Source organism: Mauremys reevesii, linkage group 2 (genome assembly GCF_016161935.1).
Source record: "Mauremys reevesii isolate NIE-2019 linkage group 2, ASM1616193v1, whole genome shotgun sequence".
Taxonomy (NCBI): Eukaryota; Metazoa; Chordata; order Testudines; family Geoemydidae; genus Mauremys; species Mauremys reevesii.
The window spans coordinates 191,556,689-191,700,867 of NC_052624.1; positions in this window are offsets into that span (position 1 = coordinate 191,556,689).

Genomic DNA, 144,179 nt, shown 5'->3' on the forward strand with positions numbered 1-144,179 from the left:
CATCAATGGCTATTAGCCAGGATGGGCAGGTATGGCATACCTAGTGTCTGTTTGCCAGAAGCTGGGAATGGGCGACGGGATGGATCACTTGATGATTACCTGTTCTGTTCATTCCCTCTGGGGCACCTGACAATTGGCCATTGTCAGAAGACAGGATACTGGGCTAGATGGACCTTTGGTCTGACCCAATAAGGCCATTCTTATGGTCCTATGTTATGTAATTTAGCCATGTGTCTAAAAGGAAATGGGGAAAAAAGCATCATGGAGAAAAAAGCATAACTGAAACAGTGACACCCAACTTCAGACATGTGAGAGCAGGAGATTTAGCAGCGGTCAATATAAAAGAAGTGGAGAGAGCAGGTAAGGAGGTAGATGGATGAGGTGATAGAGGAAAGGTAAGGCAATGTGGTGGGGTTTTTTGAAAGCTAGAATGGCAATTTACTATACTACTTGGGAAAGATGAGTGGGAATGATAGAATTCTACTTTGCCTAGCAAGAGAGAGTTGCCTGGCTACACCACTGTGGACTTTGCAGGGTGGCACAGAAGTTAAGAGTTTTGTGGCTTGTATGTCAGAAAGGTGCTAGCAAGGACCAGTCCCTTCTCTCTTGAGAGAGTACAGGGACTAGTTATATGAAGACTCCCCTCATGGCCTCCTCTCTTTGTGTATCCACACAGAGACCAGCCACAATCTGTACCTTAGTATGTTATAATTGGGGGACCTGTAGTACTTAATATGAAAAGTATAAAAGAAAGTGTTTCATCAGATGGCAAGACAAGGAAGGATGAAATCTGTGCTCCAATGGTGGTAATAGGCAGACTTAAAGAGAGGGGAATGTAGAGACGAAGACAAGTTCCGATGACTCTAGGATTTTGAGTCCAGAAGTTGAGGTTGTTTAAGCAGAAAAAGGGGGAGTTATTCAGAGTAAGGAGTTTTGGATTAGGTGTTTATGAAAATAAATATTAATAAGAATACCTTACCTATTAAAGAATAATATATCCAGGAGTTAAGATATGCAAATAGAAAATAGAAGATACAGAAAGTGAGATAACTGAATTGTACAGAGTTGGGTATTAACTCTATGGAATGTCCTAGGCAACATTCTTATTAGCCAACTGTCCTTTTTGATGATGTCTCAGCTGTGCGACAATTCTCAGCAATACAGAGCAGGGTCCTCATCACTGAAACACAAGATTCCTATGCTCATTGTGTTAAGTATGCATGTGTGAGGGGGTCAAGCAGAGAAAGACATAATAAAGGCACCCAATGGGGACTTGGTGTTAAGTTGATGGGCACTTGGGAAGAGAAGAGCGGCTGACACTACCGAAAAGAGCCAGGCCATCTTTTCAGCATCAGTCTGTGATGCTTTCAGCTACATTAAACTCATTTTTCTATTGTAAAAACTAAAGAGAAACTATTCAATATTCTAATATTCCCATGGGGAGGGAAGGAGGCTTCTAGGAGATAATGTCTGCTGCTATGACTTCACAGTTGCAGGCATCAAGTATTTTTCCCTCCACTAGGCCAAAGGAACTTTTAAAAGAGAGGCATAGGTTGCTAAATCTTGATAAATTCATCTCTTCAAGGAAAGAGGGTTATTGTGTGGGGGAGAGGGAGGAGAAAGTGTCATTGGAAAGTCATTTTTTTCTTTTAACGATGTCTCAGGCAAAGCCTGCATGGTCCAAAATGTTTTGGAACTCTTAAAATTCACTTCCTGCTACTCAATTCCAAAGGTTATACACAAGCCTCCAACCATATTCTATTTTCTGCTGCTATTTAATCCCTGAAGTTCACCCACCTTCTGTGTAGGAGAAATCAAAATCCTACTGATTTATTGATGCCTCTTACTCATATATATAAGGTTAGAATCATGCATTGAGGATACTGGAGCCATACTATGTGATTTAGGTGATGACACACCCTAAATCCATTCAGAAGCTGAACTAAATGCACAATATGGCAGCTTGCTTGAGTAGGAAAGTGCCTTAGCACAATCATATGACAATGCTCTGGGCTCTGCAGGAGTTAATGTTATTAGTTCTGACCTAAATGGCCAGGCACCTTCCTATATGAGAGGCCACCTCTCTGCTCATAACATTCTGACACCATTGAGAGAAGCAGGGCACCCAAAGGGGTGTGGGTGGGTGTATATATATATATCTATATATATATATATATCTATATCTATATATATAGATATATATATATATTTATATATATAAAAGGAAGGGGGAGGTGCTTGCTGGCAGAGTGTTCTCTGTGATGGTGCTTTTCCCTGAGAATGCACTTCATCCCAGGACCAAGAATAGCCCATACCAGTTGCCTTTCTCAGGGTGCTGCAAAGCAACCTTTTCATAGAATCTATGAATCTATGTAAGGACATTCTACAAATAAGAAAAAAAGTATGCCTTTTTACAGATAAATTATACATTTTGAATCATTTTCCACAGATGTGTGCACTACCATGACATGGTTGAAAGCCAGAGCAAAAACAGTAAAGACATGGATTGGAGGAGTTGATCACAAAGGTGAAAGGTCACGTTCTCCAAAACTGTGCTGAGGTGGAAGGTAGGGAGAATTCAGTAGCATAATTAAAAAGTAACAAAACAAGCCACTGGGGTGTATTTTCTAGAGATGAAGAACTTGAATTTAATCTGTGTGAGGGAATGATCTGTGCCAGAGAATTAAAAATACACAAAGTGCCTGGAGTTCTCTATGTCATCTAAAGACATTCTATTACTCACTGGCACACCTAATAAGAAAAATTCCTCAGAAGCTGAGGGCATATCTGAGGGTATGTCTACACTACAGGACTATTCTGAATTTGCATAAACCGGTTTTGTAAAACAGATTTTATAAAATCGAGTGTGCGTGGCCACACTAAACACATTAAATCGGTGGTGTGCGTCCACAGTCCGAGGCTAGCGTCGATTTCTGGAGCATCGCACTGTGGGTAGCTACTCCGTAGCTATCCCATAGTTCCCGCAGCCTCCCCCGCCCCTTTGAATTTCCGGGTTGAGATCCCAGTGCCTGATGCGGCAAAAATCATTGTCGCGGGTGGTTCTGGGTAAATGTCGTCAATCACTCCTTCCGCTGGGAAAGCAATGGCAGACAAGCATTTCATGCCTTTTTTCCCTGGATTGTCCTGGAAGATGCCATAGCATGGCAATCATGGAGCCTGTTTAGCCTTTTGTGACTGTCACCGTATGTGTACTAGATGCCGCTCACAGAGGCGATTCAGCAGCGCTACACAGCAGCATGCTTTTGCTTTTGCATGATAGCAGAGATGGTTATCAGCCATATTGTACCATCTACCATACCATAAATTGGTAATAAGATGATCATGGCTACTAGTCCTTTTGCACTGTTCCATTTGCTGCTGTCATAAGTGCCCCTGGCTGCTCTTAGCCAGGGGCGCAAAAGCCAAAATTGGGAATGACTCCCTGAGTCAATCCCTCCTTTTTGGTATCTAAAAATAGAATCAGTCCTGCCTAGAATATGGGCAAGTGTACTAGAGAACCACTGTATCAGAGAACCAAAGAGCACAGCTGCTCTGTGTCAGATCCTGCAGAAATTATGAGCTGTATTCTATTCACAGGGGGTGCTCCTCCAACAACCCCACCTGTTGATTCCGTTCTTCCCTCAGCCTTCCTGGGCTACCGTAGCATTGTCCCCCCACTTGTGTGATGAAGTAATAAAGAATGCAGGAATAAGACACAGTGATTTGTTAGTGAGATATGAGTGGAAGGCAGCCTCCAGCTGCTATGATAGTCCAGACAGGACAGTAAGGAGTGTGTAGGAGAGGAGCCCAGCATCCCTCTGCTAGTTCAGGGGCACTTGAATCTTTTCTTTACACATGAAGGGTGGGGGCTGATGGAGCTCAGCCCCCTGTTGCTATGACGACAATGGTTATCAGCCATATTGCACCATCTACCAGGAAAAATTAGGACCAGGCGCCCTTGATCGACCTAACAGATGCTGGTCATCATGGTTACCAGTCCTTTTGCACTGCCCCATGTGCCAATAGGCTGATGACGAGGACGGATACCAGTCGTATTGTACCATCAGTCAGCCATAGCGTGGGGGGAGCAAGGATGTTGGTGTTGAGTGCTGCACCATCGCGTCTATCTGCAGCATTCAGTAAAGATAGGGTGACATATAAAAGAGTCAAGAGAGGATTGTTTTCCCTTTCACTTCTGGGGGGGGGGGGTGCGTAAATTGCCGAGCTATGCCCTGACCCACCGCGGACACTGTTTTTGACCCTAGAAGCATTTGGAGCTCAGCCAAGAATGCAAATGCTTTTCAGAGACTGCAGGAACTGTGGGATAGCTTGAGTCCTCCAGTCCATGAGCGTCCATTTGATTCTTTGGCTTTCCGTTACGCTTGTCACGCAGCAGTGCGCTGAGTCCCTGCTATGGCATCTGTCTGGAGATATTTAAAAAATGATTTTGAATGTCGTCTTCTGTAACGGAGCGCTGATAGAACAGATTTGCCTGCCCTTACAGCGATCACTGATTAACTGCATCACCACCCGTGCTGATCAGAGCTCCACGCTGGGTAAACAGGAAATATTCAAAAGTTCGTGGGGCTTTTCCTGTCTACCTGGCCACTGCATCCGAGTTCAGAATGCTGTCCAGAGCGGTCACTGGTGCACTGTGGGATACCGCCCGGAGGCCAATAACGTCGATCAGCGGCCACACTAACCCTAATCCGATATGGTAATACCGATACTAGCGCTACTCCTCCCGTTAGGGAGGAGTACAGAAACCGGTTTAAAGAGCCATTAAAATCGATATAAGGTGCCTCCTAGTGTGGACGGTTGTGGCGTTAAATTGGTTTTACGCTCCTAAAACCGGTTTAAACGCGTAGTGTAGACCAGGCTTGAGACATCCCTACAACATTTCTATGCATGCATTTTCCTTTAATAAAATGGAAACAAAACTATCATTCCTCACACGCTGTAGTCTCATACTAAAATGATGCTTAATTGATCTCATCTGCCCTGTGTCTAGCAACTGATGAGCTTCAAAAGATTTGGATATGCATCCAATGTTATCTGAACTAATCCAAACCTCTTGAATTTGCAAAATTAGTCTGAAAATATAAAATGGTTCAGTGACATTTCCAGTAACTCCAAGTACAGAGGTCGGAAAGAAAAAAGAAAAGAAGAAGAAGAAAAAAGCTAAAAAAAAGGAAAAAGGCAACGTAACAGCACTTTTGTTAATCTGATGAAATTTTACTTTTGGAAAAATGTTTCCAACTGCAGACAAATAGCAAAATCCTGCTCAGGCCTAAAGTGGGTAATCAACAGAATTTTGCTGCAGACAAATAATGTGTAAGTTCACATAGACCAGTGTGTGTGTGTGTGTGTGTGTGTGTGTGTGTGTGTGTGTGTGTGTGTGTGTGTGTGTGTGTGTGTGTGTGTGTGTGTGTGTGTGTGTGTGTGTGTGTGTGTGAAAACACCCTCCCCCCCCCCAAAAAAAAATCCCAAAACCCACAGTTATCAAGGCTGTATTTGGGGGAAAGTGCAGTAACTGTAAAACCATTAGTTAGGTTTGGCAAGCTGAATAAGCATATTACACCTTTTTATGACACATTTTTATGAGTGATCCACTCTAGCTCTTCTTCTCTACAAATAACACCTTTAATTATAATATATTGCTTCCAGAGGTTCTGTAGTACATCCCAACTTCTCAAAATTATTTTAACACATTTCACTAATCCCATCTACTATATCCCAAAGCAACAGGGCACACAATTTATTTGGATAAATAGAGTTTTGGACAAATGGAGGAGAACTCTTCAATGCAAATGAGACCCACTGGGGGACATAAGCCAATTCTAGATAACAGGTGTGAATTCAGATGTGAGGTTTTCTGATATGTTTAGTTACATTATATATTTGGCAAGCTCTTGGTTTCTTAAATTGTATTATTTCATTGATATCACAAAATTAATGCAAATAAATCCATTAATCTACTTTCATTTTATGAAACAGATTGACCATTTGAACCCATATTTGGTTAAGATTTCTAATATTCAGCATTGGTGATAATGTAAGAACTCACCTTGTCTGACTGTAGAGTATAAAATGTGTTTTAGTATTACTTTGTCTAGCTATAGTAAATCAGGTAGTGACACAATCACAGTTGTGGAGATACTAGAGAGTTTTGCTTCAGAAGGCCCCTCACAGGTATCAAAGAATAAAAACAACATTTCCTATATCCTTGTTAGTGTATGTGTATATTCTCTAACTGTAAATGCAGCCACCACTATGACACTTCCGCAGGCGAGATGGTGGAACATACTGCATAGCGTGCACTGAGGGCATCATAAATGTGCTTCTGTACACCAGCTGGTAATATTAAGACCTCTGGGCATTTAAATCTCTATCAATATGAGGAGTAGAAATTTCAAAAATCATTGAAACCCAGATCTCCACAGAGGCTTGCTTGAGGCAATACGGATCCCATACATTTCTATTTACATATGGCTCTGCCCAGTTTTCATTGATTTTCAGTGTTATTTCAGTTTACTACAAGAACAAGTTGTACTACAGCAGTGCTTTTCAACCTTTTTTCATTTGTGGATCCCTAAAAAGTTTTATATGGCAGTGCAGACCCCTATGGAAATCTTAGATATAATCAGCAGACCCCCAGGGCTCCACAGACTGAAAACCACTGCATTACAGCATAGGCATAGAAAACCTGATTAACCACAAAGAAGAGAAATTGAGGAAAAGAAGTGGTGGAAAAGAAGAATCTCTGATTGTGGCTGAGATACGATTAAATATTTTGCAGCCTTGCTTGGTAACCAACTGGAATTAAACAATTTTATTTGATACTCAAACAGCTGTGTTTTCCAGTTTAACTCACCTATGCTGAAGAAGAAACCCCATGTCTAAGAAACTGATTGGACCCTAAGGACAACTGCAAGCTTTGAACCTTTCAGAATATCCCCACCACAAAAAAAAAAAAAAAAAGAAAAAAAAGAAAAAGAAAAAAAAAAGCAGCCCAATATGGCTCACAGTATGTATAAATTAGGACAACTCCTCTAAAAAAATGTGGGGGAGGGGAGACTCCCCCAGTGTACTGATTTACCTCAAGGGTTCTCAAACTTTTTTTTTGCTGGGACCCCCTTTGAAAATATTTCAGGTTGTGATGACCTCTCCTCCAAAGTGATGTTCCCCTCACCCCCATGCAATGCCACCCTTACTTCTCTGCTGCTGGTGGTGGTGGCACTGCTGTCAGAGCTGGGCACCCAGCCAGCAGCTGCTGCTCTTGCAACTCCCCCTACAATAGTCTTGTGCCCTGCCCTTTTCTTCGAGAGACCCATTTCGAGAAACACTGACTTAACCTTATGATATTCACTTCTGTGTCATATCTCATATGGTACACTACTAGAAAAAAAATATTCAACAAACGCTTGTTCCTGCAATGAACTCCTCATGGACAGAACTCTGCTCCTGCATGGGGCCCTACTGAACTCACAAGATGCAGTTGCAGAGCACAGGGATAAGAATCCCAACACTAATATGAATGGATTTTGTTTCATTAGCAGTGAGTAATGCAGCAGGCAGGCAAAGTTGTAGGAACGAGATCTTTATTAAGTATGTTGAGTGACCAGTGTTGCACGGTACCCAGGAGCTCTTGAGTTTGTGAGCTAGCAGCCTGTACTCAGTTTGCATTCCTAAATCCCAGGCCTTTGGTGACTCACCAAACTAAGTCCCTGTAACCTGACCCTTTTTTTTTACTGGTTGCATTCTTCATACTACATTATTTAGTGCATGAGCAAGAAGCTGTTAGCAGCTGCACCTCTATTAAAGTTATATTTGTGTGAGGGTACGCCATTTTGGAACCTTACAGAAAGAACTCTTCTCAAATTCTATTAGGTGAAGAATCCTGAACACTGTTCTGTTGAATCTGTTTTAATTCAAACTGATTATGTTGCAATACTGACAGAACTAGAGACACAGTTGAATGTATCTGATACATAGTAACATACATGGGAACTGACCAAAGGAAGAAAATAATAATAAAAAAAACCCTACAAAACCTGAAGATGAGGCAAAGTAGTGGTGGTGAAGAAGACACAGATACTCTGACATATCATATTTTACCTGTTGGACCACAATACATAATGTTCAACAGCTACCATGGCTGTCTTCAGATTTACCAAAGCTCAAATTAACCAGTTGTTAGGCTTTGGTGTCTTTATTGTTAGTTGTCACCATTTTTGCCTTCCGCCCAATTTGAACATTTTTGTGAAATATCTATGTTTATTGTGAAAGTCTGTGAGGGGAAAACAGAATTTCACACAATTCTAAGCACAACTGTGGAACAAGGCATTGAGCCAAAGCAATTATCTGTTGAGTTTCACATTCAGTTTTATTTAGGTTTAGGTTATAATGGGGTTGTTTTGGGTTTTTGAAAATGATTTACACTTTTGCAAAGTGCAATTGGTAGTTGATGTTTGCTACCGTCACCTGCAGTTTAATAGTTGGATCTGCTTTGGCATTGGACAATATCCATTTTGTACTGAATTCTTTACTATATGCAGTTGTCCCTTCTTTCAGGATGAGGAACTCAGAAGACAACAATGGGAATGATTCTCCATTACCTTGCACTTCTGTTGTAACTTACACCTGTAAAACAATGGGAGTCAGTGAGTAAGAGGTTTTTTGACAGTACCCTACACAGGTGTAAGTAAACACATAAGATGCAAGGCAGTGGAAAATAAGGCTTAAAAGGAGCTGCATATTTACTACTTGAAAGACAGTTTTAATCTACTCCTCTCAGAAGCCATGTGACCATGTTAGAACTTTGGAAGGTTGTTCCTCCTTGGTTTTCAGGTCAACCTACCAATAAAGGAGACAAGGCATATATTTTTAAACAGTCAGAGTAATTAGCTATTGGAACAATTTACCTAGGGTCATGGTGATTCTCCATCACTGACAACTTTGAAATCAAGATTGGATTTTTTTTCCTAAATGCTATGCTCTTGGAATTGTTTTGGAGAAGTTTTATGACCTGTGTTATACAGTAAGTCATACTAGATGATCCCTTCTGGCCTTGGCATCTGTTAAAGTGTCCTGATAAAAGCTTCAAGTAAACTAAAAGTGGAGCAGCCACCTGAGGAAAATAGGGAACTGAATCCTCCTGTTTGAATGAAAAAGATCTGGATAGAATATAGTCCAAATTTTCTAGAAATAGAGCCTGTTGTGTGCTTAAGCTACTTCCTTTTTATGATGCATTGACAATAAATAGCCTGATTTATTAGAGATACCAGAAGTATCTTTTGCTTCAGGTTTGCCAAAACAACAACAACATGATCTTAACTTAGTTATTGGTTCTTTAGTCCTTACTCAGGACTTCAAAAGAAGTTTTACATGAATGAGGTCTGCAACTAATAGGAAACTAATCAAACTAATAGGAAAAACCCAAAAATTATCAAGCTCAATTATGATACTTCTGCATTATGATGAACTTTTTACACTGATGCCAAGTTGCTTTCTCAGGTGAAAGTGATGCAGCTCTTTCCTTACTGGTTCCTGTTGACAACCCTTGGGATTTAATTGACATTCTTCAGTTTTACCAAAGGTACTTGAAACAGATGTTAATTCTTCCACAGAAACATACAGGTTGCTAGACAGCCTTAGGGCCCTACCATCTGACATGCATATTTTGGTCTGAATCTATTTATGTAGCCTCCTTTATGGGGACCCATTTCCTTCTGCATGATACAATATACAGTTTTGCTTAGCAAACAATAGTTAAGTATTTTTAACCTAAGATATTTTCCTCTCTCCTGAGTTTTACAAAAGATAGTTAGAAGAATAACAGTTTGGAAAAAAAACCAAAAAAAACCAAACCCAAAACAAAACCCTTTTCTTGGTCACTAATAGTAGATCAGTTTATGTTCAAAACATTCTTGTGTGTAAAATATAAACAATATGGTGAGATTAGCCAGTGCCAATAAACACATGACAAAGCTGGAGCACACAATTCCCAATAAGTTAGCACCTTAATCATTAAAGGGATGAGAAGCTGTTAATTATGCAGAGTTAGTTTCTATGAAAAACAGCTGCAAATGACAAACTCTGCTTCAGGTCAAAAAACAAATAAGTATCTCAGAATATCACATGAGCAGCACAAACAAGGCTTCGAAGCACATACAGTGAAAATAAACTTATGCTTTAAAAGTTTGTTTTCCTCTGTCAACATGGAGATCTCTAGGCTGAGGATTTTCTCCTTTAATAGAGGACACAAGAACATCAGAGAGCGTTTATAACTTTGTTGATCTCTCAAGGTGGGGTGGGAAGAAATAGTACAGCAAAATCCTGTGTCAGCAACCACAACAACTTAGCTCCTGATCTTGTGGTGTACCATAAATTAAGCAAGGTTGTACCAGGTCAGTACCTGGACATGAGGCCCTATGAAAAACAAGGTGGAACAGAAATTGGCCTCTGAATCAAGAGTGAGCCAGTGCTCCCAACATGGTTTAAGGGTATTGAGATTACAACTTAGTTACATGAGTTACTCAGTTAACAACATTAGCATTCTCTAATTCTTGACAAGGAGAAGGTGATAGCAAGATGAGCATGTTTTGATAGTAGGCACTCTAAGCTTACCACCTGCCATGCTTCATCTGAAAGCCACATCACACAGGACAGCTTGTCAGTGTCAGTATTTACTAAAAGAGCACACTGATGACCAGGTAGCTGTACAGCTAATCTTGTAATATGTTCTGTGCTGCTCATCCCGCAAGGTGACCATGCCTGTGGCAGAGTGTGCTCTAGTAGGAGCCTTATTAGAAAACTAGTAGGCATGACAAATTGATTTTATCCACCTCAGAATAGTGGATTTATATGAAATGTTGGCCTCATATCTACCATGTGAAATCAAATATTCCAGTATTAGGTGACTTTCACTGATGTTACATAATGAGAGATGACAACATTCATGACCTGATTTCCTCAAGAGTTCAGTGGTGTTTGACCCAAATCTCGAATTTCGGTCAAACCTATTTCCATAATTAACCCTCTTCCTATGATCTACAAAAAGCTGTTCTCTTATTTCAGGAAATAAAACATTAGGATTATACATCAGTGCAAAGCACGCTTACTCACTAAAGTTATGAGTCAGTTCAGTATTGAAAATCTGTTACATGATATAAAGGGAGTGTTTGACAATGTTACTTCAAGAGTAGCTTCTTCATAGCCTTTCCAAACATTTTATCAACCTGATGTTTGGCAAAGTGAAATTTCAGAACCCACCCTGCATTCTGGAAGGCAGCTCATCACCTTGAAATTCATAAATCAGACACAAAATTGTGTAGGTTGGCTGAACTTTAGTGACACAGAACAGCTGATCCACACATTGCAGGATGCTCTGCAAATTCCAGACTGTTATCATTTTTAGTCTTATTTTCTCAATGTAATTCTTTCTGCTTATCTCCCCTTTTTTACTGTTGTCACCTTCACTTGTGGACAGCTGTAATTGCAGCTCCTTTTGTGATTGGAAAGGAAGGCAGAGTTGCTAATGATGCTCTGAAATTCACCTGCCAGGGCAGCCAAAACATGATGTGGCTGATTCCTGTTTCCACAGAAGGATCATATCCATTTTTCTGTGGAATTGGAACACAATTGTTAAGCAGCAGTGGAACAAGTTCTCTATTGCACTGAACATTTTTATTGTTTTACTTTAGTATTACCTTCTCAATATTTCAAGAGGTGCCACTGCTTTTCCAGTTGTCCAGGAGCACAGAATCATGAGGTGCTTATCTTTCCATGCTACACTCAGCACATAACCTTCTACACTAGACATATCCAACATGAAATTGAACATTATTTTCCTGCTGTGTGCTTGAGAGGAGATGAATTTCCAATTTACATGATGAAGCAGAGTCTCTTATCGCCATTAGATTTTAATAATGAAGGGATCTAAGTATTTACAGGGAGTTTCAAAGGACATAAAGTTACAAGAATAGAAATATAGTCTTGATAAAGTGTTATGCAAGAGATGGTACTTGATACAGGAAGAGTATACACTAAAAAATGAATTGGGTGGCACAAAAGTTGGCACTATAACGAGCAGAAGCTTGTGTTGAATACTTTTTGCTTACAATTACATCCTTTATAACTCCCATCTCAGTTACCCCAAGCCCCAGTTGTAAGTTTCAGTGCCAACAGCACTAGACAATGCTCAGTTAACTGTTATACCTATCCATCTGTCATTAAATGAAAAGTCATATGACAGCTTCACTTAGGAAAGTTCAGCAGTTTGCTTTTTATCCTACCTATCCAACTATTGGAAATTAAAAACAGCCTGATAAACACACAATTCTAGGTGTTAAACTGAAATTTAACAAATACACACTATTAGTCATTACTTGTCACACACAGATGACAGTGAAACTTCAAGTGTTAGGAGCCTGTCACTTTCTTTTCCTGAAAGTAATATTCGCCATCCTAGAGATGAATAATTTGGAATATGGAGAATTGGGTCTCCCATGTTTTGCAGTATACAGTTGAATGTCCTTGACAAACCCTTTAGTGTTTAAAGATTCTTCTCCTATATTCTCAGGAAGCCAGTACAAGATATTAGGGGCCAGATTCTCTGGGACAATCAATTTCTACAGGCCACGAAAGAGCAATTTGGGAAGTCCAATTTGGCAGCTGAATGTGGTACTCCAATTCACTGCCCAATCCTGGTCCTATCTCATTTCTATATTGTACTAACTGGCAATGTTTCCAAGGAATCATCTGCCAGCTGGGGACTGCCAGAATGCAACATACATCAATCAATCCTCCTCACCACGGCCTGCCACATGCCCCCTGCACAGGGGGTTGCAGGGAGGATGACACAGGAACCAATTCTACACCTATTAGGGATTTCCTGTGCCTAGGGAATAAAGGAGTTGAAGAATAGTGACTGCTTCTACCCCTAGGTCTCAGCTTTGATATTACTACTGTGTCTTATAGGGATCTGTTTTTCTTACATAACCAACTCTACACAGGAGAATTTTAGATTTCCATGTAGACAAGAGGACACAAAACAATACTGACTTTGGGGCACTAGACTCTTAAACAATTATCATACCATAGTACTATAATGGCACCATGCATTATTATTTGTGTTGGAGAAGTACAGAGAGGCCCAGTCCCACTGAGCTAGGTCCTGCACAAAAATATGATAAATATTGTGATGGGGCAAGGCCAGATGGCTGTAGAAAAGTAGTGGTAGATAGATATATTAGCCCCAGGTTAAACAAATCTCTGGTACCAGGATAAGTAAATGGTGGCTGCTCCAGGTCAATTAAGACACCTGGGGCCAATTAAGACTTTCCAGAAGGCAGGGAGGATGCTAGGTTGATTGGGGCACCTGAAGCCAATCAGGGGTTGGCTGAAACTAGTTAAAAGCCTCCCAGTGAGTCAGGTGAGCGTGCATGTCAGGAGCTGTGAGAAGTTGTGCTGTTGAGAGACTGAGCTGTACACACCATATCAGGCACAAGGAAGGAGGCCCTGAGATAAGGGTGAAGTGGAGCTTGAGGAAGTGGGGGCTGCTGTGGGGAAGCAGCCCAGGGAATTGTATGTGTCTTGTTCCTAAAAGGTCAGCTACCATAGCTGATACTATTAGGGTCCCTGGGCTGGAGTCTGGAGTAGAGGGTGGGCCCAGGCTTCCCCCCTTTACCCCTTCCCCCGATTAATCACCAGACTGGGAGACAACAGACTGTGCAAGGGAGGATAGCTTCTCCTCACCTCCCTTGCTGGCTTATGATGAAAATGGCTCAGTAGACTGTGACCCTTGTCTCTAGAGAGAGGGCAGGGTTAAGTCGAGGGTCACAGTGAGCCTCTGAGACTAGCAAAATCCCCCATTTTTGGGTCTTTTGCTCTTTATACAACAAAAATAAGAAGCAGCCATGCTGGCATAGTTGGGTCCCCAATTGCCACATTACACATCCAAAGTAAATACATTCCGCCTGGTCAATAAATACATTCTGACTGGTTTCTGGAGGCTCTAAAAGACAGTGAGTGCCATTAGAGGTCTCAAAAGGTATTTAAAGACACTAAAACCACCTACAACCCTATTCCTAGACACTACAACCACCTAAACATTCATGGCCCAAATTCTCAGTGCAAATCAATACACCTCGGTTAACTTAAATGGAGTTACATTGATTTACACCGACTGAGAATCTGACCCTATATTTTTATGTCCATTGGAACTGTCTCTATCTGCTCATGTATTAAAAGTGAGATTCACCCCAGTGCAGGGGTCAGCACAAGGTCTATGAATAGGATTAGAGTGTTGCACAGACCTTGTGCTAGGCTTCACAGGAGCAAATTTCATCCCATACTTAGTGGCCCTTCCCAATCTCCCTTGAGAGGCCTGCCTTGCTGCAGGGAAGCACTGTGAAATAAAAAGGTGTATGGGCATAGGTGGCAGAAAATAGAAGTGTCTAGACTCAGGGAAAGTAGCAGTGATGAGTAGTGGAAGAGGGGAGTTGAGGAAGAGGAAAATTTAGGAGAAGAGAGCATTCCTGAAGAAATAATAAATGTGTGTTTCAAGATAGTAGGAGTAAGTATTTACTAAGGATCTTTAGGAAGCAGAAAATATTATAAGATGCAAGTTTGATCTTTGAGATGTTTCATTTATGGTATTTAAAATTTATTCTTTCAATACAGTTCAAAAAAAAAGCTAATAAGGAAAAAATGACATGAAAACTGTCTCATCTGAATATTCTTACTACAGCATTAAAATATGTTGGACATACACTGAAGCTGTCCAGTAGAGCTTATTAGATCCATTTGTGAGTTTAAAGTTTTATAACAGACATAAAACATAAGTGCTATCTATGCAGTATCACTGAATCAGGCAAGTAATGTCAATGAAAAGAAGTTCAATGGCAGCACTGTGAATATATAAAGGGGAGTGTAAAGAGATATTTTACAGAACTCTTTAATACAGGGATGTCTTCTTGTGAAAATTTCTTTTTATGTCACTAAATGAGTCCTGAGACACTACCTAGAAATGTCTGGGGCTTCACAGCACTTTCAATCATAGCAATGTGCCATGTTTGCAAAAAATAAAAAAAAGTTAGCAATACAATTTAAATATAATCTGCAAAGGGCTTTCTAAGCTAGCGAGTCTGTTCACCTCTCCATAAAATGCCAATGAGAGTTGTGTGAGAACAGAACCCTAGAAGTAGAATGATCATAGTTCATCAATTAAATCTTTATTTAATATTGCTGTAGTAGCACAGAGGAGGCAATCAAACTGAAGGCCATTTCACAACACTTAAACCCCCACCATGTCTCAGCCCTGATTTCCTTTATAACCCTTTTGTCCTCACCTTGTGTTTGACATAACTGTTTCCTCCAGAGTAGAGATAACATGTACGATAAATTTCACATTTGCATCCCTAGCAGTGCTATTACAATTTATGAGATTGCACTGTGAGCGCAAACTGATTGCTAAATGGTGAAATAGATTAACATAATTATTACACAGCAATCACACTATTGACATTATAAACATATTAAGATACACAATCTGATTTCAGGTTAAAAACCTGCTGATTATCCCCTGGAGATATCTAGCTGCAAAATTTTAATGGTACAGGTCCACTCCCAGCCTTTGCTAGCAATATTATTAGGGAGCTTGTGGATGGGAGGTTTCCAGCCCAATTTTGCTGTTTCAAGTGGACACAATTTAGATAAGTTTCTTAACTTGTGTGTTTACCACCAGAATTCACCCAACGCTAGTTTTCACAGGTTACAAGAAGAGTGGAAATCTTCAAGAATCGAGGAAGAAGGTAGAAAAGGTGGGATAGAACATCAGATTGTGATGCAGCACAATAGCAACACAACCCATGGGAAGACAGAGTTGCCCATTATGCTATTGTACTGTAAACTAGGCTTCTCCATAGAATAAAAGAAGTCTGGTTAAAAGCAAGAAGGAACCAGCATATCATCTGATCCGATCTCCCGTATATCACAGGCCACCACCACCACCCAGCACCTGCACACTGAACCCAACAACCAAAATTAGACCAAAGTAAAACAGCCCACGGGAAACTAAACTGTTATGTGCCACCAGCAGAAAATAGGAGGGACCAAGTTGCACCAGTACTTGAGGGACCTTAAATGGCAGTGAAATGATTAAATGAGATATACCCAGAAAATCTTGGCAAGTGACCCACCCAGAAAATCTTGGCAAGTGACCCACACACTGTAGAGGAAGATGATCTCCCCCGTCCCCCCAGGTCATGACCTGGGGGGAAATTCCTTCCTGATCTTGAATATCATGATCAGTTAGACCCTGAGCATGTGACCAAGAATCAGCCAGCCAAGCACCTGAAGTCTCTGAATGTGGCCCCCAAAACAGAAAACTAGTACTCAGGTCACATCCGAAGCCTCCTATACTCCTTCTCCCTTTACTCACTTCACCCCTCCCTCCTGTTCTCATCTATCCTGACTATCTCTTGTCTTCTTTGCAGGCCTTTTTCCCACAGCAAGTATTGCCTCATCCCTGGTCTTATTAAACTGACCAAGAAGCTTGTGTTATGTAGTCCTGTCTTTCTGGGCCCATGGTCACATGACACCTGGGTACATGTCCTATCAATCTCTCCAGACAACATTCCACTGAATACTCTTGCTCAGCCTGGAATTGAATTGGGATATGCCTGGGCTGTAGTCTCCCTTACAGGGCCCACAAGCCTGTTACAAATAACCTGCTTGCAAGAGTGACATGACAGTTTGTGTCATCTTTCCTCAAGTGAGGGCCAGATTCTTTTATCCACTCTGGAGGTGCAAAAGGGTCAGAACATGGCGGTACCTGGCCAGCTGAAAATCCTTCCCTCCACGTGTGGAACTTCTCATCAGGTGTAAAACTGGTGTAACTGGTTCCTACACTGTGCCCTTTTGGTCCCAGCAGAGGGCGTGCCAAAGGTGACACAGGCAGAGAACTGAGACAGTAGCAAGCCAGCCTAGGTTAGAGCACCCACTATCTGGTCTAGTCAGAGCTGTGACTGAGCCAAGCAAAGGATCACGGAGGCATATTGCTCCCTATTGTATCCTGCACCCCTCCCCCAGAATCGTGTCAAACAGATCTTGGCTGCAGCAGAAAATCTGGCCTTAGATGATGACTCTTACTCACTAAAGGTCTAGTCGAACAGTGAGTTCCGAACACATGGGGCCAGATTCTCTTCTGCTATCCAGCCTCCTTTTGCCAGTCTGGAAGTGCAAATAGCTGCAAATTGCAGCTGCCAGTTCTCCTCAGCCAGCTTCCTCACCACCCTGTCCCACTTCAGCTCTTGATGTTGGAGGCATGTTGCAGCATGAAAGGAGCAGAGCAGGTCTGGAGGAGTGGATGTGGCTTGAATGCTGTTGCATTCTAATTATGCACAGCTGGCATACTTGAGGTTATAGGCAGACAATGTACTTTAAAGCAGCACTAAGAGTCAGACAGAGACAGAATCAGGAAATTGCAACCAACTTCTTTGTTTTTCAACCCTCCACCTGAGCACAATGGACAATGAGCACAGCTGAATATCTCACCCCATTCATCTTTCATATGAAACAGTAGCCATGTGCTTATTACAGAGAATATAAACACATTGTTATACCAAGCGTAGTATAGACATTTCTTCAATAATAGTGTGTACAATTCATGCATAATAAAATTACTGAAAATCATCCACTGAATCCCACCTAACGCTGCAGGAGGTAGACTTTGATGAATAAGTCTCATTAAGATGATATTTCCTACCTAATACAGTAGCTTAAATAATTGCAGCTTTTATAGCTCTCTATGAAGACAACACTATGAGTGCGGATTTAAACACGTAATTCCTTGATTTATAAACAGTTGCTTGAGCTGGAAACCAAGCAGAAGACAGCCCAGCATTCTGCAGTCTGCATTTTGTTATGCTCACTGCATTTGTCATTGCTGCATAACATGTTTTAAAAAAAAATAGTCTAGGAAAAACAGCACATTTCTGGAAAGGCACTGCAGTCAGAAAGGTTTTTGTGAAAGTGTTGACTGCCATTGAGTGCAGCCATCATCAGCCCAAAAAGAGGAAGCTTAATGGAGGAGGCATTTATATGTAGCTACTACATGTCTGCGCTTTTTTGATCTTCCATGTTTCCCTGAACTGTCCAATTATCTTCCACACCTCTGCTTGGTTCAGATTCACAATGTTAATCACTGTGCATCATATCAAGTATCAGAGGGGTAGCCGTGTTAGTCTGGATCTGTAAAAGCAGCAAAGAGTCCTGTGGCAACTTATAGACTAACAGACATATAGGAGCATGAGCTTTCGTGGGTGAATACCCACTTCGTCAGATGCATCATATGCATTCTCAGACTGCTTCAACTACTTTTCAAGAATCAACATACACGCTTTAAAAAAATCCCCCAGGGAGAGATGCAGAGGGAATGCAAATCCCCCTGTAATATACCTTATGCAGTTTTGGTCATATTGAATATGATAATGAGAACCAACCTTACATATGTTCCTGTAGCAAAGTGATGACTCACCAATGCGGTGCTTCCTGCTGGTTATCCTGGGAATTAGCTCTTGTTCAGCCTGGAGCACCTTCTGCTGGCTGGTGTCTTGCCTGCCTCAGACCCCGTGTCCCTCCCGGACCCTGGTGCCCTTTTCCTCAGGGTTCTGCCCCAGCAGTACCCCCACACTCTGGGTGTCCCCTCCCAGGGGAACCCCCAACCCTCTAAACACACCTTGCCTCAGTGGCTACTGCCAGTCATCATCTAGCCCCTGCTCACTGGGGCAAACTGCAGTCTATAAAAGGCCACTCATCATTGACAAAGGGGTCAGATCAGCTGCCTCTGCCTAACCCTGGGTTGCAGCCTCTGCAACCCCAGTACCTGTTTTGGCCTTTAACCAGGCCCACAGCCTGGGTAGTTGCCAGGCCAGAGGTCCCCAGCTCCTCTTTCCTTTCCTGCAGCCCTGCTCCGTTCCCTGAGCTCTCAAGCAGCCAGGTACTTCTCCCTCCAGAGCAAGAGAGAGACTGCCTCAGCTCCTGGCTCACAGCCTTTTTATGAGGCCAGCTGTGGCTGCTTCCTCTCCCATGACCACCTGGGTCCGGCCTCTTGCAGGCCCCACTCTGTCTGAGTTTCCTCATTGGCGACTGGCTCAGCAATGGTCTGAGTCCCAACTGCCTGCTGGGTCTCCTCCATCACTGCAGCCACCACCTCCTGTGGGTGGCCCAATGGCCGGTCAGCCATTATCTCTGCCGCCTCCACCCTGCCCTTGAGAGGGCAGCGCCTCTTAACGTGGCCTGGTTTCTAGCAGTTCCCGCAGGCTCCCTCGCTGCCTTGGGCCTTTTCCCCTCCTTCCTGGGCCTAGTGCTCCCTTTTATAGGGCCAGCTGTGGCCTGATTGGGGTGTGACCCAGCTGTGGCTGCTTCCCCCAGCAGCCTCGTCTTTTTTCAGGAGCGGGGCAACTTCCCCGCTATGGTTCCCAACAGAAAGTTAGAACAGTGAAAGATTCCATTAATTCCATTTCTGAAAAGTGCACAAATACATTGCAAATACAACAGTACAATTTGCCAAATCTCAGCTGTCTCCCAAGGGTTCATTCTAAAGAATGATGTTTTAGTTATCTTTAATTTTCTAAGATATTCTTCATAGCATCCTAAGTAATGAACAATTTTTTTAACATTGAGAGCCCATTCATGTCATCTTGTTAATGAAAAAACTCAATTAAATATATAGGAGCAGTGCATGAAAGCAGTTACAAAAAAGAGCCCCTAAAATGGGATTTTTGACACTACACTCCATATTCTTCATAGAAACATGGTTATGATAGGAATATGGCATATTTAAGATGTATTTGATCCAAGATGGATTATCTGAGGTATAATTGGAAAGGTTATGATATATTGACTATGATTATCCTATTTGTAAGCATGTATCATTTCTGTATCTGAAGTTAGGAATATGGACTTGTAGAGGGGCTGGCCAGGGCTCAACTCTCTCTGGGGTGGTGGGGAGCCACCCCGGTTCACTATACACAGCTGAGGTTTGGGGAATTAGTCCGGCCGCGGGAGTCTTTCCTGGCGGCCCTTGCAAAGGCAGAAATAAGTACAGTTATGCCGAGGCTCTAGGTCAGGGTGGGGCACCAATGACTCAGGCCCTCAGGCAGGGGCTGAGCAATGCTACAGCAGTAGCAACATAAACAGTAGTAAGTCCCAGCCCTAGGTCAGGGTGGGGCAATAATGAATCAGGAGCTCAGGCCCTCAGGTAGGGGCTGAGCAATAAGAGTAGGCCCAAGCCACTCCACTGCATCCCAGCCCGGTGCCCTAGCAGTGGCAGAAGACTCACTGCTGTATCAGTGAGGATCCTGGCCACAACACACTGACATGGGCTCTGGCAGTGCTGCAGCCAGACTAGGGTCGGCTGCCCCCAGGCTACTTCCTGACTCCCCCTCTTTGGTACCTGAGTCATGGTGGTGTCCTCCGGGGGGTCCAGAAACATAGGTTCCTCAGGGTATTGGGTGAGCGGCAGGCCGGGCAGCTCCTCTGGGTAGCAGGCGCAGGGCAAGTCGGGCCAGTCCTGGTGGGCACCTTGGACCGCAGGGGTTTCCTAGTCTCAGGCTAGGCTGGGGGCGTCTGGCCTCCCCGGCGGCTAGCCCTCTAGTGAGCTCTGAGGTCACCACCTGACCCTCTGAGGGGCAAGCTCAGAGCTCCCTAGCTCCACCAATCCCGGCCCCTGTATGGGCTCAACCCTCTCCGGGGCGGCGGGGAGCCACACCGCCTCACTACACACACACACCCTCAAGTCTGGCTCCCGCTCGTCGGGGCCAGGCTCTTCCATCCCTTCTAGGCAGGACAGGAAGTCTGTATTTGCATGGTCCTTACCAGCCTTATGCCAGATGGTGAAAGCGTAGAGCTCTAAGGCCAGATGACACCGCAGTAATCGATTGTTGTTATTTTTCATTCTCATTTACCAATGGACGGGGACATGGTCCATGACTAGTGTAAACAGAGCCCCAAGGAGGTAGTACTGTAGAGTATCACAGGCCCACTTCACGGTGAGTGCTTCCTTCTCGATTACGACATAGTTCTTCTTGCAGGGAAATAATTTCTGGCTGATGTATAGGACTGGGTGGTCGTCTCCATCAACTTCTTGGGACAGGATGGCCCTGAGCCCCACCTCTGAGACATCCATGTGGAGGATAAACTCACAGTCAAAGTCCGGGCTATATAGGGAATGTCTCCTGGCAGAGACACATCTGGGGTCTCCGGAAGACGTCTTCATGGTCTTGGGACCACAGCACCTGCCAGGGACTGTCCTTCATCAAAAGTCCTGTTAAGGGGGCTGCGATGGAAGCAAACCGGGGGATGAACCACCAATAGTATCCGTCAAGCCCCAGGAACTGTCATACTTGGTATTTTGTAGTGGGTGGCAGACAGACTTCCAGGGCTTGAACTTTCCCCATGAGGGGTTTCACTTGTCCTCCTCCTATGTTGTACCCTAGGTATGTGGCGTCCTGCGACACTTTTTTGGGTTCGCTGCCAGTCCCACCTGTCGCAGGGATCTCAGGACCGCTGTTGGGCATTCCACGTGGTCCTCCCAGTGGTGGCTATAGTGTTGATGGGGCCGCAAAAGGCGAAAAGGCAAAAGGCGATCCATTAGTTGCTGGAACGTTGCCGGGGCCCTGTGGAGGCTGAAAGGCATCCCGTTGGAGTGGTGAATGCCGTCTTAGAAGTGTAGTCGAGCAGGATCTGTCAGTACCCTTTACTGAGGTCGAGGGTGGTAATGAACTGGGCCTCCTCTAGGTGGCCAAGCAGTTCATCTACGTGGGGCATAGGATAAGCATCAAACCGTGAGATGGTGTTAACCCGCCGGAAGTCTATACAAAAGCGCCGAGTGACATCAGGCTTGGGCATCGAGACCACCAGACTGCGCCACTAGCTCCTCCTCCAATAAGGCCTCAGGACACTCTTCTTCCAGCGCCGGGGTCGAGTGGAGGATCTCCTCGAATGCAGGCCAGTCCCACCCCAGGATCACCGGGTATGCTAGTTGAAGGGCCAGGCCGACAACAATTCATCGGGTGACCTCGGCCACTGTTAATGGGATCCAGGCACTGGGGTAGGGCCACATATCGCCGTGGATGCATTGCAGGCGAATTGTTCCCAAGTGGGGGTCAGCCTAGGGTCCCAAAGCCTGGTGAATCAGTGTCTGGCTGCAGTTCTACTAGCCTTCACCTTCAGCCCTCAACTAAAACCTCTCCAGCACATCATAAAGGATCTACAACCTATCCTGAAGGACAATCCCTCACTCTCACAGACCTTGGGAGACAGGCCAGTCCTCGCTTACAGACAGCCCCCCAATCTGAAGCAAATCCTCACCAGCAACTACACACCACACACCAAAAGCACTAACCCAGGAACCTATCCCTGCAACAAACCCGGTTGCCAACTCTGTCCACATATCTATTCAAGGGACACCATCATAGGACCTAACCATATCAGCCACACCATCAGGGTCTCGTTCATCTGCACATCTACTAATATGATATAGGCCATCATGTGCCAGCAATGTCCTTCTGCCATGTACATTGGCCAAACTAGACAGACTCTATGCAAAAGAATAAATGGACACAAATCAGATGTCAAGAATTATAACATTCAAAAATCAGTTGGAGAACACTTCAACCTCCCTGGACACTCAATAACAGACTTAAAAGTGGCAGTTCTTCAACAACAAAACTTCAAAACCAGACTCCAATGAGAAACTGCAGAACTGGAATTAATTTGAAAACTGGACACCATCAAATTATGACTGAATAAAGACTGGGAGTGGATGGGTCACTACAAGAACTATATATTAATTTCCCCATGCTAATTTTCCCCCTACTGTTATTCACACCTTCTTGTCAATGGTTTGAAATGGGCCACCCTGATTACCACTACAAAAGTGATTTTTCCTCCTGCTGATAATAGCCCACTTTAATTGAATTGTCTTGTTAGAACTGGTAAGGCAACTCCCATCTTTTCATATACTATGTATATATATCTTCATACTGTATTTTCCACTCCATGCATCTGATGAAGTGGGTCTTAGTCCACGAAAGCTTATGCCCAAATAAATGTGTTAGTTTCTAAGGTGCCACAAGTACTCCTTGTTGTTTTTACCTGTAGTCAGTTTCTCTGGTGTATTGAGGTTAGTTTGCATGTTTGCTCAGTAATCTAATTTGATCTGTTTGCTATCCCTTATAATTACTTAAAATCAATCCTTTGTAGTTAACTTTGTTTTCTCTAAATCAGTTTATGCAATTCATAACTGGGGTACAAAAAGCTGTGCATATCTTCCACCACATTGAAGGAAGGGGTGATTTTCATGAGCTTATGCTGTACAGTTCTTTGTGCAGTGCAAGACAATACAATTTTGCGTTTGCACCAAGAGGGGGTGTGCACTTGAGTGCGGGCAATTCCTGAACTGCATCTTCCTAGGCAGAGCTGATCTAAGGGTCTCTGTCTTTCTGCAGCTGTGTGTGTCCCTACCTCTGTGTGTGCTGCAGGAGGCTTGAGGGTCTGGCTCAGTAGGCCCTCAGTAAGGGAACCCAGACTGGTGGAACCAGCGGGCACAGTGGTACCCTGGTACATCGGGTGGCACCCTGGAGGTGGGGCAATCTGTCACAGAGATCCAATCCTGCTCCCATTGAAGCTAGTCGCAAAGCTTCCATCAAGTTTAATGGGATTATGGTCAAACCATTGTTGACCAAAGTCAATGACTACCATTCACCCACCATTCAAAAATATCCAGCTTAGGTAACTTTCCCTTAAAGGCTAGGCCCCCAATACTGTCCTTAGAAATACATGCCCAGTGTCCAGTAACTACAGTGGGAAAGGCATAGGTGAGTCCAATTACAAGACATTAGAAACTCATCTATTTTACATTGCTATAAAAGCCAATCCTTCAAGGCATCTGCAACAAGCATTGAGGTCAATAGGAATTGCAGATGGTCAGTAACAGATAGGATTTGGCCTTGAGATACAAGGAGCAATCTTCTTAAGGCAGGTCACATCAAATTCCTCTGGATAGGCCTGATTCACAACTACACTACTCCAGTTTTAGTCTATGGAGTAAAAATAGAGTAAGAGTCATGAATCGGGCCCAACAAGCTGATATCTACTTCTATTGTTGTTTTCCAAGACTATTTATTGAAACCCTACCATTATAGAAACATTGTTAATAGCTTCTTCCTGAGGTCTGATCACCTTTCATTCATACTAAAATATAATCAGTATTCAGCAGCACAATGACAGACTCAGTATGTTCTGCAGTTAACCTTCTGGCCCAGATTTGTTTGTAAAAATAGCTCTGACTAAGTCTAATCAGAAGCATTTGTGAACTAGTGTTAATTATGTTTGTCATAATTAACTCACCTGATGTGTGCTTCTAAACTGGAAATAAATGAGAAATAGCAAAAGATGGCTGAGAACAATGAAGAGGAGATAAACTATTTTGAAATGTAATCATTTGTGATAAATTAGTCTAATACAACAGAATCGCTTAGGTTCTCATTATCATTGAAATGTTCCTATTTGCCATCTTTTTCATTATTGGTGTTGTCAGCATTATTTATTAATATCAACTGAATAGTGTTAATCTTATGATAATGAACTGGGATTTTAATGATTAACATCAATTTTTATAGTCCCTAGATGTGTGCTTACATATCTGACACAGGTTACTATAATCTGAAGATTGTAGTTTATTAATATGAAAGAATAAACAGAAATACACCTTACATATTTGTATCTATATAGTCACATGTATATTAGAGATAGGCATGAACTGTGCTGTTAGGGTTTAGATTAGTATCCGATCCAAAGGTCCCCAATATCCACAAGGTGGGGGACTCAGTGTTGTGAATTGGCCTATTATAAAACCTTGAACTAACTTCTCTCTAGGTCAGTAGAAAGCAGATCCTATATTCTGATTTGGGCTTATCACACTTTGTACATCAGCACAGTTAAAAACCACAAAATGTCAGGAAATGCAAGTGTTAAGTTTTTAACAGGAACATTAACTTGGCCACACTACACATTTGTTATAGTTTCTATTTCTTTGCTCTTCCTGCTCTCAGCCTTGATCCCGCAGTGACCTTTGGGTGAACAGACCCCTGCACCACTTGGAGCACCATAACTTCAGTGAGGGTCTGCCTGCGAAGCGCATTGCAGGATCAAGACCTTGCTTTGTAAAATGCCTCACAAAATATTCAGGGTATGCAATGAGACTAAATTAAATTTGCTGTTGGAACCCTGAATTTTCTATTTCTTGACTTTTTTGTGATTTTGAACTGTGAAACTTTAACTTTCCACTATAATAGGAAGGTGAAATTACATAGATATTAGTTTGCATGGTCAGATATACCTGGTTTGTCTTTCCAAGTATAAGCTTTTTGTGGCAGAACTTGCCTTATATTTTTGTGTCCTGTAAAGCTGCCATTAATAAACAAATGATTAAAAAAGGTCGTCTCAAATTGTGGTCATCTTTCTTTTCTGTTCTAAGTAAAATAGCTTCTCCCCCTGGATAATATGATATGGCAGATGAACAACAGGAAGTGGAATAATTCAAAGATATACATTTGCCTAAAAACTGTCATGGATGGAGCGCTTAGACACCTGCTCATTTTAGTGAATACCAAGTGATTGAACCTCATCCTCCAGATAATTAAATCTATTTATTGTTTCTTGCAAGGCTTTCATCCACAGTCAGTTAAGCATACCTTCCACAATATAAGGCATATTCACACTAGATCACAAACTGTGACTATGCAATATATACTATGCATCCATTTACAAAGTGAAATGTCTATAATGCATTTATATTACAAATATTACCTAGAATTATTCTCAATGAGATTTTTTTACTGCAGATGTAATAAATGAACTAGAAAATAAATTTATGGATAACCTACTTAGTTCCAAATTGTAAGATATTTTAGATCAAGCATTAAAGGAAGCCCATTGCAAATACTACTGTCTCCTCAGAGGCAAAAAATGTAGTTTATGAAGGGTAAAATAAGAGTAACTAAATGGTGCAGCTCAAGTGCTTTTACTACTTTAATGAAATGCAAAATAGGTCATGAGCTGGAGTCAGGTCTAGGAGCAAGAGTCTTCTTGGTGTAAAAGGTTTTTTAGAATTCGTAAGGAGTTTGTACACCATATATAAAAATAGGGCGTAACATAAGTCTATATTAAACCTATTAATTTTTCCCTTTGTTATAGTCAAACATTAATATTTGTTTAAAAATCTAGAGTCATTCAGATTGGCCACACCAGGATAAGCTTTTATTATTAAGTCAGAATTCCCAGTTTCTTCTTTGACTGAAGGCAATGTTAGTAGTTTTTAACTAAGCTGGAAGGCAATCAATTATTGTGTTTTCCCCCTACTGAGTATATAAACAGAATTCCCTGGACAGGTTTAATGGAGTCCTCTGACCTCATGTCTCAGTTCGTATTCCATATATAGGCAAAGACTATAGAAGGACTGCCTAGCTCCACTAATATGGATGTCTAGAAACATGGACCATGGCTTTATTACCATGAGTATCAAGTCAAGTGTTAGAGCTGGGCAAGTTGCCTCAGTCAGGAAGTTTTGTATTTGTTTTCCCTTGATCATTTGCCAGCCTTGAATTGATGTCACATTTTCAGAAACTGAACCATGAATGTGAAGTAATGATTGTTAAATTTTAATTGGAAGATAAATAAGTATTACTGTCCAGACTGTGAAACTTGGATGCGCACACATTGTCCTCACCTCCCTACTCAATGGGTTCATAATATTTTACTTTCTTTAACTGTAATGTTCCAGAATGGCAATACACACTCAATACGTTGCTATGTTCTTGTATGAAATACTAACTTCACATGGAGTCTATATGCCTTGCTGGGGCTTTACAAAATGTTTAACTATTTGGAAAAAAAACCCCAATGAGAATAATTTAAGAACTTTGCCATCACATGCAAATAATTTAGTGCTCTTCTACTGTTCCTAGGTGGCAAAAGAAATCATTATTTGTTTGGCTAGAAGGTCTCCAGCCTTAAATCTTGTTCCATTTACTCTTAAGTTATTACATTATGATAAATGCTATACTGGTAAACAATATTTGCTTTGTAGTCTGAAATTTGTGGATGAGTCTTTGCTGAATATACTAGTTAACACCGTGATTTAAACTGTGAAGTCACTGAATAAGCTAATGGTGCATTTCCCACTCAAAAATGGAAAAATAAAATTTAGGAAAATGTATTCTGGGGGGAGCGGAGGGAGAATTTGTGTGGGGGCCAAGATTCCTGGATTCCATTTCCAGTTCTACCACTGACTCGGAGTGTTCTGAGCCTTACTTCATGTAGAGAAAGCACAGTGAGACACTTGGCTGTAAGTGCAGAGACATTTTTCCCCCCATTGATCAGGATTTTTTGTCATTTTGGCACATTGCTTTGTTCTGGTTCGCTTCAATTTAATGAGAGCTGCATGCAATTGCTAAAAAGCCATTTTTCTGTCAAAGTTTAGACAAGCATTAGCTTTTATATTGATAGTTTTAGCATGGCTATGAACTACAAGGTGAGGGCCTATCTAGCTACAGGCTCTTTTGCAAGCACATAATGCTTGTTATGGGTCTAATCCTGCATAATGCAGTGCAGCTGCTGAGATTTGACTAACTTGAATTTCCTGGGTGCTCAACACTTCTCAGACAGTGAAATTCACTCCTGTGTAGTTCAATTTAACCTGGATTCAGCTTCATGCTTTGCTAATGAAATGGAGTAATGAAACAATGTGGCAGCGTCTGAGCAGTGACTTCTCTAAAGTGCAGCACCTGGCCGAGTGAGCCATAGAACTTGATCTGAAGACCCCCAGAGCCCTGGATTTTGCAGACACAAACCTAGCTCAATGATGGACCTGGTGGAAGGAGCAGGGCCGGTGCAAGGATGTTTCGCGCCCTAGGCGAAACTTCCACCTTGCGCCCCGCCCCCCCCCCCCGCGCCCTTGCCTTGAGGCGCCCCCCTTGTGGCACGCTCAGGGAGGAGGCAGGGCAGGGGTGAGCTGGGGCGGGGAGTTCTCCTGCGTGCCATCCCCGCCCCCCTTACTTGCTGCAGGCTGCCCTCCCCGCGCTTCCCTGCCCAGCTCCCTCCGCCTAAATGCCGGTGGTGACCGGGGTGGCCGAAGATGCAGCTGCCGAGGTCATTGACAAAGAAAATGGTGCCCCCCAAATCCTAGTGCCCTAGGCAACCACCTAGGTCGCCTAAATGGTTGCACCGGCCCTGGGAAGGAGGAATTTGAACTGTACACAGATCTGACTTTGCAGAAGGATGATGACAGCATGAAAATAAAACTGTTACTTTACCTTATTAGGGAACAAAGCAGAGAGACCTGCAGCACTCTGAAACTTGCCATTGCCTTCATCCTCACAACACTCCTGCACGCCATAGGGAACTATTGCTTCAAAAAGCAGAACAAAAGTGTGGAGTGACACACGTTTCTAGAGACCAGTCTGAAGGGCAAGGGTAAGCCCATATGTTACAGTTTTGCACATACTGGCTGCTATGTGCAATTATGAGGAGTTAATCTGAGACAGGATAGTCTGTGCACTTGGGATCAATCCCAGTGAGAATGTCTGATCCAGGAAGGCAAACTCACATTAGATGGATGCTTAGACACTGGGTGTGCAGCTGAAGCCTCAAGAGAAAGGATGTAAACCCCAGGATGCACAACAGGCCCAGAATTACCTGCAGTAGACAACACCAAAGGAGAGCCCATGGCCAGAGTTCGACACCCATAGTGAGATGCATTTATGGTGGGAGACAGCATGAGAAAGTAAAGGAAAAATGACATGCACTAGGACATCATCACAAGAAATATAGCAAGTTGAACCATTTTAGCAGCGTGTACAGGAGCAGAATATGCTCTGAGAAAGATTCAGCCAGACTTCTCAGAAGCGGGATAGCACATCAGACAGCAGTGATTATATCATGACTCTCTCCTTGTGTCCGAGATCATATCAGGTTCAGGCCGTTGGATCAGGAAAGCAACAAGGGACACTAACAACTTTCATGAATGCAACAATGTTAAGAGGGAAACACCATGTGCAATTTCAGCTGGCTAGCAGAGTCTCTTCCAATGTGATTCCTCAGTTACTTCATTAGCTTCAAAGTGGCAGAGGTCTGTGTGGTGGATCGGAAGGTTTCAACCATGCTCATGACCCATGGGGTTGTCAATATGATGATGATGGAATTTCTCTTTCTTGTTTCCTTTTTTAAAAAAAACTAGGAAATTACACACAAACTATGTTAAAAGAACAGTATTAGGTATCCAAATCCCCATGGCAACTTTTAACCTCTCAGCCTTAAGTATAGTATGCGTGTATGTGTGTGTATATATATAGTTTTTATGTTATATATGTATGTTAAGAACATTAAGGTTACAAAATCAAGCACTCAAAAGTTAGGAAATGCCAGATTTTATGGTAGCTTGTGCTCATTTAATTCAACGCCCTTGTGTGTATGTATTATGGCAGTCTTTAATAATGTGATCACATGCTATATTTTCCACAGACCTCCATTCACTGCACAAAATGGATGGTACTTGATCCGTATGCAGCTATTCAATATTTTGTCTTCTCATTTAATGAGTCACCCCGGACTTATTTATTGCATACTATTCAAACCCTGCTCTGAAGACAGCATTGTGAATATTCTCATGGATATTTCTCTGACACTCATCATGCTAGTATCTGAGTGTTGCACAAACATTAATACACTTATCTTCACAACACCAGTGAGAGATTAAATGGTTTTATTATCCTAATTTTATACCTGGGGCAAAAAGTTCAAATTTTGGGGGCCCTATTTGAGACACCTAGGACCTGATTTGTTCAGAGTATTTAGCATTATACAGCACATGAGATATTCAAAGCACAGCCCCCATTGACTTCTGCTGCATCTGAGCGCTCAGCACTTCTGCAAATCAGACTCCAGGCCCTCAAGTCAGGCCCTCAGAAAATGAGGAATACCAAGTTTGTGCTCACATATGAAAAGTTTGGTTTAAGTGACTTACTTAGCATTGCACATGAACTCTGTGGCAGAGGTAGGGATAGAATCTAGTTTTCCAAGGCAGAATTCAACTACCTGAAGCATGAAACAGTGCTTTTCCTTATGTAATCCTCTGCCTCATTCACTACTCACCTTCCAACTTCTGCAACAAATGAGGCAGGTTTCTTACAGACAAGTCTCTTTCATTACCCAATTCTGTTTCATCCCCAGAGCAGTGTCCCTGGGCACTGAATGAGGCAGTGGTCCTGTGGAAAAAGTGGTATGCAATCATGTAATTAAAGATTGTATGTATATGAACAAGGGGGCCAAGTTAAGGCTGCTTAGGCAACCTTAATTTTGACATTTCCTAATTTAAGTACTTGACTTTATAACTTTAGTGTTCTCTTAACATAGTTTCTCTGTGTGATATTTATACATACATGTATATAAATAGGACACTATTTAAGGCTGAGATTTTAAAAGGTACCATGGGGATTTGGACACCCAAATAGGGGTCCATTGTTGGTGAACAGAGTGTCCAGAATGCTATATCTCACATGGGAAGGAGACTCTGGAAGAATTCCACCACGATTTCAACAGCTTCCACCTCACCATCAAACTCAGCCTGGACCAATCTACATGGGAGGTCCACTTCCTAGACACCACAGTACAAATAAGTGACGGTCACGTTAACACCACCCTATACCAAAAACCCACCAACCGCTATACCTACCTTCATGCCTCCAGCTTCCATCCTGGACACACCACATGATCCATCGTCTACAGCCAAACACTGAGGTACAACCACATTTGCTCCAGTCCCTCAGACAGAGACCAACACCTACAGGATCTTTACTAAGCATTCTCAAAACTACGATAACCACACGAGGAAATAAGGAAACAAATCAACAGGGCCAGACGTGTACCCAGAAGCCTCCTGCTGCAAGACAAGCCCAAGAAATTAACCAACAGAACTCCATTGGCCATCACCTACAGTCCTCAGCTTAAACCTCTCCAACGCATCATCAGTGATCTACAACCCATCCTGGACAACAATCCCTTGCTTTCACAGACCTTGGGAGGCAGGCCAGTCCTCGCCCACAGACAACACACCAACCTTAAGCATATTCTCACCAGCAACCACACAACAGTTGATGGGCTGCTGTGTTTTTTTTTTCGCCTTCCTCGAAGCATGGGGGGGGGTCGCTTGCTAATGGAGTTGGGGAGATCGCTAATTGGCCTGCATCTTGCAGGAGGTCACACACCACAGCAACTCTAACTCAGGAACCAATCCATGCAACAAACCTCGATGCCAACTCTGTCCACATATCTACACCAGCAACACCATCCCAGGATCTAACCAGATCAGCTACATCATCAGTGGTTCATTCACCTGCATGTCCACCAATGTTATATATGCCATCATGTGCCAGCAATGCTTCTCTGCTATGTACATCGGCCAAACTGGAAAGTCTCTACGTAAAAAGATAAATGGACACAAATCAGATATTAGGAATGGCAATATACAAAAACCTGTAGGAGAACACTTCAACCTCCTGGGCCACACAATAGCAGATTTTAAGATAGCCATCCTACAGCAAAAATCTTCAGGACCAGACTTCAAAGAGAAAGCGCCAACCTTCAGTTCATTTGCAAATTTGACACCATCAGCTCAGGATTAAACAAAGACTGTGAATGGCTAGCCAACTACAAAAGCAGTTTCTCCTCCCTTGGTGTTCACACCTCAATTGCTAAAAGAGGGCCTCATCCTCCCTGATTGAACTAACCTCGTTATCTCCAGACTGATTCTGGCCTGCATAGTTATACCTGTCTCTGGAAATTTCCATTAAATGCATCTGATGAAGTGGGTAGTCACCCACGAAAGCTTATGCTCCAATACATCTGTTAGTCTATAAGGTGCCACAGGACTCTTTGTTGCATATCTCATGAAGTGGACCTTCAGTTTGCAAATCACTGACTTGCTTCTTGTATAAAGCAGGGCATTAACGTCCCAGAAATTTAAATGTAGTCCACTGTAATAAATTACTGCTTTTCACTAAAGGTAAATAAGTTTGATCCCACCTTTTCCCACACGTGGGTGGCCAGCTCATGTGATAACAGGGTCTCATTCTGTTGCCAGTTATCACATGACAAGCAGGTGTCACACTGTTCTATCAAGAAGTGCAGTTGTGTATTCATTCCTAGCCAGTAAACACACTCTCGAGCCCATCTAAGGCAGCAGTCAATGTCCAAGTGTGAGGCATGTATTTTTTGCACAAGTTAGTGAGCTGGGGACAACAGCTCTCTGTCCTTCAAATATAAATTCCATCCCGTACACTTAGTTCATCTTTAATTTGAAAGTACCAGCTTCTGCTGGTACTTCGCTTCTTGGATTTTGTGTCCTGGCCACCCTGATAGTATTGTTCTCTTGACTACCTATAGGTGTGTGTCCTTTTCTGTAGTTTCGTGGATTTCCATCAGCTTCACTGTTGAAACAGGGAGTTAGTGCAGCACATTTATGCATTCGGCGTCCTGATCCCTTCCCCCAACTCATTGATGCTGGGTATATATGCCCTGCTCGGGGTGTCATTTAATATCAGTAATTGTCCTGGACAATATCTGATCTCTACCAAGAAGTGCGGGGGGAGAGGGGTGCATCAATGTGCATTACAACCCTTTGTAGCACAGAGAAGGGGCTTTGCCACAGTTTTTGTAGGGATTTGTGGTCAGATCTCACTGTTACTGGGTGGCCATCGGTGTACTGATGAAATCACTCAACTCCACATACCACAGCCAGAAGCTGTTTTCTATTTGGGTGTAGCCCTGGGTAGGGCTGCGCTGGTGTAAGAGATCAGCTGCTCTTGAAAAAGAACTACACCCAATCCTTTCTCCAGTGCATTACACTGGACTGTCAGTAACATTCCTGGCTAGTAGTACTTCAGGACAGGGCATCCGTTATTATTTGTTTCAGGATGTCAAATGCTTGCTGTTTGGGACCTGCCCAGTTCCACTCAACAACCTGCCTTTTGAGCTGATGTATGGGTTCTGCTACTGCAACTAGGTATGGACAGAACTTGGACAGAAAATTTATCATTCCTATGAAGTGCTGTTACCTCTGTCACATCCACTTGAGCTGGTATGTCTTGGACTCTCTTGATCCTCTTGGGATCAGCTTTGAGTCACTCTGCTGTGAGCAGATGTCCAGTGTATGACATCTCACACTGAGTCACACTTTTTTCTGGGTTGAGTTTTATGTTCTTGTCTCTGCACTGCTGTAGAAAAGCTTGTCGTTTTCTGTTGTGGTCTCATTCAGTTTCTGTATCATTGCTCCCTTCACCTACAATGAGAATATCATCTGCTGTTATTTTCACCCCAGGCATTTCTTACAGCACATGGGTGAGTCTTCCCTGGAACACCTCTAGCATTCGACTTATGCCCATTGACATACATAGTGACCTGTAGTGACCAAATGGTGTTTCAAAGAGTGTCAGCATTCTGGACTTCTTGTACAGGCTTTTGTGCCAAACCCATTCCTCACATCACAAATCATGATGATTCTGGCTTTGGAGAGTTCTGGTGAGATAGCATCAATTATGGGAAGTAGATAATGGCATCTTTTCAATGTCCAGTACAGTGGCTTTGAGTCTATGCAGATGCGTAATTAGCCTGCAGGCTGCTTTACCACCATGATGCTGCTTACTCAGACTATACTGGTCTCTACAGGTGCCACGGTATCCCATCTCTGAAATTTTTGAGCCCCTTGTGTACTGGATTACATCATGCCCCTGGAGTTTTCCTTTGTGGTAAGCACACAGGCTCCACTGGGGAGTCTATTTACAGTCACAGCTTTCCTTTGAGGTACCTGTCATCTCCAAAGGAATCCCCATATGATTTTAAAATTGCCTTCATTGTCAGTGGTGGCTCCAGGCACCAGTGCTCCAAGCGCGTACCTGGGGCAGCAAGCCGCGGGGGTGCCCTGCTGGTCCCTGCGAGGGCGGTAGGCAGGCTGAAGCGGGAGGTCTGCCAGTCCTGCAGTTTCAGTGGCAATTCAGCAGTGGGTACATTGAAGCCACAGGACTGTCGGACCTCCCGCAGGCAAGCTGCCAAATCTACAGGACTGGGGACCTCCCGCAGGCGCGCCACCGAAGGCAGCCTGCCTGCCGTGCTTGGGGCAGCAAAAAAGCTAGAGCCGCCCCTGTCCATTGTCCATAGGTCTCCCCCTTTTGCTTCTTGCACTGCAGCTATAAAATTTGGATGCTGCACCCTGATCAGAATCATGGCTTGTATGGCTGCATTCCCCCACGAGGAGTCTATGGTGCTTACCACCCACCACCATAAACTTCAGTTAGTCCTCTATTATTTTTCAGGTTAGTTACTATGGAGTTACGTTTTCTTATGGGCTTCATTATGCTCTTATTGTACACTAGTAGATTGTAGCTGATCTTGTAATGGATGTGTTCAAGTCCAATTCCCCCTGAGGAATCACATTGCAGGAGACCCTGCTAGCCAGCTGAAACTGCATATGGTGTTTCCCTATTAACATTGTTGCAGTAGTAGGTTATAATCTTCTATGTCAGTGGTCCCCAAACTGTGGGGAGCACCCCCTAGGGGGGTGCAAAGTAATGTTTGGGGGGGCACAGTGGACCTGGACCAGCCCCCATGGGTAGCGAGGAGGGAGTGCCACCCGGTGCTGGTTTGCCCCCAGCTCCAGACACAGCTCAGGCCCCCACCACGGACCCACTCCCAGCCCCAGTCCAGGCCACAGCTCTGCTCTTGCCTAGGCCTCAGCCACAGCCCTGAGATCAGCCCCTGCCCCTGGCTGTGGCCGCGGGTCTAGTCGCAGCTCTGACCCCATCCTTGACTCTTGGGCCCAGCCCCAACAATGGCCCCATTCCCGGCTTCCAACCATGGTTCTGCTCCTGATGGCAGCTCCACTCCCAGCTCCACCTCCGGCCCTGATCCCAACTGCAGTTCCTAGGGGGAGGCACGGACAGGTTCCATTATGGGTAATGGGGGTGGGGAATGACAGAAAAAGTTTAGGGATCACTGTTCTATGTTGACCAGCACTGGAGGGGAATGGGAATGTTTGCCAGAGGATATCTGACATTTGCTGACAATAGAGGAATGGTGTGACTCAAGAATATTGGATTCTATACTAGATTCTAGATGGGAGTTTGCTGTAGTAAGCACAGACTCTTCTGCCAATGCCTCCCCCCCACACACACCCTTCCACCCAAGCTTGACCCCTTCTGCTCCTTCCCTACCAACCTGTCCTTGGTCCAGTCCTGAGTATTCCTCACCTTGGGCTCCTCTTTCCAGCTCATTTCCTTGCCCTACCTATCAGTCCAAGTCTCCCCCTCCAGTTGAGCCTCTGCTCCAAGCTCCTTGTCCCATTATACTTCCCACAGATTTGTTCTTATCCCCTCTGTATTCAGTTCAGGCATCTTCCTCCTTCATGTTGCCTGGGTGCCTACAGAGGGCCTTTAAAAGCACAGGAGAGACAAGCTCCCTGTTCTTAGTTCTGGTACCCAGACCAATCCCAGATTGCAGCATCCCAGAGCTGCGATTGCAGGGAAAGTCCTGTTTGGCCTCAGCTGGAGCATGCCCAGTGGAGATGGATTTTTCAGAAAATTTAGCTGCTAAAATCTAAGATGTCTTTACTGAGCATGTGCTAACTGTGACTTTCCAAAGACCTACACTTTGGCCATATTATGGCAGATCTTCATGTGAATGGTAAAAGGCATAGAGAAGACCTCCCCCACCATCAAATTTCAAGTCTCTGCTCCAAAACATGGGGCACTAAAGCATCTAGAATGTTGTCAGATTTTTCTTTTAACAGGACCAAAACAATATATATTTCCCTAGCCTCATTCTCAGAAATGGGTGAACCATTTTGGCTGAAATTAAAACAAAAAGGCTGAGGCAAACACTTGTCATGGAAAATGTTAGTCCAAACAGTTAAAGGCTATCAGCAACTAAAAACAGGAATGGGAAGTGTCAGGCAACCTTAACAATAGGCAGAGCTATCAACCCCGCCTATAATAATGTCTAACAGTTTTCACTTTAAGCTAGTGAACTATGTATTACCTCTTGGTAGTCCATCGATCCGATGATGACAAATCTTTGCAGATCATCTATTGTTGGTCTCATGGTGTGCCCACTGATGGCTATACAAGCTAATTCTAGAGGTGCACATTTTGCTGCAGATGGTGCATGGGAAGTTCGCAGTCAGTGGGTTGTGCGCTGCTGGTGCTCTATGACGTCGTTTGCGTGCCTCTTGTAGACGCCGGCAGCAGTCTTCCTCGAAGGCGACGCAGGTATTTCTGACTGTTGCACGCCTCTGTGTTCTGTCGCTGGCGGCGTCCTCAAGGACCCTAGGTTTGATACTGCTGTACTGCAGATTGGCTTTGATGGTGTCCTTGTAACGTTTCCGTGGATGACCTATATGCCAGATACCCTGGGAGAGCTCACCATACAGAAGCTGGCGGGGGATTCTGTTGGCATCCATGCGGCTGACATGACCGGTCCAACGTAGCTGTGACTTCATGATCATCATTTCAATGCTTGTCATCTGGGCTCTCTTGAGGACCTCGAGATTGGGCACTTTGTCTTGCCAGCGGATCTTCATGATGTTGCGGAGGCAGCGCATGTGGAATGCTTCAAGCTGCTTGATGTGACACCTATATAGTGTCCATGTTTCGCACCTGTACAAAAGAGATGAGAGAACAACAGCTCTGTACACAAGCAGTTTTGTTGACATCTGTATTTTGTGGTGGTTTAAAACTTTGACACGCAGACAGCCAAGTGCCTGGCTTGCTTTGGATATTCGTGCGTTGATCTCATTATCCAGTGATCCATCACTGGATATGACACTACCTAGATATTTAAAGTTCTCCACTACTTTAAGATGAGTGCTGTCAATGGAGATACTCGGGACAGAAGCATTTGATCCAGGTGCAGGTTGATGAAGAACTTCTATCTTTCCGAGGCTGATAGTTAGTCCGAAGAGTTGCGAGGCCTCAGCAAACTGTTGACAATGTGCGGAAGATCATTTTCAGTGTGAGCCATGAGGGCACAGTCGTCGGCAAAGAGTGCCTCAAGAAGGAGTTTCTTCACTGTCTTAGTCTTTGCATTCAGGCGACGGAGGTCAAAAAGTGAACCATCGTGCCGGTATTTCAAGTATATACCTCAGTCCAGATCTTTCATTGCATGGTTAAGGACGCATGCAAAGAACAGGTTAAATAGGACAGGAGCGAGAACACATCCTTGTTTCACGCCACTGGTGTTGTTGAAGGGGGCTGATGTGGCTCCATCAGACAATACTTCGCCTGTCATGCTGTCATGAAAAAGGCGTATAATCTAGACAAATTTTCTTGGGCAGCCAAGCCGTGTTAGAATGGCCCAAAGGGCTTCCCTGTTGATGGTATCAACCCCCTTTGTCAGATCTATGAAGAGAGCATACAGGTGCATATTCTGTTCAATGCACTTCTCTTGTATTTGTCTGACAGCAAACATCATGTCGACTGTGCTCCGGCCAGGTCAGAAACCACATTGACTTTCAGGTAGATTTGCCTCAGAAATACTGGCTATTAGGCGGTTCAAAATGATGCGGGCAATGATCTTCCCACCAATGGAGAGGAGGGATATGCCTCTATAGTTTCCACATTCTGCTTTGCTGCCTTTGTTCTTGAAAAGAGAGACAACAGTAGTGTTGCGGAGGTCCTGTGGTATGTTTTCATCCTCCCAGATGCTGATGATCACGCTGTGGAATGCTGCTAGTGCTGCTGGACCTGCTGCTTTGTATATCTCTGCTGGTATCCCATCTTTTCCAGGAGCTTTTCCTGAACTCATCTGGCTAACAGCTTTCTTAATCTCATCTATAGTGGGCAGAAAGTCAAGATCTGTCAGAGCAGGTTGTTGTGGAATTTCATTGAGGACATTATTATTCACAGTTCATGGTCTATTGAGAAGGTTGCTAAAGTGTTCTCGCCATCTTTCGTTGATGCCTTCTTTATCTTTAATCAGCGTTGTGTTGTCTGATGAGAGCAATGGGGTGGTCCTTGGTTTAGAAGCTCCACAGACAGTCTTAATAGCACTGAAGAACATTTTTGAGTTGTGAGTCTCAGCATAGTGCTCAATTTCTTTGGCTTTGCTCTCCCACCAGTTGTCTTGCGTCTGACGGAGGTCTTTCTGTGTTTTGCTCTGAAGGTACTTGAAATGGTCCCGTTTAGAGACTGAGGAGGGGTCATTCTGCCATTCGATAAAGGCTTTTCTCTTTACTTCCAGTGCTGAGCATATTTCTTCTTGGTTCTTGTAGATGGGCCGGACTCACCCCTGCGGCGCCTCCTGCTGGTGACTCCTGGGAATTAGCTCCGTTCCAGCTCTGGAGCGCCCTTTGCAGGCCAGTGATCCGCCTGTCCTCTGGCCCCAAGTCCCTCCCTGGCACTTTTACCTGGGGTGCTGCCCCCTGGCAGTAACCCCTTTCTCTCAGGGTCTCCCCTCTCAGGGAACCCCCACCCTCTATCCCCACCTTACCTCAGTGTATGGCTACTGCCAGTCATTGTCTAGCCCCACGTCCTAGGGCAGACTGCAGTATCAGCCTATTCATCACTGGCAAGGAGGGTTTGGACCTGCTGCGTTGGCCTACCCCTGGGCTGCCTCTGCAACCCCCAGTACCTGTTAGCCCTCTGCTAGGCGGCAGCCTGGGGCTTTCCAGGCTGGAGCTCCCCAGCTCCTCTGCCTTTCCCCAGCCCTGCTTAAGTGGTAGAGCCGTTGCACGGGAGCAATCCCATTCTCTCGACCTTAGAAGGCAGACACCAATGGTACGAAAAATCGTCACAACTGGTAACTTCTTTGGTTGCAGCGGATGGCCTTGACATCTTTCGTGCCTCGTCAAGCCCTTCGCTGTCCACAAAGCATTGCAGAACCACCTTCTTGGCCCTTAGTGATCTTAGTGAACTCTTTCACCCAGTCCGCCGGAGCTGATGTCGCATGCGGGTAGGCATATCCCTAATTCACTGAGGGTTTGAGTCCCATCAGTTACACTCACCTGGTTTAGCCAGCCTGTCGAAGCCGTTGCCCTGGGTGTGGCCACTGCGCATGCTGCAGCTACTTGGAGCCACAAGTGAGAGCTGAGTGACAGGTGGGGACCAAAGTGGACGGACCACCCCCGAAGGGGTATGACAAGTCCCCCCATCAGAGGTACTACCCCTCCCTGGGCACCCCATACACCCCTGACCTGCACCAGCACTAAATCAGTTGTTTTTATTAAGAAAAAAACGACTGAGGCACTAAGCCATGATTGCACAGTATGTACACAAAATTCAGAGCTGATAAAAAAAAAATTGGGAAACATCAAAATGAGAGGCTGAATCAAATGCACTAAGACTATATCATGACAATTACAGAAGGAACATGCCTGCAATCTACAGATTCACCCTTATTGGTGTCCAAGTGACAGGTTTGTTTTTCCTTCTGCAGAACTGAATATGACTGAACATCATGTAAGAGGCAAATCTCAAAAATATAAAAAATACTACATAATGCATTTTCTGATTTATAAAAAGCACCCCATTAAGACTGACTGAATAAAACCTATATTAAAGTTTAAACCACTAAATCCATACTATGTATGTTACTCTAAAGATTTAAGACTTGCTAATTTTTGCAAGGTTTACTTACTGTCTGAATTAAATATTTAAGTAAACATTTTCATTTATCTTTGATTTTTCCCCTTTTCTCTCTTTTAGCTTCTTTGAACATTTACAACTGTTAATCTGCTTCTTATAAAAAAACTAGATTTTTTTCCAGTCATGTCATTCATTTCAGAATTTAATGCATAAAAGCTTCCTGTCAGATTTTGTAGGACAGTGTTTATATGCACAACTACTATGATTAAGTCAGAAACATTCAAATCAATTGTTTATCACTAGCAACTTATATCCATAACCACAACAAAAATTCCAGACTGAAAAACTCAACATGCAAATCTTGGTAATGGTTTTATCTCTGGTTGACAAGACTGGATCTGTATTACTATAAAAGTTTCACATGTGACATAGAAAAGTAATATTGATATACAGGGGCGGCTCCAGGCCCCAGCACGCCAAGCTTGGGGTGGCATGCCGCGGGGGGCGCTCTGCCAGTCTCCGGGAGGGCGGCAGGCGGCTCCGGTGGACCTCCCACGGGCGTGCCTGCGGAGGGTCCGCTGGTCCCGCGGCTTCAGTGGAGCATCCGCAGGCAACCGGCAGAGCGCCCCCCGCGGCGTGCTGCCGTGCTTGGGGTGGCGAAATGGCTAAAGCCGCCCCTGTTGATATAGCAGGGAGAACTGTTTAATCCATAACATTTATCATATGTACAGGCCAGAGTATAACCAATGTATTATCTTTCCATTACATGTTCATGCTATAACACACACACACAGATGTAGAAGTCAGTCGAGACAAGATCTCTTGAACTTTTAAAGAGTCCTTTGAAATCTAGACCACTCATCCTCATTCTTTTACCATGGACCTAACAAAATTTATGTTTGACCTCACACTTCAGTGACATTTATTTTGCAATTCCCCTTTTGTCCTCCACCTTTGTTTTGTGCATTATCTGGTTAGATTGTAAGCACCTCAAACCAGGGACTAGTAGCAATAGTCTAATGGTGTTGACTTTACTATTCCATAACCACGAGTGGTACAGATTAGAAATGGTCAAAGTTTTTTCAATATTTGAAAAGTGCAGTAGAAATTTAAACGAAGTAGCATTTTTTTCAGAAAAACTGCATGATTTTTTGGTCTGTTCAAGCAGCTCTACATAGGATACAGCACTTTGTAAACAGCAAAGGTTGAAATCACAGGTGTGAGTATTTTTCCACTGAACCTGTGACTGATGGGTCAGCCACTGGTTAAGAATGGTTTTGGCTCCCAACAACTGCTTCATCTTTTCAGAACTACATTAAGTATACTCATAGTTACACACACACACACAGAGAAAACTTAGGGTGAGTAGTAACATGGTCATTTGGAGGAAAGCTTTCCTCTGTTTCCAGGCAGTGGGTTAGAGCTAGTGTATCCATTGGCAAGGATTCTGAGACACCATTAGATCCTACCTCAGTATTTTTGGAAACACTCAAAATCACCTCAACCTCTATTTTTACAAGCTACCTGAATAAAGATGCTGAAGCTTCGACCTAATGCTATTCTCCGTCAAGTGGAAAGAGAGGGCTTCTGAGAGCTGATGATTGAAGTATCCTCCTAATTTATTACAAATTGCTTTTCCTTACATTTAAGAAGTGTTGCTGCTTAACAATTTGGGGAATTGGAGGATAATAATACAGAAATGTGTCAGTGAGTTTTTAGTTAATACTCTAGCAATGTATGTATTATACTATATGTCCTGTGTGCAAAACTGGTGAATTATTTTAGCAGATTTTAATTGGCCAAATGATCAAGTACAATTGACACAAATAGGCCATTTGTGTCCAGAAATAATTAATTGCCACACATTTTTATGAATATATTACAAACATTTTAATCATTAGCACAGCAGGTTCTAGCAATGACAAAGGAACCTCCATAATAAATCATTATGGCAAAATGTGAGCAGGTTTACTCATGTGTTGGTGCATGCTGATGATATACTTTGGAGAACAGGTTGGTGAACACATATTTGATCTTCTTAAATCACATTTCCTCAAAAATACTGACTATGGGGTTTCGTCAGCTGACTGGCAGTAGCTAGATCTTCAATGTGTGTAAATCAATTTGGCTCTCTTGAAGTCAATGGAGTTACGCCAGTTTATCTGAGGTGAGAATCTAGACACACATCTTTTAAAAATTAACTGACAAATTGTGAATCCATTATAAAAGTTCTTTAGGCTAGGAATTAGTCTTACCAATTTAAGTGTGTCTACTATAATAAATGAAAGTTCTTTCCATTTTTAGATATATTACCAGCTCCTGCTATTTTCTCTAAACTGAAAATGGATAATAGATTTAGAACAAGTAAACAAGTACTAGAATTATGTGTGCCCTTAATCTGAGATTTCTACAGTACTCAACAGCATGGTATCTACACGTATCAAAATATTAATGAGTTTATCCTCAATAACACCGTGAAGTATGATTAATGTTGATTTTCAACAAGTCTTGGGCCCTGGAGAAGTTCCAGAGGACAGAAAGAATGCTAATATTGTGCCACTATTTAAAGAAAGTACAAGGGACAGCTAGGTGACATCGATCCCAGGCAAAATAATAGAATAGGACTCAATTAATAAATGATTGAAGTAGGATAATATAATTAATTCTAATAAACATGGTCAAACTAATGATTTTTTTTGGAGGTTACATGATTGATTTATAAAGGTAATACTGTTGATGTATAGATTTGACTTGCTACTGCACAATATTTTGATAAACAAACAAAAAAAATCAACATAGCACACTTTAAATGAATTAAAAGCTGGCTAGCTATCAGGTCTCAACACATAAGTAAACGGAATCCTCAAACAAATGTGCTTCTGGTGGAGTAACACAGTTATCAGTTCTTGATTCTGTGCTATTTAGCATTTTTATCAATGACATGGAACAAAAAACCAAAATGATGATTGATAAAGTTTGCAAATGACACAAAGATTGAGGAAGTAGTAAATAATAAAAGGATAGGTCACTGATACAGAGCAATCTGCATTGCTAGGTAAACTGGGTGCAGGCAAACAATGTGTGTTTTAACATGACTAAATGTAAATGTATACAACAAAAATGCAGACCATACTTACAGCATGAGGGACTCTATCCTAGGAACCAGTGATTCTTAAAACAGACTCGGGAGTTGTAGGGGAAAATCTGCTCAACATGAGCTCCCAGTGGTGCTTCAGCCAAAAGGGCTAATGTGATCCTTGGATGTATGAGGGGGAAATTGAGTAAGAGTAGAGAGGCACCTATCTATTTAACGCTGATGTGATTGATTCTGGAATAGTGTCCAGCTCTAGTGTCCACAATCAAGAAGGATGTTGAAAAATTGGAGAGGAGTCAGAGAATAGCCATAAGAATGATTAAAGGATTAGAAAAGATGCCTTATAATGAAAGATGCAAGGAGCTCAATCTATTTAGCTTCACAAAGAGAAGGTTAAGGGATGACTTGATCACAATCAATAAGTACCTATATGGGGAACTGTAAAAGAATGACTCATTGGCCGGTGCCCACTCATAATAATACTAGGAGATATACCAATTTCCTAGAACTGGAAGGGATCTTGAAAGGTCATTGAGTCCAGCCCCCTGCCTTCACTAGCAGGACCAATTTTTGCCCCAGATCCCTAAGTGGCCCCCTCAAGGATTGAACTCACAACCCTGGGTTTAGCAGGCCAATGCTCAAACCACTGAGCTATCCCTCCCCCACTCATGCCACTCTGTGGCCTAGCAGGCTTTCCTCCTCTTGCTGCTCCAGTTCTGCAGAAGTCTGCTTCTTCTCGTGACTCGGCCCTACAAGCAGGTCACATTTAGTTCCATCCCTTTCAGGAAATCACACAAACTATAGTGTGAGGTCCTTACATCAGGTCACTGACTCTGGGCCAAATGTTCTTACATACTCTTGTCTTCAGGCTTTCAGAAGTCCATATCCATTTATCTGGGGGTGTCATGCTACCTTCCTCAGTAGCCAGTAGAGTAGCACCTTCCTTTTTTCTGGGTTTCAGTCCATGGAATCTGTAGAAATCATTCAAAGCCATTTATCCAGACCCCTTGCTGCCTTCCTGGATCACTTCCTACCTGGGCTTGTTCTAAGCCTTTCCCACAAGCCCTTCCTGTGATCAATCCTCCATCGACTGTTCATCACCTCCTAGGCTCTGCAGAGTTCTTTACCACTCTTCTTCAAAGTGCTGCCTCCCCAGGCTTTCTCCCTGGAGGCATAACTACTACTGAGCCCTGGTCCTCAGGGCTTCTTTCTTGGAATCTCTTTGGCTAGTCTGGATCCTCAACTCCAGTCTTCTTCAAGGACCATCTTTGTGGCCTTCCCTCAGGTCTACTTCAGGAGCCCCTGAGTTCAAGATGTGATGGGATAAGTGTTCGTGCAAGTCGCCTCTTTATGGGTCTAGAGAAAACAAAGTCTGTTGTCTACTAATATTCCTCAATGGTTTCTCTGGTGTCTATAGTCCTCCTTTTGTTGGGTAGATGATGACACCTCTTGTGATAAACTAGTATTTTACACTTGGTAATGTTTCTCTCCTGACTGTGTGTGTGTGTGGGGGGGGGTTCAATTTCATAGCAAGCACTTAATTGTTAACTTATAACATGGAATACAGATATGATAAGTGAGTTTAATGCATGCAGCAACTCAAGTCTCTGACCTGCAGACTCAGTCACTTATCTCTCTTTCATAGGTTCTTCATTGGTCTCTGTAGTGAGGCCTCAGGCAACAAACCCCTGGCCATGCATTTACCTTCAGAATGCAGGGCAGCCATCTGCCCACTTCCCCTGCCTGCCTCCCTTCTGAGAGGCTCTGCTCCCATTTTTAAACTCTTGTCTCCAGCTTGTGGACTTCAGCTGTGTTCTGTTTCCAGGGACAGACCTGTCATTAGAAAGGAAGATGGCACCTTTGTATGTTTCGGTGCAGGGAACAATTAAAAATTGAAATACAGAGTTTAAAAAAATGAGCTTGCTGTTTGATCCTTTCCCCATCCTGATTTTGAACTGAAATGCCCTAGCCTCCCACATCCCTGTGCACCTTGTGTTGTAGAGTTAAAACATTATCTCAACAGAGAGCAGGCTGTATTCTGCTTTTCTCCTGAAGTGTCCCTGATCCCATCAGACTTTGCCAGTTGTGCCTACAGTACAGGGCTGGCTCCAGACCCCAGAGCGCCAAGCAGGGGCGGCTCTAGGAATTTGGCCGCCTCAAGCAGTCATGCCTGTGGGAGGTGCACTGGAGCCGCAGGACCAACGGACCTCCCGCAGGCATGACTGCAGAGGGTCTGCTGGTCCCGCGGCTCCAGTGGACCTCCCGCAGCTGCGGAGGGTTCGCTGGTCCCGCGGCTCCAGTGGAGCATCTGCAGTCATGCCTGCGGGAGGTCCACCCGAGCCGTGGGACCAGCAAACCGTCCGCAGTCATGCCTGCGGGAGGTCCACTAGACCCGTGGCTCCGGTGGACCTCCCACAGGCATGACTGTGGAAGGTCCGCCGGACCCGCCTGCCACCCTGCCGGGAAAATGCCGCCCCAAGCGCGCGCTTGGCGCTCTGGGGTCTGGAGCCGGCCCTGGCACCAAGCGCGTGCTTGGGGTGGCATTTTGCCGGGAGGGTGGCAGGCGGCTCCAGTGGACCCCCTGCAGGCATGCCCGTGGAGGGTCTGCTGGTCCCGCGGCTCCGGTGGACCTCCCGCAGGCCTGCCCGCGGATGCTCCACCGGAGCTGTGGGACCAGCGGACCCTCCGCAGGCACGTCTGCAGGAGGTCCACTGGAGCCGCGGGACCGGCGACTGCCAGCGCGCCCCCCGGGGCATGCCGCCGTGCTTGGGGTGGCAAAATTCCTAGAGCTGCCCCTGCTACAGTACCCTGCTAGTGCTGTTCTTTTGCAGGACAAAATCATTTTCCTGTGTACACACCTCATTGCTCTTACTAACTAAGCTTGACATGAATATATTTAGGTTTGTTTATGTGGAGGCAAAAAGATTCTGGCCTATTCTATTCTATTTAGTTTCTTATACCACACCAATTAATATGGTGTCTGAACACTTTCCAGGGTTAAAATGAAACAAGGAGACTAACATCTGTCATGTAGAATTTCTGCCCCTGCCTGCTTCCATAGGGAGAAAATTATCTAGGCAAGTATGTTTTATTTTAGTACATTTAAATGATGCTAATGATAAAAAAAAGGTAATAATTGGAGACATACCAATCTCCTAGAGCTGGAAGGGACCTTGAAAGGTCATCAAGTCCAGCCCCCCTGCCTTCACTAGCAGGATCAATTTTTGCCCCAGATCCCTAAGTGGCCTCCTCAAGGATTGAACTCACAACCCTGGGTTTAGCAGGCCAATGCTCAAGCCACTGAGCTATCCCCCCCCCCAAATAAAAAAAAATAACCCCAGATCCCTAAGTGGCCCCCTCAAGGATTGAACTCAACCCTGGGCTTAACAGACCAATGCTCAAACCACTGAGCTATCCCTCCCTGACCTCCTCATTTACAAATGACCTCCTCATTTACATTGCAAGGCAAAAAATTCACCTCAAGTTTTTCCATCATTAATAAATGCCTTAAATACAGCAGTCATTTGAAATAAGTATGACTCTATTACATTTTAGCATTCCCCTGCTTTACGGTTTAGAAAATAATTAAGTCATTGTGGACCCTGTCATGTTATTTAAAATATAAGAGAACCAACATTAAAATAGAAAAACTAAGAAAATTCCATTAAGGCACTGGCTGTTTAGAGTTATCTTTTATGCTTAACAATGGATGTAAAATATCAGAGTATGGGATGCAGTCTATAAAACACATCAGTATTATACAAAGATACTAAGGAACCTTGTATATTCAGTGAAAACTCTTTTCTCCATAATAAAGTTTAACTGACAGGTTACTCTGGGGACACTGACTGTTGGAAAATATCTCTGTCAAGTGCCAGAAGGCATTTTCAAGTTACACAGAAAAAGTGATGGGCCAGCAGATGTTTATTGTGAACAAAAAAGGAGGAGGAGTTAAAAAAATGTTTTTTTTTCTATGTGAAGAACACTCACTGTCATCCTTCACTCCTCTGTTTCACCTTCTAGACACCTATTTCAGCAGCCCCAGTCCGCCATAAGCCTCCCTCATCCCCAACCTGGGAAATCTCTCCAGAGACCAGATGACAGAAAACATTGAGTAGTCTACAAATCTTAAGCCTCCTAGCCTAATTCCCCCGTTGCTACTCCAGTAGCCCTTTCTTTTCTTCTGACATGATGAATGAAGCAAATGCACAGGAATTGTTCTTTATCTTTGTGAGGAAAAAAAAGCTTATCTTGGATGCTAGAAGTAAATTACCACCCTGACTCATAATGTAGAGATACGAGACAGATTTTTTGCCTTATTATTATTGGAGTTGAATTATTCAGTGGTGCCCATTAGCAAAACGATAGCATGACAATTTTATATTTAGACTTCCTTGTAGACTGCATCAGCAGCTTACTTCCAAGGCACTTTTAAGCATGCTTGACAAGCAATGTGTGCACCGACTCAGAAATTACTGCAATTAATGGCCAGCTGAAATTGATAACTCTCCTCCACAAACCACCTTGGGTTTTTTTTTAAATCAGTCTTTACAAAGTCATCCACCAAATATGCCCTCTACCCCACCCCTCAAAAAATCCCTCACTCTGGCTGTTATCCATCAGCTTTGTATTGTTGATCGATTCACAACTGGTAAATGCTGCATTAATTGTAATCTGCAAGTTTAGAGTGATAACTTACATGTCATTTTTCTTATCACACAAATCCACGTTTTACCTGAGAGCCCCATTTGTCCTGATTAGTCACAGCTTTTCAAAGAGGCCATATATTTTTCTTAGGCTGCCTGCACTGTAATTCATAATCTGTCAAGCAAATCCTTTTCCACTTTGTTAAAAGCTGTTGCCTTCCCCAGTTGTTTTATTGCAGAGGTACCAAATTGAATCTTGCAGATTTGAAGTCATTTCAAGCTGAGAAGAAAACTAGCTCTTTTCCATAACTTTCTCTGCAAGATGTGCTGTAACTTTCTTTATCTTATGAATCTAGAGAGGCAATATTTATTAATATGAATGATTAAACTTAAGTTTGGTTGGTATTTTGGGACTGATTTTTATCTTTAGAAAAGGATAGATAATATAGAACCACCTACTTAAAATCATCTATAATAAATTACTTGTAGTTATAAAGCAGTTGTTTTACAAATTAAAAAGGGCCAGGTTCTGTGAAGAGCTACCCAGGAGGGGCAGAGAGCAATAGTAGCTTTTTCATACCTTTCCACCTCAAGAATTCTGGCTGGTGCAAAGGTCAAGACAACCCTTGTCATAAGCTAAATTAGGCCTAGGGGCGGCTCTAATTTACAGTAACTGACCATGTAGGACCTGATCCAGAGCCCACTGAAATCAATATGGGTGTTTCCACTGACTTCAATGGACTTTGAGTCAGGTCCTTACTCTGACACTCTTCCTTCAATGCTGGCCATACCTACACCAGCTCTACGGCATCCCTGTACTGGGCATTCTCCAGTATAAAGGGTGTCACACTGGAGCCTGGAATTAGACCCAGAGTAACATCAACAAAAGAGAATGTTCATCTTGTGGAGTTTTTCCTTCCTACTTTTACTCGTATGCCATTTGAAAACCGAACAATGGTAAGACAATCTGAACAAATGGAGACAATAATGTGTGAAAACTGTAGCCCATCTTTCTGCATTATCCTACCATTCTTTGTTTTAATTACTTTTCAACATGTCCCAAGCACTGCTGAGCTGCTTGGCAATGCTGCCTCCCTCTCTCATTAGCGCTGTAAATTACAATAACTCTCAATACGTTTCTCTAACTCTCATGGATTTCCAATGTTCTGCCATTTAAGCTGATCCACAGAAGTGTAAGTTAAACTATGAAGTTACTGTAATATAGAATGGAACATCCTGGATAAGAATGGAGTGGGGAGAGGGGGATGGTGTTCAGTTCAAGTTTTGCCCATAGTCCCAGAGTAACTATAGATGTGTATTAGAACGATCAAATACTGGCACATGTTGTTGTTGTTGTTGTTGTTATTATTTGTGTTACCAGAGAGCCTATAAGCTGTAGTCATGGCCCAGAACTCCATTGTGCTAAATGAAGTACAAAGAGAACAAAAAGGTAGTCTGTGCCCCAAAGATATTGCAATCCAAGTAAAGTGTTGTAAAGCTTCAGAGAAAACATTGGGTCCAACTCTGGAGATGCAGCATGGATTGGGCAGCCAGGGAGCATGGAAGGGAGGGAGGAAAGCACTACCTTTGTTATCTATGCATACTGGGATGCTGTGCGGCTCAAATGGCCTCAATATCCACTGGACAGCCTCTGGCTACTCTACAGTATGGAAGCACATCCTGGGTTGTAGCATTGCCTAAAACCCCCACATCACCATGTGCTACAAGTCTACCCTTTTTCCCCCATAAAGCCAAATTATCCAGAGGTGCTAAGCCCCAATTGCTTTTGTTGTGTCAATGGAAGCTGTGAAAAATAGGCCCTTTAATAAACTGAGCAACAGTTAGAAGAAACAACTACTCTTTATTGGAAAAATCATATTGAATTAACTAGATAGTGATAATATTTCTATTAAATTATCAGGCTAATCTATAGAATTCTAAACAGCGATAAAATTCTCCATTAAGACGCTACTTTTATTTTTACAAGTGGGTGCTCCATCCCTCTCCTGAGGCCCTGCCCTCACTCTTCCTGTTCCCGCCCCCACTCCTCCCCATTCCCTGAGGTCCTTCCTTCTGCCATTCGTTGCTCTCCGCCCTCCCCGCAGCACCTGCCACCAGCTGCCAAACTGCTGATCGGCAATACCACCAAACAGCTGTGGCAGGTGGGTGCTGAGTATCCCCTATTTTTTCCATAGATGCCTGAGCCCCAGAGGACCCACAGAGTCAGCACCTAGGGTTATTGAAGGTAACTTTTGTTAAACTCTCTTGGTTTAATCCCTATTAGAGTCTGCATGATTTTTCCATAAACTGCACTGTGTGGTAGATTAAGCTGATTCTGCATAACTTTGGACCTAGGAAAGAATATGGTAACAGTTTACCTTTAAGACATTTATAATATCCCATTTTTTCCAGAGTTTCCTATCAGTATGACATACTATTTATAGACTGATGTTAAATATCATCGCAGCAGAGCTTGCCAAACTTATGGTAAATCATACCACTAAGAAGACTGCAACAAATTGCATTAAAATCAATATGTAGTCAGTTCCTGACCTTTTGACATGAAGAGGAAGACTGTATGTAGGTAGTGAATGAGTACTATTGATTTGATTTTAACTCCCTCATATATATCTTTGTCTACATAGTTGTTTAAACTTTGTATACATGGACTTTTGTGAGTGAATAATATTCAGGTTTCTATTTCAACTTCCATTTGCTTATTGGAGTTTACAGGATGGTGCACCTTTGTATTATTTGTTTGTTTATGGTAATGCCTACAGGCTCCAACCAAGATCAGTGTCCCATTGTATTAGGTGCTGTACAATGAGACTAGCAGATGGTCCTTGCACTGAAGAGTTTACAATCTAAAAGGATAAGGCAGACACAGAGTGACCTTTCATCCAAAGTTAGGATCCTAGGACTTATTCTCCCTCTTGGGTTTTCTCCTCCTCACCTCTATTCCCAGAGAGTGAGTGCAGACTATCTCCCTTCAGTCTCTTGCTCTCAACTTCCTGGCTTTATATGAACCAGACTGCTTCTCCCCATCTGGGCTTCATGTTCAATTAAGCCTGGCTCTCCCTTCAGGTGCAGCCAGATACCATAATTGGCCTCTCAGGCTTACATTAACCCCTTAAGAATCTGGGGGGGGGCACACCCCACCGCAACCCCCATTTTAAAGATGGAGAATTAAGGCATGTAGACAGATTGAACACCCATTGACTTCAAAGGTGTAGGATCAGGGAATAAATTATTTGACTATGGTCACACAGGAAATCTGTGACAGAGCTGGGAACTAAACCTACATCTCTTAAGTCCCAGTCCAGTAACTTAACCCTGAGACCATCCTTCTTCTCATGCTGAAAATATTTCTCTGAGTCCTTCCCAAATGCCTTATTCCAGTGGCTCTCAATTTTTTTTACTGGTGACCTCTTTCACATAGCAAGCCTCGAATGCGACCCCCCCTTATAAATTAAAAACACTTTTTAATACATTTAACACCATTATAAATGCTGCAGGCAAAGCAGGGTTTGGGGAGGAGGCTGACAGCTTGTGACCCCCTGTGTAATCACCTTGCTACCCCCTGAGGGGTCCCCCCTGAGTTTGAGAACCCCGGCCTTATTCGGACATAAAATATTTGGTTGCCTAATCAATGAGTTTGTGGTTTTATCATGGTTCCTTGTTGCTGAGGGTACGTCCATACTACCCACCTGGATCGGCGGGTAGCAATCAACTTCTCGGAGTTCGATATATCGCGTCTCATCTAGACGCGATATATCGAACTCCAAACGCGCTCCCGTCGACTCCAGAACTCCACCACCGTGAACGGCGGTGGCGGAGTTGACGGGGGAGCCACGGACTTCGATCCTGCGCCGTGAGGACGGGTAAGTAGTTCGAACTAAGGTAGTTCGACTTCAGCTACGCTATTTGCGTAGCTGAAGTTGCGTACCTTCGTTCGATCCCCCCCCTCCCGCAGTGTAGACCAGGCCTTAGTGTCTTTATCATAAACGACACCAAACACAGGTGGCATTATTATGTAATTTGCTGGTACTTTAAATGAAGAGGTCCAAGATTCAATAGATATCAAGACAGAACTGTTCCTCTGCCTCAATGTCTCTCTACATTAGGATTGAGGCTGATCAGTGGGGCAGTATCATTTCTGTTTGTGTTGCACCACTTCAGGTGCATCTACAGGATTTCACCCTGGGCTCTCAAGACCATTTATTTTACTACCATTCATGGAGGGAGGGAAGGGGAAAAGGGGAACAATAGAGAGAAAGATAATGGACACTTTGTTTATTGTTTAGGTGATGTGACTCAATAAATGTTATTGCTTTTGGCACTGCCACCCTTGCTCGCCTGTCTGGTTCTTTAATTTCTCTGACAGTGGGCAGTAATGTATGCTCTGAACTCCCATGTTCCCCTTCCTTTCCAATATGAAAGTAGTATTTATATAATTGTTTAACAGTAGAAGTTTGCTTTCAGATATATTATGTGGCATCTGTGCACAGATTTTTTTTCATCAACTTCTGCTAATTCTGCAATTTACCTTTTTTTCTGCTTTAACTATTAACATTGGAAAGAGTTTTACAGATTGGAACTTACAAACTGAAATATTTCACCCATCTCTAGTCCTAGATTCCAAACCTGCAATTGATAGTGGGCAGGTAGACTCCCACATAGACCCTTGTGTGTTTATTAGGATTGATGGGGCTCCAGTTGGGCTTAAGGACTTCCTGGGGAGAGTCAACTGAAAGATCGTCACCCTCATAATGAAAGTCTCTAAACAACTTGGAATCAGAAAAGGATTTAATGGGGTGGCAGACCCATTTTGAAATTTAGCAGGCTAGCTCTCCATGCCTAATAATTTCTCTCTTGTTTATTGGTTTTATTGCTTGAATGACCTTTCATTTTGAAATAGGGGCAGTCATCAAATCCATGTCAGTTATTCCAGCAGAAGATCTTTCAACCTTTTAAGAAAGGCTGGATGTGGTAGGGTTTTTTGCTCTGTGGGACACTGTGATGTATAATTTGGCAAAGAAGAACTTAAATGTTTTACTAGTCTCCTGCTGATCAGTAATTAACTTCATATCCTTCCCTCTGTTAAATGCAATACGAGCATATTAATTTGCTTATGAAGGAGTGCTGACAATCTGCCTGAATCTTTACCTATTTTTAATGAAAGGTCCACTTCACAGGGAACAAAAATCCTCTTCCACTCAACCCTTCACCCAAACGTGAACATTTTCTTTCAACCTGAGTTCTGTATGTTATTCTCCCCTATCTTTTTCAATTCTCAGGGCCTCTGAGCTTCCGTGTTCTAGCCAGGACCAAAAGGGGACATGCTAGAATACTGATGAAAGGATGTTACAGGAAAGAAGAAGAAGAGATTTGTACAATACCCTCCCCACCTGCCTCCATCTCCCTTCACCATCCTGTAAACACTTATGCATATTTTTAACTTTAAGCATATGAGTAATTTCATTCATGTCAACTCATATGCTTAAATTTAAATATATGCTTAAGGGTTTGCAGGGTTGGGGCCTATTTTTGAAGATGTTTCTCAATGTAACTTACAAACAAAATGAATAAATAATGTTATACATTGACTTGACACTTTACTTCTGAGGATCTCAAAGTAAAACATAAACATTCATGAATTTTACTGTTATTTTCGTTTTACAGATTGGGAAGCAGAGGCACAGAAGAACACAGTCTCAGACACTATTATAAGAACCTGAATAAGATAAGATAGAGTAGATAGAGAGAATAAGGTAAGAACCTCAATGGAGAAATAATTAAGATCAAAATCTTCAATCGTGAGTAACTATACCTGGACATCTGTGACAAAGTGTGTGAAATCTGTCAATAATTAATATGCAACAGTTTTATATTAAGGCTGAGTTATGAAAGCCCAAGAACCATATATCTAGCGGCAGATGAAGAGAAGTAGAATTGTTGTCATTTGCAGACCAGGAAGTATCTGATTGTCCAGAGTAAAGCATTTAAAAGGCTGCTATTTTTAGGATGCCCAAGGCAATGTCTATACTAGGAACACTTTACCAGTAGAGCTATACTAATATAGGATACCAACAAACTAGTTCTAATGAAGCTGTGCTTTGTACTAATCTAGTAAAACAACCCCCCAACCAGCAAAACAAGCTATCCCGGTAAAAGCACTAGGAGCTTTTGCTGGCACAGTTATGTCAGGCAGGAATCACACATCTTTCACACTCCTGATTGACATAGCAGAAGTTTGTAGCGTAGACGTAGCCTAAGAGACCTTCTTCCAACTCCCATAATAATATCCTTGAGAATTATGCAAATGCAAATGTCTAACAACTGGCTATGCATATCAGATAACATCCACTCAATGTGCAGCGTCAGTCAAGAAAGTGAACAGAATGTTGGGCATCATTAAGAAAGGGACAGATAATAAGACAGAAAATATCATGTTGCCTCTACATAAATCCATGGTATGCCCACATCTTGAATACTGCATGCAGATGTGGTCGCCCCATATCAAAAAAAGATATATTGGAATTGGAAAAGGTTCAGAAAAGGGCACCAAAAATGTTTAGGGCTATGGAAAGGCTGTCGTATGAGGAGAGATTAGTAAGACTGGGACTTTTCAGCTTGGAAAAGAGACAACTAAGGGGGGATATGATTGAGGTTGATAAAATCATGACTGGTGTGGAGAAAGTAAATAAGTAAATAAGGAAGTGTTATTTACTTCTTCTCATAACACAAGAAATAGGGGTCACCAAATGAAATTAACCGGCAGCAGGTTTAAAAGAAAAAAAAGGAAGTATTTTTTCACACAATGCACAGTCAACCTGTGGAACTCTTTACCACAGGATGTTGTGAAGGCCAAGACTATAACAGGGTTCCAAAAAGAACTAGATAAATTCATGGAGGATAGGTCCACCAGTAGTTATTAGCCAGGATGGTGTCCCAAGCCTCTGTTTGCCAGAAGCTGGGAATGGATGACAGGGGATGGTTCACTTGATGATTACCTGTTTTGTTCATTCCCTCTGGGGCACCTGGCATTGGCTACTGTTGGAATACAGGATACTGGGCTAGATTGACCTTTAGTCTGACCCAGTATGGCCATTCTTATGTTCTTATCCACCTTCAGAGGACTTGTTGGGGGTTAAGTCCATTTAAATAGGTAATAAGATATGGATTTAGATGACAGACTTTAGGCACCAGGTTTGTATGGTTTTCACCTTAGAGCAGTGGTTCTTAACCTTTACTGCAGCCTGCACCCCTTTGGTTCTCAAAATATGTTCTCGCAACCCTTAAATCTAAAAAATGTTCTCACACCCCTTAAACCTAGATATATTTTTTGTTTGTATATTACGGTAATTGTTAAAAAAATTATAATGCTAATAAATACATAGGTTTGATGCAGGGGCGGCTCTAGGCATTTCGCCGCCCCAAGCATTGCACAGGCAGGCTGCGTTCGGTGGCTTGCCTGCGAAGGTCCACCGAAGCCGCGGGACCAGCGGACCTCCCACAGGCAAGCCACCGAAGGAACCCTGCCTGCCGCCTTCGTGGCGCCGGCAGAGCGCCCCCCGCGGCTTGCCGCCCCAAGCACGCGCTTGGCGTGCTGGGGCCTGGAGCCGCCCCTGGTTTGATGAAACACAGAAGTTGTACTTACGTGCCTGTGCTTAATGTTGTGTTTTTGATGATTTACCTTCTAAAAAAATCTGGCATGTCTCACACCTCCAGGGGGTGCGTGCACCCCAGGTGAAGAACCACTGCCTTAGAGACTTATTCAAGGACACCAAGCAAGGCACCATCAGTGCCAGGAATATAACTCAGATCTTTTGATACCTTTTCCTGTGCTTTAACCACAAAACTATTTGTCCTCCCTAAGAAAATTGGAAGGACCCTAGACAGAGTATATATACACAATACTTATTAAAGACATAAAAGCAAATATGGAGAGTACAAAGTAAAATAAATCAGAAACAAAAGAAAATGGTATTGCATATGCAACACACATATAGGTTCATAGATTCCAGGGCCAGAAGGGATCATTGTGATTATCTAGTTTGACCTCCTGTATGACACAGGCCATAAAACTTTCCCGAAAAAATCTCCTAGAGCATATATTTTAGAAAAACATCCAATCTTGATTTAAGAATTATCAGTGATGGAGAATTAAGCACAACCTTTGGTAAATTGTTCCAATATTGCATTTATTCTCATTGTTAAAAAAAACAAAAGTATGCCTTATTTCCAGTCTAAATGTATCTAGCTTCAACTTCCAGCCCTTGGGAATATGTTATACCTTTCTCTGCCAGACTGAAGAACCCATTATTAAATATTTGTTCCCCATCTAAGTATTTTTATACTCCAATCTTCTACTTCTATCTGTTAAGCTAAATAGATTGAGCTCCTAGTCACTATAAGGCACATTTTTTAATCCTTTAATCCAGTGGTGGGCAACCTGTAGAAAATCCACTGGCAGGCCAGGAGACAGTTTGTTTACATTGACCGTCCGCAGGTACAGCCGCTCGCAGCTCCCAGTGGCCACAGTTCGCCGTTCCCGGCCAATGGGAGCTGCGGGAAGTGGTGGCCAGCATGTCCCTGAGGGCTGAATCTGCAGCCCTTTGCCCAGCATCCTGTCACATGCATCCATGGATCACATAAGCCCTTTTGAACAGAGTCAAAAGTGTACTGGGCTCTGTATTGGGAGTGTATGTTCCGCTGATTATCCACCATAACCCTCAATTTTTCAGAGTCACCATTTCTCAGGATAGAATGCCCCATTGTGTATGTTATGATCTACATTCTTTGATCCTAGATATATACATTTGCATTTAATTATATTTAAGCATACATCATTTGCTTGTCAAGCTATTCAGATCACTCTGAATCAGAGATCCGTCCTCGTCATCATTTATCACTCCCCCAATTGTTGTGTCATCTGGAAACTTTATCATTGATGATTTTTATGTTTTCTTTTAGGTCATTGATAAAAGTTAAATAGTGTAAGGCCACGATCCAATTCCTTCAGGCCCTCCTTGAAAAACATCCATTTGATGATAGCTCCCCATTTACTGTTATAGATAGCTCCCCATTTACTGTTGAGACCAGTTAGCCAGCTTTTAGAACATGTAATGTGTGCCAGATTCATTTTATATCATTCTAGCTTTTAAACCAAAATGTTATCAAGTACCAGTCAAATCCCTTACAGAAGTCTAAATATATTACATCAACACCATTGCCTTTATCAGACAAACTTGTAATCACATCAAAAATATATATCAAGTTAGTTTGAGAAGATCTATTATCCATAAACTCATGCTGATTAGCATTAATTATATTACTCTTCTTTCGATCTTTATTGATCAAGTCCCATATTAGCCACTCCATTATCTTGCCCGAGATTGATGTTAGACTGTCAGGCTTATAGTTACCCAGGTAATCCTGTTTACTCTTTTTAAATATTGGCATAACATTAGTTTTCTTTCATTCTTGTGGAACTTCTCCACAGTTTGAAGACTTATTGAAAATAAACATTAACAGCCCAGCCGGCTCTTTTAAAATTCTTGGATGCAAGTTATCACTACCTGCTGATTTACAAATGTCTAACTTTAGTAGCTGCTGTTTAACATCATCCTGAGATACTTTTGGAATCGAAAGTGCAATCATATGATATGACTACATTATCTCTTTTCCCCCCAAATACAGAATAGAAATATTAATTGAACACTTCTGCCTTTTCTGCCTTATTGTTGGTAATGCTACCATTTCCAGATAGTAATGGATTAATACTGTTGTTAGGATTCTTATTGTTCCTAATATACTTAAAAACTATATACTTGTTGTCCTTAACTCTGCTAGTTATAGTTTTCTCCTTGTGTCCCTTTGCTTTCCTTGTCAATTTTCTACAATTCCTAGCTTCTGATTTATGTTCATTACTATCCACATCTCCTTTTTTTCCCCCATTTGTTTAATTATTGCTTTCACTTCCTCTTTAAACACTACAGCCTTCTTCCTTGATTGTGGCTTTTTGAGCATCTAGTAAAGTGTTCTTAAACAATTCTCAATTATCATTCATGTTTTTCTGATTAATTTCTTGCTCCCAGCTGATTTGGCTCATAATTGTTTTGAGGTTTGTGAAACTGGCCCCTTTAAAGCACCAAGTATACATATTACTGGTCTGGACTTTATTCCGTTTGCACATTATAGATATGAAAAAGTCACATTCACCTGGACCTAAGCTAGCACTATTTTTTAGTTCTCAGATCAGTTCCTCTTTGACTGTCAAGACAAGGTCTAATATAAAATTTCCTCATGTTGGATGCAACACTTTTTGAGTTGGGAAATTGTCATCTATAATATTTGGTAATTCCAAGGAATGTTTTAGTACTGGTAGCATGAGACCTCCGGCATATATCACTCAAACTGAAGTCTTTCATGATTACACAACTTATTTCCCTACACATTATATATATACAATATCTATATATTACACACACACAGATATATATATATCTGTGTGTGTGTGTAAGGACATAACCATTTTGTTACCTAGTGAGTTGGTGGTTTGTAGCAGACACCAACTAATACTCCATCTTGTGCTTTATCTGTTGCAACATTGATCCATAAGCATTCAAGAACCTTTTCTTCTGAGTTATCAGTGGCTCAGAAACATGTAATGCCATTTTTGACAGAGTGCCACTCCCTCTCTCCTTTTGCACACTTGATCCTTCCTAAATAGGTAATAGCCATTGATTTTTAAGATTCCAATCAAGCAAATCATCCCACCAGGTTTCAGTAATACCAATTAGATTGAATTTATCTTCATAAATGAGCAATTTATATTCCTTTTATTTCCCAGGCTCCTAGCTTTGGTGTGTAGGCAATGAAAGATTATTTTTCTCTTCATGTCCTTTGGTTCCTTAATTAATTTTGTTCTCGGTATCTCAATTTTGTGCTAAATGAGTGCTCATATCTTTCCTCTTTTTACCCTTCCCTTTTGTTTTTAGTTTAATGCTCCCTCACTACTGTAGCCAGCCTGTCCCTGCGGAGATTGGATGGCATATACCTTAGTAGGAGGGGAAATAAACAATACATCTCCTTTCTCCCTTCTATATCCACCAATATAGAAGGTGGATCAATATTCCATAAAACCAAAACCTTCCACCCTACACCACTTACCTAACCAGCAGTTCACTTCCATAAATTTCTGTCTTCCACCTTCCTTCGCTTGTGGGACAGGGAGGATCTCAGAAAATATCACTTGAACATATGATGGCAGTGAAACAGAGTTTCTAACAGAGTAGGTTTTGGAGGTCTCTGTGGCTTCAGGCCTTCTTTGGCATAAATTATTAATTTTTCATGACCAATTTTTGGGCAGCTCTGATCTTGCTCAGGGAATGTCCATTATCCTTGATTATCAAGAATGAAAGGTTTTTCAAAGCATCTAAAATACAATGCAGTCAATAAAGGAACATTGCCCTCTACTAATTCTTAGTTCCTTATAGGTGGTTTACATCCAGAAACTCATCTCCCTTTAGCAGAATATCTCCATCTTAGTATAAGTCTTCTGACATGTTATACCATTTAAAGCTTTCCATATAGGAGAATGTAGGAAAAAATACTGTCCCTATGCAGGCACACAAGAAATAAGACTCTGTGGTACTCCCTGGCTGCCATAATACAGATCTCTTGGCAGTTCTATACAACTCAGCCCAATGGAAGAGAACACAAATGATCCAGGAGCTTGGCAGTGTTATGGTCAGTAGCCAATATAATTCATGGAGCACTGATGTTTGTGCTGGTTTAATCCACATAATAAACAGCCTACTGCATATCAAATTATATGTAGTTTATAGATGACATTCTGGGAATGGAGGACAGGAAGACAGCCACCACAGTGATTAAATATGAAAGTGATGGAAAAATGTATTACTGTAGATAACTCCATGTCTGTGGGGAATGAACATAGTATCCTGATCAGCCAAAGGTGAAAGTGACGTTTCTCACTGTTTCCACGATTGTGGTTGCTATTTGTCAATCTTTCCAATAGTTCCACAGAGTACTATGAGATACAATATTTACAATATTCCTACTTTCATTATAGGGGAATACTGCAGCATCTCAGATACCACTGTGGGATAACAGTTTTAAAGAAACAGTCCGTTCAGACAGTGATGTTTCAGGCCACGACAAAAACTTAGAGATCATTAGAAAGAAGTCATATTTTCCCTTCTTCTTTAAGGTGCTTCTCTCTTGGTATATCCAGACCAAGTTTGAACAAGCTATTTCTCATCTGTGGTCTTTTCCAGTCTGTACCCACTAACTTTGTATGGAAACTTCTTGAAGTTGACCCAGCAGTATATGAACTGCCTTACGTTAGACCAGCAATCAAGGTGCAACATACATTTCCTTCAGTATCTCCCTGAAGAAAGGAAGATAACAGTGTCTGTAACAGAGCCCTTTCAGGGCCAGGTGGCTTAATGGGTAGCACAAGTATCACCTCTCAGTGGGGTGGCCTTTCATTCCAGTTCCTCACCAGAGGATGGGTTTAGCTTCTCCTAAGATTTTTAATATCCTTGTCCTCTTCTTATTAGTGGGTGAGTGTGATTATAAAGTTGGTTATGCCCTTCCTGCAGCACAGGCAGTTGGTAGAGAAGCCTGGGCCCACCCAGTGGGCACTGATCCAGGGCCCTATCAGAGTCAGCAGTGTCTAGCACTCTGGAGAGCCCTCAGAGTTACTTTCCTGGGTCGCTTCCTACCAACTATATTTCCCCTTGGCTCCAAGTCCATATAAGGCAACAAAAGAAAAAGAAAAGTCAACCAAACCCTCAGCTCCAACTGGGCTCAGTGTTCAGTCCTGATCCCAAAGGGAGGTTTCTTTGGCACCCTTTTCTAGGAGGCCTCAGGTTAGGTCTGACTTCCTCCCAGCCTGCCTTCTGAGCTGAGTTGCTCCCTTTTAAAACTTCCTCTTCAGGTGGATCATGTTGTGCAGACCTGGAGGGGAGGTGCTACCTGAGCCCAGTATTGTCCTTTAAACCCCTTTGGCCCAGTGTGGGGTTTGTACACCCCATTACAGCATCTCTCCAGAAATGGGATGACAATTAATCTGATATAATCAGATATCGGAGTCATACACACTACTCTATCAGAATAGAGATTATTTTTTAAGACAAGGAGAAAATTTGAGTGGATAAAACAAACTACTACGGCACTATTGTTTGTTAAGCACTAAGAATGTGCTCAGGACTGTACAAAAAAAAGAAAATATGGTTCTTGCCTTATGGAACTTACATTTTCCATTGAGTTGGAGAACAGCAGAGGCATACATTTCCCTGGATGACTGTGGAAGATCATACACTGTTGCATTTTTATTAAACAGGCATGTAACAGCAAATTTAATTTAGATTAATTAATAATGTAGGGTGTTTAGCAGAGAGTATGTTTTCAAGCAGCAACTGAATGAAGACAGGGTAAACAATTTGAGAGGCTGACTGCCTGTCATTCTAGGCTTAGGAGGGAGTTCCAGTGTGGAACATATTTATATTTAGGGATGTAAGGTAAAATATGTTAAACAGTAGTACACATTAGATATTTATCTACATAAATAAATTGCATTCTCAGTTTGCCTAATGAGTGCATGATAGAAGAAATCTGTGTTTCATCAGAAAAGAAAGGACTCACGTAGACAAAAACTGTTTACTTTGCAGAGATCAGATTTTAGACTGTCATCCACAATTAGTGACTCATTTTCTCTTTTTGTTTTGTAGCTAATCGCACCGTTTTAGTTCCCTTCAGGTTGTGATTCCATGCTTTAGTTGGGCTGAGCAATATAGGCCAATCTCCTACTGAGGGAATTGAAACAACTGGCAATAGTTCTTTTCAGTGCTTAGCTATTTCCGCACTATAATTTTAATTCCAGGAAAGTGGGAAAAAACAAAGACATTGCCAATGCTTCTGTGTGATAGGATTGCCTATTTGAGATTTTAGGGTTGATTTCCTTTCATCATTATCTATGTGTGTCTTTATAATGCTAGTGTATTGTACTGTCTCTGATTAGCACAATGTTAGCCCTTCTCAAGTGTCTGATTATATTAGTCTATAAATGTTGGGCTACAAAGAAAATATAAGCACTAATACAACTGTAGCTAATGGAGATTCTACTTTAGTTCAAGTGATAGCAGTTTGTGTTCCTGAAAGGGAAGGCGCTGAGCCCCTTCCCTGCTACTGCATGGGTGTGATTGAGCCAGTGCTTTTGATGCCTGTATTAATGTGGCTATGGATTTGTTAAAACTTGCAAAGAAGACAAAAGCCCGTCTGAGTGGAATAATTAGCACACCTCATTAAAAAATATATCACATGCATTCTTAACATCTCTATCTTACAGGTTTACCCAGCATCATCATTCATGATGGCTTACAGTTTCTGAACATTAGTGCTTCTGGGTTTTCAGTAATTCCCCACAGGCACCTGATAGAAACAATTTGGACATGTCTGGAATATACTTAAACAGCTAAAAATATATTAATTCAGGCTGGATACTAGTATTAAGTTGAAATAAGTTAAAGAAAAGAATTAAAATACACAGCCTGGTTATACCCTGAAAAATCTACCTTTTAATACCATTCAGGGGCACCATTTCAGATTTTGGTGAGCAGGGGGGCAACTTAACCTTGATTCCAGGGAATATTTGGGCACCTGGAAACTCCATGGAGCCATTGCTGGCTGTACTGCTCAGGACCAGGAGCCTCCTGATCTGCTGCGCAGAGCTGGGTGGGGGCTGATGTCACTGTGTCCCCCTTACCCCCACCATGTCCCCAGGTGGGCAGAACATGCCCCTCTCCCCAGCTCCTGCCTATCACCTGAAGGGGTTTGTGTGTGTGTGTGTGCGTGTGTGTGCGCAGATAATGGGGGGTGGGGGCGGAACCAAAAATTATAACTCAAAGGGGGAGCTCAGGTCAAAAAGTTTGAAAATCGCTCAAGGTGCAGGCAGGGGTAGCTAGGGGCTGTGTGCTGGGAGGGATGTAGCTCAGGGTGCAAGCTGGGGTGTACCTCAGGGTGCACACAAGGGCTGTGTCCGAGGGGGCGCTGCTGCTTGGGGGCTGGCTGTGTGCTCAGTCTCTAGTTGGCACAATGAGGGCAGCTCTGCGGGGCAGGGGCTGGGGTGAGGTCTGTGCTCTGTCCACCTGGGGACATGATGGGAGATGGGAGGGGAACACCTGACATTAGTCCCTGCCCAGCTCTGTGCAGCAGATCTGGAGGCTCCTGGTCCCAAGCAGCATAGCCAACAGTGACTCCATGGTGGGTGGGACAGGGGCAGCAGGGCAGCTGCAGTTGGCAGTGGAGCAGGGCAGCAGGGGGAGGAGGGGCAGCATCTTCTCTCCTGCTGCAAACTTCACCCAAATGTGGTACAAAACATGGGGGAAGCAGGTGCCTCCCCTGCCCTCCCTAAATGGTGCCCCTCATACCAGGAATGGGAGAAAAGACACCTATCTGAATGAAATGGACCCCCTTTTGGGGACAGCAGCATCAAGGTTCTTTAATGAAGACTCCTTTAGACAGAATATCTAAAATTAGATGAGTGACTTAACAGCATGGAACCATGCAGGGTAAGAAGAAACTATGACCACAGCTACATCCAAATTTATAACATAGGGAGACAACTGTGATTACAGTACATTAAACCTATGAAAGAGATGAAATAATCTATGCATTTTGGCCTACTCTCATGTAATTAATCATATGCTAATTCTTGGCTATTGTACTAAGAAATCCAACAAAAAGGAATTCTCTAGAACTTTTAACTGGAAAGATCTTTTGTGTTCGTGCTTCTGGATTTGTAGTGAAGTGTTCTATTATACAAATAAATAGGTAATAATTGGAGATATACCAATCTCCTAGAACAGGAAGGGACCTTGAAAGGTCATGGAGTCCAGCCCCCTGCCTTCACCAGCAGGACCAATTTTTGCCCCAGATCCCTAAGTGGCCCCTTCAAGGATTGAACTCAACCCTGGGTTTAGCAGGCCAATGCTCAAACCACTGAGCTATCCCTCCCCCCCCCCCTCCGCTGAAAACAGAGTCAGTCAGAAAACTGTACAGATTTGGCTCACATGGAATGAAGAACTGGTTTTTTTCTTTCAGTAGCAGGGGAAGAGTTTCCATATTCAGCCATTAGACATTCCTCAGGACAAGTTTCCCATGCTGAGAAATGTGGTTGGCTTAATACACTTTAAAAAACATATACAAGTATACATTGATATCATCAGTTGGTTCTCAACTGAGCTGTACAGAGTTAGAGCACTTGCTCACACCACACAATATTACTAAATTAACCAAAGTGCTTCCAAACTTAAAAGCAAATCACTTCCATATAGTAAGTAAACTGAAAATAGGCCATGGAATTACTCTATGGGCAGGTCTACACTAAGGGCGGGGTCGAACTAGGGTACGCAAGTTCAGCTACGTGAATAGCGTAGCTGAATTCGAAGTACCCTAGTTCGAACTACTCACCCGTCCAGACGCCGTGGAATCGAAGTCCGCGGCTCCAAGGTCGGCTCTGCCACCACCGTTTGCAGTGGTGGAGTCCCGGATTCGACCGTGGCGCTTCCGGAGTTCGAACTATCGCGTCCAGATTAGACGCGATAGTTCGAACTCCGAGAAGTCGAACTCACTGCGTCAACCTGGCTGGTAAGTGTAGACTAGCCCTAAGAAAGATGATGATATTGGTCAGGCAAAATATTCAGAACTGAGGCACAGGACTCAGCCACACAAGCCCCATTAAAAGAAGAGGAAGACTGATCCAGGATAGACAAGCACTCACTTTGGCTAAAAATAGATCAACACAAAATAAAGACAACTGATACCTGTTGAACGTGAGGGACAATTAGCAGCAGACAGCTGAGCCCTCCAAAATTAGCCCTTGCCTTCTTTCAGTTCCTTGGAATATAAATTACACCAATTTAGACTCCCTTATACAATGTAAAAGGGGTTTAAGTAGATCAGAAAATCCAAATGAGTGCAATTAAGTCTAAGTTGCACCACCATACAGGATATTTCTACATTGCACCTGGGAGCAAGTTTCCCAGCCCCAGGTTCGAACTAACATGCTAAAAATACCATTAGACACCAATAAATACCAATAGACATTGCTGCACTGATGGAGGCTAGACTGGCCACTTGAGCTTCACCACTTGACCTCCAGGATCCAAACTTGGTAGCTAGCCTGAACCTCTGTCAGTGCAGCAACAGCCACAATGCTCTTTTTAGCCTGCTAGTTTGAGCCCCTGTGAATGTGAATCTGTCTACCTGGGCTAGGAGGCTCTCCCTCAGCTGCAGTATAGAAATACTCCCACATGCTCTCTGAATTTGGTCTATTGTTTTTAGGAGGAAAGTTCATGACTATCGGATTTCAGGTAGGCTTCCTTTTCTTTTGCATATACAGCCATGGCCCAGCAATGAGTGTGGCTAACAACCTTGGCAGAGGATTTACTATATTTTTTGGGGAGGAAGGCTCACAACCTGCAGGTACACACAACAGCAGTAATGTCTGGGTAGAAGCAGTATCCATAGGAACATAGTCTTGCTGGAGAACTTAATCACAGATATATTTTCCGATAGCCCAGAAAGGGAGTTGTAATTTCTTTTCCCATTTAAATTCCACATTCAAACATGAAAATTATTTTATTCAAGGATAATGGGGGAAAATCCTAGCTCCACCAAAGTCACCACTTTACAAATAATATTGGTATTATTCTGTCTTCAGCAAACATATTCCTTGTCACGAGTCTCTAACAGTAGCATCATCGGTGTAAATACAAAATGGTTCATCTAACTGGTGCTGAACAAAGCCTCAGCGAACTCCCAGCAACCCCTTATTTATCAATATATGGATGTAGCACAGAAACATGTACTGAAGTAGCCTTGCAGCTCTGAATTAAACTCATAAAAGAAAGGAAATTTAGCCTTAAAGCATTAATTACACACCCAGCTGTTGTTATAAGAGAATACTCATGAATAACACTTCAGTCTCCTGAGACTGTATCATCAAATGATTTCACATCACAGGATGATTACTCATCCTTTGTCAAGTGCAATTAAGGTTTTATAGCTCTCCTGAAAGAAATGTAGACATCATCTTGAACTGGGCAAAGATACCATAGCAAAAAGACAAACAAACAAACAAAAACAACAACACTGGTTACCCTACTCTGGTAAGCAGGGCAAAAAAATCCTACCCTCTTCTACACAGAGCATTCAGAACACTCCATATTCCTCTTCTTGCTTAGATACTTCCATTTGTATAAAACCCTCACCAGGAACACCAGGGCTTGTGGGGGTTGGGTGAACTCACTGTCTTTAATTGTGAACACATTTCATGAAGTTTAAGATTTTGGTTTTTGGTGTAATGTGTTTGGTTTTCCAAATCAGATATTGACTTACTATGTGATGGCGTAGATGCTTACAATATCTAAGTTGTATAGGCAGGGAAAATACAATTTGATCATGTAATTAAAGATTGTATTGTAATGTACATGCACAAGAGGACCAAATTAATGCTGCATGTGCAATCTTAAATCTGGCTTTTCCTAACTTCTGAGTGCTTGAGTTTGTCATCTTAATTATGTTCTTTTAATGAAAATCTTGTGTGTAATAGAGTAGTTTAAGTTACAAACAGCATGATATACAATATCTACATACATTGTCACGCTGTTGAAGACAATCCAAACCTGTTACATTTCATAATTTGTACATATTGTCACATTGAAACTATCAGGGGCAGCTCTAGACATTTCGCCACCCCAAGCACGGCGGCATGCCGCGGGGGGCGCTCTGCTGGTCGCCAGGAGGGCGGCAGGTGGCTCCGGTGGACCTCCTGCAGGCGTGCCTGCGGAGGGTCCGCTGGTCCCACAGTCCGCAGGTCCCGTGGATTTGGTGCCTGCGGAAGGTCTACTGGAGCCGCGGGACCAGCGGACCCTCCGCAGGCATGCCTGCGGGAGGTCCACCGGAGCCGCCTGCCGCCCTCCCGGCGACCGGCAGAGCGCCCCCCGCGGCATGCCGCTCCAAGCACGTGCTTGGCGTGCTGGGGCCTGGAGCCGCCCCTGGAAACTATATTGCCATATTGAAACCTGATGTAAGCAGATACAATTTCATTGAAATACATCCACTTAATTGCCCACGGTGGTTTTTAATTGCCCTCCTGTCAAGATATTTTAAGTTATGGACATGAAGGAAAAAATATTGGGCTAAACAACAACAACAACTCCTCCTCATTTCTGTTACTGAACTCTGTCATATGTTAGCTTGAATATGGTCTAGCCTAAAGTATAATGACACAGGGAATTACATAGAAAAGGTGTTAACATGCATTGGCCAACTGGGGAAATATTCATAGTACTACTGTCCATTTTCCACAGCTACTGTGCCAAACTATTATGTTCAATGACAAGTTTAACAGATACAGGCAATTCTCTTGGATGTCATGTCACACAAAAAATGACAATGTGTGACACAATAGTGACAAACACATATTTACTACTTCCATTCAGACTAAATGATACACATCATAGAAACAGACTCTCTTAAGCAGGCATATCTCTGTCTTGCACAGAACTTGATAAAGGTTTTTTTTTATTTGTGACAGTTAAGTGTCTGCTATAAGATTCTCCAGTAATTGCATATGCAATATAATTGAATACTGCATATTTTCTTTTTCAGATTCCTATTCATTTTTATATTTCTCCTCCTTATATATTCAATCTTCTTCATCAGCTTCAGACTTTACCTCTTCTGCTGCCACCCCAAGTAATTGGATTTGTGCCATAAATCCCCTGCTATCACCCTAGTATTTCACTTGAACTTCTTCTCATCACATCCCTTGCTTATCCATCACTTCTTGTGCACAAACAGAACCACACACATGTGCTAAAATCCATTTACATGTGTTCTACTTGCATAAGAGAATAGGATCTGTAGCTGTAAATTCTAAAATATTTGAGAAGTGAATACACAGATGCAAAAATGTGGTTTGTAAATTTATTTTCACTACAGTCAAGAAGACCAAAGGGAGGCATCATAGGAAAAGGGAACCTACATATACAATTAAGGCAAAAATACTTACAATACAGCTTCTCAAATATGCAAGGTTCTTTTTTGGGGAACAAAGATTCAGTGAGAGTTGATCCCTATAAAAAAAGAAAACAAATGTGTTAGATCATTGTGAATGAAAAATAAAACTCCATTGACAGCACTAACTGGTCAATTAAAGACCTCAGAAAGGTTAAGAGATTGAAGAAGAAGATTACTGCCAAAAAATGCATGTCAACTTGAAGTGCTGCTATACAACTCAGTGGGAAGCCTCTCACAGACCAGGAAATCAGGGTATCTCAGGCCACTGGCTCACAAGTAGATGCAAGCAATGTGAGCTGCAAATGGCAGAACCACTTGAACAAGGAACAGCTGCACCTCCATGTGTGAAAATGAGGAGGGAAAAAAGGCAGTGACCAAGATATAGACGAACCTTTATTTGTTAGGAGCACCTGAAGTTATAGGGGAAGAGATATAGGCCAGACAACCTACATGGGGTTCCAGTCATATGAGGTTAGATAAAATTTAGGATTATTGAAATTCTTAAATTCTGATCTTAGAGTATGATACATAAAATATATGTTTCTTGACACCTGAGGGACAAATGTGAGCATCTCCTCAGTCAAGGACAATCCTGTCTGAGATACTATTCTCATACTTCAAGGGGATGTTTGACTGTGTAGCTCAGAACGATGCCCAGCGTCCAGAGTGCCTTCATCCTTTACCCTGGGTTGACTATGCAGAGGACCTGGAACAAGATTTTACATCACGGGAAGTAGAAACCAGACTTACAAAGACCAAAAAACACAGCCCCAGGAAATGATGGCATTTGCTACAACTTCCTGAAAAAATTACCCCGGTTGCCTTGTTCTAACTGCCATTTTCAACAAATGCAAACAGTTTCACCATACTCTCAGCTCCAGAAGTCTATGACAGTGCTCATCTACAAGAAAGGCAAGTGAGATGACCTCAACAACTGGAGACCCGTCTCTCTCTGTTCCACCATGTACAAACTGTATGTCAGCTGCCTCGTAGCTAGGATCACAGACTGGTCGGTGAACAAAGGAGCCATCAGCTCCATCCAGAAAGGCATCAAGTCATGAGAAGGCTGCTACGAACACAACTTTGTCCTTCAGACTGCCATCCACACGGCCAGGAAGGCACGGAGGCAATGTGCCATAGCATAGCTTGACCTGGCTAATGCCTTTGGATCGATGCCCCACCAGCACATTTTTGCCACGCAGAGAGTTTGGGATACCTGAAAACTTTCTCTAACTGGGCTGGGAACTGTATTTAGGCTGTACTACCACCATCCGCTCCATGGAAGGATAGATGCCTGAAATTCCTATGCGTAGCAGCATGAAAAAAGGCTACCCCTGAGCCTCATCGTTTTCAACTTAGCCATGGAGCCGCTCACTCAAGTGATCTCCAGTGGTCTAGGTGGTTTCAATCTACACAACAACAGAGTGAATATCCTGGCCTATGCAGATGATCTGGTCTTGATCCCGGACAACCCCGAGAGTCTCCAACAAATGCTTGACGTCACCAGCCAGGCTGCCAACTGGATGGGGCTCCACTTCAATGCCAGGAAGTGTGCATCCCTGCAGTAGAAGGGATTTGGTCCAGGTGACGTCTTTTCAGATCCAGGGTGTTCCCATGATCTTCCTCGAGGATGGGAAAGAATACCAACATCTTGCCACGCTGACAGTTTCCACATCCAGCAGACACCTGAGGATACCATCGCAGAGGTCCTACAAGATGTGGCCAGGATCAACTTCTCCCTACTGGCACCATGGCAGAAGATCAACACCTCCCTGATCCCCCATATCTCATTCATCCTGAGCAGTTGTGATGTGGCAAAGGTACCTCTGAACAAGGTAGACAACACCATCTGGCAGCTGGTGACAAAGTGGATGTTTCTTCCACGTGTGGATGTTTCTTCCTCAGAGGGCCAGCAATGAACTGGTCCACATCTTACACAGGCAGGGCAGTGCCAACGTCCCATGAATGGGTGATCTGTGTGATGTTGCCATGATCACTCATGCCTTCTGACATGCCCAAATGCCATGGTGAGGAACATCGGGGAGAGTGCTCTGCAGGATGCTGTCAAGATGCAAAATCGCCAGGACCCTCTCCATCCAAGATGTCACCACCTACCTGAGTGGCTCACTGGAAGGTGAATTTGGAAGAGACATGGGAGACTTTGTTTTGCTCTGGACTTGTGCCCACAATGCTATGTGACAACTGGAGAAGCATATAGTCTGACACTGGACGTGGTGTGAGGAACATCACGAGCTGGGAGTCCTGGTGTCACAGGTGAAGAATACAGATCACACTATCATCACTCCTAGAGCTATGCAGGAGAGAACCCTGAAGGATGCCATCCACTGCCAATATGTAGAAAACCTGAAATGGAAGCTGGTCCAGGCCAAGGCGTTCGAGGTGACGTGAAAGTGGGACGCCAGCAACCACTTCCTCCCCACAGGCAGCTTAATCCAATTTGCCAACTGGATGTTCATCCACAGGGCCAACTGCGACCAGACATCGTTATCACCAGTGAGGACTGGAAGAAGATCATCATGTTGGACATCACAGTGCCGTTTGAGAACAGGACTCCAGCCTTCCACTATGCCCAAGCTCAAGCTTAGAAGATTGGGCCAAAGAAATCTGATGAGGTTCAACAAGGACAAATGCAGAGTCCTGCACTTAGGACGGAAGAATCCCATGCACTGCTACAGACTAGGGACCGAATGGCTGGGCAGCAGTTCTGCAGAAAAGGACCTAGGGGTTATGGTGGACGAAAAGCTGAATATGAGTCAACAGTGTGCCCTTGTTGCCAAGAAGGCTAATGGCATTTTGGGTTGTATAAGTAGGGGCATTTCCAGCAGATCGAGGGATGTGATCATTCCCCTCTATTCAGCACTGGTGAGGCCTCATTTGGAGTACTGTGTCCAGTTTTGGGCCCCACACTACAAGAAGGATGTGGATAAATTGGAGAGAGTCCAGCAGAGGGCAACAGAAATGATTAGGGGGCTGGAGCACATGACTTATGAGGAGAGGCTGAGAGAACTGAGATTGTTTAGGCTGCAGAAGAGAAGAATGAGGGGGGATTTGATAGCTGCTTTCAACTACCTGAAAGGGGATTCCAAAGAGGATGGATCTAGACTGTTCTCAGTGGTAGAAGATGACCGAACAAGGAGTAATGGTCTCAAGTTGCAGAGGGGGAGGTTTAGGTTGGACATTAGGAAAAACTTTTTCACTAGTAGGGTGGTGAAGAACTGGAATGGGTTACCTAGGGAGGTGGTGGAATCTCCTTCCTTAGAGGTTTTTAAGGTCAGGCTTGACAAAGCCCTGGCTGGGATGATTTAGTTGGGTTTGGTCCTGCTTTGAGCAGGGGGTTGGACTAGATGACCTCCTGAGGTCCCTTCCAACCCTGAGATTCTATGATTCTATGAAAAGGTAGAGAAATATGCCCCTTTGGCAGAAACCTTGAGAGCTAAGGGTTACCAGGTCCAGACACATGCACTGATTATTGGAACCTTAGGCACATGGGACCCCAGGAATGAGCGAGTGCTGAGAGAATGCAGAATTAGTAAAAGCTACACTCAGCTGATGCAGCAACTCATGGTATCAGATGCCATCGGGTGGTCGAGGCACATCTACATAGAACACACCACTGGACATCGGCAGGGATGAGCTGGAGTGCCGATGAGAAACACAGTCAGGAAAGTAACTGAAATAATAGACTTAATTATCTAAATGAACAACCTACCTAATTCTCAATTACTGAAGGACAATGTCCACTCATTGATATATTTTGCTTTCCACAACCAAATCTCTGTACCACTTTTCATGAGTGGTGTACGCAAGTATTTGGATTCTAATATCTAAACTGTATTGTTAAAGGCTATCATCCAATATGCAAATCAAACATGTAGTAAAATTATGCAAATAGGGAACCCAGAGCCACATAGTGTAGTATTCTGTGGTAGTTAATTGAGGGACATGTAAAGGTCTGAGATTAATGTTCTTTTATTAGTAGAGCTTCAGCAGTTTGTGATACAGCTTGGGATTCTTAACACTCATGAACTAGACTAACTCCCAACAGGCAGGGGTTCTCACATTGTCATATGGTGGCCTTAGGATGACATATTATTACAGAGTGGATCATGGAGATTCAAGCTGGTATTATTACTCAATCCAAAACTAGTTGTTAGAATCCTGCCGTTCATACCCAGATGATGTGAGAAACACTATGATTTATGCTGAAGCTCCACTCAATGTAGAGTTGAGACCTGCCTGTACATAGACTGCCAATAGTTCTACAGTTGAAACTATGAAGTACTTGCCAAAAAGCAGAAGTGGCCAATAAGGTCCACAGGATGCCTCTGTGAAGTGTCTTGGTAGCTGGAATCAGGGATCGTGATCCTGTCACAAGTCATATCAATCCGTGGTTAGGTAATTTCCCTTTCCAATGCCAAACCCCACCCCTATTTCCTAGCATAGAAGATAAACAAACACTACCATTACACCCAAAATTAAACAAAAACATGTTTGTTTTTGTCTATTAATCATTATTTGTATTGTGATAGCACCTAGAGGCCCCAATGCCATTTTGCTAGGCACTATACAAATGCATAACAAAGAGGTAGTTCCTGTCCTAAAAAGCTTATGATCTAAATATGAGACTAGAGATGAATATAACAAAGAGCCAGAGGAGTAAAAAAAAATTACAATGAGAATATGACAATCAGAGGGCTCAGCACACCAGTTGCCTAACCATTGTCAAGATTTTTTTGTAGGCAACATGGCACAGGAGAATTTTAAGGAGGGATCTGAAGGAGAAGAATATGATGGCTTTGCAGATTTTTATGGGGAGTTCCTCCTATACATAAGGAGCAGTATGGAGAAGAAATGAAGGTGCTTGTTGAAAAATTTATAAATGGGAAATCAAGATTGGCATCATTTGCAGAATGGAGGACAGGAATTTATATCTCAATACCACATAAGAGTTGATAGGGTGTGAAAAGCCTTAAAAGTGAAAACAAGTAGTTTTCTGATGTTGTGGTGAAAGAGGAGCCAATGGAGGGATACAAAGACAGGGATGGCAAGCCAGAAAAATAAACTTTGCAGTAGCATTTTGAATGGATATAAGTGGGGCAAGGTGGTATTTGTTCTGGCCAGAGAGGAGGAGGTTGTTCTGTCAAGGCATGAAGTAACCACGACCTAGATGAGAGTTTTAGCTGTGAGGACATAAAGGAAAGGCTGACTTTTAGAGACGTTGTGCAAGAAAAAAAAATTAGCAAGATTTAGACATTGCCTGGATGGGCAGATCTAGAAAGAGGACCAAGTCAAAGACAATGCACAGGTTACAGGACTGAGTGACAGGGAGGTTGGTGGTTTTGTCTACAGTGACTGATAAAAGAAAGGAGGGGGAAAGATTAAAGGTTCTGTTTTGGACACATTGGTCTGAAGCTGGTGGCTGGACATCTATGAAGAGATGTCAGAAAGACAGCCTATGACTCTAGTTTGCACAGGAAGAGGCTGGCCTGGTGTGCAAAAGTAGATGTATGAATCATTTGTATGGCAATGATAGCTGAAGTCATGTTGGTGAATGAGACTGTCCAGACACAGGGAAGAGAAGGGATCAAGGACAGAATCCTGTGGGACCTTCACAGAAAGTTGGAGGATGGATAAGGAGGATCCAGTCATTCACAATCCTCCCTTTTCGGGGCCTAAGAAGGAAATACTGTGGTTTACACATTTTTTCTATGTCTTTTTTAAAACTGCATATGTCAATACAGCATTGTAGCATTTTCTCTTTTCTTATAATTTATGGAAATAACTTGTTCCCTTTTCTCCACATTGTCAATATGGCACTTGTGTCTATTGGCACTTGGAGCATTTGTTATAAATTAGTGAGACTCTTGATTTGAAGACAATGTTTCCCTGTTCTCCTTTTCTCTCCCTCTATGATGTAGTGTGTTGATGCATGATTGACAGTGTTGCCAACTTGTGCCTCGCATTATTTGACTAAATTTTACTTAAAGTGCAAATTTTTGGAGACAAACTATTACATACGAATCTCAGCTTTGTTTTTAAAAAAAAGTAACTTTCTCGCTATCATGCTTGCAGAGAAAAGCTTGAAAATGTAACCCAAGTGCAGCCTAAAGAGTCAGAAAGCAGTAGACAAATAGAAATAACCCAATATTTATTTAAGCTCATGATTCTGAGGATCCTGACTCATGATTTGTAATAGTTTGGGGTTGGCAATACTGGATCTATGTCTCTATACTGCCTAATAGTACTGGGTTGTTGGACAGCAGGGTCAAACTGTGGGAGGGGAACATGACTCTCCTGTATTCAAACTTCATTGGAAATCCACAAACTTGACACAAATAAAAGTTTTTAAACTCTGTTAAAACTGATATGGCCTCACAGAAGTGTTGGTACTGAGGTGAACCACCTGCTTGTCCCTTTAGTGGGAAACATACAGAAAGAGAAACCAACTTTCATTGAAGTGGATGGGAACAGTTCCATTGACTTCAATGGGAGCTTTGATCAGGTCTTTCTCATCTGACATTAAAGCCAGTAACCACACAGAGACAAGCCACCACAAAACACATCAAACTGCCTTAGGAAGCTTTACTTAAAGCTTTAGCTTATTGTTTACTTAAGTGATGCTCTATCCAATGAGCTTTCTTTTCAGGTTTCAATCTTCTGCCAAGAATTAGGCTTCATCCTACAAGTATTTGGAATCTACATCAGTGAAGTTATTATATAAATATTCTTTGCACACCTTCATACCCCATTCTAGTGATTGGTTTTCAAAATCTAAAGATGATCACGAATGACTTCAGAGAGTCCTGGCAACTGAGCTACATGATATTTTTCATCCTTTAGATTTGACAAAACTATCCTCATTTCTTCTGGTCAGTTAAACCATGTTTTATAGCATGTATCTTACATAAATCTCTTTGCAGGCTTTACAAGGGAAATATATGGTTATGTCACCTGATCTATCAAGCCATCTAAAGCACATTTTTTACTATACTCTGGTATATTTTTGAAGATTGGATATGTTTGCCCTGAAGGAGTGTAGGGACATGGAACTGGAGTCCAAAGATGTTTATTCAACGTGTAAATGCTGATACGAACAGAGACAAGACCTTCCGGAGCACTGTGAAGATTTGCCCTAGAATGTCTTAGGTGAAACTGAAATGTAAAAGTAGGAAAATATTCAACAGGGAATATTCAAAATATTCCCTTTTAGCTTGTTTATATAAACTCTTGTCACCTGAGTCTATGTATACAGCAAGCATGCATTAGACCAAATCTAAACCCATTGTTATGTATGGTAACTGACATCTTAAAACAATAGATATCACAAAATTAGATTTTGGGAGACATATTTATGCAAAAAGGCGCTGAAGCATAACAATTGCCCTTTTGTGGTGGTTACCCTTGTGATACCAGCAATGAATTGGCAGAACTGTAGATATGCATAGCCTCAGAAGAAAAGAAGATTAGAGCTAATCAGACTGAGCAGGTTCTAGCTGCAAAGAGAGGGATATTTTCAGTGTCTAGGGGAAGGGGAGGAAAAGTATTACTAGCTGAGACAAGCACTACAGTCTGCTACAGAGGCAGTTTCTCACCTGCCTTTGCAGCTGGATATAACTATATAATGGCAGGAGATGGGGGGAAAATAATCAAGAGACTTTAAGGATGTAAAAATGCCAGAGAAAAATAATTAGTTAAAAGTCGTGCAAAATAACATTTATAATGTCAAAGACAAGCTCTAAAATGTACTGTTGAATGTACTTGAATGACGAGCTCTAAAATGTACTTATTTGTTGGTGCCTTAAAGTAATCATACTTTTTTTGGTGGACTGTCCAAATGTGAAAATAGATTAACATTATGATATTATACAGATATACCTATCTCATAGAACAGGAAGGGACCCTGAAGGGTCATCAAGTCCAGCCCCCTGCCTTCACTAGCAGGCCCAAGTACTGATTTTGCCCTAGATCTCTAAGTGGCCCCCTCAAAGATTGAACTTAAAACCCTGGATTTATCAAGCCAATGCTCAAACCACTGAGCTATCCCTCCCCCCAGACTGTACACATCTCTGAATGCTTGAGAAAAATGTGTCCATAGTTTATAGTAGATCATTTTAGTTTTGGTAACTAAAGTTTGGTTTACTTCTCTATGGCCTGGTCTACACTAGGACTTTAATTCGAATTTAGCAGCGTTAATTCGAACTAACCGCTCAACCGTCCACACCAGGAAGCCATTTAATTCGAACTAGAGGGCTCTTTAGTTTGAATTTGGTACTCCACCCCGACAGGTGGAGTAACGCTAAATTCGACATGGCTAGCTCGAATTAGGCTAGGTGTGGATGCTAATCGAACTTAGTAGCTCCGGGAGCTATCCCACAGTGCACCACTCTGTTGACGCTCTGGACAGCAGTCCGAGCTTGGATTGACCAGCCACACAGGAAATGACCCGGGAAAATTTGAATTCATTTTCCTGTCTGGGCACTTTGAATCTGACGTCCTGGCTGGACATCGGGGCGAGCTCCGCAGCACCTGCAACGATGCAGAGCTCTCCAGCAGAGGAGTTCATGTTATCTGTGAATAGAAAGAGGGACCCAGCATAGACTGACTGGGAACTCTTCGATCTGATCGGTGTGTGGGGCGAGGAGTTCTGTGCTGGAGCTGCGCTCCAAAACAGGGAATGCGAAGACCTACGAGAAGGTCTCCAAAGCCATGAGAGACAGAGGATACAGGCGGGATGCAACGCAGCGCCGCGTGAAAATCAAGGACCCCAGACAAGGCTACCAAAAAATCAAAGCGGCAAATGGACGCTACGGAGCCTGCCACCACTGCCCCACCAGTGACCGTGGACTCTGACGATGGGACAGTGTCGACGGCCAGTTCCTCGGTGATGTTCGCGGACGGGGAAGATGAGGAAGGGTTTGTGGAGGACGAGGCAGGCGAGAGTGCTTACAACGCTGGTTTCCCTGACAGCCAGGATCTATTCATCACCGTCACGGAGATCCCCCAACAACCCTCCCCGGCCATTAACCTGGACCCTGAATCAGGGGAAGGAGCAGTCGGTAAGTGCTTTAACCATGTTAACTTTTATTCTTAATATAACAGGAATCTTAACTGTGTGAAAAGGAGGTCTCTCTAGATATGGGGATAGAACAGAAATCATCCTTGGAGATCTTCACGAAGCTCTCCTTGCGTTAATCGAAAAGCATCAGCAGGAGGTTCCTGGGGAGAGCTGCCTTATTGGGTGCTCCGTGGTAGCACAGTTTTCCGCGCAAGGCTTTCATGAGGAACTCAGGGAGCACTGCCTCCCCGAGCACGGCTGCATCGGGCCCTGGTTCGTGCTAGCTTTCACGCAGCATGCGCTCTCTATCTCCTTCAGTGACCCTCCTCAGGGTGATCTCGCTCGGAGACTCCTGCATCTAATTAGGGTAATTACTGTAATTTTACGCCTGGTCCAAAGTATTTTTAAAATATCTACGGACAGACGGCATAGCACAGACTCAGCACGCAGCTGCGTGACGAGCGTAACGGAAAGCCAAAGAATATAATGGACGCTCATGGAGGGAGGGGGGGATGAGGACGCAAGGTATCCCACAGTTCCTGCTGTCTCCAAAAAGTATTTGCATTCTTGGATGAGCTCCAAATGCTTCTAGGGTCAAACACAGTGTCTGCGGTGGGTCAGGGCATAGTTCGACAATTTGCGCACACACCCCACCCACCACCAGAAGTGAAAACAATCCTCTGTTGACTCTTTTACATGTCACCCTATCTTTACTGAATGCTGCAGATAGACGCGATGGTGCAGCACTCAACACCAACATCCTTGCTCCCCCCACGCTATGGATGGCTGATGGTACAAAAAGATGGAAATCTGTCCTCATCATCAGCCTATTGGCACATGGGGCAGTGCAAAAGGGCTGGTAACCATGCCGACTAGTATCAGTAAGGTCGATCAAGGGCGCCTGTCCCTAATTTTTGATGGCAGATGGTACAATATGGCTGGTAACCGTCCTCATCATTGCAACAGGGGGCTGAGCTCCATCAGCCCCCACCCTTCATTGTAAATAAAAGATTCAATTGCCCCTGGACTAGCAGAGGGATGATGGGCTCCTTCATCCACACTCCTTAATGTCCTGCCTGGACTATCATTGCAGCTGGAGGCTTCCTTCCACTCATTTCTCACAAACAAGTCACTGTGTCTTATTCCTGCATTCTTTATTACTTCATCACACAAGTGGGGGGAAAATGGTATGGTAGCCCAGGAAGGCTGGGGTAAGAACGGAATGAACAGGTGTTGTTGTTGCAGGAGCACCCCCTGTGAATAGCATACAGCTCATAATTTATGCAGGATCGGACACAGAGCAGCTGTGGTCTCTGGTTCTATGATACAGTGGTTCTCTAGTACACTTGCCCATAATCTAGGCAGGACTGATTCTATTTTTAGATACCAAAAAGGAGGGATTGACTCAGGGAGTCATTCCCAATTTTTGCTTTTGCGCCCCTGGCTGCTCGGCCAGGGGCACTTACGAAAGCAGCAAATGGTGCAGTGCAAAAGGACAGGTAACCATGCCCATCTTATTACCATCTTATTACCAATTTATGGTATGGTAGATGGTACAATATGGCTGGTAACCATCTCTGCTGTCATGCAAAAGCAAAAGCATGCTGCTGTGTAGCGCTGCTGGCCCGCCTCTGTCAGCGGCATCTAGTACACATACGGTGACATACACAAAAGGCAAAACAGTGTCCATGGTTGCCACGCTATGGCGTATGCCAGGGCAATTCTGGGAAAACGGGCTTGAAATGATTGTCTGCCGTTGCTTTCCCGGAGGAAGGAATGACTGGCGACATTTACCCAGAATCCACCGCGAAAATGATTTGTGCCCCAGCAGGCAGAAGGTCTCAACCCAGAATTCACAGAGACAGCCTAGACTCAGTTAATTGTTCGCAAAATGTATCTTTGCAAGGAATTCACTCCTGTTTCCCATCTCACAGCTTCCACTGTCTCCAGACCTGCCACAGCATCCCCTGCAGAGGCTGGCAAAGATTAGGTGGCGAAAGAAAAAGACAAGGGACAAGATGTTCGAGGAACGTATGGGCTGCTACCTAGCAGAGGCGGACCAGCAGAGCCAGTGGAGGGAGACCGTCTCTCTGTGCCAGCGCTCACACAGCGAACGGGAGGAGAGGTGGCGTGAGGAAGACAAGCAGGTGACTGAAACGCTGCTTGGACTAGTGAGGGAGCAAACGGACACGCTCAGGCGCCTTGTGGATGTTCTGCAGGACCGCAGGAGGACAGAGACACCCTGCAGTGTATCTGCAACCGCACTCCCCTGCCACAAAGTCCCATACCCCCCTTACCGAAAATAATCAGGAGGAGGGGCGGCCGGGGACGTGAATACTGTCACTGCACCACAGCACAGTGCTCAAGTACCCAAAAGCTCTCATACCCTACATTTGCCGAAGTCCTTCACTTCCAGACTCACAGTAGTCCCAATCCCAGTCCCATCCCCTAACTGTCTACTTAATTAATAAAAATGCTTTGCTGTTAATTACTGTTTCCATTATGTTTTTTCAAAGAAGACTGTTTGAATGGGGGGCGTGGGGAAGGGGGTGGTTAATTGCATAAGACAGTCACCTTTCCCAGGGTACAGACACGGGGGCAGGATCAGCAGCGGGTCACACACACGGTGCAGTCAGTAGGCACCCTGGTTGGTTTTTGGAGGTGGTTTCCAGGATCTGTGTGGGCGGGGGAGATGTGACTTTGCAGCGGGGGAGGGCGGTTACAGATCTTATACAGCGGTCCTTGTCCTGGACCGCTGAGTCACGCAGCTGAGGAATCTGTATCCGTCCTCCTCCACCACAAGGTCACATATCCGCCCGCACACAGAATTCCATAAAGAGGGATGGCAGGCTCCGTTGAAAGAAGCATTCCGGCACTGCGGACCGCTCTAGGAGCAGGAGCCTGTCATTCCTTGAGTTTAGAGGCGGTCTTTACATCACCGCACACCCTACCCAGCACAGCCTGCGTCCCAGTTTCAACCCTTTCACGAAAAGTCATGAATAAAGAAACCTTTGTTAAGTAATAATGGGACATGTATTTTATTTTTACACGTGTGCTGGAAGTGGGGGTAACGGGGTGAACGGGGTATGTAACCGAAGAGGAGAGTCAACAGTAACTGGGTAAAGAAACAGGGGCAGGTTCAGCTTCTCTGTAAAGAAACTGAACAGTCACAGGTCACGCTGCTCGCTGCTCGCTGGTATTTGAAGAGTTCCTTGTCGCTGTCCCAGGTGCCTGTATAGGGCTTCATGAGCAAGTGCATTAGCGGGCAGGCTGGGTCCCCGAGGATGACTATAGGCATCTGCACATCCACAACAGTTATTTCGTGGTCCGGGAAGAAACTACCTTCCTGCAGGCGTCTGAGCAGCCCACAGTTCCTGAAAACACACGCATCATGAACCTTGCCCGGCCACCCGACGTTGATGTTTGTAAAACGTCCCCTATGGTCCCCCAGTGCTTGCAGCACCATTGAAAAGTAGCCCAATTTCTCAGCAGCTGACTGTGGAAGAGGTGGACGATAAAGTGCGAGGAGGAGAAAACGGCGATGATCGCAGCGGGCTCCATGCTTGCAGTGCTGTGGCGTCCGCGCTGTCACTGACCAGAAAAGTGCACGAACAGATTGCCCGCAGGCGCTTTCAAGGAGGGAGGGAGGTTGTGATTGACGGTTCAATGACGACACTTACCCAAAACCACCCTCGACACATTTCTCCCCCCAGCAGGCATTGGGGGCTCTACCCAGCATTCCAATGGGCAGCGGGGACTGCGGGAACTGTGGGATAGCTTCCCACAGTGCACCGCTTCCAAAGTCGATGCTGGCCCCGTGAATGTGGACTCAGAAATTCGAATTAGTGTATTTAGTATGGATACACAAATTTGACTTCATAAGGTCGAATCCACAAATTCGAACTAAGTTGATTCGAAATAGTCTTGTAGTGTAGACAAGGCCAAAGACTTGATTAAATATATAGGATCACATATGTGGAGGTAATATCCAATTGACACTGCTTTGGTGCACGATAAATGAATTCATCATACACCTTTGACTGATTCACTTGTCTTCTGCCCACTAATCCATTTTCCCCATTTTTCTAACATTCCAAACTGCTGAGCAACTTCAAATTAGTAGTTCCTTTAAAAAAAAAGCCAAAACCCACAACATGCCTAGACTTGGAAAAAGCAGTGTTATCTTGTCACCAAAGACTTTGTCATCATGCATATGCATGAAGGGGCAGAATTAATTGAATAGGCAATTGTAAATCTGACATTTTCTAACTTTTGGGGGCTTGACTGCAATTATAATAACATTTTAAAATAGTTTTGAGGTATTTTTTGTTTTGTTTGATATGTAATTTCCTACAGCTTTTTTTTTCCCCTCTTGGGTCTTTTCTTAAAGTAATTAATGAGCTCATCAGGACAGGGATTGTTTCTTCTTACCATCTTTAAGTGTCTAGCACGATGAGGCCACAATTGTCCCCAGATACACACTCCTGCCTCCCACTCCCAAAAGCTCTCTCTTGGATACTGCCCCCCAAATTCTGCAAATACACAAACATGCACAGGCTCCCCAGAATCTACTCGCACATGCAGGTCGCCAACCCCAGCCTACGCACAGGTACACAGTCCCCACCCCACAAAGTCCAACCCAAGGCTACATCTACACAACACACCACTCTTGGCAATATGTAAGGTATGCATAGCTTTGTGCGGCAGTGAAAAGCAAGCTATGCAGTTACACATGTCAGAGCCTTTCCCCACTGTTGGAATCTTTCTCTGTAGCAGGGAAAGCCTCCACCAGGAGGGACCTGCTGGAATCCACACCTGCCATAGGGAAAGGTTCCAGCAGCAGGATGGCCCTGGAGTCCTACCCTCCAGTGGGGAAAGGTTCTAGCAGTTAACTTCTTAGTACACAGCATGATCTTCTGTACCATACTGGGATGAGAGGCTCAGCTGTAGCCATATTGGGACTTGACATTTCCTGAGACCTAGAATGAGAAGGTGACTTTCCCCTTCTTTTAGCCCATTTTGGATAATCATGTCTTTTTCTTCTTTGAGGATCTGCATGGTTCTAAAGGGCCCACTGAGTCTATGCTTACTGCGGCAGGAGAGATGGATGCCAGGGCTCTCTGAGCAACAAAATCCAAGGTACAGTGGGTTGATTCAGATCCCACAAGGTCCCCAACAACAGGAGACTTAGTCTGTCCTCCCCCAATTTCTTATAGCTGCTTTTAAGTCCTGAGCAGATCTTAAATTTGGAGGGGATGTGACTCTCTCCCAGGCAGTAGCAGCAGCTTGAATCTCCATCGCTGTGGGGAAAATACCTATGGCAGGTTTGGCAGGGTTTGAAGCCTGGGGGTTGGGCAGAACTCGCACTTGAGGCTGCAGATCAAGGCTCAAGGAAAGAAAAAGGCCCACAGTGGGCAAACGAAGAAGGGAAGAGGAAACCCAACCATGCCCCCAGTGCAAACTGTGCTAATAGACAAAATAAAAGAAAATACCAAAAGAAAAAAACATGGAGAGAGGTAACAAGCCTCATGGCTAGCTGACAGATAACACAACTTGCTGTTTCAAGCCACAGGCAGTTGTGAAGAATTGGAGTGGCGGTGGGTCCCCCTTTATCCCCATATACATTCATCCAAGAGGTCAAGGATATCTAGGGCATAAGCATAGACCCAATCTCCAATCAAGAGTGCACAGGCACATGCTGATGTGGAGCACCCATAATGACACTACTCAAAGGAGAATGGGTCCTGTGTTAGTGTAGGTAAGACGTTGAAAAGCAAATTCCAGTCTGAGTCTCAGTTTCTAGTTATATTCAGTGAGAAATCACTCAGTGGTGCTACCCTCCAACCTTTATTCCCTTGTGTACAGTCAAATTATCTTTCTCTCTTCCCAAAGGGTATAGAGGGGGAATAATTTTGTCACTCAAATTCAAAAGGCCCATTTTTAAATTATATTTTACAATGGATCAAAACATCCTGTTATAATCACATTATTTTGCTGGTATTCCTATTTGGATTATGCCCTGCAGTTCCAAATAGTGAGTTGCAAATCAAATATAATGAACAACAGATCTAATTATTATTTTCCTACAAAAATATCTAATTTTGCCAGCAGAGGTAAATCAAAAAATGCTTGCAATCTATCTTTAAAAATGAATGGCTTTTTGGCCTTAATAAAAGATGATAATTTTAAAGAGACAACAATAGATGGAATCAATCATAGTGTAAAGTAGACAGTGAATCTAACAACTTTGAGACTTTCTTATACTCCTACATAAAATAAATCAGGTGGTCTGAATTGTTCTGCATATTACTCTATGCTACACTACTTCAAGGCATTTTTCAGACTTTTATCTATTAGGCTTCATCATAAATGGCTTGTGTTTTTACTTTATTTTGGAATAATCACTTGGAAAGTAGTAAAGCAGAGGGGATACGGTCACCACAGAAATTTGCTTTGTTCTATTGCACTGGCAAACACACAGAAATCAGTTAATTACATGGTGGGAGACCTTGAGGGGAAGGTTAATTTGATACTGATCACAAGCGCAGGGGAATAATAGTCATATTCCTTAGGGGAAGAATTTAACATTTATGCATGCTACCAAGACCCACATCCCCATCTTTTCCCATTTTACATTAACTGTGTATTAACTCCACCTCCATAACTGACAGCTATGTGATGTTGTTGTTGTTTTTAATGGCTAGTTTGAAGTGATTTGATATTCCCAGTTGAATTCCTTATTGAAAAGTGTCCACACCAAAAATATCTATCACCGTGTTTTTCAACAATTGACACTATTTTTGTCAATACTGTATTAGCAAAGAACTGAATAACAGAGATTAACTTACCTTCTCACTCAGAGGGCTGGTCTACACTGGTGGGGGATCGATCTAAGATACGCAACTTCAGCTACGTGAATAACGTAGCTGAAGCCGAAGTACCTTAGATCGAATTACTTACCGTCCTCACAGCGCAGGATCGATGTCCGTGGCTCCGCATGTCGACTCCGCTACCGCTGTTCGCGTTGGTGGAGTTCCGGAGTCGACAGGAGCACGTTCGGGGATCGATATATCGCGTCTAGATGAGACGCGATATATCGATCCCCGAGAAATCGATTGCTACCCGCCGATACTGCCGGTAGTGAAGACGTACCCCTAGAAAGTAAGTCATTCTAGGGCATGACTAAGAAATTTGTGGGCAATATGAGGAAGCTTACACTGCAACTGCCTATGTTGTACTTTCCAGTGGAGAGACGTCTTCAGTTTCTAGAGATACTGAACACCAGATCTGGGGTACATGTTAGATTTTGACTTTGCAGGCTTTCTCCTTTATTATATTGCTGCATTTTAAAAAAAATAAACCCTGAGGTAAAAATCTTCACTGAATTTCATCTACAAGTAAATTCCAATTATTCAAATATCTCTGAAATATCCAAAACCTTTGGACAAAATCTATTTCAGATTCTTTATGAATTTTAGGTTTAGAGGAACAAAAGAATTTCAGATAACACAGAATTTGGATAATCGGATAATTATTTATACAGTGTCATAAGCATCTGCGGTATTTTACAGATCAATAAATAAATAAGAAAAAAGTGTGACTGCCACAGGGTGCTTAAAATCTAAATTTGCCATTACACAGCATGGGATAACAACAAATCAATGTGGGATCCTTAAGGGGGGAAGAGGGATTCAACCAGAAAATTAGTAAAAGCCTAAGGGATATACCTGAGATGATAGACCTTATCCTTGGAAGATAAGGAGAAACAGCTAGTACAATGTTTTTTCTAAAGAGTAAGTCTATGTGCCTTCATTTCAGATTGGAGCCCCAAATTGTTATCTCTTTGAAGTCAATAAAATTTTGTCTTTGATAGCAAGGCCCTTATAGGGCCCTTAAATAGTAAATGCAAAATTTAAACTGGGACTATTGTTAACGAGAGCAACTTGACATTTTTTTGACAGAACATTTTTTCATTGAAAATGCCGATCCAATGAAATAAAAATGATTAAATGGTATTTGCATATATAGTACCTATACTATTGTTCTACTTGACCCTTCCCCCATAATTTGTAGAAAAGCTGTATCTAACTTGGGGAGCCGAGATATGCATGTCTGCTATACTGGTGGACAAAAAGAGTGAATATGGTATATTGTTCTGGGGATTGCTCATCAGTCACTAGGTAAGATGTAATGAAATGCATGTTAGTGTAAACCCCTGTTACTCCCATATTGCTTTTGATACCCTTCCTTATACTTGCAATGATCTGTACCATTTAACACAAAGTTCCCTATGGTATGTGGTGGTCCAGTTGACATTAATGGGACTTTTCTTTGCATAAAGACTTCAGTAGTGGGCCCACACAAACACACAACTTTTTTAGTTAATAACATTGGCCTGATCCTGAGTGATGTAACATACTGGCAACTCCCCAGTAACTTCACAAAATAAGTCACAGATGTTACAGAAAAGGAATTGCCATCAAATCCAAGCATCATTTTCTCCATCAATATGCTGCAGATGACAAGGCTAGCCTTAGAAGTAGGTGATAGGCAAAGTCACCCTGGAAGAATCAGAATCGGGGGTGGGGGGAGCCACATCACTACCTGGTTCCTCTTTTGCAGTAGGGGAGGTCCTGTGGGGGCACTTGTCCAGGCCGCTCATCAGGAGCTGAGTGTCAAACTTCTTCTGCCCTGGGTTGCCAAACACCTAGGTTTGGCCTTTAGGGGAGATCCCTACTAGTAGGACACAGTGAATAAAGATAGAACATGGTGAATTTGGAAATGTGACATAGATTTCCACATCCAGAAGGAAGATCTGTTTGTTTAGCTCTAAGCACTATGGAACATTTTGCTTATTCATCATAAGACCAAATCTTAACAAAATATACATTACTTCTGAAACATCTACTAAAAGAACAACCAGCTTTTAAACTAACATGTTAATTGTAGTACAACATACAGTTGCCAAAATTCCTACCATAGGACACCCCCTAATCTCAGGCTGGGGCCATAGCACTCACCTGAGCTGAAGCTCTGTGACAGCTGGGTCATTTTCCCACTCCAGTTCAGTCCTAAGACACTCAGCCCTTTCTGTGGTAGTCACACAGGGAATTAACAAAAAAGAATCATCCCAAATTTGGGTTAAGGCTCTCTTCCTTCAGTGAGCCTTGTCAGACTGTGACCTTAAACTGAGTTCACAACTAAATAGAGAGGAATAGTCCTCTCTCAAGGTAAGTCAGCACTGGGCCCTCCCTTCAGGTAGGGGCTGTCAGGAAGCAGTCTTTCAAGGAACTCCTGCCTTCAGCTGGTCCTCTCTCCAGGACAGAAGGTCTGCTCTCATCCCTGGTCTCCCATCACCTGAGCTGGATTTCTCCCTTTTAAGCTCCTCCCTCCAATTTTGACATCTTTCATAGGTGAGATGGGGTGGAACCACCTGAGCCCACATTAGCTTGTTAACCCTATGTTGCCCAGTCTGGGTTTGTATACTCCATCACATAAATGGCTTGATGCTAAGACATAATGAGCACCTGTATCTCCCACTGACTTTTAGCAGGTAATCCACCTCATATAAGACAAGATTTTCAAAATTGATTAATGAGTTTTCTTACTTTAATTTTTGGATGCCCAACCTGAGGGATGTAACTTCTGAAAATCAAGAAGCTTATCATGATCCCTTACATTTTGTTTTTATAAAAAAAGGAAAAAACTACTTTATTATTTTTTTGTTAGTTAGCATCTTGCTAACTTTTCTTGCAAATCCATCATCTGCTTGAACTAATACTAGATCAATCTAACTGATGTTGACAAATGAGAAAGGATTTAGAAAAGAGCTACAAGAATGAGTTGAAGTATGGAAAACCTGTGTTATATTAAGAGACTAAAGAGGCTCAACCTATTTAGCTTAACAAAAAAATTAATAAGTCATTATAAATGCATACATAGGGAATTGTTTTCTTACAATAGAAGGCTCTTCAGTCTAGTAGAAAATGGCATAATGAGATCCAGGGGCTAGCAGCTGAAGCTAGAAAATTCAGACTAGAAGTAAAGCACACATTTTATCAGCGAGGGAAATTAACCATTAGAACAACTAAACTAGGGAGTGATGGATTCTCACTCACTCAAAGTCTTTAAATAAAAATTTGGAGTCTGTTTAAAAGTATTGCTCTAGCTCAACCAGAAGTTATGGGCTAGATGCAGGAATCACTTCATAAAATTCTATAGCTTGGGTTATCCAGGAGTTCAGACTAGATAGTTATCGCTGCTCCAGGCCAATGGGAGCTGCTGGAAGCGGGCCAGTATGTCCCTTGGCCTGTGCAGCTTCCAGCAGCCTCCATTGGCCTGGAGCATTGAAATACAAGCAGTGGGAGCCATGATCGGCTGGACCTGCGGACGCGGCAGGTAAACAAACTGGCCTGGCCCGCCAGGGGCTTTCCCTACACAAGTGGCATCCCAAGTTTGGGAAACACTGCTCTAAGTGCTTGTAAGGAATGTATAGGACAAATATGCCTTGAAAGATTAATAACTACTGTTTCCTTCTGGCCCCCAAAAAATTAGAAAAGCTATTTACCTCTGTTTATCCCAAAATAGGATCCACTTAGGAAGTAAAGACCATAAGAAAACAGTTCACATGATGTGAGACAATTTGTGTAAGGACCTATGGATCAGTCAAGGTCAGGAGTTTCTCTCCAAGAACAGAAACTAAAATTGTTAAATGAGAGTGCTGTTAATCACCTAGGCAAGACTCTCTCATAGCTTGCATATGGATAAAATATCTTTTTCCCTTCCAACCTAGATACAAATACCTCCAAGTTACCAAGCAAGGTGACCCCTGGCTTTCCTATGTAAAGTGGCCCACTGCACATTGTAACTTGATCAAGGGATGGGTGGGGAAGCTGTAAATTGAGCAAACTAGAAATAACTGGCTGTAAGACTGATGATCAAATTGGGCAAATTACCTGTTACCTCAAGAAAACCAAGCCACATGTGTTCACCCTAAATTATAAACTATTCATTGTTTTCCTTATAAATTAAAATATAACATGAATAATCTTTCACCCCAAATTCATTTGTTTGCATTGTAATCAGAGCTATGTCCTTCTGCATGTGAATAATATCTCTTGTTCTATTTGAAGTACTAAATAATGTAAAATGCTTATGTAAATAAAATGTATAGAATATGACCTCAAGATTTAGAAGATTATAAGGGATTTTGTTGGTGTTCACTGTAAATAAATGTTACACTCTATAAATAATAGGAATTTTCTGGCACAGGGAAGAAGAAATGTTGAAGCATATAAGCCGGGGTATAATTTTGAAATATTAAGAAACATTGTTTAAAAGAGGGAGGCCCAACTGATAATAGGGGCTAAGAATGAAATACAATCCTTGAAAGGAATCAAACATAAAAAGCCTCCGATAAGAAAAAGATTGAAGAACTTTGTTATACACCAACCCTATCTACTGGATACTGGCAAAAGCAGCAGAGAAACAGAGAGCTAAAGTCTGAGCACTCCCTTAGCATGTGCTCAATAGAATCAGAGGGTGCCCCCCTCAAACAAGTTCTGAAATTAGGGTATATAAACTGTGATCAGCACATTCAACTGGAGGGCTGACTGAAACCACTAAGAAGCTGCAGAATTGTTAGTGTAAGCAACACCCTGACCAACTGTGTGGACAGGACTCTCCTAAACCCCAAGGTTAATGTAGTTCTCTTTCTATTTCTTCAAGTTATCTATGTGAGGCTACACTCTCTCATGAGACCTTGGGTAAACATATTTTTTATTTTATCTCTATAAGTCCAAGCAAATTGTCCTAAGAGACATTGAAAACAGTAACTTTGAGCAATTGCTTTTGATATTCTAAGTTTGTCCCTTTCGATCCAATCCATGAAACCAATAGTAACCACGCTCTTAAAAGCGTATCCTTGGAAGTGTGATAAATATGTTAGGTACTAAAGAATTGAGAACTGATGATCATAAGTAAATATAATAAGAAATCTTGGTAATTTGCATTGTTCCTTGGTTTAACTGCTCAGACTTAATTCTAGTCTGTGATAATTGCAAGACTGTATTGTATGCGTAGTAAACACCTAGAACAGGGATCGTCAACCTTTGGCATGTGGCTCGCCAGGGGAAGCACCCTGGCGGGCCGGGCTGGTTTGTTTACCTGCCATGTCTGTAGGTTCGGCCAATCGCGGCTTCCACTGGCTGCGGTTTGCCACTCCAGGCCAATGGGGGAGGCGGGAAGCGGCGGCCAGCACATCCCGTGGCCCGCGCCACTTCCTGCAGCCCCCATTAGCCTGGAGCGGCGAACTGTGGCCAGTGGGAGCTGCGATCGGCTGAACCTGTGGGCATGGCAGGTAAACAAACCAGCCTGACCCACCAGGGTGCTTACCCTGGAGTGCTGCGTGCCAAAGGTTGCTGATCCCTGACCTAGAACGTTAGTTATATCTATACTTAGTGGTGAATGGTTAATTGTAGACTAACTAATGTGATCCTGAGTGAATTAATAAATTGTTGCCTGGTTAAGAATAAGTAAGCGTCCTGATTTGAGAAATACTCTATAAGTTTAAAGTTTACCTGAAAAGAACCCAGCATTAAAAATTGGAAGCTAATGCTCCTTGTACTCAGTGAAAAGGGGTTATCCTATTAGATTCCATTTTATATTGGCTATAACACTTATCAAACTGGGAAACCTAGTTTGTTAGATTTCAGCTTTAAAATGTAACTGATACCTTGGCAAATTCATAAAAAATTGACCCCTTTTTCACTCTTACATGCCCAACTGCACCTGCAAATCAGAGACACACATATCCAATTATATCAGCGAGTAATTGAGGGAGTAACACTGTGCCCACAATTATTTGTGCCTGCAATCTGAGGATGCAAAAAAATCTTCCTCTGGAGACCTCATTATGCAAAGCAGTAGATGGTTGGTGTCTACAGGAACTCCAGCCTGATCTGACTTTCATCACCAAATACAAACATAAACCACTCCTGAAGAAAGAAAATAAAGAAGGGGGGGAAAAAGAGAGCAAGAAAGGTTACCAAAAGGCTTTGGAAAGAGATCCAAACTGGGAAAATGGGCTTTGGAAAATAAAGGGAGGGTGTTTTGGCAGAGTCTGTGTGTGACTTATGCTTCACAGACAGTGTAAAAGACACCGTACTGCATCCTCCCCTCCCCCTTTTCCACCTCCCCCAAAGGAGGACAGGATGTGGTAGGAGAGAAATCAGAACAAACTGCAGAGGCTTTACAAGAAAGGAGGACAAAGGGCAACTCAAAGGGAAAGTTAAAACTTGCAACTGAAAGGTGATGAAAAGGCTGAGGATTAAACCTGGACCGAAGGCCTTTGTGAGAACAGCTGGTTGAATGAGTTTCTCAGCAGGATCCCCACCCCTTTCCTCTCACTTAGAAAGAGGCGAGGGAAGATAATTTAGGCAAGTTGAAAGATGTTGTGCCCTTCCTTCTCAGAGGCACAGTGAACATTACTGTTCAGAGAACACTATATATAATAGGACAATAAAAGTGGTCACAGCCACACAGTAATATATATTTAAGTAAATAGTCTTACTATGAACTCTGCTCCATGATGCATGTGATAATTGGCTGCTCCTAAGTACTCATTGCATTTCCTCAGTTTTTGCTGCATTCCTGAACCCGCTGACCTATAGATAAATTCCTCCAAATGTCCTAGTGTGATTCTTATTCCACTAGGTTTTCAAATGGAAAAGAGAAAGACTGTCCCCAATGTGATAAATGCCCTACGGGTGTGGAGAACTCAGCTCAGCTCAGCCCCTTCCCTTTAAAGAACAAGGGAGTTAAGTGAAATTACCAAAAATGTCACTTCTATTCTTGATGGGTTACCTGTGTAACTCCTTTAGAAGGGGTGATCCTGAAATACCACACTGGGTCTCTAGGGGACACTCCCCTGGATTACAGCAGCAAAGGCTACAAAGGCTCAGGACTCTATTTCCCAGATTGCGTAGGGTCCAGAGTGGAGATAAAACTGGTTAACAACACTCCCAGAACCACCATAAATCAAAACCCAGAGACAAAGGGTTTAGTTTTACTTTTGGTTTTGGCCATGTTTGGAGTGTAGCAGAGAGCGAAATATCACAGCCAGGGAGGACCCTTCTACTCTCCACATTCCTACCCCCAGGGAAGATTGAATCCTTTTGGGATTTTTGGGACATTGAACAGTGTCATCTCAGCAGAGACCAGAAACTCAGGAGGTTGAGGACAGTCACAGCCAGGCTACCAAGAGCCAGCCTAATTGTACACTGGAATTCAGACCAGAGTGTCTGAAGGATGATCCTAGCCTCCATGGTGTGGATAGTGTGTAAGAACATCCTTGTTTATTTATTTTGCTATTTTAAGATGTCCAGTGCTGGACAGTGCTGCACCACTCATCACAGACTTAGCCTAAATTCAGTATTTGCCTAGACAGGTGCTGGGAGAGAGCACAGGGTGGTTAGTACTGGCTTTAAATATTGAGAGGGATAGAGTTTATGTAATGTTATTTTTGTCTTTTATTATCCTAATCTCCTATTTCACTGTCACTTATCCTGTGTTCCCCATATCTAATAAAGCCCCCGTTATTGTTTCATTACTCTGGGAACTGTGATAGCTATTTTATTTTTTGTGCTCTGACTGACACTCATCTGTAACAAATCATGTATTAAATATTTTTCAAGGGACAAGACTGCTACATTCTCTGCACTAGGAAGGGTTTCCTTGGGTGGAAGCACCAGATGCCTTTATAAACGAACCCAGGACCCATAACCCTGAGGAGAAAAAGAAGAAGGCTGCAGCCAAGTCTCAGGCTGGGTTACACCAACAAACTTTAATGACCCAATTTTCCAGTCCAATAATAGAACAGAGAACTAGATTAGTTGTGACCAAAGTGAATGTACAATCCAAAACATTCAGTGGCAACAGGAAGATGTTAATATGCCTTAACTGAATAATCCCATAGTTCTGTTACTGTAACCATTGTCTGACTTGTCTCCCTTTCAGCCTTTTGTGTGTGTTCTATCTTCAGTTGTGTCTGAGCTGAATTTAGGTTACATGCTGTTTAATGCAGAGACTGGGTTCCTTGTACCTAATGTCAGTCACAAGCCTGGATAAAGCAGGAGAGTTGGGGGATGGCCTGGAAAACCAGCCCCATAAAACATCTCTAGCTTTGACATTCAGGAGAAAAGGACATAAAACACTGGCAGTTTCATCTGCTACTCACAGTGGAAGCAAGCTTCAAGACTAATCAAAACCGTTTAATTTATGCAGAGGAGTCAGACCATATGATGATGTTTTTTCTATAACCCAGAGATGAGGGGAAATGTCGGTACCTGAGGATGGGATTGTATTTTGATATATGCAATGTGCAGGAGACATGGTAGTATACGAACACTGAGAACACAGTTCTGACTTGTAGGGGTCATACCTTTCAATTTTGTGGTCAGACCTGTGATACATCTGACAGGTACACTGGTGGTGCTCTGGTTTTGTCCTCGAGGACACAATTTGCACTATTGACTTGGCACAGTTATTCTCCATGCCTGATAGCCATCAATTTCAGTTTGAAGGTTGGATGTGTGGTAATTATGAGTGCATTTGCTCCACATGATTCAAAACCTAATACTTGGGGAAGAAAAACTTTTTATGCCATTTTCAATTACATTGCATCTAGTATATCACCCCAACTTCATATTGTTCTCTTACAAGATATGAACATGAGAACTGTCCATGATAGAACTGGATTTGAACTGGTACACGGACCACACAACTTAATGGAAGAAAGAACAAATAATGGTATGCATCTAGAATTTGCTTCCACAAATTAGTTGAAACAATAGTAAAGAATAAAATTGTCAGACACATAGAAAAACATAAACTCTTGAGCAATAGTCAACATGGTTTCTGTAAAGGGAAATCGTGTCTTACTAATCTATTAGAGTTCTTTGAAGGGGTCAACAAACATGTGGACAAGGGGGATCCGGTGGACATAGTGTACTTAGATTTCCAGAAAGCCTTTGACAAGGTCCCTCACCAAAGGCTCTTACGTAAATTAAGCTGTCATGGGATAAAAGGAAAGGTCCTTTCATGGATTGAGAACTGGTTAAAGGACAGGGAACAAAGGGTAGGAATTAATGGTAAATTTTCAGAATGGAGAGGGGTAACTAGTGGTGTTCCCCAAGGGTCAGTCCTAGGACCAATCCTATTCAATTTATTCATAAATGATCTGGAGAAAGGGGTAAACAGTGAGGTGGCAAAGTTTGCAGATGATACTAAACTACTCAAGATAGTTAAGACTAAAGCAGATTGTGAAGAACTTCAAAAGATCTCACAAAACTAAGTGATTGGGCAACAAAATGGCAAATGAAATTTAATGTGGATAAATGTAAAGTAATGCACATTGGAAAAAATAACCCCAACTATACATACAACATGATGGGGGCTAATTTAGCTACAACGAGTCAGGAAAAGATCTTGGAGTTATCGTGGATAGTTCTCTGAAGATGTCACGCAGTGTGCAGAGGCGGTCAAAAAGCAAACAGGATGTTAGGAATCATTAAAGGGGATAGAGAATAAGACTGAGAATATATTATTGCCCTTATATAAATCCATGGTACGCCCACATCTCGAATACTGTGTACAGATGTGGTCTCCTCACCTCAAAAAGATATTCTAGCACTAGAAAAGGTTCAGAAAAGAGCAACTAAAATGATTAGGGGTTTAGAGAAGGTCCCATATGAGGAAAGATTAAAGAGGCTAGGACTCTTCAGTTTGGAAAAGAGAAGACTAAGGGGACATGATAGAGGTATATAAAATCATGAGTGATGTTGAGAAATTGGATATGGAAAAGTTATTTACTTATTCACATAATACAAGAACTAGGGTCACCAAATGAAATTAATAGGCAGCAGGTTTAAAACAAATAAAAGGAAGTTCTTCTTCACAGTCAACTTGTGGAACTCCTTACCTGAGGAGGTTGTGAAGGCTAGGACTATAACAATGTTTAAAAGGGGACTGGATAAATTCATGGTGGCTAAGTCCATAAATGGCTATTAGCCAGGATGGGTAAGAATGGTGTCCCTAGCCTCTGTTCGTCAGAGGATGGAGATGGATGGCAGGAGAGAGATCATTTGATCATTGCCTGTTAGGTTCACTCCCTCAGGGGCACCTGGCATTGGCCACTGTCGGTAGACAGATACTGGGCTAGATGGACCTTTGGTCTGACCCGGTACGGCCTTTCTTATGTTCTTATGTTCTTATGTTCTTATGTGGATTATTTGTAATGTTGACTTCATTTCAGCACAAAAATTGGCATCCATATACATTTCAATATCCATTGGGTGACAATGCCACCTTGGGTCACATTCTAGTTTGGAAACCCCTGACTAAACTTATCCAGAATGTACATGTATTTAGGAGTGCTGATCTTGCTCTGGAATCTGATAATTGACTCCTAATAGCAACAATATGTTCCATTTAATAAGGTTCCAGATAGGGGTATCTATTACATCAAACCCTCCAGTGCTGATAAGCTTCATAATGAAGCAATGGCTAATAGTTATATGGTAGATTTCCATCTAATATTCTATATTGGATGACCAACTTTCTACTCTGGAGGAAGAGTGGACTTTATTTTGGGATTCTATCACAGAGATTGCTGGAGAACAACTTGGACTAAGGAGAATGAAAAAGCAACCTTGGATTACAGATTATAAAATCAAATTATAGGAGCAAAAAAAAGAGGCACAGTGCAGAATGGATTCACTAGAAGGTCAGAGTTGAATCAGTGAAGAGAGGAAGAAATGGGCAATAGAGGAAAAGAAATGTCTTGAATGAGAAGTCAAGAGGACCTGTTGCAATGATCATAATCAGTGGTGGAATAGTATGGCACAGGGTATTGAGGAAGCCTCTGAAAGACATGACCAGAAATGTGTATTTGGTACTTTGAAGATCCTAACTGGATATCCATTCTCATGGCCTTTGCCAGTTAAGGACAAAAATGGAAACTTTCCAAACCTGGATACTGATGTGCAACTTAAGCATTGTCTTTAGCATTTCTGTGAATAAATGAATGGATCCCCACCAAGATATAAACAGCAACTTAAACCAAAAATGAATGAAGAAGATGACAGGCTGATGACATTAGAGGAAGCATTGCTTGTGGCCATATAGTTATAAAATGATAAAGGATGTGGTCTTGACAATATTTCATCCGAAATGCTAAAGAGTGAAGTCTCACATTTAATGCACTGGCTTCATAGAGGTGTCCTAAAAGTTTGGGATACTGATTGCATTCCAGAAGTTTGTAAAAGGGGCCTTATCATCCCTTTTTTTAAAGTTATAGGGGGATAATGCTGCTGTCATTCCCAAGGAAGGTGTTTACAATAATATTACTGAATGTCTCAACCCCAAAATGAGAGACAACCAATGTGGTTTCTGTGCAGGTCAATCTACAATCCAAGCTATATATGCTCTTTGCAATGTTATTGTAAAATGACTAGAGCATCAAAAGGGAGTTAATATCCCTTTAATAGATTTTTGCACCTTTTGGCTTAGAATTGTGAATACTGCGATGCCAGCATAAGGTGTTTGAAGACTTAGTATGTCTAGTGTAGAACCTGTTCTGTAGTATATTTAGCTGTGGGAGGGCCAATGGTTATATTACAGACTGGTTTTAGAATCAGGCATATGTTCTATGTTGTTTAATGTTCGAATAGACTACCTGATGACAAAGCTGATAGAGGTCAAAGTAGGAGGTGTGAAACTTAAAAATTAATCTTCAGAGGATCTTGAGTATGATATTGCCTTACTTGGAGAGACTATTGACTAACTGCAGTGAATTCTAGAAGGGCTGCAAAAAACTGGAAAATCTATGAGATGTAAGATTAATGGTGATAAAACCAAAGCAATGCATGCTTCCTATAAAACAGAAACAAATGACCTGCCAATACTTCATGTAGGTGGCAATGACATGGGTGAATAGTTTTACCTGGGTAGTCTGTTGACTGCAGGAGGTTTTATAACTGAAATCACGTGTTGACTTGGTCTTGCATCAATGGTATTTCAACATTTTTAAAGAATCCATTTGGGCACTAGGATGTCTGACATCTAAGATATGAATGTTCAATGTGGTAGTGATAACCCAGTTATATGGAGCTAAACCATGACTTTTAAAAACAGCTGAGAAGATGAAACTAAAGAGAGTTTTCAGTGTGAAAAGTTAACAGTTGATTTTGTCACATAGTACAAGATACTTAGATGACGCTAGCGAGTTGCAGTCATGCACCAGTTGAGAACAAGACAATTGTAATTGTGGGTTCATGTCCAATGTACAGAGGAAGGTACTCTTCTCCAGAAGGTATATAGAGCTCAGGATGAAGGACATAAAACAGGAGACTAGCCATGAATGAGGCTGGAAGATGCAATTTTTAGGAATTTAAGATGACCACAACCTCCCTATTGACTCTTTCTGAAGGAAGAAGACTTGGGAGTAATCATTCAAGATGGGAGTCCATTCTACATGCACCACAACTACATCATTGCCATGTGAATCTATTACTGCTGTGAATGAAACCCTGGCTCCAGTGAAGTCAAAGGCAAAATTTCCAGAAATGCCTATATGCTCATTTAAATTCAGCAAGAGTGAAATTATTCAGTACAGCTCAAAATTTGCTAAGTATCTATTCCATTAGACTGGGCCTTCCTAGGAATATCATAGACCAAGTGGTTGAGTTATTTTCTTTATAAGGAATTTCATTGATTCTGCCTTATTTGGGTTACTATTAGTACAGGTTTAGATCATTATGAAATGTCAATGATCAGAAAAGCCCTCCCATTTTCTTTTGCATAAACAGTTTCATTTGGATAAAATTACAAATTTTGTAGTGCTCCATTTGATGGAGTTCTTTTAAAAAGAGCTAAAAAGCTTAAATAAGTCAATTTATTTAAATAGATTATAGTTTATTACTTTGTTTTTGATATAATGCATATGAGATATAGAAAAGACAAATGTCTCACTGAAAGAGGCCAAATACCAGGCAGGCATGCAGAGGAGTGTGCTTTGGCATTCACTATTCTGTATCTTATTAAGTAAATAATAAATGTAGGAGGAGATGCTTATTTGCTTAATTGTTGGCCCTGATGGCAGGGTGTGACAGATGTGGGCAGGGTGTGACAGATGTGACAGATGGCAGGGTGTGACAGATGTGGGCAGTTGTTTACCATTCTTTTTAGGTTGGGTTCTTTATTTGGTCTTCTTAAAGGGTCCACCAATACCTTTGAGAGTCAGTGATTTATTGCTGCATCTTACAGCTTAGTTTTTTATTTCTGATAGTACCTCAAGTTCTCAGTCAATTTTCAATATGAGATTTTTACCAATAAGAAAGTATCTGTTATATTCAATGACTTTTACCATGGAACTGTTTTAATACTTCTGGAATTATGGTTTGTGTAAGGCCTTTCTTGCACTGTAAAGCATTTGCAATCACCTGGGTCACCTAGGAATTTTCCTTTCCTCACATTCTACTAGTCTGGCCTGGGAGGGACTTCACTGTGAAATACTCTGGATCATTAAAATAGCAGATGTTCCCAAAATCAAATGGTTAGCTTGGAGTTAAAGTAACTCTTATGGAATATACATGGCATTTAAACACCTATTAAAATGAAGAAAATTCTAGCCATGCTAAAAAAACAGTAAGCACATATAGCCTTCCTTTGGGAAAAACACATCTGAATTCTCTGGAACATGCTAAAATGCATGGATGGGATTTCTCCATCCTTGATTAATACAAAAAAATACAATGGCATGTATTCTTAATAGTTAAATTATTTTATAGTAATGGGGAGGTTCAAATAAAGAGGTATTAGAAAAAGTCTATCTTGTGTAATATCTATGTACACAATTATCCTGATTCTAGCTGTGAGTTTTCTGGTTGTGTTTGTTTTTTTGTTTGTTTTTCTTAAAGCAAAGCATTTTCTTTCTTGGTCTTTATTTAAGGATACAAGTTATTTTATTTTGTTCCTTTAAAATGACTCTCTCTTCCTAAGAGGACAGTTGACAGTACATTATGAGCCTGAAACCAGAACTCTCTTTAACTTATATGGTATATTGTGATTAATTTACCTTAAGGAAACAAACTGCACTTTGTCCTCCATAATCTATGGCTCCCATTCTAGAAATGATTGTTTTTTTTCCATGTTTGGAACACTAGTGGAACCTATACTTGCAGCCAGTATTGTCAATATTGTAATTTCAAACCATGCTATTTCTCTAATTGTGGAAAAACATGATGTGATAAAAGCCTAAAAGCCAATTGTAGTTAATTTTCTGACCTTGTGTTTAAAGCATATCTAGAGCAACAAAGATACTAATCCTATTAAGGAAAGTAATCCAATTATTTTTGGGGGAAACAGCATAAGTCTACCTCAGAGAAACTCTCTAGTCAAATGTAGAAGTTAAAATCAAAGCTTTCGAAACTAGAGAAAGTGAAATGCTACAGACTAACTCTTAAGTGACTACAGTGAGGGGGGTCTGTAAGGTAGTGTACTCACCAGCCATAGCACCCCCTTGTGTCAGGGTGCAAAGCTACAATGGACCCTCATCCCTGGTGCCTCCTGCTGGCCAATTGCCTCTCACCCAGTCTTCTGTAGGTCAGCCCTCTGGCCAAGGCCAAACTCCTTTGGGGGTAACTGAAAGGTTCAAACAAAAACCCTAACAGATCCAAAGTAATAATTCTTCTTTAGCCCCTCTTAGGCCAACTAATAACTACATCTTCTCCAGCAGGATTCCCCATGCTGCCTCTTTCCCCAAGGGATCCTGTCAGTTACCTCTGCAATCTCCCTTCTCCCACTTACAAGCTCTATCCCAGGACTTCTCCCACAAGAGCCTAATCTGCTCCCTGTGAGTTTCTTCTATCAGATTTCTGACTTTGTTACTTCTTCCCAGGAGCCAGTTTCCACCTGTAGGACTCTGATCTGGAGGCCAATGCAAGCTTTCTTCCCAGAGCCTAATGAGAGTGTCTCCCTCCCCAGGGACCATGACAGTTCTTTTGGGGCTCTCATGGACACGCTGAACCCTCATTCAGGGCTTGCTTCCATAGATGAGTTCTCTTCCTCCTGTGGGCTCCTTCCAAGCCCGCAGCAGCTGCAGGATTTCTATGTATAGAGAGAGTGATCCTTTTTGCTTCTTTTTTTTCCTTAATGGAGAAGCAAACAACTAAATAGTCTACACAGTTGCCAGCCTCCCACCCACTATAATTCCTAAATACTTGGTGGTTTATATTCTCTCACTCTGCTATGTGTCCCTCAGGTAATGTAACAAACACCTTTCTAATATTACCTCATTTTGCTGATATTTTTACTAAATAAAGTAATTTTGTTCCTTTAAGACATTTGAATTCCTCAGAAAGATTTTCCTTTTCTGTATTGTAGCCCTTTCATACCCATAAAAGGTGATTAATTGTTTCTTCCACTTTACAGTGAGCACGTGTCTATTTATTCAAAAAATATGTTTGTTTAAGCCCAAATGAACAAGTAGTACTGTAAATAAAATAACTTTATTTTTCCTATCCAGGCCTGGAAGTACATCGTTATCCTCAACTGTTTGGCAGAATTAGAAAAATCTGCTTCACTAGTCAAAATTTTTTGCCATGCTCTTTTAAATTTGTGTGTACTTGGCTTTTGAATTTCTGTTTACTCAAAGGTATTTCTATGTCAATGTTTCCATTTCTTACAGCATTTTTAGCTTCTTTGTCCACCATTTTGTTTCCTGTTATCCCAATATGTGCATGGATTCAAGCTAATGCTGTATGCTAATGCCCATCTGTACTAACTCTATTATTAGTAATGTAATTTTATTGATTAACTCACTTCTTCATACTGAGACATACTTTTTTTTTCACCATAGGGACTGAGACTAAATCTGAAAAAATGACCGCTGCCGCAGGACATACATCCCAGATCCAATTTAGTGCTAGCATAATTGCTACTAGTTTGGCTGTCGTGATAGCTACAAAATCATATATTATTTTAGATGGACTAATTCCAATTTTTGGTATAAAATATACTGTCCCTACCCTCACTTTTTTTTTCTTTTTGGACCCATCTATATATATTTGACAAAACCAAGTCCACTTTTTCATCTATATACTAATACATTTCTTTGTTTTAATATCTAGTGTTTCTTTCCCCCCCTCAGGTTTAGAAAATAAATTTAAATCTGCATTTCAACATGCAACTTTCCATCCATTACTAATTTTCCCATGATTGAAAGTTGTGACATTATTTAGCTTTTTTTTTTTGTCTTTCTACTTCTGCATCCACTCTTTAACTTGCATGGCATGTAGAGTTCTAACATGGTGTGTTATAGTTCACCTATTGAATTTGCAACAATCCTCATATATTTGTTTGATGCTTTCATCATTACAGTTCCCATTAACTTTGGCCCAGAAAATTAGACCCAGTAGTTTCATTCAAAGTGTAACTGGCATTTTATTAGAAGCTATCGTTAGTGCACATGCAGGAGTTTAATAAATGCATCCTACACAAATCATAGTGCCTGGGTTTGTACTAAAACTAATTTTTTAGATTCTGATTTGGATGCCAAACCAAAAGATTGGCAGCCATAGTCAATAACCAGTTTCATTAAGGTGCTGTATATAATCAGCAGTATTTTCTTATCTGCCCCTGAATAGTCCCAGGAAGACTTTTAAGCGCAGGTGAATCCTTCCTGTATATTTATCTTTAATATAGTCTATATGATCTTTCCAAAGAAATTTAGTATCAAATATTACTCTAGGAATTTAAACCTTTTAACAATATCTATTTTTTCTCCAGACCGATATAGTGTATATTCCTTTGTAAACTTTCCATTTTGTAAACATCAGTGCTTTGGTTTTGGCAATGGAGAACTTGAAATCCCATGCTTTTCCCTAATCATAAGTCTCTCGTAATGCTTTATTGATTCTTTTTCTGTACCTCCTTAGTAGTCCTGCTCCTAACCCACACAGCGCAATCATCTGTGAATAAGAGTGACACCTACCCTGGCACTTATTTGGTTTGGGAGATCATTTATTATAATATTAAACAAGGTCATGCTGATAACACTTCCCTATTGTGTACCATTTTTAATATTATTCATAGATGACATAACTGTCTCAGTTCTGACCTGCATGGTCCTGTTACTCAGAAAGTCTCTAATACATCCATACATTCTTCCCCTTATTCCTAGTGTACCTAGTTTGTACAATTAACCTGCCCTCCAGAGTAAGTCATATGCCTTTTCAATATCTAGAAAGACAGCTATCATGAAATTCTTGTGCCTCATACTTTTTTTTTATTTCAGTTTCTAATTTAACAATATGATCAATGGTGCATCTTCCTCTCCTAAAACCACTCTGCATCTTATCTATAATGCCATTGTTTTCCAAATAGGCAACCAATCTTTCATTCACCAGTGTCTCCATAATTTTACCCAGACAGGATGTCAGGGCAATAGGTCTATAAACATCCAATTGTGTGGATGGTTTGCTTGGTTATTGTACTGGAATTACTATTGTATGTTTTCACCCTACTGGTATCTCTCCTTTTTTCCCATATAGTGTTATATAATTCCAAGAGAATCCTCAAAATGCTTTCAGAGAAATATTTAAACATTATGTTACATGTATTATCTGGGGATATATTCTTACTGATATCAATAGCTTTCTCAAGTTCCTGCATACAAAACCATACATTCAGTATAATATCTTCATGTTTACCCCACCTACATTATCATTCCTCATTCTCTTCAAATAATTGTCTTTTAGTCTGGTGGAAAACTGCAGTTTGATTTCATCATTACTCCTTGGAAAGTTTCTGCCAAAACTTCTACTTTCTCATGATCAGAACTTCTAACTATTTTGTCAGTCCCCAAAAGACCTCAACATGACTATTCTTAGTCTGAATTCCATTAATTCTTCTAATTTGCTTGTATATATGTCTAATGTCTTGGTATCTTTATTTTTCCACCCACAGATTTCCTCCAACTTTCTTTCTTTGATTTTTTAAAAATAATTCTATTGCCTTACTTCTTTTATACTTCATTGGATCTTACTATTCATTGTATATTTTGCTTTTTCATAGGCTTTGTTGCTTTCTTTAATTGCCATTTTATGGTCCTTATTCCATCATGGAAGCGGGATTTTAGTTTTGAGGAGCTTCAATACCTTAGGTTTTGCTATTGTAATGCTATTAATATCTTTATCATATTGTCATTTAAATTTTCTCTGTCATCTTGTGCACACTGAACATTCACAAATTCAGTACACTTACTTGTAAATAGCTCCCAGTTAGCTTTTGTAAAATACCTGGTGGTATTGCATTATCTTCAATGTTACCTTGCCCTGAAATGTAATAAGTATAGGGAAATGATCATTCCCCATTCCTTCTTTCTTATATATTTCCCAGGTGCATCTACTTCCAATATCTGCTGTTATAATTCCCAGGTCAAAGCAAGAAAAACATGAAACCTAGCTGCCAGAATGTAAAATGACTAGATTATTTTCCTCAGTGAACTTTTCTAAACATGTGCCACTGTTGCTTACTGACCCACAATTTTCATGACTATTTAGGTCACCACATATAACATATGATCTTGTAGCATTCTTCACTACTTCTTTTAACTCCGAGCATTCTAATTTCCTACACATTATAGACATAAATCTTCACAGAGAGTTTTCTTTTCTGCATTGGGATCTCAACAGCATTATATTTGAGACTTACTTCTTTGTTCTTTACTGCTATGTAGTTTAATCATGAGTGATGTGGAGAAAGGAATAAAGAAAAGTTATTTACTTGTTCCCATAATATAAGAATGAGGGGGCACCAAATGAAATTAATGGGCAGCAGATTTAAAAGGAAGTTCTTCTTCACAGCGCACAGTCAACTTGTGGAAATACTTGGCTGAGGAGGTTGTGAAGGCTAGGACTATAACAGGGTTTAAAAGAGAACTGGATAAATTCATGGAGGTTAAGTCCATTAATTGCTATTAGCCAGGATGCATAAGGAATGGTGTCCCTAGCCTCTGTTTGTCAGAGGGTGGTCATGGAAGGCAGGAGAGAGATCACTTGATCATTACCTGTTAGGGTCACTCCCTCTGGGGCATCTGGCATTGGCCACTGTCAGTAGACAGCATACTGGGCTGGATGGACCTTTGTTCCCATTGGAAAGGACAAATGTGTCCTCCTCTTCCTAGTTTTTAGTCTTGTCTAAAGACAATATACCCTGGAGTTTTAATAGCACAATTTTAAACAACCATGTTTCTTGGATATATATGACGTGGTTTAGTATTCATTTCCAGGATACTTTCTTTAAGTTCTTGACCAAAGTTCTATCAAACTGTGAGCATTCTAACAAAAGATTGTAATCCTCAGACTAATCAGATTTCACCATAAACTTTATTCAAAATTGCATGAATACAGTCCACTGACAGATTGCTAATCCCAAAGGGTTCACAGACCACAGGTTGAAACCACTGATTTTGAGGGATCTTTATGTGATTCCACTCCCCAACCCCAATTTTTTACAGTTTTCTTTACTGTTTTTGTCTGCTGCCTCATTTCCTGCTCTCCGAGCATATTCTGGGATCCATGATATTTCAGTGCTTACTCCCATCTGTGCTAATTCTTTTGTTGGTAACAGTATTTCATTAATTATATCACTTCTGCTATCTGAATTCCCATTTTTGATTGCCAGCAGTTCTGATAGTGAATCTGACAAGATGACAACAGAGGTAGGTCACACATCCAGTATCATACTAACATTATCCCTGCTAGTTTGGCCATCATAACAGCTACAAAATTTGGTGGTTTAATAGATTTCTTTACTCCAGGTGTTGGGATGCAGAATCTGTCCTCACTCTACTAGTTTTCTCATTTTTAGACCTATCCATAAAATGGGGCAAACATTGCCAAATATTATTGTGACATTGTGCAGTCTATATGGTTTTATAAAAATTTAATAATAAGTGAATATAATGTAACAGATATGTTTCATGCAAAAGGTCTCTTATAAGGTATCATTACAAAGCTTATAATCTTCTGAGTGTAATCATCCTATTTGTATAAATGTACAACTCTTGTATCTGAAACTAGAAATATGAAATATAACTCTGAGGGCATATTGTAATTGTGCAAAGTGTGGGCCTTTAATGGTGGTTTGGAATCTTGATGGCGCCCATTAACCTGAACCATTGTCTACAAATGGCACTGTTTTACCTGTAAGTCTTCCTGTATATCTGTGTGCTGGCAAGTGGGCAATGAAGACTTGCAGTAACATGTGATCATGTCACCTGAACTGGAATCCATCTTTAACCTGGTGTCTTTCCATTGAGAAGGAGGGGGTGGGAACTCAGAGAGGGACAAAAGGATTCCCGCCTTATGCAAAAGATATATAAAGGGGTGGAAGAGAACAAAGGGAGAGAGGAGCCATCATGAAGAATCCCCTAGCTACCACCTACGCTGGAGCAAGAGCTGTATCGGGGAAAGAATTGTGCCCAGGCCTGGAAAGTGTCCAGTCTGAGGAAAAAACTTACTGAAGCATCTCTGAGGGTGAGATTATCTGTATTCAGTTTGATTAGACATAGATTTACATGTTTTATTTTATTTTGCTTGGTGACTTACTTTGTTCTGTCTGTTACTACTTGGAACCACTTAAATCCTACTTTCTGTATTTAATAAAATCACTTTTTACCTATTAATTAACTCAGAGTATGTATTAATACCTGGGGGAGCAAACAACTGTGCATATCTCTCTATCAGTGTTATAGAGGGTGAACAGTTTATGAGTTTACCCTGCATAAGCTTTATACAGGGTAAAACGGATTTATTTGGGATTAGATCCCACTGGGAGTTGGGCATCTGAGTGCTAAAGACAAGCACACTTCTGTGAGCTGTTATCAGGTAAATCTGCAGCTTTGGGGCAGGTAATTCAGGGTCTGTGTTGGAGCAGACGGGAGTGTCTGGCTCAGCAAGACAGGGTGCTGGAGTTCTGAGCTGGCAGGGAAAACAGGAGCAGAGGTAGTCTTTGCACATCAGTTGGCAGCTCCCAGGGGGGGTTCTGTGATCCAATCTGTCACAATTATCATGATAGATAGATAGATAGATTTGCTATAATTAATCCATTTAGCTGTCTTTTCCCCCTTCTTTTAATTTCATTATATAGTTCCACATTTATATCAGGGGATATCAGGGGAAGAGAATGATTTTCTACTTACAATGCATTTCCACATGGCTATATATGCTAATTTCTCTTAGATCTTTCTTTTCTTTTAGTTCTTTAGTCCATATTTTAATCATATTAACATGGGGCATTTTTTGCTTTATTTCCTCCATGTTGTCCACTGAATTCCCGGAATTTGTCATATATTTGTTTAATGTTTCCATCTTCCCAGTTTCCTATAACTTTTGCCCAAAAGGTTAAATCCAGTCATTTCAATGCTACAGGCATTTCACCAGCAGCTATCTGCAGTACACACAAAGGGGCACCACATGCAATGCATAATGCCTGGACTTGGATTGAGTCTAGCTTCCTGAAATTCATTTTTGATGCCGAACTAAATGCTTGGCATCCCTATTCAATTATTGGTCTTATTAATAATACTCTATACAGCATTACCACAGCTTTTTTATCTGCAACCCTGGTGGTTCCAGCAACACTTTTAAATAGATTGATTTTACCTTTACATTTATCTTTCAATGTGATCCTTCCATGTTAGCTTGCTATCAAAAGTCACACCCAGGAATCTCTAGCTTTTAACATAATTATTTGCTGTCCATAGAGAGACAGTTTAGGATCTGTTTTAATTTTCCTTTTTAGTGAATATCATTCCTTTAGTTTTGAGAATTTAAATTTAAAGCCTCCCATGTTTCCCCATTCTGCACTTTTCTTCCCTAAATGCTTCATTTATTCACTTCTCAGCTACTTTCTGGTTTGTTTTAAGCCCATATGGTAGTCATCTGCAAACAAGAAAATGCCTATTCCTTCACTTATTCTTTTTGGGAGATCATGTATCATTACACTGAATAAGGTAGGACCGATATTACCCTGTGGAGTGGCATTTATGATTGTATATATACTAGAGCAGGCTTTCCTTACTCTGACCTGCATAGTTCTTTTACTTAAGAACTCCTTTATCCACCTATATACTCTTCCTTTTATGCAATAATTCCTCTCTCCTTAATGCATCATATACTTTTTCAATATCTAGGAAAGCTAATATTATATATTCTTCATTTCTCATACTTTTTTGTGCTTCTGTCTCTACTCTTACTATATGATCAGCTGTACTTCTTCCCAGACTGTACCCAATTTGCATATTTTCTATTTCTCTCCAGATATGTTGCTAATCCATTGGTAGCTCACCTTTTCACCATATACTTTTGTACAGTTTTAGTAGTATTTTCAGACCCCCTTCATCCAGATATTTTAGTACCTTGTCACATACACAATCCTTGTTACATACACAGCTCAAAGTTTTTGCTTTGAGCTGTAGCTTTTTAAAGTTCCCTCATACAGATTTCATTTAATATCATATCCTCATCTTTCTCCCACCTTTTCCAGTTCTCATTATTGTCTTTAATATTTTTTTTCCTCACACAAGTTTCTATTAAACCGATTTCACCATTACTAATGTTGTGGAATACACCTCTTCCCCGATATAACGCTGTCCTCGGGAGCCAAAAAAAATCTTACCATGTTATAGGTGAAACTGCGTTATATCAAACTTGCTTTGATCCGCCGGAGTGCGCAGTCCCGCCCCACCCAGAGCACTGCTTTACTGCGTTATATCCTAATTCGTGTTATATCGGGTTGCGTTATATTGGGGTAGAGGTATATTTCTGCTATTGCTTCTGCTTTTTCTTCATTAGAGCTTTTTATCCTTTGGCCTTCTACAATGAGACTTGATAAACTTGCTTTTACTCTGTATTCCATTCATTGTGCTAATCTGCATATACACTCTGATGTTTTAGTATCTTTATTTTCCTACAATATTTTCTCCACCTTTTTATTTTTATTTTTTGCCTTTTTAACAGTCCTCTATTCAATTGCCTTTTTTTCTTTTATATTTCATTAAATCCTCACTATTCATTGTATTTTTAACTTTTTTATATGCCTTGTCCTTTTCTTAATTGCCTTTTTTTTTAAAAAAAAAACACCTACCTTTTGGATCACTTGATATCTTAGATATAGCTAACTTTGCTGCCATTGATTCTCTTGGTTATAATGCTACTAAATTCCAGAATGTCATCATCATTGTTCATTAGTACTTTCACTACATTTGCTTCTAAATGGGTCCCAGTTGTTTTTTGTTGTTGTTGTTGTTGTTTTTTAATATTCCACATAGGAGGCCTTCTGCCATCCTCACCATTGCCTTTACCTTTGTATATTATAAGCACACATAAGTGATAAACTTCCCAGCTGCATTTGCTTGTGATACTACTTGACCCAATCCCCCTCCTCCTTCTTTCTAAGGAATTTTTCCTTTACTCTGTTCTATCAGCTGCTCTCTTATTATTTTGCTAAAGGGACACCACTTGGAGCACCGAATTGCTCCCAGGAGTAGCGCATACAGTCATCTGGGTCTGTTAGGCCATAATTGTCCTGAAGGGCCATTAGTTCCATGACAGGGTCATGTAAATACTTCAGTTCTTACAGATTAGTGGAAATAAGGGTATATTTAATCCTGGAAATTGCTTGTGAAACTCTGGATTCCATGTTAGATGAGACCACTTGGGTCTTTCCAAGTATTTAAATACAAGTTTCAGACAGCATAATATGGTGGGAGGACTCCTTGGCAGGCTGGCCATAACTTTGATTAGAACAGTGACCAAAGATACCACTGAAACTTGGACTGCACGCTGAATTAAATGAACCAATCCTTTCAGAGTAGGTAGTTTCTGGCATTCTCTCTTCTAAAACAGGCAGGGACCCTGACCCAAAAAGCTACTAGGCAGTCAATTATTGACAATAGCAAACACTACAGTTCTGACTTTGTTTGCAGAAAATCTTTTCATATTGCAGCCATCCCCTTATCTGCCTAATATTTTGCTTATCTTCAAATTTGATGAGGAATCTTAATTGTTCGGGTCCTATCTCTGTATCTCACTCCCTCTCCTGGATATTAACATGCTTTCCAAGATTCTAGCCACAGGCCTGAATCTGCTTTTAGCCTTATTTATTACATGTAATAAGGTTGAATTTATAACGGCAGTCAAGCATTAGTGAATTTTAGGAAATTGCTTCATGACCTTGGTCTCTGTGTCTGGAACAGAATGTTGTCTCCTTGGAAGCAGACAAATGATTGGACAGAGTAGCGTCAAGGTATCTTTTTGAAGCAATTGTTTTAATTTAGGACCCAACATTGGGTCTAACTTCCGATAGAGTCCTCAATTACTATAGTGCTCAGATCTCCTCTGAATACTTTAATGTTAGGAAGGGAACAATGACAGGGGTACCCCCAATTCTCCGTCTGTTCTCCTTAAGAAGGCAACTAGGAGACCCCACATTCAAAATAGAGTCTGCAGTCTGATAAAGATACACACAGAGTTCACAATCTCACACAGAATTCATAAATTGTATAAACAGATCCCCAAATCATCATAGTTAGTATGGAAGTTTATTTTGCTTTCAGGAAGCACAAAAGAGTTATAGTTTCTGAGGGGGCTGGGGGGGAACCAAAAAAACAAAAACAAAAACTATTGCTGCTTGAGACACTGCTTCCAAATCAGAAGTTATGGAGGCCCCTGTAGCCAGTCCCACCTCTACTATGTACAAGTGGAAATGTTACTGTAATACTTATTGCTCTACTTCTGGACCACATGGCTTGGAACATGAGCTGCTTTGTTCTGATGAAAAGTTTGTGACTGATGATAAGATCAGCCTCCTGGGACCTAAATGTCTAGGCTTAACATATATACTAAAGGCAGGGCTGGCTCTAAGTTTTTTGCCACCCCAAGCAAAATAATTTTCCTGTGCCCCCCTGGCCCAACCCCAACTCTGCCCCTTCCCTGTCCCATTCCAACCCTTTCCCCAAATCTCCGGCCCCACCTCCTCCCCAGGATGCGCCACATTTCCCCTCCTACCCATCCCTCCCAGAGCGGCAGTGCGCTCGGGGGAGGAGGCGGAGGTGAGCTGGGGGGGAGCAGTTCCTCTGCCCCCCCCAGGGTTACTTCCTGCGGCCCCCCCGCCGCAGCTCATCTCCACTCCCCCTGCTCCCCTGACAGCGCTGCCACTGCTCCGCTTCTCCCCTCTCCCTCCCAGGCTTGCCGCAAAACAGCTGATTCACGCAGCAAGCCTGGGAGGGTGGGGGGGAGAAGCGGAGCAGCGGTGCGCTCGGGGGAGCAGATGGTAGTGCAACAGAAGTGAACTGGGGGGGAGCAGTTCCTCTGCCCCCCCCAGGGTTACTTCCTGCTGCCCTCCCCGCGCCCCCCACCACTGCAGCTCACCTCTGCTCAGGGCCGGCTTTTTGCGCCCCAAGCAAAAGAAAAGAAAAGAAAAGAAAAGAGCTGGAGTGCTGCCCATTGGAAAGTGCTGCCCCAAGCACATGCTTGGAGCTCTGGTGCCTAGAGCTGGCCCTGACTAAAGGTATCACGTAGCCTAGGACCATAAATGTGTTTAGAGATTCTACAGAAGCCTGAATGGTTCAACCTGAGCACGAAGTCTGATGCAAAATAAGTGTTTATCTACTTAATCATTAGAATGCACATTGCAAAACTACTCACCATAGTTCAGCATAGTTTGGTCAGCCAGTGCTTGCACAGAAGGTGATGTCTGGACTGAAATGAATGTATCGTTATACACATCGTATATAGGAATCATGATTTGAAGCTTGTGTGATTGCTCTTTCACATTTATGTTTCTATATGGGTCTTGGTGAAAAGATGAAGTACTGCAATTAGCAGCTTCTTTAAGAGTTTCACAATGATGGTAGAGAGCTTTTTCTTCACTGACAGCATTAATACATGAACTTCTAATTGGAGAAATTTTAACTTAATCCAAAATGACAGCAGCTAATTCTGACATCAGACTGTTTCCCATTGGCCTCAGGAACATATTCCCTTTTGAGCAAGGACATCTTAATGGAATCCATAACATTTTATTTTTAAAGATTGCTTTTTCTTCATAAATCTTTGAACTTCCAATTTTATTACATATTAGGGCAGTCAAGCAATTTAAAAAATGAATCTCGATTAATCGCACAATTAAAAAAAATCTCAATCGCGTGAGTAAAAAAATTAATCTTGATTAATCACACTGAGTTAACTGCGATTAATCAGCAGCACTATTATATATATTTTCTGTCTGCTGTCATTCAACCTCTTTAGTAGTACTCTGTGAACACCAGGGAAGCTCCAGAAGTTTGATGTTTGGATAAACAAAAATATAGATACAAGGAAGACTTATGTACAGTGTGGGAGAATTAAACACAGATTCACTCCAAAATACACTTAATGATGATCTCATAACATGCATGGAGAGTGAGAGAAATGTTCATGGCACTAAAATAAAAGTTATGTCCCTTCCCCCAAAGAGTTTTACAATCTAAATTAGTTACATTAAATGCTGAGTGAACATATCAGACAGATACTGAGGGTATTTCTACATGGGAATGATAAATCCAGGGCAGGCCAGGTTAGCTCACCTTGGACTCGCAGGGCTTAGGCTCTGGAGTTGAAAAATCACTGTGTCGATGTTTGGGCTCAGACTGGAGCCTGAGCTCTGGGACCTTGGTGGAGGGGGGCTGTCCCAAAGCTCAGGCTGGAGCCTGAGCCCAAAGAGCGACACAGTGATGTTTAGCCCCACATCCCAAGCTTTGTGAACCTGAGTCAGCTGATCCAGATCAGCCGCAGCTATGCTTTTATCCCTGTGTTGACATACCCTGACGGGACGAATAGGGTGAGGCAGTGACAAATTTACAGCAATAATATCCTACCTTTTCTTTGGTTAGTAACACAAACAGAAGAGTGGGCACAAATAGAAGAGAGCAGCACAGTATTTAGCCAGTTGGCAGTAGCAAAAGACCGTCATTTTCTTCAGAGATGGTCCAAACTTCCGCTACCGGCCTCATTGCTCACTTGCCTTAGCTATTTTGAAAGGTACTTCGGAACAAAATACAAATCACTGTGGTTAACCCTCTTCTCTTCTCCTGGTAAGGAGACTTTCTCAGCTCCCTACATTCCCCCCCACCCCCATGAGGAATAAAGTCCTTCTCATATGGACTTTGCTCTGTATGACTCTCATCCCACAAAGGGATCCACAACTGCAGACAAGTCAAGTTTCAAGACTAGGGTTTTGTTTGTTTATTGCTGGACTGGATTTTTGTTTTCTTTTTTTTGGATGAGGGAATGGAAGGGCTTAAGTGGTTGTTTGAGATTCTCTCCATCATTCTCTATGATGTTATATGGTGAAAAAAAACATTTAAATGTTTGTTGTGAGACGGCAACAGGTGCAATTTTTGGTATGAGAATGCAATACCAGGTCATTCTATTATTCTATTCAACTGAAGTATTTAAAATACTTATTGTGATTAGCAAAATACTGGCACTCTGTCAATTCTACTCCAACGTAATCACCCAACAAAAGAATTGCCCTCAGTTTTTTCTCTACACTTTCCTATACCACTACTTACCCTACATTCTACAGATTGAATAGGAGTTAAATTTTTAAAAAGGTTAAGGAAGTTAGGAGCCTAAGTCCCATTTCCAAAAGTAACGTATTTCAGAGCCGATCTCTCAGTGGCACTGAGGCTATTAAATTACTAAGGTGTTTTTGAAACTTTACCTGATGATTGTCTGTTACAGCTCCATTTTGTTTCTTAAAGCTGTCCCCTTACTCCATTTTGTTCTTGTTCTCCTCTGTGGCTGCCCCTCCCTGGCTGTTAAGTTCTTTACCAGGGCCTCTGCCCTTCTCAAAGGGAGGGCCCCTTAAGTTGTTTAACAAGAGCCATTGCCCTTCTCAAAGGGATGGCCACTTATGCTAAGTGGGACCACTGCCCTGTTCAAAGGGTTAGTCCTGTTATCACCTTGTTAAAACCTGGGCTTGGTGTAGGGTGGCCACTGTCCAGAGCTGAAAGACCTATTATGTTTTTAAGATCCTGGGCATGAGTCATACCTCTGGGCTCAGGGCTAGTCCAGACATGTCTCGGTGGCTGCCTGCAGTTTTTTTTCTCTGCCTTCTCTCCTCCCTGTAAGAGTGGGAGCCAATCAGAGTTACTGGCGGGAAGCTGCCAGGGTTTGCCTTTAAAAACAGACATTTTTTTAACAGACTTGCATTGCTGCCTGGTCTGATCAACCAGGGGTTCTGGGTGTCCTTTCTCCACTCTCGTTTTATTTTTGAGCATACCCCTGTTTTTGAACCCCCCCCCCCCGAAGAACGAATTGCTGCCTGAGAGATCTCCTGATTATCAAGACTGTACCGAGCCTTCTGATGTGCTTGCTGTTTCTGCCTCTGCTGCTGCCTTGGGGGATGGTAAGAATCCCTCTGTGAAACTTTCTATACTTTTATTTTATTATTTTAGCTGCTGGCTCTGTCTCCCCAGCACACAGACTCAAGCTAAACCTTGGTCTGTGCTTTAAAACCTCTCTCTTAAACCCCGTGGCACTCTGCCACTGAAAATAAGTTTGTGCTGCTGCTAAGTTCTGCTCCTGTGGGCTTTGCCTTGGACTGTTTTCAGCTGTATCCACTGCTGCAGTCACACACCCCCTCTTTGGAGCTGTGTCCTGGACACACACCACTCAGCCCTCTGGAACTATCCTTAGCATAAGGTGCACCCATTAAGTTAAGTTTAGCATTCTACTTTGTAAGTTAGGCTTAGAGAATTGTTGCATTGTGTTTTAATTTGTGTAGTCTTGGTTAAGTTAGCTCATAGATAAGATTTTTCTGAGTTCTGTATAATTGTAATTGTCTGTCTTCCCACTGCAAACATCACCACCCCCCAGCTTCTCTGTGTCTTTCTACCTTGTTACACTCTTTCTGCTGCTTAAGCTTGCAGCCTGTTTGCTCTGTCTCACTAAGTTTAAATCTCTAGCATAAAACCCCATTGGTTACTTTCTTCCTCTCTGATACCCCTCACATTCTACATTTACACCACTGTGACACATTTTTACCTAAAATTGTTTGTTATTTAACACATTTTATCCATAACTGTTAGTTGGTTATATGCTGCTGTGACACACCTTTTTACATAGAAATCGCTAGCTACCGGTTACATTTACACCTCAGTGTTAACTGATTACCCACTGTATTGTATCCTATTGTGTTGTACCCCACTATTGAAACCCCCTTACTGTTCACCAAAAAAGAAACCCCTCCCCAATTGTCTACCTTAACAACCCCATACCCCTACTATTGAATTTTCCCTGTTTTTGTATTTGCTTAATAAAGTTTATTTTGCACCCCACCCGTGTGGTAATTGCTCCCCGAGATCCCATATACCTCTGGCAGGGACAATGATGAGCTAGTCACTCTCAGTGGATCCTTAATAAGCAAGCAGAAGTTGAATCTGATTCCCCTGGGAGACATTGGATCTGAAAAGGTTGAATGAGTTTTCAATTTTTTTAAAGTGAGTTTTGATGACCTTACATGAATATGTTAAGAAACTTAAAACTAGTGCATGCATCTGTAATTCAGATCTGAGGCCACCCCTTCCTCCTAAATAGTAAAACCAATATACACAGTTTGCAGAGAGAGAGATTTTAAAATCAGCAGAATCATTTACCAGTGTGTTTATTTACAACTGTTGTGTTATTTTTTGTGACTAAACGTTCCAAAACTCTTCTTTTCTGATTTTATAAAGTTCTGATTGTAAGCAATCCTGATGTCTACTAATATATTTAGTAGTCAAAAGTATTCAGTGAACAATTTATAGGAACATATTTCAGCTGATAGTTTCCTTATGAAGTTTTTGCTTTGGATAGTTGTAGCATGTGATTGGTTAACCAAGGCCTTGTCTACACTACAGAGTTTTTTGTCAACGCAAATTACACTGACATACAGCCACCGCTATAATTAAACCGCTGTTGCATGTCCACACTATGCTCCTTGTTGTGTCGGTGGAGCGTAGTCACAATAGCAGCTCTTGCATCAACACAGAGATCAGTGCACTGTGGTTAGTTATCTCACTGTGCAACTGGCCGCACAGTGCTTTGGACAGGATTTGCACTCAGTAATATGACCACACTGACATTGCTGAACACTAACACAAGAAGCCCACAGAAGTGTGTGTGTGTGTGTGTGTGTGTGTGTGTGTGTGTGTGTGTGTGTGTGTGAGAGAGAGAGAGTGTGTATGTGTATGTAGGGGATAGGGTGACCAGACAGCAAATGTGAAAAATTGGGACAGAGGGTGGGGGAGTAATAGGAGCCTATATAAGAAAAAGACCCCAAAATCAGGACTGTCCCTATAAAATCAGGACATCTGGTCACCCTAGTGGGGGAAGCGTGTGTGTGTGTGTGTGTGTTGGAGGAGAGTGTCAGCATGCTGTCTCTAAGTTCAGACAGCAGCTGGAAGCAACTAATCCTGAGGCAGAAGCTGGTGCACAGACAGCTAGCATCCCCCACCCCCGTTCCCCAGCTCAGCAGAGACCAGTACACCAGTAGGGGGAGGGAGACAGCCTGACATCAGCCCCACCTCCCTCCCTGGTTCAACACAGCCTTTTCTCCCCCAACCCTGCAGCACAGCCTGCCCTGCCTGCCTGCTGCTGCGGTCCTAGTGTCAGGGGAGAGCAGGATTCCACTTTAATGTTTTGATTCTGTGATTCCCTCAGAGTTCTCCCACAGCCTCCTCTCCCCACAGACCAAGGGGATCCATCCCCTCCCCTGTAGTCCAGGCAGGAATGCATTGCTGCCAGGAGCCAGCATGGTCAGCTGGGCAGTAGCTATGTGAGCTCTCCATGATGAGTAGTTTCTAAACTACCTGGGGCTTTGAAAGAGTGGGGGTACATGCCTGTGTAGCTGGATGCCAGGCAGCAGAGTTCAAAACAGTGAGCACAGTGGTCATGGTGGGCATTGTGGGATACCTCCAGGCTAACTTCCCGGTAAGCTGCGCAGCCATGCAACAGCCTATATAGTGCTGTGCAGGCCCTCAGAAAACCTGCTCAGGGACCTGCTGCAGATGGGAGAGGAGTGCCCCTCCCCCAGTCCCGCTAGCCCAGGCAGCCCCTCAACCTGCCAGATGGGGTGCCTCTACCCCAGTCCGAACCTGGCCTGGACCCAGGTGTGGTGGCCAGGCCCAAACCCAGATGCAGTCGGGGCAGAGCGGCACAGCACAGATCCAGCTGCAGACAGGGCAGCGTAGCCCAAACCCGGACACTCCTCCCCGAACCCAGCCACGGACGGGACAGCGCAGCCCAAAGCCAGACACCCCCCCCTCCCAGGTGTTGCTGGGGGGAGTTATAGCCATAGCCCCAGATCACCTTCCTGCACTCCAAAACCCTCATTCCCACCTCACCCCACCCTAAATCCGCACCCCCAGACACAGCCCTCACCCACTGTACCCCAACCTTCTGCCCCAGCCCTGAGCCCCGTCCCACACTTCAAACCCTCCATATTGGCAGGGGTGAGCTGGAGCCGGTTCGCACAAACCCGTTGTTAAATTTAGAAGCGGTTTAAGAACCGCTTGTTAACTAGCTTCCCTGCGAGGGAAGCTTTGATGGGCTCTGCCTGGGAAGCCTGTAATTCCTCCTCCCGGCCGCCGGGGGGCGCTGCGCTGCGAGAGCCATGTGAGCTGCCTCCTGGCCCTGTTGCTGCTGCTGCTCTTTGGAGCTCTGGCCCTGGGGCTCCTGCTGCTGCCTGGTGAGTCCCTGGCTGCGTCCTGCTGCTCCCAGCCCCCCCCCCCGCGAGTGTCTGCGCCCCTCCCCCGCCTTCCCTGCCCGCAGCCACCCCCCTGCCCGCAGCCAGCCCCAGCCGCCCCTGCCCCCAGCCAGCCCCTCCCCCGCCTCCCCTGCCACAGCCCCTGCCCACAGCCACCCCCAGCCACCCCCTGCCCCACCCCCTACCAGCCCCTCCCCCGCCTTCCCTGCCACAGCCACCCCCTGCCCCCACCCCCTGCCCCCAGCCACCCTCTGCCCGCAGCCAGCCAGAGCCAGCCCCGGCCACAGGCACCCCCTGCCCACAGCCAGCCCCCTGCCCGCAGCCACCCACAGCCGCCCTCTGCCCCCAGCCACCCGCAGCCAGCCCCCGCCCACAGCCGCCCTCTGCCCCCACCCAGCCCTTGCCACAGCCACCTCTGCCTGCAGCCAGCCTCTGCCTGCAGCCCCTGCCACAGCCACCCCTGCCTGCAGCCACCCCTGCCCACAGCCGCCTCTGCCCCACCCCTGCCCCTGCCCCCAGCCAGCCCTGCCCCTGCCCCCAGCCAGCCCCTGCCCCCAGCCACCCTCTGCCTGCAGCCAGCCCCTGCCCCACCCCTGCCCCAGCCACCTCTGCCCCCAGCCACCCGCAGCCAGCCCCTGCCCACAGCCGCCTCTGCCCGCAGCCAGCCCTTGCCACAGCCACCCTCTGCCCGCAGCCAGCCTCTGCCTGCAGCCCCTGCCACAGCCACCCCTGCCTGCAGCCACCCCTGTCCACAGCCGCCCGCAGCCACCCCCTGCCCCCAGCCACCCGCAGCCAGCCCCCGCCCCAGCCACCCTCTGCCTGCAGCCAGCCCCTGCCCCACCCCTGCCCCAGCCACCCGCAGCCGCCTCTGCCCCAGCCAGCCCCTGCCCCCAGCCACCCGCAGCCAGCCCCTGCCCACAGCCGCCCTCTGCCCGCAGCCAGCCCTTGCCACAGCCACCCTCTGCCCGCAGCCAGCCTCTGCCTGCAGCCCCTGCCACAGCCACCCCCTGCCTGCAGCCACCCCCTGTCCACAGCCGCCCGCAGCCACCCCCTGCCCACAGCCACCCGCAGCCCGCCCGTCTGCATCACCTGCCCACAGCCAGCCCATGTCACTCCCTGCCTCCAGCTAGCCCTGCCCCACGCCCCTATCTGCAGCCAGCCCCACATCCACTGGTGCCCTGCAGTTCCCAGGGCAGTAACCCTGCACACCTGCTTCAATGAGGGGGGGGGGCAGGGAGCAGCTGGGACCCACACATGTGCACACCCTAGAGTGACCAGACAGCAAGTGTGAAAAATCGGGACGGGGGTGAGGGGTAATAGGAGCCTATATAAGAAAAAGACCCAAAAATTGAGACTGTCCCTGATCACCACCCACACATGTGAAACGGAGCTCATTTCTAGTTCAGCCCCATCTTTTTAAAAAAGAACTTTAGGTAGGGTTAAAATACATCTGTATTTTCCTGGACATGTCAGGCTTTTCGGTTCTTAATCACCTCCTGGGAAAATATGGACGTATGGTAACCCTATTGGTACAAAAAATACATGCTGTCGCACATCCCTTAAATCAGAACTTTTTATAGGGAACCCGTTGTTAAGATTTTGGCAGCTCATCACTGCATATTGGTGCACGTAACAAAATTCATTCCGCACGTGGTTGGGAAAAATTAGAGGGAGCACTGCCTCCAGGTGGCCAATTATGGTGAAGTGATGAATGCAGAGTCTATACTGACTCTTTCTCCATCTAACTTTGCTGCAAAAAGCTCTACACCTTTTTGACGCAGTTTTATTTTGTCAGAAAAGCAGGTGAGTTTTGCTGGTGGGAGGAGCATTGTAGAGTACACACGTCTGCTGTTTTGTCAACAAAAGCTGCCTTTTGCTGACAAAAATGGGTAGTGTAGACAAGGTGTAAGTGAAATCATCATGTTTTGACTTCCTGGTCTGTTGACTGAAAGCTTCTAAAACAGGAGCATCATAAATGATGTATAGCAAATAATGAACACCACATTTTGGCAATATATTTTGGATGACTAATTAGTTACTAAAATTTGTGATACAGAGTTTAAGAACAATTCCAAGCATAAACAAACAGTCATCCAAGTATCTGTAAACAAATAGTAAAATGTATAACAGTGGAACAAAACCTACCATTTTTATTTGCAAACTAAATCACTTTTTGTATTAGAGCAGATTGAATAATGGTAATGGTCAAAATTGTAATTATTCACAAACGCCACATTCTCATTCAACATTTTGGTTCCCTCTTCATTCTTGAGAGATCTGGTTATTTTACTGACATTTTATTACTGATAGCTGTTTTGGCTTTGCAATGCTATGCAGAATGAATCTGTATTATTATCCGCTTCATGTAACATCAACAAAAATTGTCCACTAGGCTCTAGTTGGAGGATCTTTATTACTGGTATTGATGGATGAGCCAGTAAGAGTGCAGATTGCTTTTCAGAACTTGGATTGAGGACTGGCAATTACAGAAATCATTCATTGATTTACAGAGCAGGTCTTGAAAGAATAAGTATGGAACCTTATGATGTCATTGTCATGGAGCCACTTTTTAAATTGTAGTTGCACTTCAATTCACATATTCAAAGAACAAGAGGATGTCTATTACTTTGCAGGTAGTCTAGGTAACTACCTGTTTTTACTGTCAAATGCATGTTACAAGTCCTGCATACTTATACTTCCGTATTTTAAAATGTATATATTCCTGTTGAATCTTAGGTAAATAATTTACTATATCTTCTGTTCCCCATCTTTAAAATGGATACGATATAATTTCCCTGCTCACAGGTTTGTGATGAAGATAAATACAATAAAATGAACAGAGTACTCAGACACTTTGGAAATTGGGTTATATATGCATCATGGAAACAGTTTTCATTTAAACAGGACTTCTGTGAAAAGTGTCCCCATGTAGAGAAGCACTTAGGTTTGCTAATGTCAAATATTTTGCTTAAAGGATGGGATCTTTCTTTTAAAAAGAAATAGTTTCCAGTATTCTATAAGTACCAACTACCCTTCTATAGTTCACCTCATTTATGTAATGCAAGCAGAAGCAGTTTTGAATAGCTCCGGAGAACTACCTCCAGATGTTTACAGATTCAGCCATAAATCTAATCAAAGAAAGCAGCCCATTATGCCATCTTCTGCTGAGTAACTGTAGTTTTTGTAATACTATGCACCTTAATCACTGGCAGCTTGTAAATTGCTTAAAATTAACCCAATAGGGAGTGTTCTTGTTGCACCTAAGACAAGATGAGTGAACTTGGTAAAGTTTTAGGTTCTGAGAGACTCACAAACTATATTTTCAAAAGTTCATTTTTTTTATGAGATCATAAACTAGTTTGAGTTTGCAGACATTTTTTCCTGTATGTACAACTAGTGGTATTTGAAATTTATATTATATCACTTTCTAGCCATTGCTATGCATTAGTAAGATTAGATTATTAACCTACTAAATTAGGGTGCCACAGGTATGTATGCTACCTCTGGGCTACACAATGGAGTCTTCCGTGGCTATTAGCTCCAGCCAGGGCTGCACAGAGATTTTTGGGAGTCTGGGGCAAAATCTGAAACTGAAGCTCCCCCTTCTTTAAAAAAAAAATTACATTGGAGCTAAAAAATACCCACAGAAATCATTAAACCAAAAGGTGCAAAAACAGTGAGGGGAGGGGCAGGCGTGGGGTAGGGTTCTAGAGTGAGCCTACCTTCACTCACCCTGTAGCAGCAGGTCCTATCCTTAAGAGCTGGGCCAGCATCCCTGCTCTGGGTATTGCAACCTGGTGCATGGGGTCACAGCACCACTCATGGCTGGCCCGGCCATCCCTCCATCATGAAGTATGGGTGACCAGGTCAAACTGGAGTAGTGCTGTGACCCCATGGGACAGATCACAACAGCACTTGGTTTGAGGGCCCCTCTCACATTGAGGACCTGGGGCAAACTACTCTTTTTGCCCTCCTCCCCAGGCAACCCTGGCTACAGTTGTGCATTGGTGTATGTGTGGGTACACGCAGGTGTCACTAGACTACTTTTATGGTCAGGGATGGAAGGCCTAGGGATATGGCTGATGTTGGCAGGGCTCCCAGTGCCATGGTTAGGATTTGTGAACGGCAGCACCTAGAGCAAGGATTAGATGTTTGGGTTCACAGGAGCACTTGGGGCAAGGTTAAGATAGCCCACAGCAATACACCTTATGGTTAGGGCAGGGGCCAGCAGGGATTCCTAAACTGGGTTTACGGTTAGAACCATAGGGCTTCTTGGCCCTGGATTGGGGTTGACGAAGTGAGGGCACCTAGGGCTAGTCTTAGATTTAGTGTTTACTGGACTCCCCGTGCTAAGGATAGGGCTCCCCATGGTAGGACTAAAGAGATTCAGGTTAGTTCTGGCTCTCACAGATCTCTCTGGGCTGGGATTACGGCAGAGGCCAGCAGCATTCCACAAGCTATATTTAGGGCTAGGGCTGGAGCTGGCAGGACTACCTGGGTCAGTGGCTGGCTGGGCTAAGCAGGTTAGGTCTAGGTCTAGGACCAGCAGCAGTCTCTCAATTAGGTTTAGGGTTGGCACCAGCAGGGTTACCTGGTCTACAGATGGGCTGGGTTTAGGTCTGAAGCCAGCAGGGGTCCTTGGGCTAGAGTGATGGTCGGGTCTCGAGATAGATGAGGATGAGAGTTAGGCTAGGTTCATTTTGGTGGGGGGGGTAGTATTTGGATTATATTTAAGGTCATTAATTGCACCTGATGTAGGCTTATGTTTCAGCCTGTTTGCGGATGTTTGCTAGGGTTATGTTTTTGGTCTGAGAATGGCCCTGGACAATGGTTCTGTTTGGGACTGATGAATTTGTTCAGGCCAGGGTGAATAAAAAACAACGATTAAAAGAAAAATATTTTTATTTAAATTAAATACAGGTTTAATTTTAAAAATAAACTTATTTAAAATTATATTTGAAATTAAGAAAACCTATGTTATGATACATTTATTATAATCTATTACAATAATTTAAATTACATTAAAATATTAAGCAGTTCATGTTTGCTGCTCAAATTCTAAAGAAAATCAAACCACTGAACTGATGGAAGTCACTGTCTAGGCACGTGCAATCAGAATTTGTTGCAGTGCTAAACCAACTTGAGACAGTAGTAGTCTCTTCAAGAGACTATTCTCTCCATTTCAGCATATTCAACTAGTTCAATTCAATGACTAGTTCAATCAAAGTTAAGAAACCTACTTGGAGTTGAAATGGAGGAAAGCTTAATTTCCTGTTCCAATCTATGAAGAAGAAGTAGGTGTGACGGGATGAGTTCTTCTAGTTCCTAAATCTTGAAGGAAAAAGGGTAGCCAAACATAACCTGTTTTTTCACTAACTACAGATAATACTGTGTTTAATAAATCAGCTAGTTTTTAATGCAAAACATATTTTGATTAACTTTTTGAGACTCTTTTCTTATGTATCCAGGACATAAGGTAGTTTTATGTAACTATTTTTTTAAAAAATGCTGGTTTTATATATTTTAACTGAATTTGAATTTCCATCCAAATAGAGCTTAATACAAATCACTAGTAAAAAAAAATCCTAAACTAGTGAATAGGAACTGCATCATTCACCACTGATAATAAAAAAAATAATAGATTAAGAATCTGAAAAAAATATAAATTAAACTATACAAATGCTTGGCATAATTTGATTTTTTTAAATGTTTATTTTAAAGCATTTTTTCTATTTTCATTATTTGACTTATCGTAGTTGGGGGAAACTACGGGTGGAGTGGACAATTATTAATGAGAGTAGATAGTGAGATTCAAAATGTTAAAGCTCTATAACAATTAAAACACAAATTGTCGACATCACATGTCGAAATATACAAAGCAAGTAAACTTAAATCAAACTCTAATAAGTTCTTGAAGAATTTTTCATATTTCTGTTATCATCAATTTAAATATTTTGTCATTGGTTTGTGCATATATGGTAAAATCGATATTTACCAGTACAAACATAATCCTTCCAATCCCAATATACAATTTCTTACATAAATGTGTATATATCTAGTGTATCTTCCTGGGTAGCAAAAAGAAGCACCAAGTTTAGTGTAAAGAGCAATATTTAGTTTAAATCAACCATGTTTTAATGGTTAATCAGCGAGACCCAATCTTTCTTTACGAAAATAGCTAAAAAATACAAATGCAAAGCAAGATTCAAATCAAAGGTTTAAATCAAGCTTTCTTGCTTGTTGATTTCAATCATGATTAAAATCAATCTATCCTGCTTCCCTCCTACTTCTCTGACCTTTTTTTCAGCATTTGTTTTGGTGACCACTCCTTCACTCCTCTCTTCTGGTCTGTGTCTTTGAGCTCTTCTCAGATCTACAGACTTCAACCTGGCTGCTTGTATTATGGTGGAGAACTGCAAAAAAGAACTCAGTCACATTAAAGAAAAGGTCAACCCTGAGCTACTCAATAACCCACCTCTGTCTTGTAGGCTGCATTTGGCCTTTCTGATCTAGCCGTATGAGTCTCTTTTCTATTGTATTATGAAATCACAATTTCTTAACTAGGTAAGAATTTGCAGCTAAATCACTTAAAGTACAGTGAAACCCCGCTATAACGCGACCTTTGGAGTCCAAAAAATCCCATCGTGCTAAATGAGGGGTTGCGGTATAGCGGGGTTTCAAATCAGTCAGGTGGTCCCCAAAGCGGTGCATTGAGGTGAACCGCCTAGTGCCCCTGGTGCCTAGTGCCCAGCAGTGGAGAGGCGCTGTGGCCCCCTGCCTGTCGGGGACAGAGAACTCCGGGGCTGTAGGTGCCGGTGCTCTCTGTCCCCAGCAGGTGCGGGGCCGTGGCTTCTCTCCCGCTTCAAGAGGAGCCGCATCTCCCTGCCTGCTGGGGACAGAGAGCACCGGCGCCAGCAGCCTCAGAATTCTCTGTCCCCAGCAGGTGCGGGGCTGCAGCTTCTCTCCCCTGCCATGGTGTTCGGGACCATTGGTACAGTATCATACTGTATTATACTGTACCTTAAAGGGAGCCAACCTGCGATCGCGTTATATGCGATTTCGTGTTATGGCGGGGCGTGTCATGGCGGGGTTTGACTGTATTTCCAAACTAAAGCTAATTCTTATAAGGCGTTGACGAACTGTTGAAAACTGACATGAAGAATTCCCAGCATAATCTGAAATTTGTTGCAATACTTCACATAATATTTTACAATAGCAAATTTTAGTGCAAAACAATTCTAATCCAGTAACAAAGGAAGAAGATACATTCATTTGCAGCTAAAAACAGCTGATGTTAAGAAACTTCAATAGAGCTTTATTTTTTGAAAAAGAAACTTCCTAGGCCCCAGATAAAAACACATGAGGCAGACATGTTTAATAAAACACAAGACAATGGGGTGTGATCAGGGGCGGCTCTAGGCACCAGCAAAACAAGCTGGTGCCTAGGGCGGCAAAATCTAGGGGGCGGCAAAAGGCTGGGGCCCCAGCTCATCCTGCCGCTGCGAGCCGAGGAGCGGCCCCTCCCCTGCCGCCGGGGGGGGGCGGCAGGCTGGGCCGGCGGACCTGCCGCAGTCATGCCTGCGGGAGGTCCACCGGAGCCCCGGGACGACTGGACCTGCCGCAGGCATGACTGCGGAGGGGGCGCTCGTCCCGCGGCTCGGCTGGACCTCCCGCAGGCATGACTGCGGCAGCTCAAGCGGAGCCGCCGGACCCGCGAACGTCCGCAGCCGCGGGAGGTCCAGCCGAGCCACGCGGGACCAGCGGTCCCTCTGCAGTCATGCCCGCGGGAGGTCCGCTGCTCCCGCGGCTCCGGGGCACCTCCCGCGCATGACTGCTTGGGGCGGCCAAAAAGGTAGAGCCGCCCCTGGGTATGATCCCCCACCACCACCCCCGATACCAGGCCTGCACTCTATTTTTAGAGTGCTAGCTCATTGAGCACTAATGTGAGTATGTCTCTTTGAGTAGGGAATCACATCCCCAGCTCTAAGTGTAAAAACACCCTAACAAGACTAAAGTAACTAAATTTAGTGATAATGAGATCAATATTCATTAGGATATAGGATTTTTCACCAGACCTGTGAAGTTCTATTGTCTTTGCTTCTCAGTCAGATAAATTTTGCAATCCTTTTCTCAGGTTATCGTTCTTATCAATAAAAATGAAAATTGATGTCATACTTTTTAAACAATTCCTACATTATTCAATTATTTTTAAATGCAATTTTGGAATGTTCTTTGAAAGAAGAAGTGAATACTTGGCTTGTTCAATTTCTTATACTAGCTATTAATTGTGCATTAGATAATTATTCTGTACAGTATGCAAGAGCTCCTAAATACCATATCATACCACTGCAAGAAGGCATTGACCAAATGTTTAATAGCCCAATGGTTACAGTACATATGCATTTAAGGACAATGTACACTCAGAAGAAACTAATTAACATCAAACACTAATTAGTCCCTCAGTATTTAGCAATGAAGTATCAGCAGCTGTCTTAGATGCCATATGCTAATTAGCATTAATAAACTTCAGAAATAATTGTCTCCATTGTTCTGTGTCATAATACTCCCTCTAATTGTACTTTGGAGAGCATTGGCTATAACTGGTAGCAAGCATTACATTGCATTGCTTGAAGTTTAATGAGCAATTTACTGCAACCTGTGGCAATAGAAAAAGTGTATATACAGGAAGGGAAAAGATTAATGACAATTTAAAAATCCATAATTAACATGTTGGCTTCTGTGTGTCTCTAGCTACCGAGAAGTTCTATGGGATTGGAGATAGATTATTTGCCTCAGGATTGTCTGATCTGGTGATATGCAGCAAAATCATAAAAAGATGATGTTGTGGTGTAATATGCCTGAATTACTGCCTCAGCATGCTGATGCTCCAGACCACCAGTTTTATCTCGTACACAAAACACTGCAAGCTCTCAAGGTAGAGTGTTTATGCTCCGCTTTTGGATTTTATGGATGCGTAGAATTCCATTTGTGTAATGGTAAGGAGGGGAGGGGAGGGAAGTGCTATTTTTGGCTCACCTTGATCAATATGCATTATCTAGTGAAGGATGTTTTTCCACACAATTATACTTTCTTTGCAACTTGAAACAACTGTAGCAATTGTTTTGCTTTTAAAAAGACAAAACACCAGGGCTTTCCAGGGGAAATGCTAGTTTAATAGTAGGGCAGCAGCCTAAGACTATAGAGGGCCTATTAAAGCTTCTCAGCAGACTTGATACTAAGGTTACCTACAATCACCAACAGGAAGTTTCTGGTGCTGAGGTGTTTCCATGAAGCACTCCACAGTTTCTTCACCCTCCCCCGCACCCCACTCCCCGCTGACCATTGATTAGGTGAGCAATATCCACTCTGCACTGAAAGCTGACTGGTGCAAACATAGTGAGCACCCCTAAATTGACCAATATCTCAGAGAGTGAAGAGCAGTAGTATGACATGTGTGTGCGTGAGAAAGAGAAAAATCAGGTAAAAGAATGAAAGGAGGATGAGACTAGCTGAAACAGTGTAACAGAGGAGAGGGGGAGGGGAAATCTGCATGCCATCCAAGAAGCCAGAAGGCCAAGGCTCAGGAGCAGGGAGTGGGGAGTTTTAAGATGGACATTTTAGCCAAACCTGTACTAAAAATTATTCCCCAAAAATCCTCACTTGATACTACCATATTTTCACCTGAACCAGTGAAAACACTACTGTAGACAAGGTTCTTTTTGGACAAACTTTTTAAAAAATCTCTGTGTTTAGTTAAACTCATTACTTTTTAGCAGTTTTAACAAACCTGGTGATTAAAAAAAAAAAAGTGAAGCCACCACTGCCTTTTCTACAGTAAGATTCCCTCCAGTTCAGCTGAACCGGTGGCTGCCCCAATGGCTTTTGTTTATTGTGATTTACCATTAAAAAAAAAAAAAAAAAGATGTGTCTGACTTTTTTGACTGTGTGGGAAATGAAGGAGATATGGGGAGTAGGTCCCTTAGCAGTTGTGATTAGGTGATTTAAATCACAGTGTTTGGGATTTACTTATCCCATTCAATATTAGGGCTGTTATCTTGTCCTTAACACACATTACTAAGCAGGAGAGCAGTCCAGAAGGGCAGCTGTCCTGAGTTCTATGTACTTAGATCATGATTTCTCTGATGAGTCTTAATTTTGAGCCATGCTCTAAAGAAAGAAGTAGCAACTCCACAAGACTCTTTCCAAGTTTTGCTGTAGTTTTTTTCCTTTTCTGTTTTAATTCTGTAGAAGAGGATCATTTAGCTCTTAGAAATCACAGTAGGAAAAGACTGGTTAGGTTATTAAGTCCATTCTTCTTCTTCTTATATATGAGCATAAACGTACCCAACATGTAAATATATAGTTCCATTTACAACCTTTTATGTATTAAAAAGACAAGATCTTCTTCCAGTCAATGGGATAACAATGGATCTGAGCCCCAAAATTTCACTCTAGGTTTTGGTCTGCATTTGCAGTCTATGGATAAAAAACACTATATGATTATGTAGTATTAACCAGAACAGCCCTGATAGATTTATCCACTACCTACAATACGATATGGAGATACAGGCTATTGCTCAAGGATCATCAATTGCTATAGCACTATGCGACTCCTGAGCAACTGAAGATACCATGTCCTTCTGAATGGGCAGATCAGCAGAGTACACATCTTCAACAATTGTGTACCTTAAGGATCCATGCAACTCCTTTATCGTTCAACATCTACATTTGTGATTTACCTAACACAATTTTGCATATGTTTACTTATGTTGATGACATCGCTTTTGCAGCACAAGGCAAAGACCTCACCACCATAGGTAAGTCCCTCTCCACTCCACCCCAATGCCTCCAAAACCTTGGTAATGGCATCTTTGTTGTTTTGGTGAAGGGCTAAGGAACCACTTAGTGATACCTTTTGTGGCCAATGGCTCTATGCAAAGGACATGGGGTAAACTTGGATAGGAGCTTGACTTTTAAAGCTCATCTGGAAAAAAGATATGCAAAAAAAAAAAAGGTTAAAAAAAAAGGACTAACGATATCCAAAAACTAGTGGGCATAACATGGGATACCAATGTGCACACACTTTGAGTAGTGACTTTAGCATTGGTATACTTGATCATAGAATATTGAACACCAGTATGGAGAGGAAACTCACATACCAAATCTCCAGACCTGTAGGTTAAAGCTACAATGAGAATAAAAAAATGGAACATTAAAATCAATACCTGTTCACTGGTTGCCCACTCTGGCACATATACCCCTACCCAAAATCTGGAGAGACACACAAAGCTCATGAGTACAATTAAACCATGTCCAAACTGATTGTATTAACTCATGAGGACCTCCAGAACCTTCCAAAGACACATCTAGCCCAATCCTAAAAACACTTGTGCGATTTTAAAGTTCATTCAATCCTGAGGCACATGGAAAAAAAATTCTGGTATAATGCTAATATCCCAGACAAACACCTGATTGCAGACCCCATAAAAGAACTTCCAGGCTTCAACCTATATCAGGCCTGGTCTACACTAAGAAGGGGGGTTGAACTAGGGTACGCAAATTCAGCTACGCGAATAGCGTAGCTGAATTCAAAGTACCCTAGTTCGACCTACTCACCCGTCCAGACGCGGCGGGGTCGAACTCTGCGGCTTCCCCGTCGACTCCGCCACCGCCGTTTGCAGTGGTGGAGTACCGGAGTCGACCACAGCGCTTCCGGAGTTCGAACTATCGTGTCTAGATCAGACGCGATAGTTCAAACTCTGAGAAGTCGAACTCACCGCGTCGACCGGGAAGGTAAGTGTAAACCTATCCTCAGAAACATTGTTTTTGAAAACTGCATGGCAGATGATGTCATCTCATAAACCTTTGAATGACAAGAGACAATGAACAATGCAACTGTGGACTACATTGTAAATCAGTGCCTACTTTGATTGTTTGCCGTTGGCCACTCTCAAACTTATATCAAGCCATTCCTGAAGCTACCCACTGGCTCGCAAATCCGGACTTGGTTACATGAATGTAGCTAATCACCTCCCTTGCCACAGGAAAAAAAAATTAGGCTGCCATGCCCTCTCCCTCAAAATAATTGGAGGAAGGTGTGATGCCTAACTGCAAGAATCTTTCAGCTGAATTTGCTTTAAAAAGCTCCAGTAAGGTTGGCTGGGAGAAAATTTCAGTGAGAGATGATGGAGCAGGGAATTTTGAAGCATAAAGGCAGTCATGTGAACTGTTGGCTGTGCCTAACCAGCAGTTTGGGGAAATAATGTTGTTGGAACATGAATATCCTTATGTTGGTCCCCTGTGGGAAAAGGCTCTGGACAGAGTGGCTGTCTCACCATCTGTCCATGCAGGTATGCAACCTGTATTTCAGGTTCAGAGGAGAGGCTGGTATACTGATTTTTCACAGCAGAACAGCCATGTAATTAGACCCCCAGGATCCTTTGAATATGCTCTGTAGTTCCCTGGTGGGCTCAGGCACATCTGATTCCATGTGGACTCAGAGGTTGGTAGTGGAAAGGCATCAGAACACTGGTTTGGAGTGAAAATTGACTGTATTCCTTTAAGACAAAGTCCAGTCTTTGAATTGGTAAGGTCCGAGAATTTGAAAACTAACAAAGAGCCTAGTGTCTGTGTCTATGCAAGTTACCTTGTTAACAGGGGGAAGGAGTTTTTGCCCCTAGCTAGTAACACAAAGATGCTGCTAGGAAAGGACATGCCCAGTCCACAGTTGGATTCTTTTAAGCAAGAAGGCTCAGATTTCAACACTCCAGGAAAGGGAGGTGGGAAAGAAGTTGAACCTTTAGATGAAAGAGACAAGTTAACCCTAAGCAGGGAAATGAATCTTTTGTGTGCACACAATACTGGGATCGGGAGACGCTCCAGAAGGGGTCTCCCAATGTGCAAAATTCCTTTTCATCCTTACCTCACCCAACCTTAAAATGCTAAGATGCCACAGATTTAAATGAAATTAAAGTTTATGATAAGGGAAACATTGGAGTGAAAAAGAAGCTAATGACTCTGTGCAAAAATTCAAGAAGGGCATTGAGCAAACTGACCTTCGAGACAAACAGTCTGAACAGAAGGTGGGGCATGACAAAAATACTTGTAAACACTCACTTGGAATAAATATGTTGCTAATGTCAAGAACTGTAAAAATGTACAATATGTATGACCTTTGGGGAAAGCCCTTGAACATGCTAAAAAAAGTAAATGAGAACACTGTGCTAAAAACCCCTATGGTTCTGTTGTCTCATTGAATGAAAACACACTTCACGGTAGAAAGCCTTATGGTACTTATATTTCACAGTTATTATCCATAAGCAAACTTAGAACTTATCAGAGCAGAAAAAAATATTACAAGCCTGGTCTGCTGTATGGAAAAGGAAAACTGAGGCACACTACCTCATTGATTTAATGTTTTATGACAAACCAGAAGTATCCTACCTATGACACAGGGTGAACAGAGGGACAATTCACACTGAACCCTTGAAAGTAGAAGCCATTAAAACCTAGCCTGCCCATAGAACAAAGGACAGGTCCAATCCTTTAATGGAATAGCCAACTACTACAGGAAGCTGGTAAAGGGATTTAGCGACATTGTAAGATTTAAAATCGAATAAACAAAGAAAAAGTCTTTTTTAGTGAAACATGATTTTGATAAACTATTTCTGTTACCCAGGGATACGTCTAATATTGGGTTGAAAGCTGTACTGATGCAAGATAAAGAATGGAAATTCCTAGGATGCATTCAGCAGTGTCTGGAACACTCCTTTCTGCATCAATTTTGCATTGACTGAAGATGACCATTTAAATCATTGTTGCTACCACTACTATACAATTGCAACAAATCTTACACAAAGTGTATGATGTAAGGTAACAATGGAAAAGTTGTAATCTGTCAAGTATGATTATCCTAGTTAAATGTATGTATCATCACTATATCTGAATATTGGCTACGCAATTGTATTTCAATGTGTTCATTCTAGGGCTGACACTCACAAGGTAGTTTACATCCAGTCTCACCAGCCCATTGTGAATGGACTATTCAAGCTTGATGGGTCATTAAGAGGAATCAACTTTCCGGATAGTTTTTCCGGGGGATGTCTCAGATAGCAAGGAACCAATGGCCACCGATGTGATTCAGCAAAACATGTAAGAGCATGTGATGTGGACACGTGACCTCGGACTTCACCTGTGTCAGTAACTTTCCAGACATAAGGGCTATGGGCTTAGGGACAATACATTTCCATGCACATGGCAGAGGATTTAAAAGACACCTGAGACATCTCCATTCTGCCTCATTCCTGCTCCAAATCTCAGCACTGTGGACTTACAACTAAAAGGAACATTTTGAACTAAGGACTAAACACCTTCTAATCTTTTGGAAATCACCAGAGAAACTTTTTACAAGCTAGCAGACTATTCTATCACTGCTACAAACCTGATCTAAAGACTTGGCAATCATTTCTAATATATGATCATTTAGCCATTTATAACTCTAGTCTTTTCTTTTACTAATAAACTGTTAGTTAATTAAGGATTGGCTGACACCGTGATATGTGGGTAAAATCTGAAATATATATTGACCTGGAGGTAAGTGTCTGATCCTTTAGGAGTGGTAGAACCTCACATCTTATTAATTGGGTTTTCAATAACCTCTCACTGTATTAGACCAATTTGTCTGGATGGGAACCAAGGGCTGGAATGCCTAATGGGGACTTTTTTTTTGGCTTTTTGTTAACCAGTGTGGTGCTACAGAAGCTCTTTTGCTGCTAGTTTGCTGAATCTAATTGTAGTATAAACTACTATTTTGGGGGCACTGTCTGCCATTTTCTGCAGTCTGCCCTGAGTGTAGCATTGTCGGAGTGGTCCATTCCAGGCACCTGATCACAGAGGGTCTTTGGATTCTGGAATTCTGGTTCAAAAACATTTAAAGAGAGACAGGTCTTTATAATTAAACTCAGATTGGAGTTTGGGTCAGGATTTCAAGATGCACTTGATCTCTAAATTTACCAGAAGTTGGATTCAGAAACATTTCTAATTTTTTAAAACTATATTACTAGCCCACCATAAGTAGGTTAGACAAAAAATATACACACGTGTGTATATTTCTATATTCATACATACACACAAAAGACAAAAATAGATATCACATAAGACACATTTGCACCTATTAATTAAATGCAGGCATGTTCGTATTTTTATATAAAGTTTGTTGGAAATAGCTGTTGTACTGTAGCTTTGTAATGTAAAAAATGTAAACTGTCTTTCAGAAAATGTTTTATTCAGACCTAAAGGCATTCTCTTCCAGTAGTTAAAACTTCAGCTGTGGACTAAAAAGGTGATTTATGCATTTGTACTGTATTTTATTCTTTAACTAAAGCCTAATGCAAATGATATTTTTGTTTTGTTTTGAGTTTCCACAATAGGCCCTAGGGCTTTTGATAAAGCTTTTAACTGGAAGCATTCTACCTTCACTCTTTATCAAGGTTTCACAACAGGAGTTATGATGTTGGTAGTTAATTTAAATGCATAAATATTTTTCTCATTTTATATTTAAGATATTTCCTCCTCCTGTCCAGTTTGAGTACTGTATATCACAGCGATACATTTTTCTTAGTTTTAAATGTATTAAAAGCTAAAATAACTTTGCTAAAATTCTCACATTCTTAATGTATACAAAGCTTTACCAGTATCAGATTCCTGCACAATACTATATATATTTCTAAGATGCCCATTTCCCCTTAGTATCCGAGGGCAAAAAAACTGAGCATTTCTATAGGGATAATTGTGGCATTTGAGCACAGCCTATTATACAGGATGATGTAATGCCATATTGACTCTAGCGGGCAGATCAGGCGTTATTCTGCCTCCCTTATGTCCCTTATTGTGAGTTGCTAGTGGGAGGCAGTGCAAAAAATCTCTCATGCTCCTTAATGCCCTAATTCTGTCAGGTTCTTAAGCATGTGCCTGATTTTTAGCCTTCTCATGTGCTTAAGTCTATTTTGGAATCTAAGCCTAAGGGCTTGTCTTCATTACTGGGGTAAATCGACTTAAATTACACATGCTCTCCAGTCAACTTCCCTTACTCTTCTTGTAGAGGTGGAGTACCGGGGTCAACTGGAGAGTGCTCTGGCATCTATTTAGCAGGTTTTCACTAGACTCACTAAATCGACCCCTGCTGCATCGATTGCAGCAGCGTCAATCTCCCCTGTAGTGAAAACCAGCCCTAAGGAATGCCACAATTTCTCTTCCCTATGTAGCCAACCACTCAGCTCTATATGTGCTATGGATCTAATTACTCCGTAACCCCTTCCTGATAAGTTGCTTCCTCTGGTAGCAAGGAAGTCATGACTCCTGTCCTGTAAGTCAGGAGATGCAGTTTCAGCTGGCTCTTACTCTCCCTCACACTCTCACTGCACAGCTGTGATTTTACCCATAGTGCCAAAGCACTTTATATATGTGAAACACTTAAAAATATATGAACTAATTAATCCTCACAGCAGACTTTAATTAACCTTTAGAAAATTACTAATACCTCTATATTTCAGACGGGGAATCTGAGACAGAGAACATATGCGCTAGGGGAGCCCCAGCAGATTTTCTGGGCTTCAGTCAACTGCAGGGTTCTAGACCCACCAGCTCTTTGGAATTTCTACTATACTAAAGCTCGAGTTAAACCTCTGAGCATTCCCATAGTGAACTAGATAGTTCCAGAAGGCTGAGTCAGATGCTTTTGCAGATGAAGCACTGTGCCTTCTCTCTAACCTGCCTGCTTCCTTAGTACTTTTTAAACATTCCAGTGTGACTGGGTGGTAGGAGATCACATTTGTGCTCTCCTAGAATGTTGTCATTTCACTGGCTCAGTTCCCCAAAACCTCATTCAGGTGACTTTCTTTAAAAGAAGTCACCAAAACTAGGCCAGAACACTTTGCTAAGAGGGACAGCAAAAGAGATTCTGAAAAACAGTGACATTTCCAGGTGCAGAGGTCAGCTGGATACCTTCTTCTCAAGTGAGAGACATAGCTCTGACTCCCATATTCTGCATTAAAAATCTCAAGCTAAACAGTGAAGTGAATATAAACTGTAGTACTTTGGACCATATGTAAATCATATGTATTGTGGTTAAGAGTTGCCTAATGAGCATGATGTCTTAAAAGCAAAAATAATATTTAAAAGTGTGGAAGATACAGTAATAACTAATTAACTGCCACAGCTGTTTTTTTAAAACCTAAGGATCCAACAACTTAATACATTTTAACTAACTATGGTAGATGTTGGGGTAGATTTTCAACAGCACAACTGGAAGTTAGGTACCAGGTGAAAATCTACACCTGGGATCGGCAAGCTTTGGCATGCAGCCCGCCAAGGTAAGCCCCCTGGTGGACTGGGCTGTTTTTTTTTTTTTACCTGCCCCGTCTGCAGGTTCGGCCGATCGCGGCTCCCACTGGCCACAGTTGGCCACTCCAGTACAACGGGGGTGGCGGGAAGCGGCAGCCAGCACATCCCTCGGCCCGCGCCGCTTCCCGCAGCCCCCATTGGCCTGGGACGGCGAACTGCGGCCAGTGGGAGCCACGATCGGCTGAACCTTTGGATGCAGCAGGTAAACAAACTGGCCCGGCCCGCCAGGGGGCTTACCGTGGCAGGCCACGTGCCAAAGGTTGCTGATCCCTGCTCTACTAGTTGGACTGTTCTAGCACCTAGAGGTCAGAGCCCTATTGTGCTAGGCACTCTACAAATATGACAACAAACCTGCAAAGTGTCATGCATCTTACATGAAACTCATGCACTCCAGCAGCCTGGACTGAAAGTTATGCATTCAGTAGGGCATTAGGTGTGCAGGAGACATTTGGTCTGCAATTTAGGCTGACTAGCACCTGAGTCACTCTAGCATCTGCTGAATAGGCACCTTCAACCACTTCTCTATTCCCCCTGCAGTTCCCAGCCTCACTGAGCAGCAGAAAGGGAAGTAGGTGGTGTTGGTGGGGGTTACTGGGGTGTAAAGGAGACAGGAAGTACTGGGGGATAGGGACTACAGAGGGACGGGGGCTAAGGGAAGAGTAGGAACTGGGGAATAAAGGAATGGCATGGGGAAAGAACCCTATAGCAAGCCCCTCCCCAGCAAAATTCACTTCAATCCCTGGCTCCCGCTAGGCCCTTCTCCTTCCATCACTTGAGGGGTACAAGGATAACATCCTAGCCACCCACACTTGCTTCCAGTCCTCAGTGGAGCTCCCTCATATCTTTTAGATCAGTGAGTAGGGTACTTCCCTGGGATGCAGGACCCCTGATTCAAGTCCCACACTTTGCCTGATCAGATGGGATTAGAATAGGAATCTGCCACCTCTCAGGTGAGTATCCAAACCATTCAGCTACCGGATATTTTGATGTAGGTCTCCTGTTGAAGTTGTTCCACATGGCTAAATAATTGAATAGTCATTGTGCTATAGAGTGAGAATGACTTTACAGCCTAGTGGGTAGGGCACTCACCTGGAAGGTGGGAGACCCAGGATTCAGTTCCCCCTTTTCCAAGGGTTCCCCCTATACTTTTCACATCCCTGCTTGGATTCAGGCAGAGCCCTAACCCCTGAGCTATAGAGTCTCTGTCCCTCTCCCCTAGTTTTGTTCAAAAGTTCCATAGTGGACCTGGTAAACGTTCCTGACAAATGTTTCTTAAACGGATACCTTTCCACAAACGGTTTCAGTTCTGACAAAAAAGAGTCACGTTTCATTGAAAAAAATCCTGACCAATTGTAGAAAAAGGAGCTGTTACACTGGAGTAAGTTTAAATAAAGAATAGTTTAATCTTACAGTCCACTTACTTACGTCAATCAAACTACAATGTTTTTGGCCATGCACTTTTCTTTAAGGCAAATAAGACTCATATTAGCACCTTCAGTTTTTATGCCACCCCCTGGAGTGCCAGAAATTCCATTGCTACAGGGACAGCTACCTGCCATGCATTACTTGCAAGATATCAGCAATGATCACTTTTCTGCAAGATGAAAGGAAACCTCTTTTGTTGCATTACTTGGGACCTAACAAAGGACATTTTACAACTTACCTTCCATACCAGATGCTCTTCCTAATTCTAAAGGTTATGATAAATCAGTTCTGTGGGCGATAAACATTTTGGCCCATAATAAATACGGTGGGGGTTAGGGTTACAATATTTCTGTAGGATAGCACAAAACCCCAGGGGATTGACTGATGAGTTTGTAGCTACTTTACATGAATTCGTCTCTACAGTATAAGCAGTTTGAGTAGTCAAGCTGACAAAATGATTCATGATCAAATAATTGAAAAGAAAAATAATTTCAGAATTAAAGATGATTTACTAGTGGGGGATGATTTAACCCTTGATAAGATTGCTGAGTTAGTCAAAAAAAGCTATAGAAAGTCACAAAATCATTATCTCCTGCATAATCCAGTGACAGTTCACAGAGCGTTAAAGTCAGCACAGTTAACAGAAATGATGTGAAGGTAAATACAAGCCCACATTTGCAAATGGACAAAAATACAAGCCATGCTACAAACAACATTACTTTAGATGTGGAGACATCAGTCATATGGCTGACTTTCTGGAATGCCCTGCAAAATATGCAAATTGAAAACAATGTCATTTAAAAAATACATCAAGGGAACTGTGCTACACTTGAAGATGGAAGAAAATGGAACACCTCTGAACCAGTAAAATCTAAGCTACCAATATATGAGAATAATGATCAGTTTGTTGAATAGGATTTAATTATTGATATAAAACCCATTTTCTTTATAGTTATTCTTGAGAGTAATACTGAAGAGTAGAATGAAAACATTGAAAGTAACAAAAAGAGTACATGTCAAATTCACCAGCTCAAATGATGAAATAACTCCGCTTCCTTTAGTCACCTTCAGTTGTACCTTACTCTGAAATGTGTCTGATTGATTTTAGCGGGTGTTTCCATGGAGTAAGGTACTATGGAGTATGATTTAGGGTGACAGAGTCTAGCCTAATGTTACTTAGAGTACTGGCAAATTTCAAACTATATCCCATATAAGAATTTACATTTATTCAGATTACAAAATTTTCATTATGAGTGAAATCCTGGCCCCATTGAAGTTGATGACAAAACTCCCATTCGCTTCAGTAGGGCCAGGATTTCACCCTATACATTTAAATTAAGTGCATAAATATGTTCCAGTTTCACTTCAATTATTTGTTTGTAGGAGGCAGATATAGAACAGCAAGGGTGAAAAATGTAATACATTCTTGAGAACACTAGACAAGCTTAGGCAAGCAACGTTTGTTCTATTCCAATCAGGTTCTTAGACCACCATCCACACGACAGTGGGAGGAAGCATCTGATTGGAAAGAAGGACAAAAATCAAGATGGTGAGAGAGGCACATTGTGAATTAAATGAATAGAAAACCTTGAGAGATTTACTATCTAAATCTGACCTTTTTTCTTAGCCATGAGGAAACTCACTCAATGTGCATCCAGAGCCATCCCCCATTGCCAAATGAAAGGAAATGGGGCAGAGAGAAAGAGAGGAATAAAATGGGACAAGGAAAGAGATGGAGAGGGAGCAGACAGAAGAAACAGGAGAGAAGAGGAAGAGTAAAGAGGAGAAAGCCTGCAATAGCTGCTGCTATTTGAGACTATAGAGCTTCCTGAACAGAAACCGCTAATCATGCCAAACATACCAGGCTTTCACGTTGAAGACAGCCCTTATTATTATTGGCAATGTGCATAGCAGCACCATACAAGACAGAGTACCCCACAGAACTTATAGTCAAAAGTCCTGACCCTGCTTGAGAAGTGTCTGAGTGGATCTCTGCACCCATTCAAAAACTCATTGAAGTCAATGGGGTACTATGTGTCAGTGAACATGTGTATATGTTGGGTTATCATTGGAAGACTTTGCAGAAGATTTGAGAAGGAGGGATATGAACGAAAGGAAAGGGGATGGTTTGGTACAGAAGACAGTCATCACTGGGAAGTCCAGAACTACAATTCCATTTTAAAAGTATGTTAATTATTTTACAAGTGAATGAGTCTTCAAAAGATGAAAAATTTGTGTATTATGAACCCACTGAACAATCTATTGCCAAAGATCTTTTGGGGCAATATACTACTGGATTTCACATCATGCCCAGATGTGTCTTCATCTGATAACAATTTATTTCATTCTTTCTGAATAGTTCATGCCGCACTTCGGGCTGAGGAGAAAAAAAGATTGCCCATATGCTCAAAAACATTCAAAATTCATGCTGACCGATTAGCAGTTTTACTGTGTCTATTGATGTCACTGTAGCTGTGATCCTTTGTTTTCCCTCCCTGAAGTTGAACCTGGCCTCCAATTGGAACAACCAGCAGAGGAGAAATGTGGGGCTGGACAGACAATCCTTCAGTCATGTTTGCTTGAGTAGGGCAGGGGCATTAGAAGGTATGGGCAAATAAATCACATATGCAGGTAGATTTTCTCAGGAAGAGGGGAAGGAATCATTGTACTTTCTGGGACAAAATGACTATCTTTGCGCCATCATTATCCTTTTAGAGGTCTGGCAAAATGTAGAGGTCTGGGAGTCATAAAAAGAAGATAAGTCTGTAGCGGACCCTGACCTAAAATGGAGATGCTGAAGCAGTGGGTCCTTTCAGGTTTTAGGATGCTTTTTAGTTACCTCAAAATCCACCCGAAGAACAATCAGTTGAGAAGAAGGTTAGCAAACTAAGCTCTTTCCCATACCTCAATATTCCATTTCCTCAGCTGGACATGCCAGAAACCTACTGTTGAGAGCACTTGTGGGATATTCTGATGTGGTTGAAGCCTGTTTCACACAAATATGAATCTGGTAATTTGTCAGTGTGTTCAGAGAATCATGGTCTGGCTCAAGAGGGGTAACAAAGGAAACCTCCAGAACCACCTATAAAACTCTAGAGATAAAGGCAGTATGAATTGTGATATGAAAGGCAATCATAGCAACACCAAAGTTCCACCAAGGGTTGACATTTACTATTTGTTCATGACTTCAGGAGGGAATGCAAGTAAGCAGCAGGTGGTGAGGTGAGAGCAGGCTCGGAAGCCATCCTGGGATTCAGCCTGGTTTGATGGAGGTAAAAGGATATTTATGTGCCACATGGGAGATAACCAATTATCAGACTTCCTGGTCTGATGCCTTAAAAAATGGCAGTCAGAATGCCAAAACTGAAGGAAAAAGCTATGAGAAAGGCCCTCCTAAAATCCTCTCATATGACCGCAACCTCAGAGTCTCAAACCCTGAAGTATCCAACATCCTGTAAATGAGGGTCTCCACTTCCACAAGGCTGGACCTTTGTGATGGAGGATCCTGGTCAACACCTAGGTATGTGTTATCCTACTGGGGAGTGTCTAATTCCTCTCCCATGTACAAATCATTAATGTCTCCCTCTGCTTTTTGTGATCACATGAAGAGTTGAGGGGGTTAGCCTTTGAGCTCCAACTGGCCAGAGGTAGGCTCTAGATTTGAATATTATATCAGCATTTTATATGGTAATGAAACAGTCATGCTGAGTGCTGCACTCTGTTTACTATGTCTGAAAGTTTTAAAGTACAAGAAAATTATATAGAATGGGTAAAGTTTTCAAAAACACCTGATATTTAGAAGCCCTAATTCCTGGTTTGTTGGTGCTACCACAATACCTATCATAAATAATCATTGTTTTGCTATCAGTACTTCTGTATCATATGCATTGTATAAAGGTTACAAGCGGTTCAGGTTAATATGGTCAAGCGGAGCTGCAAGCACTGCATGGTCCCTCCTTACAGTTCTTCCGGTACACTTCAAACCTACATTGCAAGAGCCCTCTTGTTCATTCTTAGAACTAAATTCAACAGAGACAGGCAATAGTGCCAAATTTTGCAATGATTTTACAATAGAGGTGCATTTTAAACAGAGATTAGATGATGAGATAAAATTAATTTAGCCCATGACTTAAGAGGTGGTCTGAAGCTGCAGAGGAAAGCTCTGTCCTCCAGTACCATACAGTAGTTTATTAGATGAAAGAAGCCAAAGATAAATTGCCACCATTTTTACAGCTTCCTCAGAACACCACCACTGCTCCCCCCCAGGTGCTAAAAAGAGCTGCCTCAAATCTAGTCCACAAAGATAACTAATTTTAACAAGCTATTCACTCATCATTACTAATCAATAACCACCAGGGAGGACAGCCAAGTGCCACTAATAGTATTGCTGCCATTAGCATTTATGTCCAATTCACCTCTTGCTTTAATCTCAATTGCCTCCCTGACTTTGACCCAGTCTGTTTTAGGAAGCGGCACAATCTAGATAGCTTCATCAAAATGAGCAATTATTTATTTCACTCCTGAGAAGCCGGGACCAAGCAACTGAACACACTTTGTCCTATTAGCCCTATAAACCCACAGCTGAGAATTGGGAGGATGCAGCTGGGTATCCATTATATAGTTCCTTTTATGACAGTCATTTTTTGACATCTTATAAAATATGTAACACTTTAGGCAACAGCACGGTTAATGATGCAATATTGCAATGAAATCCCTGTCTTGACCGAACTTTCAAAAGGAGCAACAACAACACATACATTACTCCTTTCCTTGATTTAAAGAGACATCCATTTTACCATAGCTGATTGCCGTGCTGCATTGAATGAAAACACCACATTACGCCTAATCTTCCCAACAACAAAAAGGATTTATTATATGTTTCATTTTCCTTGTGTTAAGGATAAATTCTAAGCTTCTTTCTGAGAATTGCTACAGCAAGTTGAACTTGATTTACAAAATGAAAGCTTGGGGCTCAGTGGATAGTGACAGTGATCTGATAAGCAACACTGTTCAGTTAGAGTATCTTGCTTGAAGTCAGAAGACAGCTTCAAGTTCAGAAATTTCAGACTAAAACAAGCAAGCAAGCACAGAATGAGTTTGGCTGCTCATTTGCATCTTCATTCATTTGATTCGTTATGCTTTTAGACCATTATTAAATTCCTAGCTGTGCCATCCTCACTCGCTCACATGTGGCTGTCAAATTCTACTAGTAAATTCAGGCCAACAGAACTTCATACTAAAAGAGGAAGGATGGTCTTGACTCTGGACAATGGCTCATGATATCTTGATTGTGCTCTTGACTCTTCCACTTCCTATAAACTGACAATAATATTCTCCTCCCCCGCAGAGGTATAGAGAAGCTAAATTCATCGACATCTATGACATGCTCAGATACTACTGTTATAAGCACCATGGAAAAGTCAAAATAAAATAAAATATTCGTAAAGGCTGTTGAGCACTGAAGGACAGAGGGTGGTGGAGAGAGAAGGGACATAGTAGATTGACAGAAATGCAGGTCTGTCTGTCTGTCATCATCTTCCTCTTCTTCATTTTTCAAAATTTTTCTTTTTTTGCGGTGGGGAGGGAATTTTATAAAGAGTCTTTGAGAGATTTCTCCATAGGTCTGCACTCCCACTTGTCAGCTTTAAATTAACTGAATTGCTGATGAAAAATAGAGTGTTGAGTGGCTTAATAATGGCACCCACTGATGAGCCATTTGTTAGCGAAGAGCTCACTATGCTAGTTTTCTTAAAGAAGAAAGAGATTCCAGACGTACAACAGATCTACCCTGCACACCAGATCTAACTGCCTCAGTTATCACATGCTTGTACACCTCTACCCCGATATAACACAAATTTGGATATAACGTGGTAAAGCAGTGCTCCGGGTGGGGAGCAGGGCTGCGCACTCCGGAAGATCAAAGCAAGTTTGATATAACGCAGTTTCACCTATATTGCGGTAAGATTTTTTGGCTTCCGAGGAAAGCATTATCAGGGGCGGCTCTAGACATTTCGCTGCCCCAAGCATGGCGGCATGCTGCGGGGGGTGCTCTGCCGGTCGCCGGTCCCGCAGCTTTGGTGGATCTCCCGCTGGGGTGCCTGCGGAGGGTCCACTGGTCTCGCGGCTCCACTGAAGCCACAGGACCGGCAGACCCTCCGCAGGCATGCTGCTGAAGGCTACCCGCCTGCCACCCTCCCGGCGACCGGCAGAGCGCCCCCCACGGCATGCCGCCCCAAGCACACGCTTGGTGTCCTGGGGCCTGGAGCCGCCCCTGGCAGGGTGGCGCGCTCGCCGCCCTTCCCCAGTCCCGTGGCCGGGGCAGAAGTGGCAGCGGCGGGTGCGCTGGTCCCGCGGCTCCAGTGGGGACCAGCGCGCCCGCCGCAGTCATGCCTGTGGGACCTCAAGCGGAGCCGCGGGAAGAGGGGACCCTCCGCAGTCATGCCTGCGGTAGGTCCGCTCGTCCCGGGCTCCGGTGGACCTCCCGCAGGCATGACTGCGGAAGGTCCGCCGGAGCCAAATGCCGCCCTGCCCCGACAATGCCGCCCCATGCACCTGCTTGGCGCGCTGGGGTCTGGAGCCGGCCCTGCCCTGAGCATTATATCGGGGTAGAGGTATAATTAGTGCTTGTCTTTCTGAGATGTTCTGAGGAAGGCTGCCCAGGGAGGGGAAAGTTTTGGGGGGACAGAAAGTGATCCAGACACTGAAATTTCTGGATGGTGGCAGTGTTACCAGATCTAAGCTAGTAATTAAGCTTAGAAGTGTCCATGCAGGTCCCCACATCTGTACCCTAAAGTTCAGAGTAGGGGAGGAACCTTGACATGGTGAGCAGCGGTGAGGGATTTTTTAGGAACCAAAAGCCAGTAGGATTTTTTTTCTCTCCTTTCTAGCTGCTTAGACAGCAGCCTGAGGGCAGAGGTGTTAAGTTTTTTTAACAAGGGTCTTTGTTAAGAGGAGGCTTCAAGCTGTGAGCAAGCAGCCAGCAAAAGGAATTTACAAGCTGAATTGTTTTCTTTCTTTCTACCTCTCGGGTATAGCTAGTTAGAAAGTCTCTGTTAACCAAGCAGCCCTGAACTGAGTGCATCCCAGTTTCAGTGAGCTGCAGAGGGGTGTGGCCAGCACAAGAAAGCAGGAAAATGAGTACCAGTGGAGCAACTAACAAACTAGAGCTGGCTAGGCTTTAAGCAACAGAGAAAGACAACGAACATAAGAGACAGATGGAAATAAAACAAATAGAAATAGCCAGAGAAGAAGCTGCCCACAAGAGAGCTATGGAGGAGAAAGAAAAATAGAGAGAAGGAGAAGAGAAAGCCAAAGAGACTGACCACCGGAGGGCTATGGAGCTCCAGAGGGAGGCCCACCAGCAGGCCCTGGAATTAGCAAGGGCTAAGCAAGATGTACCAGCCAACCCTAACAACCCTTCTCCAGGTACTGTTTCCCATCCCAGAAAATTCCCCACCTACAAGGCAGGTGATGATACTGAGGCCTTCTTAGAAAATTTTGAAAGGGCCTGCCTTGGGTACAGCATCTCTACAGACCAGTACATGATAGAGCTGAGGCCACAGCTCAGTGGACCCTTAGCAGAGGTGGCAGCTGAAATGCCCAAGGAAAACATGAACAATTATAAACTTTTTCAAACCAAGGCCAGAATCAGAATGGGGCTAATGCCTGAGCATGCCCGTCGGCGGTTCAGAGCCCTAAGGTGGAAACCAGATGTGTCATTTACCCGACACGCCTACCACACTGGAAAGAATTGGGATGCCTGGATATCAGGAGCAAGTGCTGAATCTCTGGAAGCTCTGTCCTTTCTAATGCAAATGGAGCAGTTCTTAGAGGGTGTTCCTGAGGAAATAGAAAGGTACATCCTAGATGGGAAGCCCACAACTGTAACCGAGGTGGGGGAGATTGGAGCCAGATAAGTGGAAGTGGCAGAAAAGAAAAAAAATACTAGCAAGGGGAGTGAATATCAGAGGGGGCAAACCGAAAATAAACCCTATCACCGGGGGCAACCCAAGATCCCACCTACAACCCAAGGAAAGCCCCAGACACCCTATTGTTCCACCTCACCAGCCTCCAGCAACTCACCTCGACCCAGTGACCAGTCAGCTGGGCGATGTTTTAAATGTAATGAACTGGGACATATAAAGGCCCACTGCCCCAAAAGCCCAACTGATTACAGTTCATTACACCACAATCACACCAAAGATACCCAGGCCCAGATGCCTCTCAAATACCCTCGGAGCGAAGGGAAAACTTGAGAGTGGGCGGAAAGAAGGTTATCGCGTGGAGAGACACTGGGGCACAAGTGTCAGCTATCCACCAATCCTTAGTGGACCCCAAATTCATCAACCCAGAGGCCCAAGTGACAATTCACCCATTCATGTCAAAATCTGTAAACTTGCCTACAGCTGAGTTGCCCGTCCAGTACAAGGGCTGGTCAGGAATGTGGACTTTTGCAGTCTACGACAATTATCCCATCCCCATGCTACTGGGGGAAGACATGGCCAACCATGTGAAGCTGGCCAAGAGAGTGGGAATGGTCACACGCAGCCAAGCCAAGCAAGCTTCCACACCCATCCCTGTTCCTGAGCTGTCCACAAGGGCCCCATCTGTGTTACCAGAGACCCAGACCGAGGTGGTGGAACTGGATCCCCTGCCAACAACTGAAACAGCCATAGTGCATCCAGTCCCAGAACCGGAACTGGAAAAGCAACCAGCACCAGAACTATTGCCAGCACTGACTCCAGCGCTTGCAAACCCATCTACAACTTCAACGCCAGAGGGCACCAGCGGGCCTGAACTGGCAGAAGCAGCAGACAACCCTACCCAAGAGGCTCAACCAGAGCCTGAAATATCACACAGTGCACCAGCGGAAAGCGGTTCACAATCAACGAAAACAACCTCATCATCTACATCGCTTCCACAGGGACCAAGCCCAAGTCCACAGTCTAAGGAGGAGCTGATGTCTCCAGCCTCAAGGGAACAGTTCCAGGCTGAGCAGGAAGCAGATGACAGCCTTCAGAAAGCTTGAGGGGCGGCACGGAGCACCCCACCGCCTCTCAGCTCTTGTAACCGATCCCGGTTTGTTGTAGAACAAGGACTTTTATACAAGGAAACTCTTTCTGGTGGACACCAGGAAAACTGGCATTCTCAGAGACAGTTGGTAGTTCCAAGTAAGTACCGGGTAAAGCTCTTAAGCTTAGCTCATGATCATCCCAGTGGGCATTCTGGGGTGAATAGAACCAAAGACCGTTTGGGGAAGTCCTTCCACTGGGAGGGAATGGGCAAGGACGTTGCTAATTATGTCCGGTCTTGTGAGGTGTGCCAACAAGTGGGAAAGCCCCAAGACCAGGTCAAAGCCCCTCTCCAGCCACTTCCCATAATTGAGATCCCATTTCAGCGAGTAGCTGTGGATATTCTGGGTCCTATTATTTATTTTACAGATGGGGAGCAGAGGCACAGGGAGATTAAAGCCTCTATTCAAGGTACTTAAACACATACCTAACTTCAAATATGTGAGTAGTCCCATTGAAGTTAATAGGACTACTCAATCACATGCCAAAATTATTTATGTGCTTGATTTCCTTCCTGGATCAAAGTCTAGCTGTCGCTCAAAGTTTATGACACAGCCAGGCATCAATCCTAGGTCTTGAGGCCCAGGCTAAGGCCTTAACCACAAAACCATCCTTCCTCTCTACTTGTCTAACTGTTGAGTTACACACTGTGTTAGATCATGATCTCTTTGGGGCAAGGGCTACAATCACAATTTGAGGTGCTGGATAAATAATACTGTAAGACCATGCTTATTGAAGCTACTTGGATCACCTCTCTCTAAAACAAAAAACCAACCTGGTGTAGCTTCAATGGAGTTAAAC